Source organism: Equus quagga, chromosome 5, assembly GCF_021613505.1.
Source record: "Equus quagga isolate Etosha38 chromosome 5, UCLA_HA_Equagga_1.0, whole genome shotgun sequence".
NCBI classification, from domain to species: domain Eukaryota; kingdom Metazoa; phylum Chordata; class Mammalia; order Perissodactyla; family Equidae; genus Equus; species Equus quagga.
This window is the reverse complement of record NC_060271.1, coordinates 47,279,187-47,392,980: the sequence shown is the minus strand read 5'-3', so window position 1 is coordinate 47,392,980 and position 113,794 is coordinate 47,279,187. Positions and strand designations below refer to the sequence as shown.

At 55.9% G+C, this 113,794-nt stretch overlaps 3 protein-coding genes and 1 long non-coding RNA gene across 4 annotated transcripts; 2 read left to right on the top strand and 2 right to left on the bottom strand.

Annotated features, from left to right (window-relative positions):
- The first annotated feature begins 14,164 nt into the window (after nt 1–14,164).
- PRXL2B (peroxiredoxin like 2B) lies at nt 14,165–17,339 on the top strand. The gene is made up of 7 exons (XM_046662592.1): nt 14,165–14,300; nt 14,496–14,700; nt 15,381–15,432; nt 16,008–16,071; nt 16,168–16,243; nt 16,551–16,669; nt 17,162–17,339. Exons 1-7 carry the CDS (start codon nt 14,238–14,240, stop codon nt 17,186–17,188), a joined length of 606 nt encoding a protein of 201 aa, XP_046518548.1. The 5' UTR covers nt 14,165–14,237; the 3' UTR covers nt 17,189–17,339.
- A 912-nt stretch (nt 17,340–18,251) lies between these two features.
- MMEL1 (membrane metalloendopeptidase like 1) lies at nt 18,252–54,252 on the bottom strand. Its single transcript, XM_046663599.1, has 24 exons — nt 54,147–54,252; nt 51,776–51,939; nt 37,594–37,688; nt 36,770–36,812; nt 35,669–35,830; nt 35,326–35,406; nt 33,534–33,629; nt 32,930–33,048; nt 32,270–32,335; nt 30,728–30,862; nt 30,554–30,643; nt 25,874–26,010; nt 25,428–25,521; nt 23,832–23,960; nt 23,260–23,358; nt 22,661–22,744; nt 22,170–22,273; nt 21,843–21,901; nt 21,249–21,368; nt 20,184–20,317; nt 19,983–20,048; nt 19,297–19,392; nt 18,832–18,908; nt 18,252–18,748 (listed from the first exon to the last, which is right to left on the bottom strand). The coding sequence occupies exons 2-24, from the start codon at nt 51,927–51,929 to the stop codon at nt 18,649–18,651; spliced, it is 2,340 nt and encodes a 779-aa protein (XP_046519555.1). The 5' UTR covers nt 51,930–51,939; nt 54,147–54,252; the 3' UTR covers nt 18,252–18,648.
- Nucleotides 54,253–61,421: 7,169 nt separating this feature from the next.
- LOC124240490 (uncharacterized) lies at nt 61,422–65,420 on the top strand. The gene is made up of 4 exons (XR_006888886.1): nt 61,422–61,544; nt 64,132–64,301; nt 64,420–64,575; nt 65,084–65,420. It is a non-coding gene; the product is annotated as an uncharacterized LOC124240490 (long non-coding RNA).
- TTC34 (tetratricopeptide repeat domain 34) lies at nt 61,674–83,991 on the bottom strand. Its single transcript, XM_046663600.1, has 9 exons — nt 83,867–83,991; nt 82,127–82,952; nt 74,424–75,246; nt 72,831–73,056; nt 71,469–71,673; nt 70,010–70,176; nt 65,475–65,745; nt 64,387–64,601; nt 61,674–62,225 (listed from the first exon to the last, which is right to left on the bottom strand). The coding sequence occupies exons 2-9, from the start codon at nt 82,905–82,907 to the stop codon at nt 61,701–61,703; spliced, it is 3,213 nt and encodes a 1,070-aa protein (XP_046519556.1). The 5' UTR covers nt 82,908–82,952; nt 83,867–83,991; the 3' UTR covers nt 61,674–61,700.
- Nucleotides 83,992–113,794: the final 29,803 nt, after the last annotated feature.

Sequence of the window (113,794 nt, the reverse complement as noted above, 5' to 3'; positions counted from 1 at the left end):
CCACACACAGGGAAGGTGCGTGCCCAAAACAGAAGCACGACAAAGCCTGAGGACTTCCATTTCATGATTTCTCCAACAGCTCCGGTCGTCCATCACCAGCAGACTTTCATTACAAGAAATGTGAAAGGACTTTCTTCAAACAAGGAAGTTGGTACCCGATGAAAACACATCCCTACTCAAAGGAATAGACAGCAGAAGAATTGGTAAATATGTCAGTAAACATGAGACATCTTTTTCTCATTTTTAAAATTTCTTTTAAAAATATTAGAAAGCTTAAAGCAAAAATAAGATCAATGTACTGTCATGTTCACGGCACACAGAAGTAAAATCCATGACAATAAGAGCTAGAAGCCTTGGGCGGGGAAACGTGAGTGGACTGCGTAAGGTGCTTTTCATGGTCTTTCCCCCAAGAACAGGACCAGGCAGGGACGCCCACTCGTCCCCTTCTGCACAACACTGTGCTGGAGTCTCGGACAGTGCAACACGGCGAGAAAAAGAAAGAGAAGGCGCGTCGATCGGAACGGAAGGGAAACATTGCTTCTTTGCAGACAATGTGACCACGTATATAAAAGTTCTGCAACGTTGTCAAAGAAAATAATGCACAACCAATCTGTAAATGAAAATTTGGGAGAGTTTATTCTGAGCTAAAATGTGAGGATCATGGCCCGGGGCATTTCTTCCCGAAGGAAGAAAGGGCACCGAAGAAGTGGGGTGCACAGAGTGGTTATCTACCCCCAAACAGGACGCTTCACATATGATTGAAATGTCCCTTTTACAATAGTCGCGAGACTGCTCTGTCAGCACAGCAAATAATGGAAACAGCAGGTAGGTCTGCTGTCTCAGTGAACACAGCAGGGTGGCAGTTCTGTTGTCTGGAGCTGGGTGGTCACAGGTGAGCTGGGTGGTCAAAGGTGAGTGCAGGAATCAGTTCCTAGCCTGAGGAAAGATGCTTATCCCTAAGGAAGTCCCAATGTGGGGGGAAGTTGCACCTTTATCTCAAGGGCCTTTGTTCTTATCATAGGAAATGTTTTAAAGCAGATATACAATGCATGCTCAAAGGCCACAGTCGGGCCCTTTTGGAAAAAACAAAGTCAGGCCGAATTAGGTTTGTACCAAATGGCTTCCTCATATACTCCAATATATCCTATTGCTTGCCATTTTTATTTGTCATTTTCCCCTTTTGATCTCTAATCTTTCAATAGAAAGCATTGATGATCAAAATATTGTCCCTAGGCGCCAGGGTGGTTGCTGCCTGCCTTGAATCCATCATGTCCCTCGGTGCTAGGCTTTTATTTGCCTAGTCGTCCACGTTGGGGGGAAATAGTGGACAAGCATGGAGGTATATGTATTAACAGAGGAAGCATTTCATATGTCATGTAATTTCCAATTAATTTTAGATTGTTGCACAAACATTGTATATGTGCTTTTCTATGACACTTCACATTTACATTGCATAGGACCTGACAAATCTGCTTAGACATTTCCTATGGCCAGAACAAAGGCCCTTGAGATAAAGGTGCAACTTCCCTCCCCCTCCCAATGTAAGCATTCCTTAAAGATTAAGCATCTTTCCTTAGGCTAGGAACTGATTGCAGCACTCACCTGTGACCACCCAGCTAGAGGCAACAGACCTGCCACCCTGCTGTGTCCACCGAGACAGCAGACCTATCTGCTGTTTCCATCAATTGCTGTGCCGACAGAGTAGCCTCGTGACTATTGTAAAAGGGACATTTCAATCATATGTGAAACATCCTCTTTGAGGGTACATAACCACACTGTATACCCCCACTTCTTTGGAGTGCTCTGTTCCTTTGTGGAAAGACTCTCCCGGGTTATAATCCTCACATTTTAGCTCAGAATAAACTCACCCAAATTTTCATTTATAGATTGGTTATGGATTATTTTCATTGACAGTTCTTGGCGTAGTGGGCAGGATTTCAGGGAAACCCACCAGAGACCACCTGGAATCTACACTGAGCTGGCATTCAGTACCAACAGGGGCCCATTGAGCCCCCCGGATCACTGCATTCTTCAGGTGACCCTGGTGAGTTCTCCTGAAACCCAGACTTCCTTACTTTAAGTTGACGGTCCAAGAGTTTATATGAGCTGGATAAGGTCTTAAGACTAGAGGTTTGAGGGGTACGGGTACATTTCCTAGGCCAGAGGAGCCTAGAGGAACTTGGGAGTGAATGGGGAAGGCTGATGTTTTTAATTTGGCTTTAAATTGGAAAGAATTGTGTTTATAAAGTCTGAACCAACTGCTTGATAGAGAAGTGAGAGACTGAATGTGTTCAGCTCCAAAGAAAAGGGACATTTGCTCCTCCCGGCCTTTACCAAAAGGCGTCCTTAGGTGACTAAGGACCTCAGTGGGAGTGTCAGAGGATCAATCCTCGAGACGTGCAGCGGTCCCATAGGGAACTCCACTCTCATTCACGGTAATTAATTACAGGCTCGTCCGGGGACGCGCACATAAGGGCTGGTCACCCGCGCTCTGAGCCCGGTGGTTTTAGATCGCCGGAGGAGAAACCGAGGCACATAAGAGAGTGTTTACGACCTTTCTATAGGGAGTAATACTCACAAGCAGCACACTTTCTGACCCATTACACTGCCCTTAGAAGTTGTTCGGACTTTATAACAAAACAAAATTAAAAGAGAAGCGGGAAATAGAGTTTCTAAAACAGCCCGATCAGGTCCCGAATATCCAGCCTTTCCTCCAGACTCCGACTGGCTTCATGCTGTGACTGCAATTGCTTAACAAAGGGGGATCCCGAGCCAGATGGCTAAGGCCGAAAGAAAGAAAGAAAGAAAGAGAAAGAGGAAAAAAACTGGGAAAACAAGTTTTTCCACCGTGGTCTGCTATGAGAACAGAAATCTAAGGAAAAATCTTTGTTCTGTCTGTTGTTTGTGTGTCTATATGTTACAAAGGTTTTTATATTTTACCTCTGGATGGTGCAATTTCTAAAGAGCTCTATTCCATTGACTTAAAGTAAGCGCTTACAAAAAGTTTCAACCCAAATGTCTTTCAAGTTAACGTGACATAGGTTAATCTCTGGTTAATGAAAGTTTAAGTTTGTTGGTTTGATTGAAAAGACATGTCCTCAATAGTTGTTGGTATTTGAACATGATGCAGGCATGCAGCCAGCCTGGGTTTACTAGTCAAATAAGTTCATGGTGTCTGTTAGAAATTTGTCAACAAAACAATAGCTTTAAATGACAGCTGTTTGTCTAATATCTCAAGGTTTTCGTGGGTAATCTGAACATAATTGTCGGAAACAAATGGTTTAAATAGATAAAAGTGGGTAAAATAACTTTTATGGTCTGTATACTTGGGGAAAAAAACAGCTTCCAAATTCTTTTTGGTAACAATCTTGAGTTTTTCCAAGTTAAGTTAAATGATAAAAATCTGAGTATCTGGGTCATTTTTGGATTGGATAGAACACAAACATTATTGCTAAATGTATCTAAGTTATCTACTTTTGGCTTTTTATTGCAGAGAGGCTAAAAGTCTTTGGGTCTTTTACTGTAAAGTGTGGCATATTCTAGAAATTATGAAAAGTGTTTAGAATGCTGATATAAAAGACAATTCATAATTGCTTACCTTTTTAGTGTTTACTATGGTCTGTTAAAGGTTAAGCAGTTCTAATATATATGATTAAAGCTATTAGAAGTTAATAAGGAAAATGTATTTATATTCAAGGAAAGTAAGGTGTAAGTTTTCAGTAAAGAAGGTATGAAGAACGGACATATTTTGTTTGGTTGGTTAAGAAAGATAAATTTGTCCTAAAGTACTAGGTGGAAAAAAAAATATAAAAAGACATGGGACAAATTCTGAACGTAAAAGAAAGTTATAGAAGGTTTGTGTAAGAGAAATTCAGAAAAGAGTTTTATAACTGGTCAAGTTGGTTAAGATTGAAATGAATCTAATTAAGTAAATGGGTTTTAATATGAAAAAGTAAATTGGTACAAAAATTAGAATTTGGCTTTCTCTCTTAAAAGGATAATTTTCTTAAACTATTAGTCTGGTCTTGATAAAGAGATTATAAAAGGTTTTTCCTTCTGAGTAAGTTTACAAAAGATCTGTGTTTTGTTAAGATAATTTCCTATGTGCAAAAAGACAGGTCTCTCTATTAAGGTTTTTTTTTTTTTTTTTTGCTGTTGTCACTTTGGTTAAATATTATGATCATTGTTTCATTGACCCTTGTTTTACAATGACAACATCAGCAATCTCTTGATCTTGTTTAAATAAGTGTTTTAAAATCTTCTGATATTTTTGACAAGCTTCTTCCTCAAAAAAATATTCAAGTCCTAAATAAAGGTTTTCCTTTGACCTGGATGAAGGAAGAGGATTTGTTTGAGGATTTTCAGAGGGCCCCTGGGACTTCACAGAGAAATTTGCTCTCTCTTCCTGTAAGGTGGAAGATTCTAAACTAATGAGGCTTATTTGGTATGTTAAATTACCTTGGAAGCATTGTCAGATCAGTGATGATAATCTTTCTTAGGTGGTATTATGTGGGTAAATGTTATTGATATAAGTGTTTTGAAAATTATATAACATTCCTAAAATTCTGATCTGTCCTGGTTATCAGTCATAAGTCCAGTTATTATCTTGAAGTGTTATATGTCACAGAAATAACCAAGTTTGTCAATTGTCATTTTTAAGTCTTTTGCTGTTTACAGTTAGTTGTTTTACTCTGATGCTTCTTGCTTTTGCAAATATGTCTCATCTTCAGAGGAATTCATGGGAAGGACTCTGACGCTTACTCTGGATTACAGTTTTCTGATAAACTTTCAGATCATAGAAATGAACTGGGTAAGAAATTACAGAAATCTAATGGAAAAACTGATGACCTCATAAAACTGCTGACAGAAGATTAAGATCAAGAACCGATTATACAGGACTGAATGAACTGACGATGATTATAATTTTTGTGACTGTTATTTGAAATATTGTTGATTTTTTTGATGTTTTGCTTTGTTTTCTCAGATTTAAGAAAATCTTTTTCTCTTTTCTCTTATCCCAACTATGACTTTTGGCAATTTGGTGAAATTATACCTTTGTGAGCAAAACTGAAACATTTATCTTTTTCTCCCTGCCTGATCCCTCCAGAGTTTGGAAACCTGGTAAGTGAGTGAGTATGGTTATTTCGTGGCAATATTGTTATTTGCATAAGTTCAATAAGGATCTGTTCTCCTTATAACAGGACACATTTGTTATCTTACCAAAGCTTTGACTGGAATGTCATATTTGAGAGAAACAGACTCAGATATGACAATACTGCCTTTGAGGACTAAGGTTGACCTTCTGGAAATAAAGCCACTTGGAAACATGGGCCTGGTACCTTGCTTTACAAAGAGAGATTCCAGCAATCTTACCTGGTAAGTAAGGAAGCTTGCTTATCTGGCAGGTGCAATGAACCTCGAAATATTTTGGGGAATCTCAAGAAAGGAGATAAATTCACCCAAATCTAAGGTATTGCAGACAAGGCCTGATGGCACAAATCCTTGGCGTGGCTTTCCTGGCCTTGAGAAGTCTTTAAGGTTCAATCTGAGATTCCTCATAAAAAAAAATTCCAGCAGAGCAGATTTAAGAGCCTATATGATCAAGTGCTATTCTTGCTGCACTTATGTAAATAATTGGGCCAAGTTTCTTGAAACTAAACTTACTTTGCAAACCAATTAGTCTTAATTTGGCTATCTTTGGTAAAAATGAGGGTGATTTTAGAGAGAAGAATTATGTTTCAGAGAAAAACTATAATGCACATTTGTGGATGTTAGATCCTAGTTCTGTTAATTGTCTTTGAGGTATTTCTACCTGTGAGCTGGACTGGATCCTGAATTCTTCTACTGAAATACCTGGTTACAAATCTCCAAAGTAATGTTTTTAATTTTTTTTTTTAACCTCATTTTCATTTGGAATCATTGAGAATTGAACCTGCTCTTTTCCCTGAAACCTTGCAAACTGAAGCTGAACAACTTGATAGAAACTTAGGAGAGATTCCTATCTGTTGCTGTGTAAGCTGTAAGCCACTCAGAAAGATACCTGAATGCCTGATGACATCATCAGAGACCTTTCAAGCTGCAAAAGATGCTTTGACTCTGACATCTAGAAGTCTTCTTGACTGCCTGCCCCCTGGACGCAGGAACTAATTTATAATTTGCTCCAACCATTAACCTTGTTACCTTGCTTCCAACATCACAAGGGGAGAAGACCACGACTGCATTCTATTGTTTAATTTGGTTTACAAATGGGTCTTACTTAAATGATAAACAAGGACAGTTATCAAGCTGGATGTGCTGTCCAGCCTCAAGAATGCCTGCTACTTTCTGTTAACTCTGCTAACCCAGTAAAAAGATTTCCTTCTACAGGCTTAAGAAATCGCCACAGAAGAAAAAATATATATATAGGTTACAGCAAAAGGGAAAAATAATACTTTTGGAAACTTTCTCCCAGTGGCTCATATAGCCTCTGCTTTTGCTATCTGCCCAAAGTATAATCCAGAGAAGCCACTTCATGACTCACAAGGCCACTTTCCCTCCTAAGGGACGCTTTGAGGTATGACAATTGGACTTTGTCCAATTTTTTTGAGAAATCTCCATACTGTTGTCCATAGTGGCTGCACCAGTTTGCATTCCCACCAGCAGTGTATGAGGGTTCCTTTTTCTCCACAACCTCTCCAACATTTGTCACTCTTGGTTTTGGATATTTTTGCCAATCTAACGGGTGTAAGATGATATCTTAGTGTAGTTTTGATTTGCATTTCCCTGATGATTAGTGATGATGAGCATCTTTTCATGTGTCTATTGGCCATCCTTATATCTTCTTTGGAGAAATGTCTGTTCATGTCTCCTGCCCATTTTTTGATCGGGTTGTTTGATTTTTTGTTGTTGAGCTGTGTGAGTTCTTTATATATTATGGAGATTAACCCTTTGTCGGATAAGTAACTTGTAAATATTTTTTCCCAATTAGTGGGCTGTTTTTTTTGTTTCAATCCTGTTTTCCCTTGCCTTGAAGAAGCTCTTTAGTCTGATGAAGTCCCATTTGTTTATTCTTTCTATTGTTTCCCTCATCTGAGGAGTTATGGTGTCCAAAAAGATTCTTTTGAAACTGATGTCAAAGAGTGTACTGCCTATATTCTCTTCTAGAAGACTTATTGTTTCAGGCCTAATCTTTAGGTCTTTGATCCATTTTGAGTTTATTTTTGTGAATGGTGAAAAAGAATGGTCAATTTTCATTCTTTTACATGTGGCTTTCCAGTTTTCCCAGCACCATTTGTTGAAAAGACTTTCTTTTCTCCATTGTATGCCCTCAGCTCCTTTGTCAAAGATTAGCTGTCCACAGATGTGTGGTTTTATTTCTGGGCTTTCAATTCTGTTCCATTGATCTGTGCACCTGTTTTTGTACCAGTACCATGCTGTTTTGATCACTGTAGCTTTGTAGTATGTTTTGAAGTCAGGGATTGTGATGCCTCTGGCTTTGTTCTTCTTTCTCAGGATTGCTTTAGCAATTCGGGGTCTTTTGTTGCCCCATATGAATTTTAGGATTCTTTGTTCAAGAGAAAATTATCCTTTTAAGAGAGAAAGCCAAATTCTAATTTTTGTACCAGTTTACTTTTTCATATTAAAACCCATTTACTTAATTAGATTCATTTCAATCTTAGCCAATTTGACCAGGTACAAAACTCTTTTCTGAATCTCTCTTACACAAACCTTCTATAACTTTCTTTTTGCCTTCAGAATTTGTCCAAAGTCCTTTTTTTTCCTAGTACTTTAGGACAAGTTTACCCTTTTTAACCAATCAAACAAAAATTTTCCATTCTTTTTATATCTTCTTTACTGAAAACTTACACCTTACTTTCCTTGAATATAAATACATTTTCCTTATTGACTTCTAGTGGCTTTAATCACATATATTAGAACTCCTTAACCTTTAACAGACCATAGTAAACACTAAAATGGTAAGCAATTATGAACTGTCTTTTATATCAGCATTCTAAACACTTTTCATAATTTCTAGGAACATGTCACTTTATAGTAAAAGATCCAAACACTTTTAGCATCTCTGCAATAAAAAGCCAAAAGTAGATAAACTTACATTTAGTAATTAATGTCTAATATCTTATTTGGAGATGATATAGATACTCAATGAATTTTATCACTTACTTTAGCAAAACTCAAGAATGTTACCAAAAAGAATTTGGAAGCTGTTTTTCCCACCAAGTACACAGACCATAAAAGTTATTTTACCCACTTTTATCTATCTAAACCGTTTGTTTCCAACAATTATGTTCAGATTACCCATAAAGACCTCATGAGACAATAGACAAAACTGATCATTTAAAGCTATTATTTTGCTGAGAAATTTCTAACAGACAACGTGAACCTATTTGCCTAGTAAACCCAGGCTGCATGCCTGCCTCATATGCAAATACCAACGTTTGAGGATAACAATTTTCAATCAAACCAACAAACTTAAACTTTCATTAACCAAAGATTAATCTATATCATGTTAACTTGAAAGAATTTGGGTTAAAACTTTTTGTAAGAGCTTACTTTAAGTCAATGGAATAGAGCTCTTTAGAAATTGTACCATCCAGAGCTAAAATATAAAATCTTTTGTAACATACATAGACACACAAACAGACAGAACAAAGATTTTCCTTAGATCTCTACAGCAGACCACAGAGGAAAGACTTGTTTTCCCAGTGTTTTTCCTCTTTCTCGTTCTTTCTTTCTTTTCTCTCTTTTCTTTCTCTTTCCTTTCTTTCCTTTCTTTCTTTTCTTTCTCTCTTTCTCTCTTTCTCTCTTTCCTCCCTTCCTGCCTTCCTTTATTTTCTTTCTTTCTTTCTTTCTCTCTCTCTCTCTCTCTCTCTCTCTCTCTCTTTCTTTCTTTCTTTCTGCCTTAGCCATCTGGCTCGGGATCCCCCTTTGTTAAGCAATTGCAGTCACACCATGAAGCCAACCGGAGTCTGGAGGAAAGGGTGTCCATTTGGGAACTGATCGGGCTGTTTTAAAAAGCTCAATTTCCCGCTTCCTTTTTAGTTTTGTTTTGTTATAAAGTCTGAACAACTTCTAAGGACAGTGTCGTGGGTCAGAAAGTGTGCTGCTTGTGAGTGTTACTCCCTATAGAAAGGTCGTAAACACTCTCTTACGTGCCTCGGTTTCTCCTCCGGCGATCTAAAACCACTGTGGGGCTCGGAGTGTGGGGTGACCAGCCCTTATGTGCGTGTCCCCGGATGAGCCTGTAATTAATTACCGTGAATGAGAGTGGAGTTCCCTATGGGACCGCTGCACGTCTCAAGGATTGATCCTCTGACACTCCCGCTGAGGTCCTTAGTCACCTAAGGATGCCTTTTGGTAAAGGCCGGGAGGAGCAAATGTCCCTTTTCTTCGGAGCTGAACACATTAGGTCTCTCACTTCTCTATCAAGCAGTTTGTTCAGACTTTATAAACATAATTCTTTCCAATTTAAAGCCAAATTAAAAACGTCAGCCTTCCCCATTCACTCCCAAGTTCCTCTAGGCTCCTCTGGCCTAGGAACTTCCCTCTAGGCTCCTCTGGCCTAGCAAATTCCTCCTAGGTTCCTCTTACCTAGGGTATGTACCAGTACCCCTTAAGACACCTAGTCTTAAGACCTTACCCAGCTCATATAAACTCTTGGACCGTCAACTTAAAATAAGGGGGTCCGGGTTTCAGGAGAACTCACCAGGGTCACCTGAGGAATGCAGTGATCCGGGGGCTCAATGGGCCCTTATTGGTACCGAATGCCGGTTCAGTGTAGATTCCAGGCGGCCTCCGGTGGGTTTCTCTGAAATGCTGCTGACTACGCCAAGAACTGTCAATGAAAATAATCCATAACCAATCTATAAATGAAAATTTGGGAGAGTTTATTCTGAGCTGAAATCTGAGGACCATGGCCCGGGGCCTTTCCTCCCGAAGGAAGAAAGGGCACCAAAGAGGGGTGCACAGAGTGGTTATGTACCCCCAAACAGGATGTTTCACATAGGATTGAAATGTCCCTTTTACAATAGTCACGAGACCGCTCTGTTGGCACAGAGATTGATGGAAACAGCAGGTAGGTCTGCTGTCTCGGTGAACACAGCAGGGTGGCAGTTCTGTTGTCTGGAGCTGGGTGGTCACAGGTGAGCATAGCAATCAGTTCCTAGCCTGAGGAAAGATGCTTATCCCTAAGGCAATGCCAATGTGGGGGGAAGTTGCACCTTTATCTCAAGGGCCTTTGTTCTGGCCATAGGAAATGTTTTAAAGCAGATATACAATGCGTGCTCAATAGCCACAGTCGGGCCCTTTTGGAAAAAACAAAGTCAGGCCGAATTAGGTTTGTACCAAATGGCTTCCTCATATACTCCAATATATCCTATTGCTTGCCATTTTTATTTGTCAATGTCTACAGAAGGGCTAAGTGGCCTACACAGCTTATTCAGTGAGGTCACAGGACACAAGGCCAACAGTTTAGAAAATAAACATGGGTTTTTGAAATTTAAAAGAGCAAGAACACACTCGCATTAAAAACATGAAGCATCTGGGACAAATTCAACAGACTGTGTGCAGGCCTGTGCAGACCCTGCCGAGAGAGGGGACAGAGGACCCCATAAATGGAAAGGTATGATGCTCACAAAGTGGAAGACTGGGCTTTGGCAAGATGTCAGTTCTCCCCCAAGTAACCAGAGATCAATGTAGTCCCAATCAAACTGCAGCAGGCTTGTTTGTGGAAATTGATACGCTGATTTTTTACACTCATGTGAAAACAGAAAGGAGTTATCGTGGCCAAAGCAATTTTGAAAAGGAAGAGCAGGGCTGAAGGACGTGCGCTGTCAGCCTCGTGGATCCAGCCCAGATGAGGTAGGCAGGAGGAGTGCCAACCGATCGACGAGACGGGAGAGACAGACTCCACAAACAGACCCGCTCGTGTACGATTGATGTGGATTAAGGCTGCCCCAGGTAGAGAAGCCCAAAGTGACCTGGCCTACATGCCGATCTATATGACCCGGTGGATTTTTATGGTGTGAATTAGTGCTGCCCCAGGGAGAGAAGCCCAGGGCATCCTCACCTACACGCCGATCTATATGACCAGTTTTGTATCTAAAGTTATACGACCGCACAATAACCAGACCTCATCTGCACTGAAATCATTTAATGACTTTTTACGTCATCTTTTCTTTTTCCAGTAAAAATAAGTCACGTACCCATGCCTTATAAATTTAACCCTAACCCTCAACTCGAGGCAGCAGCTCTTTACTGCCCATGGGTCTTGTCCACATGCTATTCCGTACTATTCTCTAAATAAAAGAGCACTACTGCCAGACCTTGAGAGTCCAACAAATCTTTCTTTCGACTCTTTGGCTTGCCTTCCCCGCATCACGATCACCAGTGTTGTCGGAGGCGCCAGGGTAATTCCACAGGGGAAAGGTAATCTTTCTAGGCAACAGTTGCTGGAACAAGGAGCCTTTACCCTCACCACGTGCAAAAAGTAGACCAAAGGGACCATTTTGCTAAATGTATAAGGTAAAACTATAAGTCTTCTGAATCTTAATAGAAAAATATGGATGGTAATCACGTTTTCCCCCCTAAATTGTCATCAGGAAAATAAAAAAGATTGCTGTCCTTGGCCTTTCTTTTTCATTCAAACATGGTCACTGGGAGTAATTTACAAAGAAATCATTGAACAGATGAAGTTAAATGTTGGTGTGTGGCCATGTTGCCAACTCTGGCTTTAAAATAGCCACTCCCTGGCCTGGTGAGATGCACCTCATTCACTCATTCGTTTATTCTCTCATTCATTGGAGCAGCATTTATGGGGCAGCCCTGTGTCCCATGGCAGCTGGCTAATTCCTCCTCCAGTTCCTTCCCCGGGGCTCTTCCTGGGGTACCGTCTGATCCCCCTCTGGCCTGGGAGCGAGGCCGAGGAGCTGCTTTTCTCCTTTCTGTCTCCCAGGCTCAGTCAACAGATGTTTACAGAGCCTGGTTCTAGGGGCTGAGGACAGGGCAGAAAAGGAAGGTTGACAATCCATGTCCCCAGGGGACGAGATGGAAACAGCCCAGTTAATTGATCGCTCGCTGCATGCCAGCGGAGAGTAGTGGTTCCAAAATGTGGGGAAACTGGAAGAGGTTAAGTGGCCTGCTCAGGGCCCACCGGACACAGCTTGTAGGCGGCAGTGCTGAGGTTGAACCAGGAAGCCTGCCCAGGGTCAGCCTCCACGCTCTCTCTCTGACTCCCATCACCACAGAGCGGGGCAGTGGGTGTGCAGGCCATGCCCATGTCCGTCCCCTGCGTGCATTGGGTTGGAACAGTCGAGCAAGGAGGACCTTTGGAGATGGTCTGGTCCTGCCACTCCTCGTTCAAAGAGCCTAGGGGAGGCTCACCTGGACCTGCACACCAAGCTCTCCGCCCAGCACACCAAGGCTACCCCCACGTCCACTCTGAGGGAGGAGACCCCGTGAACACCTCCAGCCCTTCCAGAACAAGGAGCAGAACCCCTGAATGAGGCATGCTGGAGGACACGGTCCTGTGTGACATTGACTTTGGATGCCACACATGTCTACGTCCCTTGTTATGAAATGGACACACTGACCTCCACCTACCTGCTGGAGAGGCTGAGACACTGAGAGCTGGATGTGGGGGTTCGCTGAGGCAGGGCATGCTCTCTCCTGCTCATCACTCAATGAACGTCCCCAGGCCTCCGTCACCTTTATAAATTAAGCCCTGGGCACCAAGTGGCCTCCCATCTTCTCACTGTGTCTTGTCTCCCAGCCACCTTTGCTCTGAGTCAGGGGGCTGATCCCCCTGACTCCTTTGCCTGCCAGCATCCTGCCAGCTCCAGGCTCCAGAGCCGGGAGCACTGGCGGGAGATGCAAGGCATGCAGGAGAGGACAACTCGCCTTGGCTCTCCTTCTGGAGGTGTCTCTGAAATTGGCTACAACCCTTCTGGGATCCCAGCTCCCCAGGAGGTGGCAGCCTCCTGCACAGCCCCAGGCCCTAGAGGCAGCCCCCGCCCCACAAACCAGCCTGGCCGCTGGGGGCTGCATTCCTGGGCTCTCAACTACCTTATCTTGCCCTTGTTCCTCCTTCCCTGGGGGGCAAGCCCCCCGCCCCTATTAATCTGAGTGTCCTCCCCTTCCTCATTTTGCTCTCCCTGCCTACAATGTCGAGGAAATGAACTTCCTCTCATTTTGACATAGTAACTCGGTTTTTGTTCTGGTGCGTGGACCTTCAGTCAGGCCTGGGAGGCAGGAGCACCCCTCTCGGGCCGCAGTTTCCCCAGCTCCACTGGGGGTCCTGCGGAATGCAGCGTGTCGTCAGGCCGGCGGCCGCCCCTTCCTTGTCCAGCCCGGTCCAGGCCCCGGGCCGTCTGTGGGCGCACGAGGCAAGGCCGAGCGCCAGGCCGGAGCCGCGGCGGGCAGCGGAGCAGCCCAGTGGGCCGCACCGTCTGAGTCGAGTCTTGGCTCTACCTCTCGTCCTCGGCCTCGGGCCCTCGTCGGTAAAACTGGGTGATGCTGAAGGGCGTTACAGGGCTGTCCGTGAGGAACTACGAAGACAAATTCGCAAGGGGCGCAGGAAGCTGTTATCTCCTTCGGGTCCGTTTAACCCCAAGTTTGGGGGCTAAAAGCTAGTATTTAGCTGGCATGAAATTGACAGTATTTAATGATTCAAGCCAACACGGACGTGTAAGTGAAGAATCTCTGTATTCGCCCGCATTTTCAAGCTGCAACAAGACCACCGGGAAGGCTAAGCTCCCCGGACTCCTCCGGTAGCTGGGACCCAGCCCGGCCCCAGCCCCGCGACACGGGCGCCCACTCCGCTCGCCTTAACCTGCCCCGCAAGCCGCGCCCCACGTCGCCGCCGCCCCTCCTTCCGGCCTCACCCCTGCTCCTGCCCGCCCCGGACCCCGCAACCCCGCGACCCCGCGACCCCGGCCGCCGGGACCGAGCCCGCCCTGGCCCCGCGCGCCACTCTGCGCAGGCGCAGCACGGGCCTGCCCCGCCCCGCCCCGCCCACCCGATGCATATGCAAAGGAGGCGACCCGGCGCCGTCCAGGCGCACCGGCGGGCAGGGAATGGGGCGGGGCCAGCCGGCGTCGGTCCGCGGGAGAGGCGGCCCGGGGCCGTGGCAAGGGGCGTGGCCAGGGCGGAGCCGGGCCAGGAGGCGGGCGACTGGTCTACCTGAGGCGGAGAGGGGCGGCGGACAGGGGGCCTGCAGCGGGGAGCCGGCGTGGACCGCGGCCATGAGCACCGTGGACCTTGCCCGCGTGGGCGCGTGTGTCCTGAAGCATGCGCTGACCGGGGAGGTGAGGCCGGACGGCGTCCTGGCAGCGGCATCAGGGGCCGGCGTGGGGGTCGTGAAAGCCGTGGGAGGCTCAGGCTGCGCGTGCGGCGGGGCTAGGGGCGCGGGCGGTGGTCGGGCGGTGCGGGGCCCCGGGCGCGCGGCGGGGCTGGGGGCCAGGGCGGTGGGCCCGTGTCACCCCTCACCCTCCACTGCTCAGGCCGTGGAGCTGCGGAGCCTGTGGCAGGAGCAGGCGTGCGTGGTGGCCGGCCTGCGGCGCTTCGGCTGCATGGTGTGTCGCTGGATCGCCCGGGACCTCAGCAGCCTCAAGGGGCTCCTGGACCAGCACGGAGTGCGCCTAGTGGGCGTGGGGCCGGAGGCCCTGGGCCTGCAAGAGTTCCTGGACGGTGGCTACTTCGCGGGAGGTGCCTGCCCTCCCTGCCCCTCTTCCCCGGCAGCCGCCCTGAGGCCCTTCCCCAACCTCAGGGCATTGGCTGTCCCCGTTTTGTCGAGTCCTGATCCTCCTCTCTCCAGGAGCTGCCTGCAGATGCCCCTGTGTCAGCTCCCCTCATCTCTCCTGCCCCCTCCAGCTGGGGCCCAAACCCTCACCCACAGCCATGATGTGCCTCCCACTGTGGACAGATGGGCAGTGTGGCAGGGCCCGGTGGTGACCAGTCTGGTGTCAAATCAGGACCAAGCGTCTTTACTGGGTCAGCTGCAGGGCCACTCCCCACCACGGCCTTTGGTCACTGTCGATGAGACTCTGAACTTCATCAGCTGCGCCCTCCCCTAGCAGGAGTAGCTGGGACCAGAGCCCGGGCTGTGGCAGCGCCTCCTCTACCCCATTGGGACCCCTCCGCCAGCGCCCAGGATGTGCCCCCCAGACCCCTGGGCCCAGTGGCAGAATCCAGGAGAGTCCTGCTCTTCCCTTTTCTGGTCACCTCTGGGCCTCAGCTCCTCTAATGGTGGGATCAGCCCGCCCTGCTCTGCCCCTCCGGGCCCTGGGTGGGTGAGCTGGGCACCAAGGGTGGACAAAGGGCTGCATACAGGAGGGTGAGCAGGGCAGTGGTGGACCCAGGGCACACCTTTGGCCTCTGCTTTTCAGAGCTGTACCTGGATGAGAGCAAACAGTTCTACAAGGAGCTGGGCTTTAAGCGGTGGGTACGGGGTCCACGGCTCCTCTATTCCTCTTGTCCTTGCTGCACTCTCCCTGGGCAAGCTGCTTCAGGTGGCATCCACCACTCCCGCCGGCATCCACCACTCCCGCCAGCCCTTCGACCGGGTTCTCTCTTGGCTGCTGTCGGTTAGGCTTCTCACCCAGGACCTAACCCCAACAGGCAGCAGTGCCCAGCCCACCCAGGGGGCTGAGAGCCTGGCACGTCAGTCAGGGGCCATCCCAGCCACCGTGGGTGCCTGTGCCACAGGCTGGCCGCCTCGCCTGATTGGCAGCACCAGCTGAGCCGGATCCTGGGGCTCACCCAGCTTGGGCCCCAGTCCACGCAGGCCCAACCGGCCCCCAGGCTGAATGCCCCGAGGCTCCGGCAGCTGCTCCTGGCTGGACAGGGTGCTTCCACTGGTCAGGCTAGGCTGCTTGCTGGGCCGGCTGCCCTGTGCCCTATCTGAGCTCCTGGTAAGATGGAGGGGGTTCCTGCTTGTGGGAAGTGGTCTGTGCATCTTGTGGAGACTGGGGGCAGGTGCTGGGAGTCTGGACAAACCAGGTGTGTCTTTGCAGGTACAACAGTTTGAGCATCCTGCCGGCTGCCCTGGGGAAGCCCGTGCGTGATGTGGCCGCCAAGGTTTGTGGTGGCCAAGGTCGTGTGGGCCTCAGGGTGGCATGAGTCCCCTGGGGGTGTCCATCTAGGGCTGACCCGGGCCCGTTCCCCTCCCTCCAGGCCAAGGCTGTCGGCATCCAAGGGAACCTGTCTGGAGACCTGCTGCAGAGTGGAGGGCTGCTGGTGGTCACCAAAGGTGGGCCGGCGGAGGGGCACCAGGGGCCAATGCCTGGTCACATGGGGTGCCAGGGCCACATCCTCAGGTGGGAAGGTCTTGCTGAACTTGGTGACCAGGCCCTGACCCTTCCTCCCTCCCTCTGGCTTGTCAATCTCATCGTGGTTCCTCCTCTGGTCTGGCCTGGCTCTGAGTGTCGGCCTGGCTGGGTAGGGTGTGGCCAGATTGGTTCACTCAACTGGGTAACTGGGAGAGGTCGTGGGCGGCTAGGGCTGCCTCTCTCCTTCCAGCACACAGGGGCACCCTGACCGCTTCCCCACTGCTGCAGGTGGTGACAAAGTGCTGCTCCACTTTGTCCAGAAGTCCCCGGGCGACTATGTTCCCCAGGAGAGCATCCTGCAGGCCCTGGGCATCTCTGCGGAGGTCTGCGCCAGCGCGCCACCCCAGGTGAGCTCAGGCTTGGGGTGGCACTGCAGGCTAAGCATGCCCCCCTGCCCAGCTCCCCTGGGCTGAGGGCTTGGTGTGGCCAGATGCTGAGCTGGACCTTGCCGATTTTAGGTCACTTTGTGCTCACCGAAGCCCCAGGATGTCACTGTCACCCCATTTTGCAGAGGGGAAATAGAGCAGGGAAGGGCCAAGAGCAGGGTTGCCCAATGGGCAGGCACAGCAGGGCCCTCCCCAGAGGGCGGTGGACGGCCCGGGGGCTGCAGGGTAGAGGAGCAGCTCATCCTCTCATCCTCGGGAGGGTTGGGGTTTGTCCGAGGTGACTGTGGCCAGTGTTAGTGTGGTCCTGGTGGCTGACTTCCTGTGCCCTCAATGGAGGGGAGCGTCCAGCACATTCCTTCCTCTGCTTGGGCCACAGACTGCCGGTGGGTGGGCCCAGCTGCTCTTGGCCCCGGGGAGTGTGGCTGGCCTGATGGGTCCCTGCTGCCTCTGCAGTGTGACGAGGAGGCGTGCACCAGGTGAAGGCCCCAGACCTCCGAGGATCGGAGAGACGTCTGCTGCCCAGGGCTTGCTGGGAGTCGGATGTGAAGACTCGTTCTGGAATCTCTGGGCCGGGATGCCAAATTCTGCCTGGCTGAGGGCAGCAGTGAGCATTAAACGTTGGTTTCTGGCAGCCCTGGCCTCCACTGCTCTTGGTTTTCTCCAGGCTGGCGGGGCAGTTGCGGGTCCCAAGGCATCATCTTCCCGACTAGGAGAACCGCTGTTCCTTGGGTGAGGGGATGCGCCCCTGCAGCCTTTCTGGCATGTGAGGGCCAGGGGTCTGAGGACAGGCCCAGGGGCAGGACAGGACGATGGGGTTGGGCTCTGGGGTCAGGAAACTCCTCAGGCCCCAGACAGGAGCCCAGCCCAGAGGGGCTGGGGTCAGTGCTCACGTCCGGTGGGAGCGACTTGGGTTTCCAGGGAGGAGATGGTTTCGATTCCACACACTGGATTCTGGTGGACAGTCACAGACTTTTAGGAAAGGCCTAGTCTGCTGGGTGGACCTTCGCTGATGTGAGAATCGCCATTTGCACCCTGCTGGGCCCAGCTGGTATGTCCACCTCCCCCGACACCTTCCCTCAGGAGGGAAACAGGCCCCTCGAGCCTAACCGGCTCCAGAGCAGAACTCCTGCCCCTACCGGCTCCCAGAGGCTCTCTCCTCCCAGTGGGTTCAGAAGACCTTCTCAGCACCTCCCTGTACCCCTGGTCCCGGCCTGGATGACCACAGTGGCCTCCTAGCTGACCTCTCTGCTCCCCCCCACCCCCCCTGCCTGCCCTACTTCTTCTCTCATTGGTCATTTAAAAACTCAGGGCAGGTGATGATGTCCCTTTGTGGTTTAACCCCTCCGCTGGCTTCCAGTTACACAAAACCCCAAATCCAGATTCTGTGCTGAGGCTTCCAGGGTCTCCTCCACCCACCTCCCCGCCAGTTCCCTCCTGAGTCAGTAGCCCCCTACCCCTGTCTGAACTTGTGGTCCCCGAGGGCTGGCATTTGAAGGCATCCTGGTCACTGCTGTGTCCCTGGCACAGGCACCCTGGGGAGAGCCAGATGCAGTCGGTGGACAGAGGTGGACACACCCTCTGGGGCACTGCCACCCTGACCGCCCACCCTGGGCCCTCCTGGACACACAAGGCAGCCGACTTCTTTGAAACGTTTACTTAGCTCAAGACTGAAGCTCGTGGACGTCTGACGAGGGCGCGCTTTGGAGAGCGGGCGGAAGACAGTCAAACGCGTCTACAAGGCTGCGATGGGGCGGCGCTGCCCCGGCGGGCGGGCGTGGCGGGGGCGCCGGCCGGGCCTGCTCGCCCCGTCTCCGTGTCCGGGCGCTGGCGGCCCAGGCCGCAGAGCGCACGCCGGTCCCCGCCGCTGCACCGTCTGGGCGCAGACCGGACGCCTCCGGGCGGCGGCTGGGCGTGGACCGCGCAGCGCGGCTCGGCCTTGGCTACCAGACGCGGCATCGCTGCTGGGGGTGCATGGGGGTGCCCCGGGCGCAGTGGAACGCGTCCGCGAAGGCGGCCAGGTTCTGCAGCGAGCCCAGCACCCTGCGGGCGGACGGAGGGGCCTGAGACAGCGCCGCCCAGGGCCGGGGCGGGGGGCGGGGGGCGGGGGCGCGGGGATCACTTGCCTGTACTTCAGGGGACTGTGGACGTCAGTTTTGATGGACTGCAAGGCGAACTCGGGCCGGTAGGACCCGCACCACACCTGTGGGCGCACGAGGGGCGTGGCTGCGGGGCTGGGGGGCGGGGCGGGCCTGGGGTGGCGGGAGGGACAGTGTGGTGGTCTCTAGGCACAAAGGAGTCCCTCTGGTCCCAGGCTGCTCTTTTTGATGCGGCGGAGGGAAGCCAGCAGGTTCCCGCCCTTCCTCTACAGCCTCATATGAATCCTCAGCCCCAACCCCCGGTCCTTCCTTTTCCTCCGGGAAGCCTTTGAGGCCTGTTCTGGTTCTGGCTGGCTTGCCTGCCCACGGTGCCCCTGGAGGCAGCCCATAGTGGGGGCCCTCCAAAGATGTGAGTGGGGAGCTGGTTTCCAGTCTGCGAGGCGTGGCAGGGTGAGGGGGGGGGGCAGGTCGCTCGGGGACTATGGCTCCTACCTGGGCGTAGTTGATGAAGAACAGCTGGTCGTAGGTCAGATCCAGTCCTGGCAGCTGCTGATCCTTGCCGCCCTCTGCTTTCCACTTTAGGTATGCCTGTGGGCACCAAACGGGTGCTGGGCCCAGGCCTGCCCTCCCTCCAGGGGACAGCGCCAGCCTGGCCAGGACTGCGGAGTCCACGGATCTGGGCAGAATGGAGGTCTGGTGCCAGGCTACCCCAGTGGGGGTCCTGCCTCTGCAGCTTAGGGGCCTGTGAGCGCCCCCAGGGACGGGCACTCACCACCTTAATTACTCAGTGGCCATGTGACCGCCTGCCCTGGCTGGGCACTCCGGGGACTCCCTGCCCGGCCAGCCTGCCACACGGTGCCCACCTAGAATGAGTCCTGGTGCCCAATACCTGAGGCTGCAGGTGCAGGGGTGTTGCTGAGACCAGCGGACGTGCAGTGACTGTCACTGTCTTACTTGGAGATGGACAGTGACCTCCCCAGGGTGCGGAGGCCCCGGCTAAGGTTGGGTAGATGCTGGCAGAGCAGCCATGGTGCCCATGCACATGGCCAGGCAGCCTCCCCCGGGGCACCACTGCCTCCCCATGCAGACGGAGAAGGGTCCTGGGATGTGCCTCGGCTCCGGCAGGGGCAGCCTCTGCCACACCGAGGGTCCGTCCCCCACCTCCTCGAGGGGCCCACCTTGTATGCCTGCCGCACCCCTCCGTTGTCAGCGATGTTCTCCCCGAGCGTGCTGAACCCATTCACCTGCACACAGGAGACAGGATGGCTCAGCAGCGGGGGCCCTGGCTCCTCTCCTCCCCTCCCCTGGGCCAGGCTGGATCGGGGTCGGTGGGGGCAGACGGCCCAACCGCCCAACCGCGCTGCTGGCGGCGGGCTCACATTTTGCTGGTCGGCCAGGTCCCAGGAGTAGTTCCCGTACTGGTAGATCATGCACTCGGACTGCTCCCGGAAGTGCTCAGCCGAGAAGTTGCTCCACCAGTCCAGCATGTTGCCGTTCTTGTCGAAGTTCCGGCCTGGGCAGGGGGCAGAGGCTGGCTCTCTCCTGCATGCCGCCCCCCACCCACCCCCAGGTGTCCTCCTGGGAACCCCCGTATCTAGAGCTCATGTTTCTGAGCAGCGAATGGGCCCTGAAGGGCCTCAGCCTGCTCGCAGGAGTCGGCACCGGGTCACGGGGCTGCTGAGGCCCCTGGAGAGGGAGGGCTTTGGTGGTCTTCCTTTCCACCCCAGAGGTTAGGGCCTGGGGTCTGGGTCCCAGAGGCACCACGGTTTAATGACCCTTCCTGATGTCCACACTCTCTAAACCCCAGGTGAGGGGAGCATATGACCTGGAGACCAGGTTGCCCTCGGGAGGTCCCGATGCCTGAGCCCTGTGGGAAAACCCCCTCCTGGGATGCAGCCGGAGCCCCTGTGCACGTCACAGGCCGCTAGAACCAGGCAGGGTGGCCCTGCCCAGCGGTGGGAGGTCGGAGTGTTGGGTCACCACGTCCCTGGACTGGAGGACGCTGGCTGCTCTGGAATGACACTGGGCCACGCTCTGTGCCAGGCCAGGGCCAGGAGCTTCCCAGGTGTGCTGGGCAGTGCCACTGTTCCCATTTCATAGACCCAACTCGGGGGTGGCCAGTTAGTGAGATGAGTCAGGATCAGGTGCTCGGGCCCTTGTGCCCTCTCCTCCATCCCTCTGCCTGGAGCAGGAGCGCTGGACAGGGACTGAGGCTGCCATTCAAGACCTGCTGTGCCACCCTAGCTCCCTGGGGACCTGGCAAGTCCTGTCCATGCCCTGGGTCTTGGTGTCCCCACAAACAATGAGGGGGTTTGATGGACAGCTCCAGGGCCCCTTTCTGGAGGTCCGACTTGGCCCTCAGTCCCCTTTTGGGGCTGCTGCTCAGTGGAGGGGTGTGTTTGTGACTGGAGGTGCAGCTCTGACTGCCCAGGCAGCCCCCCTACCATTGTCGTCAAAGCCGTGGGTGATCTCGTGCCCAATCACCATCCCGATGCCCCCGAAGTTCAAGGCCTGCGGCTGCTCCTTGCTGAAGAAGGGGGGCTGGAGGATCCCAGCAGGGAACACTGCCCGGGGGTGCGGGGCAGAGAATAAGCTGTGAGTGAGCAGATCTGTGTGCCAGGGCCTCTGGGGGTCCTGCCATTTAACCCACAGTCTGGGAGGTTGAGGGGATGACATGTGCCCCACTTTACAGATGAGAAAACTGAGGTCGAGAAGCCCAGAGGGCAGGGCCAGTGAGTGGCAGAGCCGGGACTCAAGCCCACCATTCTCTGCTGCCTTCGGGCAAAGGGTCTGGCTGCCCCCGCCCTCTAGACCTCTGCCCTGCTCACACACACACACACACTCACACACACACACAGGAGCGAAGATTCCCTGCAGGGGAGTGACAGGGTGAAGTTCCTACAGGCGGGAGAGGTGGTACCCACTCCCCTTCTGAGCACAGGCCGGGGAGCCCAGGAGGAAGGGGAGGGGGGCCGCTCCTTGCCCGCTCTCCTCTGGCCATGGGGGGGGTGGGGGGGGGGGGGGAGGGGTGAACATACCAATCTGGTTCCGGTTTGGGGAGTAGAACGCATTAACCACAGCGGCCCCGATGATCCAGCTGTGATAAACAAGCCACTCACTTGGAGCCCGAGTCTCCTGGGGCCCTCCCTCCTGACCAGCTGAGCAGAGCCCACCATGAGCTTCATGCTGCAGCTGTGGGACCAGCGTGGCCGACAGCCAGGCAGAGTCCTGGCCAGTCCAAAGATCTGGCTCCTTCCCGGGGCCCCCGCAAGCAGAGGGCACAGAGGGCTCTGTGTCAGACCCAGCTGCCCTCCCCTGCTGGCCTGGCACCCAGCCCACTGGCCCCCACGCGCCGTGCCACTCACAGGTTCTGGTCCACCTTCTCCCGCAGCTTCTTGATGCTCCGATGGGCGCTGGCCTTGAGGTTCTGCAGACCGTTCTCAAAGTACAGGTCCTCCGAGAAGTGCAGCTACAGGAGAGGGGCGGTCAGTGCCGGGCACGCAGGTGGGGTCCGCCAGGGGCCTGGGGCAGGTGGGGCAGGGAGGCCAGGGTGCTGGGAGGGCCTGTTGCCCATGGCCAACAGGCTCTGAGTGCGGGTGGACTGGGGGCCAAGCCTGGCTCCGCGCATTTACGTGAGTAAGCAAGTTCCTTAGTCCTCCAGGCCTCGGTTTCCTCATCCATAACAGGGTGACGCTGGGTGGAGCGTCCCCCACACATGGTGAGGTGGCCGGGTTAGCAACAGAGCACCACCCCCAGGGACTCGAGAGCTCATGGTCTATGGGGCTGCTTCAGGGAAGATCAACCTAGGGTGAGGGGCTCTTGAGGGCCCCCCCCCCCCCCGCTGGTGGGGGCGCACCTTGGAATACTCCTCATCCAGGTGCTTGTTCCTGTCCTCCAGGATGTAGTTGGGGTACCCAATCTGCTCCCGGATGCTCATGGCCTGAGGAATAGAAGGATGGCTGGCCCGTGCCCACCCCACCGTGGGAATGCTGGCTCTGCCCCCTTCCCCCCCAACCATGTGGGTAAGGGGCTAAGGGACTCGGCCCCTCCTTGCAGGCTGTGAGGACAGGATGTGGAAGGGCTTGGCCCGGGGCCGACCTTCAGACCTGACAGCTAGCCAGGGGTCTGGTGGGGTGAGGACTGGGTGGAGTTGCTCAGCTGCCATTTGTCACACTGGCTCAGCGGGGCCTCTGCTGGGTCCTGGCACCCTGCTCCCCGAGGCCATGGCCACCCCACCTATTCCCAGGGCTGCTGGGGGGTCTCCCAGGCTTGGCTTCCAGTCCCACCTCCGCCCACAGCCCTTTCCTGAATGAGCCCCCCCCCCCCCCCCCCCCCCCTGCCTCGTCCTCGTCTCTAATGTGGGTGTGAAGATTGACAGTCACCCCATGCCCCCACCCTGGGACCGCCCTCTCCGGGTGGGAGGCCCTGACTGTGGCACTCCAGCCGTCCACCCACCTTCTCCCGGGCCTTCTTCTTGGACGCCTCATCCATCCAGCCCAGCTCCTCCAGGGTCTCCACGAAGACGGCCCGCACCTTGTTGATGAGCTCTCTGACCTGGGAGAGTGCGTGGCCCTCGTGCCTGGGGGACCAGCCCTGGGGAATCTCTGCAGGGGTCTGGACAAAGCACTGCCCTGGCTGTGTACCTCTCTTGGTGTGGTGTGGGGAATGACCTTCTGGGACAGGGTCCCCACTGCTGCCTGCCCGCCCCAGACTCAAACTTGTACAACGCACACCTTTCTCAGGTGGGCCTGCAGGGTCGGGAGTGGGAGCCAGAGGCCTGGGGCAGCTCCCCACATCTGATGGGGCACTGCAGCAAACGTGCGCCCCCTTGCCTGTATCACTGAGCATGCACGGAGGCTGCTGGGGGATGAGCGGGGCCCCCTAGCTGGGAGCCCAGAGTCACAGTGTGGGGTGGTGACCATGTGACCTGCCCCCCCATCGGCTTTCCTGTGGGGAGGTTGCACCTGGCCTGGGGGGATGGGCCACAGACAAGGTTGCCTGACCACATCAGAGCACAGAGCACCCACCACGTTCTTGCTGTCTCCAGGGAAGGCCTTCTTGACGTAGAGGGAGCCCACGGCGCTCTCCATGTTGCTGTTGACATAGCTGACACACTCCCGCCAGCGCACCTCCTCCACCGTCGTGCCATACAGCGCCTGGTGCGGCCATTCCTTCCTTCAGTCATTGTACTGCATTTACCAACATTTACTTCCCGCTGGGCCCTCATGGGGCCCCGGGTTAATGAGGGGAGCAGATACACCTGGTCCTCGGCCTCGGTGTGCCTGGAGGCCGGTGGGGGACACGAGGTGGACTCAGACTTGCCTTTGAATGCTGGCTGTGGTGTGGGAGGCCGGAGCATGCAGTTTTGAAGGGAGTTGGGTCTTTACCCTGGGCTGGTGGTAGACGCTTTACTTGGCCCCTGGTTATTCCCTGTCCCCTGCCCTCACCACCTTGGCTTGGCTGTCTGGCCAGATTCTGCCCTCAAGGACTCCAGCCCCACCCCCAAAGCACAGGCTGGTGTTGACCAGGAGCAGACCCTGGGGGCCACGTCGAGCTTGGCCACCAGCCACCAGCTCTCTGGGCCCTGGTTCCCTACTTACAAAGGGGCGATAACAATGTCTGCTGGTCTGTGCTTAGGGATGCAGGGGCAGAAGATGGAAATATGTCCCCATCAGATTCCTGGCCGGAATCTTGGCCGGGCCAGAGCTCTGCCCAGTGTCCAGCCACACCTTCCTGGGCTGTGGGGTTCCTGCACCCTAGTGAGTCAGCGTGACTCGTTCCCTCTCCTCAGAGCCCCGAGACTCAGCTCCCGCCCGATGCTTGGCTAAGAGTGTCTTCAACCCAACCTGCCAAAGCTCTGACCTGCCCTGGCCCGCTCTGCCCTGGTCTCCCTGTCCCAGAGGCGGCCTCCACCCACCCCATTCCTCTGGTGAGGACCTTGGAGACCCCCTGACTTCCGCTCTCTCATCTTCATAGCTGTAGTTGTCCCTCGACTGTCGTCACACCTCCTTCTACTCCCAACGCCCTGTTCCGACCCCCCACCTGGAGGATGGCACCTGCCTCCACTCTGAGCCCCAACCCAGAACACTGATAATGACAATATTCTGGTCATTGCCCCAGAATAGCCACCAGGACCACAGGGCCTGCCGGTGGGTCTCCTGCCTTCAATCCGACAGTGCCACCCCAGCAGCCAGAATGACCACGCAAGCAGGACTTCAGACCGGTTTCCACTCTTAATTACCACTGGCTTTCAGCGCATATGGAATCCATGCACTGCTCTGGCCCACGATTGCTGGCCCCTGACCTCATCTCCTTCCTTTCCCTCTGTGGCCTGGGGGGTTCCTGTCTCGGGACCTCTGCACTCGCTGATTCTGCTCTCTGGGAATCTGCCCATGTCTGGGTCATTCTTGCTTTAAGGTCTCAGAGTCACCTCCACGGAGAGGCTCTCCCTGCCCTCGTCACTGCCCTCACGTCCTACTTGTTGGTTCTGAAAGAGCAGGTCTCCAGTTTGTTGACTACTTATTGTCCAACGGCCTCAGGCGCTCAATATCGTAAATAGAATGAACAAACGAGGGGCCAGGCCTGGGGCAGAGGCAGACGCCGCCTCTGGGGGTCTTGCTCACCTTGCGGTAGTTTGCACGTGCGTCCTTGAATCGCTGGCTCAGGCTGCTAATGCGATCCAGCACTAGGCGCCAGACCAGGTAGTTCTGCAGGGTCCTGTGGCAGGAGGCAGAGGGCAGGGGACAGGACGGAGGAGTGGGGTTTGGATATGGCTTGTGGGCCCATGGCCAGCAGGTTCCACCCAGAGCAAGGGGTTCAGGGCAGTGGAGAAAACCTCCAAGACAGCCTCCCAGATACTGCCTCTGCCCCGGCTGCTTGAAATGCCCAAGGAGGGGTTCACATCTCTAATGTAAGGCTCCATTGGCCACTAAAATTTAACCCCCTCGTGCCCCTCACGCCGCAGGGTAAATGCTCTATGGGATCCTCTCCTGAGAGGTGGAGCTGATGGGGATGGGGAGAGACCAGGGGCAAAGACACTGGGGCCTCTTGAGACCTTCCCTGGCCTCACCTGGCTGAATAGATGTCGATGATGCCTTCAAGGTTCTGGAGGTAGGGGATGCCGTAGACCACCACTTCTTCTTTTGGCAGCAGCTTGATTTTGACAGAGGATAGCACAGATTGTATGAAGAGAGTCCAGTTAAATCCCTGGGGAAAGAGGGAGTGGAGGGAAAGAAGGAGAGAGAGAGACGTAGACACAGTTCCTGGGCATCTAGGAACCCAGCCCCCATCAAAGATGTTCAAGAAATAAGAGAGGAGGTGCAGATAATCAGAGTCAGGAAAAAGGTGACTGACATTACTACAGAGCCTACAGACTGAGAAGATAAGAGTTATGGCAATATATCTGAAAACCAAAGTGTAATGGGAAAACTCCTGGAAAAACAGAACTTAGCAAAAATGAAATAAGAAGAAATGAAAAAATAAATAGAAAATAGAAATACTTTTATAAGCAATAAACTGGATCTTTAAAATATTCTCACATACAAATTTCCAGACCCATCTGGCTTTCCCAGTGGCTACTATCTGACATTTAAGGACTACCAATCTTACTTAAACTTTCTAGAGAAGAGAAAAAGCAAAACTCCTTTTCAACTTGATTTATGAGGCTAAGAATAACCTTAATACCAAAATAAGGATATTACAAGAAGAGAAAATAATAGACCAATCTCAATTATGATCATCGATACAAAAATTCTAAGCAAAATTTTACCAAATAGAATTCATCCACACCTATATAAAATGGATAATACATTACAGCCAAATTAGATTTATTAAAGGAATTCAAGTTTGGTGTCACATTTGAAAATCAAGTCAATATAATTCACTATAACTGAATAAAGGAGAAAAGTCATATGATAATTTCAATAGATGCAGACAGACATTTAATAAAATTTGCTACCTATTCATGATAAAAACTCTTAGCAGACTAGAAATAGAAGATAAATTCCAAAATCTGATAAAGGGAATCTACAAAACACTCTACAGCAAACATGAAATTTTTTTTCTGAAAACAACTTTTAGGCTGAATCAGATTTTCTTTTTTAATTAAAGATTGGCCCTGAGCGAACATCTGTTGCTGATCTCTTTTGTTCCTCCTTGTCCCCCAAACCTCCCAGTGCATAGCTGTATATCGTAGTTGGATATCAGGCTCATCAGGCCTCAGCGTGGCCTGATTAGCGGTGCCATGTCTGTGCCAGGATCCGAACCAACGAAACCCCGGGCTGCCAAAGTGGAGAGTGCAAACTTAACCACTCGGCCACGGGGCTGGCTCGCAAACACTTAATGGTGAAATGTTGGAAGCTTTTCTTCTGAGATCAGGAAGGAAACAGGACGTCTACTGTCATGACTTCAGCATTAGGCTGAATGTCTGAGCCAGGTCAATGAGGCAAAAAAAAACCCCAAATAAAATCAGTAAGTGTTGAAAGGGAAGGACATGATTCTGTGTGCGTGAAATCTGCAAGGATCTACAGATAAAGCGCCAGCACTAATCCGTGCATTGAGTAAAGACGTTGTATACAAGGTCACAGTTTTGTGTGCTAGCAACAAGCAATAAGATAAACTACAAAATGACACTATTTACAGTAATATAAAAAAACAAACACCTAGGAATAAATCCAGTGAAAAAAATGTAAGGCTTTGAAATAGAAAACTATAAAATTTATTGAGGGAAATGAAAGCAAGCATAAATATACACAAGTGTCTATCAGGGTCATGGATTGGGAGACTCAACATTATGAAGATGTTGATCTTCCCCACACTGATGCTTAGATTGAAAGAATCCCCGTCAAAATCTCAGTAGGTTTTTTTGTATGGAATTGGCTAGGTACTGCTATGTTTTATAAGAAAATGTAAAAGGCCTAGCGTAATCAAGAGATTCTTAAAGAACAAAGTTGTTAGGCTTTCTCTCGGATGTCAAGACTGGTTGTGAAGCCATAGCGGCGGGCATGGTGGGTGGCTGGCACACGGACAGACGGACCAATGGATCAGAAGAGAGTTCAGAAACACACACACATGAACACAGGCACACACAGACACACATACAGACACTCACACAGAAGCTTGATTTAACACAGGTGGCCGTGGCTCAGGGAGAGTCTTTCCAATAAATGGCGCTGGGTCATCCGGACATCCATAAGGAAGAAATGAAACTTGCTTCACTGCACTCCATATGAAAAATCAACTCAAGGTAGATTGCAGACCCAGCCGACCTTGGGGGTAGGCGAAGATTTCTTAAGCAGGACACAAAGAACACCAGCCATAAAGAAAAGACTGACCCATCTTTGATAGGTTGATAAATTGGACTACTTTAAAACCTCCTTTGAAAATAAAAAGAGCTATTATCAGAGTGACAAAGCAGGCTTCTGGTGTAGAGGACATTTGTTCCACATCAACTGACCAAGGGGTGAAGCTGACGTGTACAGAATGCTAAAAAGCAATGAGAAGGCAGACACCCCAGCAGGGCAGACGGCAGGAGACTTGAGGGCCACCGGTGGCCAGTCAGCATGAAACCGTGCTCAGCTTTCCCGGCCATCAGGGAGAGTCAAATTCAGCCCAGATGAAATCCCACAGCACATACACCAGAATGGCAAGGAGGAAAGGAAGGGACACTCCAAGCACCGGCCAGCAGGGTCCGCACACCACTGTCAGGGAGCGTAAATCTGTACAAAGACCTGGGGGAGAGGTCTGGCATTGTCTACTCAAGTTGAATGTACGCCTGTCCTGTGACCTGGCCCTCTCATTCCAGGGGCGAACCTAACAAAAATGCACACACGTGCGTGTCAAGGGAGTGCACAAGAATGAGCACAGCTACATTCTTCGGGAAAGTCCAGAACTGGAACTGACCGAGAGGTTCAACAAGAGCAGAATGGGGCATTAACTGTTGGGAGTTGTCAGAACTGGTTACACGGCAAGCGGGACGAGTAGAGGGGGGCTCCATGCCGCGGCGAGACGGGACGCAGCCTCACCCACACAAGGAGAACCTAGGAAGCCCCATGTGAGCGAGCACGGCACGTGGTGGGAGAAGCTGGTGGTGGCTGCTTTGGGGAGGCGGGCGGGGGAAGGGGCGTGAGGTGGGTGTCAGAAGTGGATGGGGCCAGCCCCGTGGCTTAGTGGTTAAGTTCCCGTGCTCTGCTTCAGTGGCCCAGGGTTTCGCTGGTTTGGATCCTAAGTGAGGACGTGGCACCGCTCATCAGGTCATGCTGAGGGGGCGTCCCACATGCCAGAACTAGAAGGACCCACAACTAAAATATACAACTAGGTACTAGGGGGCTTTGGGGAGGAGGAGGAGGAGGAGGAGATTGGCAATAGATGTTAGGTCAGGTGCCAATTTGAAAAAAAAAAAAGTGGCTGAAGTCCTGATCTGAGGAGGGGCTCTGTGGACGTGCTCACTTTGTGCCAGTTCTAAGCGTTTATAGGGCATTATAAACCAAACACCCCAAACCCTGGGTTCTCAGCCCCACCCCCCCCAACCTGCTCCCGTGCCCACCCCACGGCAACTTCAGGCCACGTGAGTCCTCCTTCTCTCGCTTCCCTTATTTAGTCCGTTTGCAGATCTGTGGGTTCTAGCCTCCAGATAAACCTGGAAGGCACCCCTCTCACCACTTCCGTCACCACTCATCCCAGGGCCACCATCCCTGCCCGGGGGGCACTGCAGCCTCCGATGAGTCTCCCTGCTTCTTGCCCCTGTCCCCTTCAGCTTGTCTCCTCGGGGGCCAGATCCTCGTGGATGAGAGTCAAGTCTTGTCCCATCTGTGGCCCAAACCATCTCACGCAACATCAACGCCAGTGCCCTGACGGTCCGACGCTGTCCACCCTTCACCTGCCCGGCTTCTTCTTGCCTCCGGCCGCCTGCAGGCCCTGCCTTGGGACCTTGGCACTCGCCTTCCTGTCCCTGCTGCACTGGAGCACAGCTCCAGGCGGGGTTTGCCTGCTTGGTTCGCTGGGCGACCGTTGGGCTGCTCTGGGGACGGGGTGTCCCAGCAGGGCCCTGTGGGGACCAGTGACAAAGGAGCAGGATCCTGGGGCCACGGAGGCTTCTGGACACCAGGTGCTGTGAGCCCCTGGCAGGGTCCTCCTCCCTCTGACTTTGGGTCCTGTCCCCACCCCTGTCCTCTTCCCTCTGACTTTGGGTGCTGTCCCCACCCTCACCCTCCTCCCTCTGACTGGGCCCTCAGCTGGCCATGGCTAGAACTTCATTCCTGCCCCTCCTTCTGCAGGAGGAGGCCCCTTGAGGCTGGCCACTCAGGTCAGTCAGGGCCCTGAGTGAGTTTGGGGGGGCTCCCCCTCCCCTCGCTGGGCTGCTCCTGCCTAGCCCCCAGCCCCTAAGCGTGAGGCCTGGCCCCTGGGGAGGGGAGGGCGCCTGGGTCTGTGGCAGGCAGAGCCATGGAGCAGAGCCAGGCCGGGGTTCTGAGCAGGACTTGGGGACAGAGGGCCCTGGGTTGGGGTCTCCCTAACTCGGGCAAGTCAGCAGCCCCTCCCAGCCTGTTTCCTTCTTGGAAAAGTGGGGTCATTGCAGCAGCCACCTCACAGATAGGGTGTCCTTGTGTCCCCAGACAACCCAGTTGACACCTGCTGTCCTGATGTGAAAGTGTCCAGGTTTGGGTGACCAGTTACATGGCCCCCTGCTCAGGGATGGGCGTATTTTTAAGGCTTAAACGAGAGAGGCGGGGTGGCGTGGGTGGCCGGGGCTCACCTTCAGGCCAAACTTGTTCTGGAGCTCCTCCAGGTCCATCCTGTGGTACAGGGCTGTGACGTCGTGCCTCTCCTCCTGGGGGGCTGTGGCCTGCACCCGGTGCCAGGCAGTCACGTGGGAGACAGGGGTGGCCAGGGCCCAGGTACCACCCCCCACCATGGGACACAGTCTCACGTTCGCCAGCTGCGTCTCCAGCTCCAGCACCTGCACCATGTCCTGCCACACCAGGTGGCTGTCCTTGGGCAGCTTCATGTCTGCCCGCAGCATCGTGGCCACCGACACCATGAACTGTAGGTAGGCTTCCCGCACCTGGGCCAAAGGACGTGGGACGGAGTCTGGAGGCCTCGGCCACCTTGGCCCCCATGGAGCTCTGTGGGGTTGGGGGTGGGCATATGACATAAACAGGCCCCAGGAAGCTCACTGGGATGGGGGCGTTCCAGACTGCCCACGCCCTCCCAGGCCGGAGCCCTCTGCTGTCGCTCACAGTCCCGGACAAGCCTGCCAAGCAACGCGGGTGGACTGTGCTCCCTCCCCCAGACCTGCGAGTTGGCCTGTGGCTTAGGCCGCCCCCAGATGGCTCGGGACTGGGTCCCCTACTCCATCCTTCTGCATATGACCCCATGTCCCTGAGCTTCCACGACATTAGGAGACCCACTGTGCCAGGCTGCATGGCTGCATATAAAGTGCTGGGCACACAGTGGGTGGGCAGTAAAGGTCCAGGGCCATGGGGTGCCAGAATGAAGGGTGGGCTGCCCTAGCCAGGCTCCCCTCAGCCCGAGGGTCCGGAATTGGGTCCTGAGGATGTCTGCCCTTCTGGACCTGCCTTCTTCACCCTTCATCCTGGGAGGAGCTTTCCTTGTTGCTGGAGGAGCCACAGAGGCCACCTCCTCGGGTTTCTCGTTCCTTGGCATCAGGCTGGGCTGATGCCCCCAGGCCAGTCTCGCTGGCAGCTGCTGGGTCTGATCCAGGGCTGTTGGGCTTGAGGCCTCCAGGTGCCCCAGTCCCTGCTACTCTGAGGTAGGTTCCTTGATCTGGTTCTCTCAGCCTCGTGGCCCCACTCCACAGCATCTTTTGGCCACACTGGTCTTTTCTCCTGGCTGGATCCATCCTTCACAGCCTAACTCAGAGCCTGCCTGCTCCAGGAGGCCCACCATATTGCTTCCCCATCATTTCTCACCTCCTGCCTTTTCACTTCGGCTCCCTGTCCTTCCTTCCCTGGCTCTGCCCTCCAAATCCCGCGGCCCAGGTCCTGCCTGCCTTGCCACTATTTGGTTCCTCGTCTCTCTCCTCGCTTGACGCAGGAGCAGAATGGCTAAGGGAGCAGCCCAGGGCCGGGCGGCCCGCTTTCAGACCCCTCTGGGCCCCACGCAGTAAACCGGCCTTGTGGACTGCAGTCCTGCGCCATGGGCTGTGAATGGCAGGGTGTGCCCCCTGGGGCTGCCAGGCCAAGCCGCGCTTGTCCCTGAGCCTGGCATCGGGTGTTTAGGGACACTCCCTATGACAGCGGTAAAGGCGGAGGTGCCCGCTTGCGTCCCCAGCCCTCAGCGCTGGGCCTGTGCCCCGCAGGTGCTCACAGAGGCTAGACGTGGGGGCGTGGGCCAGGTGATGCGTGGAGAGCTGGGCCACAGGTGGGCCCTGAGGTGACAGCAGGAGGGCACCCAGAGCAGAGGGGCAGGCTGAGAAGTGCCAGGGGCGCTGGGGTCCAGCCCAACTCACCTTCCGGTTGTGGCCCTCATTGAAATAGTACTCCCGCGATGGCATGCCCAAGGTGGGCTGGTCTATCTGGAGACACAGAGGGTGTGAACCTGGGTGAAGAGTGGGGGTCCCCACAGCCTGGCTGAGGCGGGCAGCCCCCCCACCGACTGTGCCCAGCAGGAACACAGGCTCCACCTGGAGGGGGCGATGCTGTAGAGTGGGCAGGTGCCCAGCCCCGCTCTGTGAGTGCTGGGCGAGAGCTGCCAGGCTGGGCCTCAGGTGGCTGAGCGGGTGCAGGCCACCCGTGGGACCTGGAAGCGCCCTCGCCCTCCCAGAGTGGTGTGGACATTCACCATGCGGCCTCTCTTTGGCCTGCTAGCTGTTGCCAGTGGTGGCTCTCAGAGGTCAGCCTTCCTGCCCTGGTGCCAAAGGCCTGGACGGTCCTGAGAACCAGCTCAACACCTGGGCCAGCCCCTCTCATCAGGACCTCTCTCATCAGGACCCCGTTCGTGGAGGCGGGGCCCCCAAATCACAGACCTGGACGAGAGCAGGGCCCCAGGAGCACGCCGGGTCTCGCCTGCCCCCTCTGGCCACGGCCTTGCCGTCTCCCCGCTGTGCTGTGAGAGCCCCCAGCCAGGCACGGGGACCCGGCCTACCCCGGCCCCCCAGCATGGCTCGTACGTAGATGATGTGGCGGCTGGAGTTCTGGTCGTCGTTCCAGATGAAGAGGTCGATGAGGACACGCCTGTTGAACTGCGTGTTCATCACGGCCAGCTGCTGCTCCAGCTCCCACCTGGGGCCTGGGGGTCAGTGCCCCATGCTGGAGACCGCTGGGCCCCGGGATCCAGCCCAGCCCTCATCGGACGGTGAGTCCCGGCCTCTGAGCCCAGAGCTCAGGGGGCGTGGGGAACCTCTGCCCAGCTCAGGGAGGTGAGCACACTTGTGGGCCTTGGAGGCTGGGGAACCCTGGGATGCGCATCACCAAACAGTCCACTGGGGACAGCAGGGCCCTGAGAGCAGTGCTGTGTGCCCAAGGCTGCCAGCTTCTTGGTGCGCCCCGTGCATCTACCTGGGGTTGAGGTGGGGGCAGAGTGCAGAGAGCAGAGCACACGCCCAGAGCCAGGAGCCCTGGGTCTGGGAAACCAGTCCTCCCTACGGCTCGGGAAGGGACCCCCTCTGCAGGACTGGAGGGGGCCAGCCACAGGGAGCCTGCCAACAGCAAATGCCCCAGCACCGGCCTGGATGGGTGCACCCTCAGCTGCCACCAGGCCCTAGCTTTCCTTACCGACGGTGTCGTTCCACTTGTCCATGGCCACTGGCCAGCCACCCACCACCTCTAAGATGTCCAGCAGGGGCTTAGAGCCTCGATCCTCTATGACACCTGAGAAGGGAAGGAGTGGTCACTCACCCAGATGCCTGGTGGGTGTGACACTGCCATCACACAGACCCGTGGGACACCGCGTGCCCAGTGCACAGCCTACCCCTCCCGTCAGACTCTGTAGCACAGGTCCCAGAAGGGCCCGGAAAGAGTGGAGACAGGACGCAAGCATGAAAGGGCCTGAGGATTGATGAAAGTGTGGGAGCCACCAGGACAGAGTGCGGGCGGGGGGACAGGCCTGGGAGCTGCAAGCAGGTGAGCATGGGGGGGTGAGCGAGCCACTGAGGGAGGCCCTGTGGCCACTAGCAGGAGAGGCTCAGAGCCACCCAGGGGTGCTCAGAAAGGGGCAGGAACTGGCGGCCCTGGGCGCTCTGGAAGGGGACGGTGGGGCACGAATTCAGGGCCAGACTAGGGGAGCTCTGGCATCATGGCCAAACATGCCGATGGAGTGTAAGACTGACTTCTCCTGGCAGCCATGATCAGGCAGGAAGCTTAGGAGAATTTCACTCAAAGACAAAGTGAAGGCGGGATGAAGGTGGGAATGCAGAGTCAAACGAGGGGAGCCGCCCAGGGAGAGCAGGGCCCTCAGGGCAGGCAGTGGCAGGGCGGGCAGTGGCAGGGAGGCCGGCCACCTCACTTGATCTGGCCAGACTCAAAGGCAGGCAGGGGAGGGGAGCTTCATGGTGGAGAAAAGGGGGCTCCAGGAGCGCCCCGAGGGGGCTGAGGGCCCAGGAAGCTGGGGGCACTGACAGGAAGTGGGCATCCCGCGTGACTGGCCGGGGCATGCTCGGCTTTCTCTGGCTGGCCCTTGGTTGGAAGTGGGGACAAAACTCAGGGAAGCCGCTGCAGTGGATCACACACAGAGATACATGCACACACATGCACATGTGTACACACGCACATCCACACCACATACACTGACAGAGATTCTTTGCTTGACCCATGTTAGTCAGGCCCCTGCACCTTCTGCTGGGCCCATCTGTGCACTTCCTTGTAAAATCCAGTTTCAGCAAGAACCCTCCACCCTGGATATCTGAGCGGGTCCCCACCCCCTCCACCCCCAGGTGCCTTTCAGCAAGACTCCTGTCGGGGGGCTCAGCCAGAATCCCACTCACCCCTGATGTTACGCTTAGTCATCTTCCATCCGCTGCCCCCAACCCTGCTCCTTGGCTACAAACCCCAACTTGCCCCTGCTGTATTCAGAGCTGAGTGCGAGCTTCCTCCCCCACTGCGGTGGCCCTCATGCCACAATGGTCCAGAAGGAAGTCTGCCTGACCGTCTTTAACAAGTGTCACAAATATTGTTTTTGTTTAACAATACACAATACACATATGCACATACACACATACATGCATACATGCACACACACACACACACACACACACACACACACACACACAGCATTCCCTGGGGCCCCCAGGCAGGCCCCTCACTGTCTTCCTCCTGCCTGAACAGAACGTGGCCTGTGCTGGGGTCAGGGTGTGAGTGGGGTCACAGGCAGCTGCAGCAGGTCCATGACCCACGGGGAGCCTGGACCCGCTGGCCAGGTGGGAGGCAAAGCACACAACCCTCTGGCATGAGTCCACTGTGGTAGGCTGCAGGGGCTGTGGGGTTCTGGAGCTGAACGGGGTTCTGGCAGGGGCAGCCCCAGGGGCCAGCCCCCGCCTTGGCCCCTCCCCGCAGCCCCACCCGCACTCACTCTCGTTCATGCAGGAGCGGTACAGAATCTTGGCCTTCCGCACGGCCGGCCGGTCCTTGCCGTTGGAATTCTCCAGCACCGCTGTGGGCAGAGGAGAAAGCTAGACAGAGGCCTGAGGTGGCTGCTGGGGGCCAGGTCAAAGGTCCTCGTGCCCCACGCGCTCGTTGGGAGGGGTCCCTCTGCTGTGCTGGGCCTTTATCCGGGGCGACTCCCTCTCCCCTGTGCCCACCGGACAGAGGAGAGCTCAGTAGGCCGTCCTTCAGTCCCCCCACCGCCCGCCCACAAGAGCAGCAGATGCACAGCCTCCCCCTGCTCCAGCCCTCACGGTGGCGGCTGCTCCCACCTTTGAGGATGACCTCCAGCTCATCTCGAAGGATGTCGAAGACACTGTAGCGGGAGTTGGTCTCAGGGATCACGTGGCGCCGCAGCCAGCCTCCGCACGCGTACTCGTAGAAGTCGTCACACGGTTCCTTGGACGCGTCCATGTTCTGGATAATCCTGGCGGCTGCTCGTCCCCAGGGGTGGAGAGCAAGAGGGGAGACCCAGCTGTGGGCGGCCCCACGGAGAGTCGGATGTTCGGTGGCAGCTGTGTGCTCCTGGGATCATCGGTCCCCGCTCTGAGCCTCAGGGAGGTCAGCAGTGAGGGGTTCAAGTTCTGGGTCTACCACTTATTAGCCGCACGACCTCGAACTCCCCTGCCCTCTCTGATCCTCCATTTTCACATCTGCAAATCCGGGACGGCAGCAGTGGGACAAGAGGGCCGAGGTGATGGGCTGGGGCTGCCTGGCTCACAGGAGCGCTCAGCTGGTGGCCCTGCCCCCATGAGCCCCCCGCCAGGGTCTTTCACCCCCACACTGCCCCTGGAGTCCCCTTACTTGTCAGTGTAGTGGGGGGCTAGCACCCGGGACCCCCACCCAGGACCCTCCCTTGAATTCTGTTCTGCTTGACTGGAACCTCACAGGAGGCACCACCGTGGGCACCCGTCCACGACCCCAACGTGGGCAGAAAAAATGCATTTCTGAGTTTTTTCAATTGTGTTTCTTCACATCGTTTTCACCACTTTTTGTCATCTGCAAATAGCAGATACGCCCCCAGTTTATAGGCAGGTTCCTGGGCGGGATCCTGAGAGAGGATGCATGTACGCCAGCCCTTTCTGTGAATGCAGGAGACAGCCCCGGGGTCCCCGTGCTGTGCCCTCCAGGCCACAGGGGCCTCAGGGGCACAGGGACGGCTTCCCAGAGGGGCACGGGGGGTGAGAAATCAGAGCAGCACCCGCCTCCTCCCCTCACTGCTGAGCCCCTGCCTGTGTGCAGGGCCCAGGTCAGCCCACCGGCCCCACAGCCATGTCTTGGGGCTGCCCCCTTGGGCTCAGGCAGGCCTGTGCCAGCATCGCCGGGAACCCCGGCCCCTGGGCCAGCTGTGTAGGTGGAGGGAAGGGGCTTACCTGCCATCACACAGCCAGGGGTGGTGCAGATTTCGTCCAAGTCCTTGGGCCCTTTGACGGCTGCGGACAAGGAGCGGCGTGAGCGCGTGGAGAGGCCGGGTGGGTACAGGTGGGCAGGGTGGGGTGGGTGGCTGCAGGTTGGAGGATGGGGCACAGGAGGAGTGGGGGCACAGGGTGAGGCCGGGTGGGGTAAGTCTGCTGTGTGTGTGGGGGGTCAGGCTTCAAGGCCACCTCTAGCCCCCGTGGGTGGACCAGCCTTGGGCCCTGAGGGCAGGTCTGCAGGACAGCCCACATCTTCCCGGGTGGCCCAGGCCGGGGTCCTAAAGTGCGGTGAGCCTCATTCTGGCCCGACCCCTGCAGTGACCTGGGAGCCCCTTTACGCCCTCTGCCTCCACTGACCCCCACAGCTGCCCCAGGCCCCCAGGGGTGAAGCCGGCCATTCTGCCCTCCCGCCTGTCTGCCCAGCCAGCTCTCGCCCTGTCAGGGGCCAGCTCCTCAGGCAGCCTGCCTGTGCTGCCCCTCTCAGCACACCACTGCCCCCAGCACTGGCTGGTTGTAGAAATGTGCACCTGCTTGGCCTCGGGGGCAGTGCCCAGAGCCTGTGGTGCCACGGAACTCGTGCGGGTTCCCGCCCCCAGGGAGCATCCTGCATCCAGCGGGTGCTCATGGCTGTGTCTCTGCCACCGTCTTCTCTTCCCTGGGGACTCTGGCTGCCCCAGGCAGGGCCCCGCCCTCCTGCTGCACACCCTGGCCTGCTGTGGAACCCGGCCCGGCCGCGGGCTCCCTGCCCTGCCACAGAGGGCCGGGCCGCCCGGGGTGTTTACAGGGGAGGCAGGGCTACCTCGGGGCTTTCGTTCTATAATGCTCTTCTCTTCCTTTGAGAAGCGAAGCCAGCCGGTAGAGAGCGGCAGCTGCTTCCCTGGGGAGAAACACAGCATTCAGCTCTCGGGCCTCCAGCCAGCCGCTGCTCCTCCAGGCACCTTGGGGCCTCCTTGGGACGGCACTGGCATTCTCCTGCAGGGCTGGGGTCCTGGGTGCTCCAGGGGCTCGCTGCATGAGGAGGCCTCTCCCCATCTAGCGGGGGCTGGTCACCAGGGAACCAAGACGACACAGGGCCGCAGCACAGCTCATCTCTGAGGGCAGGGAGGGCCTCCTTGCCCCACCCTCCAGCCCCCACCATCTGCTGGGCCCAGTGGGTTCCTGAGGCAGGACCGCCTGTCCCCTAAACAAGTCCCCTCTGATGTCCTCTTCTACCTTGGGGTCATGGGCACCCCATGCAAGATGGGCGGCTCCTGGCGCCCTGCCAGCAGGAACAATAGGCTCCTTTGGGGAAAGGATGCCTTGTGGAGGGGTCATTTCCTGACCCACTGGCCACCCACAGCTCCAGCCCTTCCATCTGCACTTTCTGCTGAAGCTGCAGAGCCACCCTGCCTCCATCCTTGCACCGCATGGGGCAGGGGCCGGGCACTGCGTGGTCAGCATCGGGAGCTTCCGTGGCAGGCTGTCAGCTCTGCCTGGAGAGGGGCTTAGGGGGGCAAAAGGGCAAGATGGATGGAAGGGGGAGGCGAAGGTCCAGGGAGAGGGCACGCCCGGCCTGGCCACCTTCAGACCTGGCTTATGGTGAATTTCCCCACCCGAGAGGCACATGGAGGGAACAGGGGCTCGTCCAGGCCAGGGCTGGGGCCAGGGCTGGGACCTGGTTCAGCCCTGGCTGCAAAGACTGCAGAGACTGTGGGGAGCCCTGAAAATGCTGGGTGTTGCCTGGGGTCCTGGCCATTCAAGGGAACATTTATGAAATGTGATCTGGGGTGCGTGGGGAGAGGTGTTTCTCTTCCACCTGCTGATTGCTGCTCTTCCCATCTGCCACTCGTTTGTCCATTGATCCAATATTTGCTGATTATTACGAGCCAGCCTGGTGGTGGGCACTGAAGGTTCAGATAAGGGTCTGACACGGGCCCCACCCTCACAGAGCCCCGTGCAGTGGAGACAGGAGGAAATTGCTGCAGGATACATATATTAACACAAACTGTTTAAAGGGAAATCTGAGCTTCAGAGAAGAGAAGGACAGTGCCGCAGATCAGAAACAGAAACTAAGTGATAAGTGGTGCTGTCATGGCTGCCCCATGGGGGCTTGCCAATCTCAGGAACCCAGAGCCTCGGGAAAAGGAGCTAGACCCTGGACCTCAAAGGGCAGCACCCTCAGTGAAAGAGTGGACTGGAAGGACCTCTGACCTCTGGCCCAAGAGAGGACCAGGCGGAGAAGGGATTTCTGTTTCCGATTAGGATGCAGAAAGTCTAAACAAGACTGTGGCTCCCACCCTAACAAGCTGTGGAAGTGACAACACGAGCGCTTTTAGAAGCCCACCACAAAGCTGAGGGCACAGAGCCCTCGTGAGCCGGAGCCCAGAAACGGGTGAGCCCTTCCCAGGAGAGGAGGGACCTATGGCTGCTGTCACCTCTGGCTTCCACCAGGCAGGAGGAGGGCAGACTCCTCTGGAAGGAGAGCTGAAGCTGGAGGAAGTTTTAACAAGCCTTTCGCACCCGCATGTGGGCAGGCGTGAGGGACTGGGGTTGCCAGGAGCCCCCAGCAGAGGGTGCATCTGCACCTACCCGCAGTCCTTTATCACGGGGCCTGCCCTGAGTGCATGCTGGGGGTGCCTGAAGGCAGGCGCAGGGCAGGGGAGCTGCGTGAAATCCTCCCACATGGAAAGCAGGCAATATGGGCCACATAAGTTATAGGGTCTTACACAAAAGATGGAAAACGTATGTAGATATACGGTAAATCTTACCAGATCAATGGAAATGATAGAAAAGAACTGAATGGAAATGCAACTCAAGAAGTGAAGAATTTGTTTTATACGTTTAACAGCACAGTGAATACAGCAAAAGAAAGAATTAGTGTCATATATAGGTCCATATAAATGATCCCATTTGAGGCACAAAGGAAAAGGAATGAAAAAACTGAACAGAGGAAAACATCTACAAAAAGCCCAGAGCTAACACTGTAGTTACTGGTGAGAGACTGGATGATGTCCCCTGAGATGAGGAACAAAGCAAGGCTGTCGTCTCTCACCACTCCTGGTCAACATCGTCCTAAGGGTCCTGCTGGTTCAGTAAGATGAGAAAAGGAAAGAAACGTATACAGCTAGGAAAGGAAGTAATGGGACTCTCTGTTTGCAGATGACGTGGTCTTCTACGCAGAAAATCCCAAAGAACCAAGCAAAAAACTCCCGAACTATTAAGAGGCTATACCAGGTCACAGGATCCAGCTTAATATATGAAAGTCAAATGCTTTCCTATATATTGGCAATGAATAATTAATTGGAATTTGAAATTATAGAAACAATCCATTTATAATAACACCTAAAAATGAAAAATTTAGGTATAAATCTAATAAAATATGTATGGGCTCTATATGCGGAAAATGACAAAACTGATGAAAACAAATCAAATATCTAAATAGATGGAGAGATAGTCTGTGTTGGTGGACTGGGAGACAATCTTATTAAAACGTCAGGTCTTCCCAACTTTATCTATAGATTCCAAATAATCCCAAAGTCCCAGCAAGCTACTCTGCTGATTTGACAAACTGATTCCAAAGTTTGTGTGGAAAGGATAAGATCTAGAATAGCCAACACAACGATGAAGAAGGACGAGGTTGGGGGCTGGCCCAGTGGCAGAGTGGTTACAATTGCATGCTCTATTTCAGTGGCCTGGGGTTCGCAGGTTTGGATCCTGGGCGCGGACCTAGCGCCGCTTATCAAGCCATGCTGCAGAGGCATCCCACATAAAATAGAGGAAGACTGGCACAGACATTAGCTCAGGGTCAATCTTCCTCAAGCAAAAAGAGGAAGATTGGCAAGAGATGTTAGCTCAGGGTCAATCTTCCTTACCAAAAAAAAAAGAAGAAGAAGAAGAATGAAGTTGGAGGACTCACAGTGCTTGGTTTTGATACTCACTAGAAGGCTGCGAGTAATCAAGACAGCACAGTACTGGCAAAAGAAGAGACACGCAAATCAATGGGACAGATTAGAGAGCCCAGCAATAGATCCATGCAAATATAGTCAACCGATCTTTGACAAAGGAGCAAAGGCAATTCGATGGAGAAGGATAGCCACTCAATAAATGTCCACAATGGAACAACTGGACATCCATATACAAAAACAAACCAAAAAATTTGGATGCAGACCTGACACCTTACACAAAAATTAATGCAAAATGAACCACAGTCATAAATATAACATAAAAAGCTATAAAGCTTCTTGAAGAAAACATAGGAGAAATTCTGCATGACCTTGGGTTTGGTGATGACTTTTAGAATACAATGCAAATAGCATGATCCATGAGAGAAAAAAATCAATGTTAGACTTTATTAAAATTAAAAACCTCTGCTCTGTGAAAGACTTGTTAGTAAAAAGATGAGATACAAACTGAAATATATGCAAACATATATCTGATAAAACATTTGTATCCAAAATGTACAAAGAATCCTTAAAACTCAACAATAAGAAAAGAAACATCCTAATTAAAAAGTGGGCGAAAGATGTAAAAAGACAACTCCCTAAAGAAAATACCCAGTTGGAAAATAGGCATACAAAGAATGCTTAACATCCTTTTCAATAGGAAATTGTAAATTGCAAGAATGATGAGATACTGCTATACTCCTATTAGAATGGCTAAAATGCAAAAAACTGATGATATTAAGTGCTGGTGAGGGTGCAGACAATGGGAGTGCTCATTCATTGCTGGTGGGAAAGCACAGTGGTCTGAGCCACCTTGGAAGACAGTTGGGCAGTTTCTTATAAAACCAAAGACAGTCTTACAATATGATCCAGCAATCCCACTCCTCAGTGTTTACCCAACTGATTTACGTCTACACAAAACTTGCATCTACACAAAAACCTGAATCTAAATGTTTACAGCAGCCTTATTCATAATCTCAGAAAAGTGGCAGCAACCACAATGCCCTTCAATGGGATAATGAATAAATAAACTGTATTATATCTATACAATGGAATTATTATTCAGCAATAAAAAGAAATAAACTGTCAAGCCAGAAAAAGACATGGATGCATCTAAGGTGTATATTACTAAGTGAAAGAAGTCAGTCTGAAAAAGCTACATACAGTCTGATTCCAATCATACTGTGACATTCTGGAAAAACAAAACTACAGAGGTAGTAAACAACGATTGCCGGGAGCGTGGCAGGGGTGTGGAGTGGGGGTGGTGGATGTAGGATAGGTGACGCACAAGGGATATTTTAGGACAGGGAAACTCTTCTGCATAATACTGTAATGGTGAGCACAATAGATTAAACAGTTGTCAAAACCCACAGAACTTTACAGCACAAAGAGTAAACCCTGATGTATGCAAATTAAAAAAACCATTTAGGACATTAGGGGGTCCCAGGATGAAATGCAGCATGAGAAGCTAAATGCATCACAAGTGTATGTAATAACCTCACTGAAAGAGGTAGGGCTTGAAGGGGCTGACCTCATTCACTTTGGAAATAAGCAGAGTCTGCAGGACTAAAGGCAAAAGGATCCGTACATAGTGCTGTGCTCTAGTTGATAAAGTTGTTCCCCAAGAGAACGCAGGTGAGCAATTCTGAAACCGCTATGTCTGCATATTGGAATTGACTAAGTAAGAAAATGAGTAGCAAATGGCAGGCTTCCCACTGTTGCACCGGAAGGTTACAGACAAGCAAGGGGAGGAGGCTAGAGTGATCCACGTGGTGATGCCTTAGAGTTGGAGACATCAGCATAAACTCATCTTCAGCTTCATATAGATACAGGTTGTTACATACACAGATATTTATAGATAATGTGTATACACATGAGTTAGCACACACACACATCTCCTCACCCTTCAGCAGAGTGACTAGAAGCAACAACAATTCAGTAGCAATGAACATACCTAGCACCCAGATCTTGATTTCTAACACCATTATCCAATAAAAGGAACCAGAGGTCCTTGGAGAAATGGCTGATTCTATTAACTATTCAGTTAACTAACTATTAACTGGGGCGGGAAATACACAAGATGAGCCTAGGACATCTTATAGCGTTAGGAAGTAATAAAGTACTACCCCCTCCAAAACCCCAGACCCACGGTGATGTGGGTGTGTCAAAGGGGTACAGAAGTCAACTGACAAAGCCCCCAGGAGCCAAAGTTGGATCAATTTGAGCAATAAAATAAAGTAGTATTGGATTATAACCCAAAAGTATAAATAAATATGCATGAGTTTATACTGACATCAATAAATCATTGAATAAATAAATAAATAAGGGAGAATAGACAGTTCCCCCATACAGAGGAATTCCAAGCAGTTTATGCAGCTACTTCACCTATAAGGGTGTGGAGCATAACTCCCCACCCCTTAAGTGTGGGCTGCACATAGTGACTTCCTTTCGAAGAGGACAGTGTGGAAAGAGAGGGAAGAAAAGTAACTTCACAGTGGGAAAACCCTTGACAAACACCACCTCGAGCTCTGTGATCAAGGTCAACATCAGTGAGAAGTCACTGAAGGTACAGACCCTTGACCTGTGGTCTTCCTTTCCAAATATATCACCACAGTCTAATCAGGAGGAAAACACCAGACAAATCCCAGTCGAGAGACATTCTCCAAAGCATGTGGCCAATACTCCTCCAACTGTCAAGATCATAAAAAACAAAGAATGAGAGAGCATCACAGCCAAGAGGAACCCAAGGAGATTTAACAACTAAATGTGACGTGGTGTCCTGGATAGGATCCTGGGACAGAAAAGGACATGAGGGGAAAACTGAGGAAATCCCAATAAAGCGTGGACTTAGTTAGCAGTAATATATCAAGATTGGTTTGTTACCTGTGACAAATGTATCACACTAATGTAAGAGGTTAATAACAGGAAACTGGGTATAGACTATATGGGAACCCTGTACTATCTTTGCAATAATTCTGTAAACCTAAAACTGTTCTAAAACTTTAAAAAACTACTTTCAAAACAACCTAAACAGAGGACCTGAGGCCTGTGGGACAATATGAAATGACTCAGCATTTGTGTAACTAGCGTCCCAGAGAGGTGGTGTGGGGTCACACACGCCTACAGATCCAAGACATGCAGGACAAACACAGAGAAAACCACAGGCAGCAGCACCATAGGCAAAGCGCTAAGGGCTAAAGGTAAACAAAGTCTTAAACACATTCAGACGGAAAAAAACCCCATTACATTCAGGGGCACAACAATGAGAATCATGGCCAAGCTCTCATCACAAACAATGGAGGTTGGAAGGTGATGGAATGAACTCTTGAAAGAAAAAAGAACTATCAACTTAGAATACTATACCCAGGAAAAATATATTTAAAAATCGAGAGTGAAATAAAGACTTTTCAGATAAAAGCTGAGAGATTTGTCTCCATCACAAGTGCACTACAACACACACTAAAGAAATGTCTCCATGCAGATAGAACATGAAACCAGTTGGAAGCCCAGATTGGTGGGAAGGAATGGTGAGCACCAGAAGGGGAAAATAAAGGTAAATAGGGTGAATCAAGTGTTATCGGAGGGGCCGGCTCTGTGGCCGAGTGGTTAAGTTCGTGCGCTCCGCTTTAGTGGTCCAGGGTTTCTGCAGTTCAGATCCTGGGGATGGACAGGGCACTTCTCATCAAGCCATGCTGAGGCGGCGTCCCACATGCCACACCTAGAAGGACCCACAACTAGAATATACATCTATGTACTGGGGGGCTTGGGAGAGAAGAAGAAGAAAAAGAAAGAAGAATGGCAACAGGTGTTAGCTCAGGTGCCAATCTTTAAAAAATAAGCCTATTCTTTTTTTAAAAAAAAGTGTTATGGGAGACCCAAACCATGCCTCTGATTAATTGGCTTCCAGTCTAGTCAGACATCCAGAACAAACTACCAGACTGAAGAGGCAACTCCATGCCTCCTGCATGCTCGCATCCCTCTTCCATTTCCCCCACAATCCCCAGCACGAGCTGCCATAACCTGCTGGCTGGGGGACTCCCAGGATAAGTTCATCAGATGCTACAGCTCAAGAGTTGCCTGAGGGGCTGCCCTAGTGGCCTAGGGGTTAGATTTGGTGCATTCTGCTTCAGTGGCCTGGGTTCAGTTCCCGGGCACCACTTGTCGGTCAGTGGCCATGCTGTGGCAGTGGCTCACATACAAAAAAAGGAAGATTGAGGACCAGCCCAGTGGTGCAGTGGTTAAGTTTTCGTGCTCTGCTTCAGTGGCCCAGGATTCACAGGTTTGGATCCTGGGCGCAGACCTACACATCACTTATCAAGCCATGCTACGGCGGCATCCCACATACAAAAAAAGAAAGAGGAAGATGGGCACAGATTTTAGCTCAGGGCCAATCTTCCTCACTAAGAAAAATAAATAAATAAAAAGAGGAAGGTCGGCAGTGGATGATAGCACAGGGTGAATCTTCCTCAAGCAAGAAAAAAAAGAGTTGCCTGAGGATACAGTGGGCTTTTGAGGCAACATTTCCCAAACTGACTTAGATGCATGTTTTTCTACATTGCCCTTTGACTTACATTGCCTCCTTAAATTATCACAGGAAGCTTGTCAGTGTCACCATCTCCACTTTCCTGATGAGAAAACCGACAGGGAGGTGGGCCGACACACGCAAGGTCACGTCACCAGCAAGTGGTAGAGTGTGGACTTTCAGCCCTCATATTCTTACTCAAAATCTTTGTTCTTATGAGCAAGAGAAAAAGCAAAACAGCAAGCGCCCTCTGACACCAAGACTGAATAGGATGGAGCCCACCCCTAACCCTAAAGTAGGGCCAACAGGACTCACAGCAAACAGACCCCACACATGGCTGTTCTTCTCCTTCGTGCTACCCGGAGGGAGCAGCTTTCCTTAATACCCGACCGACACGTAATCTACTCTTTGTTCTTTTATATTTGCTGGTATGACTTCTGTAAAATGTGAATTATTTTCACAGATTCTCTACATTAAAAAAAATAATTTTGACACTTCCTATGAAAGTTTTATTCTCCTGAAGGTTGGCCTTGATTTGAATAAGGCCTTGATTCAAAGAATTTTTTCTTCTCTCTGTCTCTCTCCGCCTCCCATCTCTCTCTTAAGCAAAGGAGGGCTATGAGGAACTTTGCTGGGTGGAAAATAACCACCCTCCTCAGAGACTGCATGATTGCAGGCTGGTTGTCATGCAGGTGTTGGGGATGAGTTTATATGACCATGTGGTCAAGGAAACCTCAGAGAAGTTAATTTTGAGCAGTCCCTCCCAGGCTGGTAGCATCCCAAGGCGCCTGATGGAAACAAACATGCGTATTCTCCAGAGGGAAACTTTCTCACCCTGAGTAACACAGGATTCTCACAGATAAAGCCAATTTGAACACGGATTTACGTTTATGAAAAGACAAGCTTCCACGAGTGAGAAACAGCAAACAGCACAAGTAGAGCCCCAAGGATTTCATATTTTGGGATAACCTGATCTAGAATGTGTGGAAGATGGCATCATGGCCCCAAATCTCGGCTCCTCTCTGCATCCAGGCCTTTGCCACATGACTTTGCAGTTGCTCTCGCTGAGGAGAAGAGGAGATTCTCCCCCTCTTCATGGCGGGTTTGCCCATGAGGCTTGCTTTGGCTGATAGAATGAGTGGAAATGAAGTATCTTTCTTCTTACCCACTTGTGTGGTGACCATCTCTTACTCCTGGGTCCTATCAAAGATGGAACAATCTCATCTCTGCTTGGAGGGGCTCTTCATTCTCTGAAACTGTTTTCCTGGTCGCCTTCTGACCACTGCTGAAAGCAAAGGCTGGAGCAGGAATGGGGGAAAAGCCTTCAAGAACCCAAGGCCCACTTCTCTAAGCACAGGGTGATCGGAGCCCATCGCTGGAGGAGTCTGAAGTCTGTGCTGCACTGGGGGTATCAATGGCAAAAACAAACCCCAATCAGCTAACTTCTGACTAGACTGATTCAATCCTTCACACTGACAGACCAACAGAAGAACAAGTGTGCCCCTTTCTGGATGCAAATACTATTCACTTCAGTCTCTGCTGTTGCTCTCAGGACCCTGCCTTCAGTAAAAATGTATGAGACACACACACACAAAAGCAAGAAAACGTAATCCCTCACTATGAGATAGAGTAATCAATGGAACCAGACACAGAGACAGCCCAGATATTGGCACTATCAGAGAAGGACTTCAAAAGAACTGTGATTATTATGTTAAAGAATCTAATGGAAAAGGTGGATAACATGCACGAACAGATAGCTCATTACTAGGGGGAAGGATTTCTCTGACTGGCTCACCAGCACGTTGGATACGGCTGAGGAAGGAACTGGTGAACTTGAAGACTAATTAGGGTCAAACTCTTCAAACTGTATCACAAGAGTAAAAGAGTGAAGAAGAGCTGAACAGTCCATCCAAATATTGTGGGATAACATCAACCCATCCAACAGACACATATGTGGAGTCCCAGAAAGAGAGAGACAGATAAAGGGACAGAAGAAATATTTGAAGAGACAATGGCTGAGAATTTTCCAAAATTAGTGAAAGACAACAAAACCCCAAATTCCAAAGAGCACAGCATAAATAGAAAAATACTTGCGCACACACACCCCACCCCTAGACACACCACAGTCACACTGCTGTAAACCAAAGATAAAGAGAGAAATCCAAGGGCAACCAAAGAAGGAAGAAACAGTGGAGAGGAGCAAAGATAGGAGGTACAGCAGACTTTTCATCAGAAGCTAGGGGAGCCGGAAGGCAACGGAGCCATGGGGGAAAAAGACCCAGTCAACCCAGAAGCCTAGAGCCTGTACCCATATATATATGGGATATATATATAATGCAGAAGAAAGAAAGGCATTTTCAGACAAAAGCTGGAAGAATTCATTTCCAGCACACTTGGACTACCATAAATGTTAAAGCAAGTTCTTCAGGGAAAAGCAAAATGATGCCAGATGGGAATTTGGATTTACGTAAAGAATGAAGAGCATTGGGAAGGTTTTTGTTTTGTTTTAAAATAAGGTGACAGAGCCTGGTAAGGCTCACCTAGATCTAGAATTCACGGGATTCTGGGAAGATAATGATAAACCTCGCATCTGTGTAGGCTCAGGCCACCTTCTCACACCTGATAACGACCTAGCAATTGTGATGTGGAGCACAAACGACCCTCTTTTGCAGATTTATGGATTTGTTGGCCTTCAGAGAGAACAGGATCTCAGAGATTTAGCCTAATGTCCTCTTATTACAAGAGCGAAAGCTGCGCTGAGGCGGACCAGGCCCCCAGGCCGCATGGTCAGTATCAGCAGGCGCTGGGCGGGGTTCCAGTTTAGACGCTGTCAGAGGACTTCTTCATCCGCGTGTCGCCTTTTGCAGGAGACGGCGAATTGTAACTACTTGCACAACATTAAAAGCTGCTCACTTTTTAAGAACTGTTTGGAGAGAAGATCAGAAAGGATAGGGAAAGAATTTAAGATTCAGAAAAGTCATTTTGGATGGACGTACATGTAGGGTAATTAACGGTAAGTGCCCTTTGTGAACTCTGAGCACCTGTACTCGAGCGCACGCTACGGCACCCCACGATTAACTAAGTATGGTTCACAAGCACGAGGTTGATATTTAAGATGGACAAAGACAGACCTGTAATAAAATAATTTGACAGAAAAAGCGAAACTCCTTAAGGCAGCTATTAATAAGGAAACCAAATAACGACAAGGAAAGGAAATGTAACCCCAGTATTCTTCGTAGCTCAGCTGCGAAAAACACTCAGTAGAAATACTGGAAATGATGAATAGGGATTTACCCAAAAGCAATGATATACCTGTATTGGTAGGATGGGGGCCTGGGTGCTTAAGGAGCTAAACCTGCCTTCCATTCAAGACATCAGTAATAATACCGACAGCGGGTCAATGACAAAATCTGATAGTTTGCTACTAAAACTGATCATGAACACATGACAGACATTTCCCTAAGTGTTACTGATGTATTAAATCATTGAACCCTCAAGTAAGCCTCTAACGTACATCCTATGTTATGTTCCATTTTACAGATGAGGAAACCGAGGCACAGAGTGATGAAGGAAACCTTCCAAGGTCACATGGCCAGGGTCTGGGGGAGCTGGCATGCCCAGCCAGGTGTCAGACCCAGGAGCCTGGGTTTAACCACAACCTTATAATCCCTCCCCATGATGTAACACTCTACAGTGCTAGAGAAAGATTCGAAGACCAGGTTTAGAACACGAGAAGACACTCCGGTCCAGGGATTGGCAATATTTTTCTGTAAAGGGCCAGACAGTAAGTATTTTGGCTTTGTGAGCCACATACAGACTCTGTCTCACCGACTCAACTTAGCTCTCGTAGCATGAAAGCAGCCATGGACAATACATAAATGAGGGGCCACAGCCGTGTTCCAATAAAACTTTATTTACAAAAACAGGCAGAGGGCCAGATTTGGCCCACGGGCCATAGTTTGCTGACTCTGTGCTAGACAAGGGATGCGGCTGCTTCTGAGGAGCAGAATTCTAGGATGGACAGGACTGCCAGCGTGAGACTGCATTTCACACAGTAATTTTTATAAAAACATTTCATTTTCTGAAAAAGGTTTATCTATAACTTTTAAAGTAACAAATATTAAAACCAAAAATCTAGGATAACCATTAAAAGGATAGACATACAAAACTTCCAAGCTAGTTGAGGGAAACGGAGTGAGAAATAAGAGATCAATCCAAAAGAAGGCAAGAAAAGACAAAAAAAGAGACATAAGAAGCAAAAAGAACACAACAGAAAAATCGTCCATTTCAGCAATCACAGTGAGCATCAGTAGACTGAATCCTCCAGGAAAGATGGGCTGAAACCCAGGAATACACTGTTGCAAGAGACACATCTGAAGCTAAAGACACAAAAAGTTTCAATTCAAAAACCGACTAAGCAAATGCTGATGAGTACTTATATTCATATCAGACAAAACAATTTAAAACAAAACAGAATTTAAGGCAAAAGGCATTGTTAAGATAGAAAGGGTCACTACACAATTTTATGTAGTGGAAGATAAAGTCTAAATTTGTATTCACATAATAACGTAGCCTTCAAATGAATGCTTGACATAACTACAATGAAATTGGGTAGTTCTCTAGTGCAGGAGCTTTCAGTAAGTAAAAGATCAAGAAAATGAAAAAAAGCAAATATAGAGAGGATTTGATCGATCTAACGGATGTATGTATATCTGTATCTCCCCTTCATCTGACATTTAGTGATGGGTGTATCCCACAAGCACATGCGGATCACTTATAAAACTGACCACGTATTAGCCCCACAGCAAGCTCGGCAAATACCAGAGAATCAGCACGTCATAAACCATGGTTTCTGACAGGAGTGCAATTAGGTTAGAAACCAGTAAAAAAGATAACTAAAAAAATCTCCATGCATCTGGAAATAAAAAAAAAAAAGATTTCTAAACAACTTATGAATCCATGAAAAAAATATATAGTGGAAATGGGAAAATACTTAGAAATAAATAATAACTCTGCGTATGAACCCTTCCATGAACTCAACCAGAACCTGATGCCAAGATCGGCTATGGGGTCATTTTTGGGGGTGGGGGCACGGGGGTCTTGACTGAGGAGCCCTGGCAGAGACCCCACTTTTGTTTAGGGAACCACGAGGAGGAGGCAGGCTGGGCAGGGAGGGTCCCTCCTGTCGGGTGGGCTCATGCTGCTCGGCACTACCTGGAAGAGGAAGGGCCCCCTTGCAACCCCGGCTGGGGTGAGGGGTCAGCCCTCTCCCCTGGAAGCCTGTAAACCAGATGTTTTCAGCCTGGTGAGCCCTGCATGGAGATTCCCCAAGGGTCTGGGCTCCCCAGGGCTCTCCATGCAGCAAGTGACCCTTCCCTCTGCCCGGTGCCCAGGGAGTGGGCAGCGCCCATCTACCCTGGCAGGAGACTGGAGGGGCCAGAGACCGCAGCGGCTGGCAGGGTCCAGTCAGGCACCTGGTCAGGTGGGAATAGCCCCAGTGGGGGACGCCCACTACATTCATAGGCTGTACCCACTTCTGGTTCCCAGAAACAGCCTTGCCCAGGGATGGACCATGGTCCCACTGTGGTGCAGACCGCTCCTGCCAGGGAGGGAACATTCAAAGGCTGTGACACCCTATTGTTGAGAATGCCCCGTGAGCACTTCCCCTGCAGATTTTCCTGAGTCTTGAGCCCACCCACCCTTGGGAAGGGCGCCCCGCACCTGCTGGCTTGTGTGCACCCTATGGACGTGCCCCTGAGGCTGTGCTGCATAGGGAAGCTTGGATTGACCATGCCTGCATGTGAGCCCCCGCTGTGTCCCTCACCTGAGGTGGACAGTCCCCGCTCTCTCACATCAGCCTGGGTGGGGGATGGGGAAGGGGCTGCAAGTGGAGGGTGTTCCTGCAGGGCAGCCCTGGCTGTGCCCCCATCTCTCTGGGACCCCAGCCCAGCCCCTCCCACCATCTTGCAACAAGCAGAGCCTGTCTGGGAAGCCAAGGCCCCCCTGACCCGGACCTCCAGCGGGCCAGAGAAGGAGGTTCCCAGCAGGTCCCTTCCTCAGGGTGGCAGCCATGGTGGTGGCAGGTGAGCCCGGGCAGGTGGGAGGGACGCTGCGCCGTGGTCCCCGGCGCTGGAGTGTGGGTTCTTGCTGCCGGCCGGCTGGCAACTGCAGTGCGCTGTGCAGCGGAGCTGCGCTTCCAGCCGGAGGGGAGGGGGCTGCGCGGCTGGGGCGGGTGACCCAGTCTGCGGCATCTCAGGCGTCCCCCAGAGGCCGGCGGGCTCAGAGCCTGCAGAACCAGCTGTGCACCAGCCTGTGCCTGGGCAGGGCCTTCTGGAAGGGGCCCCCCGCCCCCGCAGGTCAGTGCCCCTCCTCTCGGGTCTGCCGCACAGCCCTGCAGCCTCCTGTGCCCAGGGCAGATGCTGCCTGCCCCATTTGACAAGGCTGGCTTGTCCAGGGTGGGCAGCCATGCAGACCCTTTGGAGGTTGGGGGTGGGCCTGGGGGGAGGGGGTGCCCTCACTCACCTCTGCTGTTGGCGTAGAGGAGGCCCAGGGCCACCAGGGCGCCTGTCACCAGGAGCAGCAGCAGCAGCAGCCCCCCCTCCAGGAAGCTTCGGTGCATCTGCCCCCACCGGCCAGCGATCTCCACCATCCTCACTGGGCTTTCGGACTTCCCCATCACCAAGTCTCTAGACGGGGAAAGTGCACAGCTGAGCAAGCCCAAGGGCAAGGGCAGGGGCGGTGTCCACCCAGGGTGGGGACACCAGGGCAGGGGAGACGCGGTGTGGAGCTTCTGAGGCCCTGCCTGAGGCTGGCGGGGACCGATGCTGTCTGGGAGCAGGTGCCGGGTCATTTCTGGATGCTCAGCCCCTCTCTCCATCTTCCAATCTATCCCCCTGGGCCTCAGGCCCGAGTCTCAGGGCTTTCTACCCTCTCCCTGGACTAGAGTCTCTGAATGTCAAGGGTGTCCGATGGTGGGTGGTGGCCTAGCCTGCTGGCCACGGTGGCAGTCTCTTCCTGAGGTCGGCCTCTCCAAGTGGGCTCATTGGCAGGAGGTGGTCCAGGGACCGCTCTGCTCATAGCTTGGGGTGGGCACAGTGGACCCAGGAGGCTCAGCTCCCTGTGCTTGTCTAGGGGCTTCTGTAGCGGGGACCACCTGGGGCCCTTGTGCTGAGGGGGTCCTGGAATTGGGAAACCCTTTGGGAGGTGACTTGGGCCGTTGGACTCCCTGCCCACCTCTCCTACCTAGAGCCCAGGAGCCAGTGAGGGGGGGAGATGAGAATGACCGGTATCCAGGCAGGCAGTGACCTCACACGCCAGGAAGGGACATGGCAGGACCAGCTCCAGCAGTCGCCTGGCTGGTGTGCAGGTCCTGTGGTCTCCCCTACCCTGTCCCTGGAGGGGACACCTTCCCAGGCAGAGGGCAGTAGTGAGGACACAAGGGCTGCTGCTGTGTGCGGGAGAGGGCGCACCGCCTGGGACCCGGCAGGGAGAACGGGTGGCTCCCAGGTCTTCGTGTGCTCCCTTGTGTGTGAGTGTGCATGCATGTCCCCTGTGTGCATGTGTGTATCCCTGTGTGTGTATGCACGTGTGTGAGTTGTGTGCATGCGCTCCTGTGTGTGCATAAGCATATGTATGCATGTACACACGTGCATGTGAGTAGTGCATGAGCCAGTGTGCACATGTGTGACTATGCATGTGCATGTGCATGCATGTGTGTGCATGGGCACCTCCTTTTCTGGTGCTCAGAGCCTGGCCCCTGGAATTTGATTGGACACCTGGGGAGCAGCTGGCTGATCCCCTGTGCTTCAGGCTTCCAGTCCTCAGACGTCACACAGCTGATGTTTGGGTCTGGTCCTGACCCCTGCCCTAGGTGGGGCTGGACATTTGAGAGAAGTCTGAGGAGCACAGACCCAGTCCTGCCCTTGGCGGGTAAGTGTCCAGCCACTGAGAACCAATCAGGGCTGAGTTAGATGTTCTGACCTGCCAACACCCAGGAGTCCCCCTGAGTTCTGTCCTGACTCCCTGGGGGGTCTTAACTCCCTGGGCATCACCTGTCACATGACCCAACCCGAGAGAAGCCAGGCCTGCTCTGATCTCAGCACCCTCCATGGCCCTGTTACCTCTCTCCCCACCCCCTACCGTCCTCCCCACGGCACCCCCAGATCCCCATATGTCCCCTGCACTCCCCGAAAGTCCCTGCTCCAGGTCACCGCCCTCCAGGCCTCCCCTGGGCTCCATATTCAACACAGCCAGCCTTGGCTCCAGCCCTGGCCCCCGACCTCATTTCTATTTCACCACCAGACGTGCGACTTGGCATCTATGCCCTTATTTCTGTTCCCATTGTCCGCCTCCCCCGTGGGAACGTCAGGGCCCGGGCAGGGGGCTCTGTCTGCCTGGGTCCCCAGCACCTAGACTGGAGTCCACCAACCCAGAGGCATCACCCAACATCTGCCGAACGAGCGAGTGAATCAACGAGGTGGGCCAGGTCTGGCCTTTGTGGCTCGTTTCACCGGCCTCTCCCTTCTTTGATCGGAACTAATGGATTCACTCACTCATTCTGCTAATCCACTTCCTTCCTGCTTACTTCCTGGAACTCAATATGACAGAAAGGCATGTACACAGAAAAACCTTCAGAGGGCTGAGGACAAGGGAGCGGCCAGTCTGTGGCAGCCAGGTCCTCGTCTCCCTGGGCACCCCGCGGCCTCTTCAGGCTTCTCCGGCCAGGGAGACGGGGGTCCTTACGGGAGGGGGACTGTGTGGGGGGTGCTGCTCCAGAGACAGGTGAGGTGGCACATTACATGCCCCGCCGGCCCCCCGGGGAAATGGCTGGGCACTTGGAGGGTGTTCTCATGGCCCGGGAAACCTGGCCCGGCAGGCCCCTCACTCCGCTCACCTTCAGGTCACTCGGGAATGGCCGCCACCCAGGAGCAGGTCTCCGAAGGCTGGGTCAGGAGGGACCTTGTGAGCTGGGCCAGGCAGGAGTCTCCCAGGTGGGGCGTCAGGTCAGGTGGGGCCTTGGGGAGACCTCCTTTGTGATGCGGCCTGGTGCCCTGGAGGCGGGACCCTCTCCTGCTCAGAGTCAGCGAGTTCCATTGGGGTTTGGTGTGGGGGGAGGGGCCGAGAGCAGCTCCTGGGGCACCAGGCCCAAAGAGGCTGCTGGGAAGGAAGGCCAGACCCTTCTCCCCACCCTGCCCCTCTTGCCCGAGGGTTGGGGACCAGAGAACCCGCTGGCTGTGGGGTTTGCAAAGGCCCCACATGGGGTTCCTCTCTGCAGCCTCCAGGGAGGGTGGTGGGTCCTGGGAGTCTTGCCAGGGTATCAGGGGAGGAGGGGGTGTCTCTGCTTATCATGATAGGGTGGGGTGGGGCTGTCAGGCAGGGTCCCCACCCAGAGACGCCCACATTAGGTTATCGTGGGGCTCGGCTGCTCCTTCTGCCGCTAGGGACTTGAGGCTCAGACCCCAACCCCAGGTGGTAGGTGGCGCTGGCTAGGGGAGTGGGAGACGGGCTTCTGGGCTTGGCAGAGGCACCCCAGTGCTTTGGAGTGTGACTCAGGCACCCCCACCCCACTGGTGCGGGCAGGGGCCTGGGGCAAAGCCCAGACTTGGCTTCTTCAGGCCTGACTCCGTCACCAGTGCAGTTCCGCTTCCGTTTCAGAATCCCGCGGAACCAGTAGTCCCCCAGGCCCCAGGGACTCCGTCAGAGAGTCAGGGCAGGCAGGCCGCAGAGCCGGGGTCTCGTGGCAGACAGCCCCTCATGGCCATTCCCTCACTAGAAGGCCTGAGCCGAGTCCTGTTGGAAGATTCCAGTCCACGCTCAGGTGGCCTGTCAGGTGGGCCCCGCCGTGGGAGGGGCTCAGATCCTGGACACCACCCACATCTTCAGCCTCCTGGCTGTCCCCCAGAAACCCATCCAGAGTGAGGAGCTGGCAGACTGGCTGTGGGCTACTGGTCCGAGTGGAGATACGGTCAAGGTCAGAGGAGTAAGAGCCGGAACTGTCCTTCCTGGGGAGCCGGGGGGTGGCCAGGGGCCAGCCCAGTCAACCAGAAGCTCCTTCCCAGAGCATGATGACTTCGGGGACCCACACTCTACAATGTCCAGCTAGAGTGGCCCCCGCTCTCCTCCAAGGCCACGTGGACACAGAGGCTGGCTGGTCTCTGGAGCTCAGCCCCTCTTTCCCGCCGAGGCCATCCCATCACTGGTTCCTCCCATCTGCAGCTCTGTCAGTGAAAACAGAAACTGCCAGAAAGTAAGGGGCCTGGGGTCCCAGCCGCCTCCCAGAGGCCATGATGCTGAGACTTGCAGGTTTGGGGGGAACCAAGCGAAGCTATGCTGGGTGCTTGGACACCTGCCAGCCGAGAGAAGTTGGGAAAGGGGCTCCAAAGGCCGGGGGGCTGCAGACCTCAGCCCCAGCCAGGGCCCTGGATGCACCAGACTGACACACACAGACGCCCCTACTGCCACCCAGGATGTTCCTGCGCGGTGACTTTATTCCCTTCTCCCAGGAGAGCTCAGGGGCTCCTGGGGGCTCCTTGCCCACGCTTCCCTGTCCCTCGGGCAGCAGATGTGGGACATGGAGGTCTGAGGCCCAGCCTCGGCTCTGGGGTCCAAGGAGGCAGCCCACCATGGGGGAGGGGTGGGTGACCCTTCCCTCGTGGGTCCTGGGACCAGGGCAGGTCTAGAGGGATTTAGCCTCCATCGCTGCTCCTCTGGAGGGCTGCTCCTGGACCCTGCAGAGCCTGCCCTTGACTGCTGGGCCCGTCCCCTCCCTGCCCCACGCTCTCAGGCTGGATGGTCTGGGGGCAGGTCTTGTCCTCTGCACAAAGACCAGCCCCACCTAGCAGGCGTGTCTCTGGGCCTCAGCATGGCAGGAACCCATCTCCCTGGGTGTGCCCAGCCCCACTCTAGGTACACACAAGGTGCCCACTTAGAGAAGACAGACAGGCTGGGAGAGGTTTCATGACATGTCCAAGGCACCTGGAAGGCTGGGCCGAGAGCTGGGCCTCTGGGATCCCCCACCAGCTGCCTCTTGATGTCAGGCCTTGGGTGTCCTGGACAGGTGGGAGTGGGGCCAGGGGGGTCTGACCCCATCCCAGGTCTCCGTCATCAAGCCACCAACCCAGCCCCAATAGCTGCAGCCTCAATCCCCTCCCCTGTGAGATCTGTCACGGAGTCAGAAAGAAGAGTGCCAGGCGCTGGCACAAACGTGTGCGCAGGCAGGACCTGGGGGGGGCGACGGGCACGTGCAGAGGAGCTTGGCCACGGAGTCGAGGGTGGTGGTGACGGCTGACAGCCTGTTTGGGGGGCTGGTCATCTGTCTTTGAGCTCTGTGCTTGCTCTTCCCATGACCCCATGTGTTACCTTTACCCCAGTTATAATAGTAACACCTCATGACTAATTAACACTACTTTATATTAAATTCTCGTTAATGGAGTCACAGGAGTGGTTTCTGTCTCCAGGGTGGACCCTAACTGATACATAAATTGGTACTACGAGTGGTCCCTGTCACAGGTTCCCCAAAGATTGGATTTGGGGATGGGCTTGGTGGGTCCCTGGGCCTGGCTGGGGGCTGAGCTCCTTGGAAACGTGACTCCACGGTACCAGTGGCTTCCTGAGTGACAGGGCTGCCGCCGTGGTTGGTTGTGATGTGCCGACTGAGTCAAGGGCCTTGCTGCACGTGGCTGTTGGGACGGGAATGACAACCACAGGGACAGTGGTGGGCTGGTCTCCTGAATGTCCTGGAGCACTTACGCGAGAAAACGACAAGCTCAGGTCTCTGAACTCTCCGCTCAGGTCACAGCCAGAGAAGCAGAGACCCCCACGGCAGCCCCCAAAGGAGCCCTCATTACTCACATGCACAGGACTGACATTGCTAAAAGTCAAAAGTAACGTCTAATTCTGTCAGTTGTACAACTACAGCGTCAGCTGCATTTACAACCTCACTAATTTTCTTATGAGAAATTTAGGGCATTGATTGGGAAAGAATGTGACCCTGACACCAGGAAGGGGGACATCTAGTCGGGCTCAGGTGGTGCTGAGAACCTCGCACCCTGATGTCCTCCAAGCCCCTCTTTCCAGTGGGAGTGGTTTGTCCTCCACTGACTGAGGAAGACCTCAGAAAGCCCTGAGATAACCTCACGTGGCTGGGGGGCCTACAAAGAGGATGCTCATCTTATTCAGCCTCCACGAACCTCCCCACTGTCCGTTGACTCGAGACCCATAAGCAGGGTCCAGTCTCAGCACGCTGCAGGAGGGTGGCGTCAGGCACAAAGTCTGACCCAGGAGGAAGTGGCGCGTATACCTGAAAATTGCAAGATTTCATTAATTCAGACCAAGGAACCTGGGAATTGTGCGTGAGAACGGAGTGTACGGGTGTTGGACCGCAGCAGGGCACTGTGTTGGAGCACTGGCTTGGCTTGGCTCTAATGATACCGGTGCACCTACCAGAGAATCTGAATTTAATGTGTTGGCTCACGTGCACTGCTGGGAGCGACTCCAACAGTTCACTTGGTTGAATGAAGTCTGGGCCTGACGGCCGTCTACAGTTAAGCTGAGATGCTGAAACTTCCCTGGTGTAATGTAGAGGAAGGAATCCCGAGGCGTAGGGAGACAGACGTGTCGGAGAGGATTCATCATGCGTGACCGGTACCGCCCACTGCAGCCCCCCACAGGGGTCATAGGACTTATTTCCTCCTTAGCATGCCTCCTATGACAAACTGTATGAATACATTTCTCACTGAACCATCCTTGCATTCCTGTCTACACTGCTCACAGTGTGTTATTCTTTCAACGTGCCGTTGGATTTAGGGTTGTTGGTATTTCACTTAGGGTTTTTGAACTGGTCACTCATAGATGAATTTGGCGTGCGGCTTTCACTTGGTTGAGATGACACTTCCTTCAAAAAAGAACTCGGAAGCTTTTCTCCTTTTCCTTGGCTGTGAAGTAGTTTAAAGCCAGTTGGAATCGACCGTTCTTTGAAGGCCTGTAGATTTCCCGACACCACCTGAGCCTGGACCTGCTTTGGGGGAAGCTCCTCACCAGCCTTCTCCTTCCCTCCGAGGTCACCACCTTGTGCAAGTTTCAGGTCTACTCTCCAGTCAGTTTAGTTAAATAATATTTTCCTAGGAACGAATCCATTTCATCCAGGCCTTCAAATTTATTTGCGTGGAATTGAGAAAAGTAGCCTCTTATGATTCTTTAAATCTCCTGTGTTTATTTTGTCCTTGTCCCTTTTTAAAATTTTGTGTCTTTGAGCTTTTCCCATCTTTCTTGATTAAGTTAGCTCTTGGTTCATCTATTTGATTTTTGACGAATCATATTTTGGGTTTATTAGTTCCTCCATTTTTCTGTTTCTAGTAAGTTTCTGCTTTTTACCCTTATTAATTACTGCCTTTGATTTCCTCTGTTAATCGTCTTTTTCTAATCTCTTGAATTGAGCACACACTTCACTCATTGTCATTTTCCGTGCTTAGTAACCTTGGTACCTGGGGCCAGAACTTCCCTCTGCTGTGGCTGGGCTCTACAGGGGCTTCCCTGGACTGTTTTTGTGATTATTTTTCCAACATTCTGCAATTCCAGATTTGGTTTCCTCTTGGACCCAAGAGTTGTTTCACATGCAGGGAATTTTTAAAAGTTCATTTCTGGCTTTATCGTCTTGAGATTAGGTAATGCTATCTACACCCTATCACGAACATTTTCCCGGTAACCTAAAACGTGGTGATTTTGTGAAAAGCAGGTGCAGCCTCTCTTCTGGGGTAAGAGTCCGACTGATGTCAGTTAGATCCACCTTTTCATCTGCTCTGAAGGCTGTCCAGGTCTTGCTTGGTTTGTCCCCCTGGGTGCTACCGCGTGAGGTTGGGGTAACAGCCATCCCTCACATGTACCTGCAGACAAAGTGGATGTGGGAATGTCCCTGATGAACGCTGGGGCAGACAGGGAGGGTGAGAGGCAGCACAGACTTTGCTCATGGAGCTGGGGAGGATGAGGCCCTCTCTGCAGGGCCCCCTGGGCTGTCTTCTGTTGCAGAACCCTCCCTGAGAGCCAGGAGCCTGGGTATGGCTCCTAGACACCCCGGCTAACTTTGATTGGCAAATATTGGACCTTTCCCAGCTTTCAGAATGCGATGAGGCTTACTTCACAGGGTCTCTAGGGTGGGAAAGAAAGGACTAATGTATGTGAAGACCTCTGGGAAAATACACGCAGTGCCATACGACCCGCTGGTGGTGAGCTTGTTGACTAGCAGTTAGCTCCATCTTCCCGGCTTCTCTCCCATCTGTGGGCAGTCCTGGTGCCCAGTGACAAGGGCAGAGATGAGGCTGGGCAGCCAGGCTGCAAGGAGTGGGACACCCCCTGTCGGGGCACACTGGGGCCTGGGTTCTCAGCCTCCAGCTCAGCAGTGAGGTGCAGGGGGCCCTGGACAGCAGGTCAGGGGCTGCCCAGGGAGTGCAGGTGAATCTGCAAAGAGCATCAGCTCCTGGAGCAGGTGAGGCCTGGGCAGCCCTGGAAATGTCCCAGCTCTTGGCCGGGGAGAGTGTTACTGCATCAATCACATCTTAGAATCCTCCAGCGCTCAGGGAGCCTGCTCAGTCCTGGAGCCACGCAGTGGTGGGGGGAGCCCAGGGAACTAAGACCCTCCCCCTGTGCTCAGGGGCTGGCAGCCTGCCTTAAGGGCAGAGGTGGGTGACGGAGGGAGAAGGACTGGGCCAAGCAAAGGCTGACCTGAGACGGTTGGACACGAGCTGTGGGATGGGAGGTGATGCCCCTTGGGGACAGAGAAACCCCAGTGAGCTGAAGTGGGGCCGCCTGGAGGAACTGAGGTGGAGCGGGGCACCCACACGCTCAGTGTGACAAGCTCCCGCATGGCCTTGAGAGTAGGCCGGGGGCAGGACTTTTGGGAGGACGACAGCAGGAGCAAACCAGGCGTGGGGGTGGGGAGGGCCTCTGGTGACTCGTCCGTTGGCCTCTGCCCTCCTGCCACCAGGGGCTGGCCTTTCTCTGCTGACCTTGGCCCTGGGCCTGTCCTCACCCCTGGGCCCAGCCTCACCCCTGGGCCTTAGGGCCATATCGCCCATCTGAGCCACGTGGACCCTTGCGTGCGTCTCTGAACCTGGCCCACACTGGTTCCTCAGCCTTCTTGGCAGATGTTTGTTGAGCCAACGAATGCACGGATGGACATGAATAGACCGGGGGACGGATGGAGTGGCCTAGTGAGGACCCTGCATTGGGAAATCTTGGAGAACCAGGAACTGCTCGAGGATCCCAGTGGGGAAGGCAAGTAGAGAAATGGGGCTGCAGCGCCCCCCATGGAGTCCCCTCCCCACTCTCTGGGCTCCCTGCCCTTGTCCTCACTGTGGGAGGCACTGGCCCCTTGTTCAGCCCCAGGCGCCACAGCCCAGCAGGGCTCGGTGACACCACAGGACGAAGGCAGTGGGGAGGGCTGAGGGCTCCCACGTGGTGGGTGATGGGGAGGGCATGGCCGGAGAAAGGGGGCTGCCAACCCTGTATGGCTACCCTCCCTGCTCCCTGGGGATGGTGCGAGGACTGGGGCTACCTCCCTGCCTGGGCCCATGGAGGAAGTGGGTGGGAGGTGGGTGTCGAGCTGAGAGAGCAGGTGGATCTGTGCTGGGCAGAGGAAGGGGGGCAGCCAGGCACGAAGCAAATTAAGAGCTGAGAAAGCAGAGCGCAGCCTGGGCCGGGTGGCCTGGTCTTGTCCCCAGAGGCAGAGCTCAGGAAGGCGCGTGGGGTCCTGACCTGCCCAAGGCAGCCTGTGCAGCACGGCTCTCGTTCCTGAGCACAGAGAAAACCTGCATAACTCAGACCTGGGCCCTAGGAACCCATGCTGATGAGACAAGGCTGGGCCCCTCTGCTCCCCGGGGGAGGTTTCCCCGCAAACAGGCGTGGGAGTTTAATCCACCTGGGAAGCACCTTTACCTTTCTACAGTGTTGCCATGTCAGTCAAGTAGAAGTCTGGCTGCTCTGCTCATTAGGGGTCCCAAGCTAGTCTCTGCTTGGCAGGGGAAGGGCCTGTAGCGGGGGGAGCCACATCAGCTGAGGCCGTGGGTGGCAGCCTGAGGCACTGGGTTCCCTGGAGAAGGACCTGGATGAAAGCACCGGTCTTGGCAAACAAGCCCCAGCTTGGGACTTCTGTCCTTAGGGAGGCCCAGGTGCTGCAGGAACCCAGTTTGAGAGTCAGGCCAAGGTCAAGGGCCGTTTCACGCCCAGAGAAGGGCTTCCTAGGCCGGCTCCATCTCCCCAGGGCTACAGGGATCCAGCCTCATTCCTGCCCAACCTGCAGGTCAGAAGCCAGGGACAAGAACCAGGGCTGCCTCTCTGCAGCCCGAGCCCCGGGTGTGGGGTGAGCACCTGCGTGACTCGGGCGGGTGCACTGCAGGGTCGGGCATCAGGTGACAGTGACAGGGCGGCCCCACAACTGGGCCTGGAGGCAGCCCGGTCAGTGGAGCAGGCAGCCAGACGCCTCCCTCCGGATGCTGGTCCTCAGCCTCCTGAGGCCGCGGTGCTGGGGGTCCAGCAGGAGGCCACCCTCAGCTGCCGTCCAGGCCTCTGCATACTGCCGATCCTCCAGACAGCGCTGCCCGTGGCACAGCAAGGCTTGGGCGGCAGGGGCCCGGCCCGGCCGCTCCCACAGGCTGCTCTGAGCCACAGTGGGGGCCAGCTTGAGGGCCTGGGCGAAGGCCCCTGCAGCCCCAGTCTCCTCCCCCAGGCTCAGCAGCAGGCGGCCCCGGGAGCAGAGGTCCTCTGCCCGCGTTGGGAGGTCGCTGTCCCCGGAACCTTCCTGGAGCACGCGGTCCAGGTCCCCGAGAGCCCGGCCAAAGTCCCGCAGCTCGGCCAGGCAGGCGGCCCGCAGACGCAGGTGCCAGGCATTGTCACCACCGGCCAGGACGGCCAGCGAGCAGTAGCCCAGCGCCTGCCCAGGCTGCCCTGAGCTTAGGAGGGTGCCAGCTTCCTGGGCTGCGACCTGCAGGGGGGACAGAGGGAGGGAGGGAGGGTCAGCCCAGAACCCGACAGGCCCCTCTCCAGCCCCGCAGAGCTGGCCTCAGCGGGCTCCTCCCAGGGGCTGGAGGCAGGGGCAGAGGGCACCTCCCTGCAACCCGACCACCCCCGACGCTCGGCTCTCCGGAGGGAGGCGGGGCTGAGGCTCAGCCTAGCCCTCCTCCACTCCCCTCCTCCTCACCGGTCCCCCCCCTTTCTCACAGCCCTGCTGCTGCTCTCACCTCGGGGACCTCCCTCTCGCTCCCTCCTCTCCTCACCTCCCCAGCAGGCCCCGCTGATGAGGCCACTGCACGGCCCCCGACCCTGCCCACCCTCCAAGTAGCAAACAGCGCCTCTGCCCGGCAGGTCCTTGAGCCCGCTCCTCGCCGCCCCAGGTCAGGAAGGCAGGGCCCGCTGGGCGCTAGTGCAACGGCGCTATCTCCCTATGGCGGCTCCCGTTCGCCCGGCGGAGCCGGGATCAGAGTCGGGGGGAAAAGGTGCTGCCACCGCCCCTCCTCGGGCAGGCCCCGCACTTCGCCCCGGCACCTGCCAGCAGGACCCGGGGGCTGCGGTTCAGAGCCTGCCCCCCGGGACGGGCAGGGCGGCGCTCCCAGGGGGGCTGCCCTGGGCTCCCCCGAGCCGCAGAGGGAGCAGGGCGGGGCCAGAGCTCAGCAGGCGCCGTCCATCGCCCTCCCCTCCTGGGGCCTGCGGACGGCTGCGCGGGGGCCCGGCCCGGGGCGCCGTGGACGTGCCTCCCCGCCGGAGCGCGCGGAAGCCCGGCTCCGTCCCCGCCCCGCGACGCGAACCAACGACCCGACTTCTCCGCGCCGCGCCGCCTCGGGAGCTCGGGGGAGGAGCCGCCCGCCGCACAGGCACAGGGCCGCCGGAAGCGGGCGCAACCACTTCCGGTTTACTTCCGGGTCGGCCCGCGTCGCTAGGCAACGGCAGCGCGTCTGGTGGATTCGAGCCGCCGCCGGAACCGGCCTCCTGGAGGCCCCGCCCGGCCTCCCCCTCACGCTCGGAGACCCCCCCCCCCCCCCCGCCCTTCCCTTCCCCCTCCCGCTCTGAGACCCTCGCGCGTCCGTCCTGTGAACGCGGAGACCCCCGCCCGCCCCTGCTCAGGGCTGGCTCCCCGAGCGCCAGGGCCTGATGCCGCCCTAGGAGGCAGCTGTTCCCTCCGCATCGCCCGGCTCCCTCTACTCTCTCCGTCCCTAAGGCTCGGTTGGCAGCCCCTCTGTTAACCCCCGGGTTGAAACACGTACTGTGGCTCCTGTCTTCCTGGGGGACCCTGGGCGCACAGCCCGCTAGAGCCAGGGGCAAACGGAGCGCAAGGTGAAACACTCGCCCCGGGCCGCACAGGGCTTCATGCCGCCTCACTGGCTCCAAAGCCCGTCTATGCTCTCGGCCTCCCCATCCTGGTGGCCCCTGCGCCGCCCTCCCCCCAGGAGGTTAAATTCACGCAGTGCAGTTTCCAGTCCCCGCACCCTGCCTCTCCCACCACCTCCAGCCAGGGAAGGGGGGCTGTGGGCGGAGCAGAATGCCGGGCACCCTTCCCTCTGCCCCGTCCCACTCGCTCCTCTCTCACTGGCTTCCTTAGCGCTTGACCCAGAAACGGCTCCTCTCCACGACCCCCTTGCCAGCTGCACCTTTTTGTTTCTCGAACGTCCCTGGCTGTTTCCTACCTCCAGGCCTTTGCCTTGGCCTGTGTGTCCCATCATGGTCTCACCTCCAGTGCCACCTTGCTAGCCCACTGCCCTGTTCCAGGGTCTCTCCGACACTGACACTCTCTGAAGCGAGTGTCCTCACTGTCTCCCTGAAATGCGAGGGCCCGGGGCAGGGTAGGAGCTCCACTGGCGCCTGGTGGACGCCCTCATATATTGTCCCATAAACAGCGGAACGAAAAATCAACTGGCCAGAGGCAGGGACCCCAGGCCGACCTCCCTTCACGGCCCCCTCTCAGCTCACCACCTGCAGGAGCCAGCCTGGCTACCCACCTCTCCTGGCCTGACCTGGGGGCCTCCTGCTCACACGTCCACCCCACGCCGCCCCCAGCTGAAATCAGGTGGGCTGCAGGGAGTGCCGAGCTGCCCTGGGCTGGGGTCTCATGCCCGTGGTGCCGGGGAGGGGCTCCCTGGGATCCTGGGCACCTGGGTGAGGCTCTGCCGCTCCGAGGCCTCCAGAAGCTGCAGCAGGAAGCCGAGGTCCCGGGCATCCGTCTCCGCCAGGCACTGCAGATCCCGCGCAGCAGCCACCACGTCTCCCTTCTTGAGCCGGAGCAGGCCCCGCCGGGCTCGGGCAGGCTCTGATGGCGGAGCGGGGTGTAGGGCTTTTTGCAGGTGGGTGCCAGCCTCCTCATAGCTTCCTGTCCGGGATGCAGGAAGGACAGTCAGGGTGGGGTTGGGGCAGGGGGCGTGACTAGCGGGACTCACTGATCACTGCACTGGGAAGCCCACCATGGCCTTTCTTGCTCTGCGCTGGCTGGTGGAGCAGCCTGCTGACGGAGGGGCTCAGCCCCAGGAGGAAGGAGCTGGGAGCAGAGGGACATGGTGACATCATGCTGGTCACATGGACTTGCCTGTTCCAGTCCCCACACCTCGGGGGTCGCTAAAGTCCATGACCCTGAGGTGGAGCAGCAGAGCTCTGAGCCCCTCACTGTGGTCTCCGCAAGGATCTGCTTTCTCTCCAGAGCACCTGCGGGGGCAGGGCAGCATGGGCTGGTTGCCACCTCTGGGCCCCTGAAGGCCCTTGCTGGGGCACCTCACAGGCTTGGGGGATATGACAGGCTGGGGAAATGCGGGCTGCCGAGAGACCTCCCTTTTCTAATTAGTGCTGAAATGTTTTCAGGATTTTGCAAGAAAGACTGACATTTGGGCACATGTGCGCTTCAGACAGTCCCACCCAGAACACGGCCTGGCGTCCCGTGGGCACTCACTTAACATTTATTGAATAAACGCATGAGTTAAAGAGGAGGCCCCAGCGTTTGAGCCTTTTATGAAATCCCAAATCACTCCTGTGTTTCTTCGCCCTGCTGCTGGTGCCACACAGGTGACTCGGAGAGCTAGAGACATGCACACACCAGGCCCACGTGAAGACCAGGTCACAGGTCCTGTTGCGGTGGAAGGGACCTTAGAAGCCACTGAATCCAGGGCCTCCTCCCCCATTTCACAGAAAAGAATCCAGGGCTGAGAGGATCTGGGACCACGCCCTCGTTCCCCATGCCCTGGCTGTCACATACCCACAGCAGTGAGCACGTCTGCCAGGAGGATGTGCCAGCTCAGCTGCCCGGCATCGATTTTGACCAGTGCCTCCCCTGCGGCAAGGAGGCCCTGGGTGTCCTCGTCACTGAGGGGAGCCCCGGTGTCCAGTGACTGGCTCAGGAGGACCCGGCAGCGGGAGGACAGACCCTGCGTGATGAGGGCCCGTGCCTCTGGCTTCAGAGAGCAGATCTCAGGGACCACTGTCGTCAGGTCGAGCTTCAGAGCTGAGAGGATGTCATCCACAGCCTCCTGCAAGGGGAGGAGAGCAGGGTGTGTGGCAGAAGTTGTCCCAGCTGAGTATTTGTCAAGGGTTCTTTGCAGGGCCTGGGTGTTGGGGACACCAGAAAGGGTAGTGAGCCCAGTTCCTGCCCTCGCACAACTTGGGGGGGGGGTCAGCCCAAATGAGGGGCCAGCTGGTGAGCGACACAAGGCAGCACAGGGTGTATCAGAGTTCTGGAAAGGAGAGATGGTTTGGAACCGAAGAAGGCGCACCCTGATAGAGAACCCGCTATGGCACAGAAGGGCGGCGGGCATGTGGTGGTGGGGCCGGGGGCTGCGGGTGCAGTTTGGAGGACAGCAGGGCGAGGAGGGGTCTGGACGCCCTGACCATGACGTGGAGGCACAGGAGGCCAGGGCAGAGCCTGACGGTGGTCAGGGTGAGTCATTTGCATCTGACCTCTGACCTGGCCAACAGCTGGGGGCCATGGAGCCAAGGTCAGGCCCGTCCTCCTCCAGTTATCTTTTTCTGTGCCTTTGTTCCTTCCTTTCTACCTTCTTTTGGGCTAGCTGAATATTTTTAGTGCTTCATTTTAATTCCTCTGTTGGCCTTTTAACTCTGCTCCTTTTAATATATTTTCAGCAGTTGCCCTGCAGATTACTCACCACAGTCCCTGCAGTTAACATGGTGCCAGTTCACGTAGGATGTGAGAGCCACACAGCAGTAAATCTCATTCGCCCCATCCTTTGTGATATATGGAGAGTTTGTTCAAAGAAATTAAGAGAAGAAATACATTTTCTTTTGTGTTTAGATGTGCTCTTCATTTCTTCCAGCAGACAATTTCCCTTGGGCGTCCTCAACTTCATCAGCTTCCTTTAGCATTTCTCGAGGTGCAGGTCTGCTGGGGCTGAATCTTCACCTTTCAGCTGTCATTTATCTGAAAATGTCTTCAATTTCACTCTTGTTTTTGAAGAACGTTTTAACCGGAAGGAGAATTCTGGGTGAGTACTTTCACTTCTTTTAGCGCTTTAAAGATACCATTCCATCGTCTTCTGGCTTCCATTGTTTCCGTGACATCAGAAACGATTCTTAATACTGCTGTTCTACTGTACGTAACGTTTCTTTCTTCCTCTGGTTGTTTTTAAGATGTTTTCTTCATCTTTGGTTTCAGAGCTTTGACCAAGATGTGTCTAGGTGTGGTTCTCTCTGTGTTTTGCATATATCATTAGATATGTATATATATTTGAAGAATGTTTCCCAAAAAGCTCAACAAATCCAAGATGATAGACATGAGGAGAACCTCACCCAGGCACATCTTGGTCAAATATAAATGCATATGTATTTGCCCCTTTCTTTCTCCTCTGGATCCAGTTACACATGTGCTAGAGCGATATGTATTTGCCCCTTTCTTTCTCCTCTGGATCCAGTTACACATGTGCTAGAGCGCTTGGAGACATCCCAGAGGTCCACGAAGCTCTCTTCATTTTTTAAAAGTCCTTCCCCTCTCTATTGGTCCAGCCTCAATTTTACTAAATCTTTGGCAGCTTCCAATTGGCTGTTAAGCCCAGCCAGCACATTTTTAATTTCAGAGATACTTTTCAGCTCCAGAATTTGCACTTGATCCTTCGTGATAGTTTGCATGTCTCGACTAGGGTTCCCCGTCTGTTCACACATCATGACAGACTTTTCCTTTGAGTCCTTCACACGTGTATCGTCTCCGCTTCAGTGCCCTGGTCTGCTAATGCCCACATCTGAGCCATCTCAAGCTCTGTTTATGCCGAGTCCTTACTTCCCTGATTATTGTCACATTCCCCTGGCTCTCTGCATGTCTGGCAGCTTTTGGTTCTGTGCTGGACTTTGCAGCTGGTACGTCGCACAGAGCCTGGATCACGTCACCATCCTGTGAAGGGGGTCGTGTTTTGTTCTGGGGGTCATTTTGGTTTTGCAGGACTTGGTTTTGTTCCTTGTCAGGGCAGGTCCATTTCAGTCTTGATCTTAGGGCGCGGTCTCAATTGAGTGCCCAGGGTGTTCCGAAAGGCCTCTGCTCTGGCTGGGTCAGGGCTCCAACATGTCCCAGCCTGGCCTGACCCTGGGTCGCTGTGGAGCCCTCAGCCCCACCACAGGTGAGCTCTGCTGGGCCTCTGGGTCTTGCCCCACATGAGCAGCCCAGCCCTGAGACAGGACCCACGGCAAATTCCACAACGCCTTCTCTGCTTGGCACAGCCCCCTCTTCTCCATTGCCCTTCTAGCAAATTCCAGCCACTGCAACAGCCTGGAACTCTAGTCTCCGCCTCCTCAGCCCAGTAAACCCACTGCCCACCTCCTTGTGCGATGACAGGAAGGCTCCCCAGGCAGAAAGTCAGTTCCCACGGGGCTCGCCTCGTGTGCTTTCCCTTCCCTGGAGATGGCAGTTCTCCACGGCCTGTTGCTGACGCCCGAAGACGCTGCTCTTGTATTTCATGCAGCTATTTTGCTTTCAGGAGCCCCATACCAGTTACTGTCTCCTAGCCAGAGCTGGGAGCTTGCCCAGAAGCTTTTAAAGTCCGGGGATGGGGGTCTTGTGGAGCAGGTGTGTGGGGATGCAGGTCCTGGAGACACAGAGCCCTGAGATGGGTGGATGGAAGAATGATTCTCTCCAGTCCTTCCGACACCTTGGCCTGGGCCCTGCCTGCACCTGGTACTGGCCAGTGGTAACCCACATCAGCTGGTTACCTTTGCAGGGAAAAAGCCCAATTCTTTTTTCTTTTTCCTTCTCCCCAAAGCCCCAGCACGTAGTTGTACATCCTAGTTGTAGGTCCTTCCAGTTTTTCTGTGTGGGACGCCGCCACAGCATGGCTTCATGAGCAGTGCTAGGTCCGTGCCCAGGATCCGAACTGGCGAACCTTGGGCTGCTGAAGCAGAGTGTGTGAACTTAACCACTATGCTACTGGGCTGGCCCCAAAAGCCCAATCCTGTGCTGGTTCATGGGAATTCCAGCTGCCACATATGGAGCCCTTGTTATGGGCCATGTACCAGGCTGAGCATCTGACAGCCTTGACCAAGCACTGCCCCCAGGCTGAGTGTCTGATGGCCTTTCACAAGCACTCCCCTGCTCCCATTTTACCGATGCTGACATGAGGCTCAGAGATGTTATAGGACTTGCTGGTAAAGTTAAAGAGCAGGGGAGCAGGGTCCTGGACCCCAGCAGCCTGGCTCGGAGCTCCTTGTGTCGTGCCTCCTCTCATGGTGAAGGGCAGAGGGCATGTGGGCAGCTCAGCCTCAGCCCATCTCCAGGAGGAAATTCACGAGCGTGACAGGGGTAGGGTGGCCCCTGTTCCCACAGCCTGACTCTCAGACCTGCCGATTTTCCCTGCCATGCATCCTGTTGCCCTGGACACAGCAGGAGGAGAGGCGTTTCTGAGGTGCCTCTTGGAGGAGCTGCTGGCATGTTGAGAGCACCCAGGGGCAGGTTTCTAGGGACCCTCCTCGCCCCACTGCAGCAGGGGCCCTGCCGGCCGAATCCCATCTCTGTTTAATGGGCTTGTCCCTGCGAACCACAGATGCTTGCTCTGCACAGGAAGGGGCATGCAGAGGGCTGGGCTCACAACCACAAGCTTGCACCCAGCGGGAACAGAAACCAGGCTGCCAGCGCCCTTGGGGGATACATGGACACCCTGCCAGGTAGGGGCAGGCGCCATTGCGAGGCCCTCTCATCTCCGTGGCATCTGGGGCTGTTTTTCCTTGCTTCCTCGGATTCCAACCTTAAAAAAACTAGAAACCAGGCAGGCAGGTTCCCTCGGGGCTGCACCCTGGCTCAGTGGAGCATCAGGCAGACAGCCAATTTCAGTCACTCGTCAGTGACATCGCTCTTGGCTGGGAAGTGCCCTTGTTCAGGGATGTTCAGTGGCAGCCGCCTCTGGGCACGACTTCTCTGTGAAAAGCACCTGCCCTGGGCCAGCGATCCGAATCCACAGGCCCTGTTTAGCCGGCTCTGGTCTCGTTACTTAAGCTGGGGGGCCCCCTGGTGGCCCTGAGGGTTTGCAGATCTGTCCGTGCTGACTGAGGCTGGGAGGCACGGGGAACTGTTCAGAAGGGAAAGACTCCTCGAAACTGGGGGTGCGATGATGGGGCTCCCGTGAGCCCCAGTGCAGGGAGTTGGATGGGCGTCTCACACTTGGGATGGCCTGGCCCTGCTCCATGTCTCTTCGGGGGCCGAGAAGGAAGGTAGCGTCCTGGTCCTTCCCAGACACCCCTCCCCTAAAGCACCCCTCACCCCACTGCCCAGGCCCGGGGTGGGAGGGGGTGTGGGGCTGGTACCTTCTGCTGGTCCAGGGCCAAGTGCAGGAGTGCCCGTCCACACAGCGCCTGCACGTTCCCTGGCTCGGCCCGCAGCACGGAGTTGAAGTCAAACATGGCGGTCTTCTTCTGGCCCAGGAACCCGTAACAGCGGGCACGGGTGAGCAGGGACTCAGTTGCCTGACCCCCTGGAGGAAGGGGCGTGTGACATCAGGATTTGACTGCAGCGGGAATGGCCCGGTACAGTGATTCGGCCCTCATCCAGCATTTACTGCACCTATCCTGGCGCCCAATGATGGGGGGTGCAGAGGGCACACCAGCTGCAGGGCCACCTTGGGAGCTCACAGACTGCTGAGCACCAAGACGGACAAGGGGGTAGTCTGGGTTGACCTGGGGGCATGGCTGTGGGGTACAGGGAGCCCAACCAAGAGGGATGGCATCTAAGAGGGCTGATGGATAGACAGAGGCGGCCTCCGACAGGAGGGGGCCCGGCAGCTGCATCTGAGTGAGGCCAGGCGAGGGACGGGGAGGGGGAAGGGTCCTCAGCACTGGAGGTGGAAAGGCTCCAGTCCAAAAGGCACTGGGTGAGCAGGGAGGAGCCCCCTAGATTCTGGGACCCTCTCCAAAGAGGTCGCCGCCGCCACACTCCTTCCAGGCGTCTGTCCAGTGATGGACGCAGGGAGCAGCATGCTGGGCTCTGCAGGTGGCTCTGGGTCATGTGCCCTCCTGGCTAATGCGTGCAGGGCGTGAACTCTGCAGCAGGTGCCATCCCCGCCCTGTCCAAGGACCAGCTCCCTCAGTGCTCACTCCCACCCCACGCCGGCTTCTCCGTCACCCCCCCCCGAAGAAGAGGAGGGTGAGGAGGCGCCCAGTGAGCACAGAGCCGGGAGTCCATGCCGCAGCCTCATCCCAGGTCCACACGTCCAATCTCGATGCACCCCCAGGACTCGCTGTGCGTCCTTGGAAAGTCCCTTCCCCCCAGAGCAGGTGCTCAAGCCTGGCACCAAGGACGCCCCACTCTGTGCTGCTCGGGCCAGGCCCCTGCCCAGCGCCCAGGGCGGGCATGGCTGGGCGAGCGGGAGGCCAGGTGAGCACAGACAGAGCTGTGCTCTATTTCTAGGAAGGGCCTAGGAGAGCCAGGCCCTCACCTCCTGAGTTGGAGGGAGAGGGGCCTACCTGGCAGAAGGGCCTCCGCTGGCCCTCCCACCCTCAGGGCCCAGAGTGTGTGGGATGGCAGCCCAGGTCCCAGCTGGTCCAGCTCATCTCCCAGGCTTTAGCGTGTTCACCTGGATGGCCAGGGCCTCGGTGCAAGATGCCCCTAGCAAGTGGCCCCTGCCCCATGGATGCCCCCTGGGGGTGCAAACGAACCAAGCACATCCTTGGTCCCCCAGGTCCCTGGCCCTAGCATTGCAGAGGCTCCCCATACCCCCATGAACCTGGCACAGCTTGGGAGCCCTGGGGGTGGGCGGGCAGCTCCTACCTGCGGAGAAGATGGCCAAAGAGAGGTAGGCGATGGCCTCCCTGGTGTGGGCTCCACCCTCGGCCCCGCTTGGCGCCCCCCGCAGGATGGCCAGGGCCCTCGCATGGCAGTGGCCCTGCAGCAGCTGCCGGTCTTCATGGCGGAAGACGTCCAGGGTGGGCTGGAGGCACGCTGTGTCCCCAGACTGGACCACCTTCTTCACCAGCTGCAAGGGACGGGTGAGTCACCGCAGTTCCTCCCTGTGCCCCATGCCAGACCGTCCCCCCATCCTCCTTGCAGAGGCGTGGCTCATCGGGAGTGTGGCTCCTGGGATGTGGCTCCAGGAGGGCAGGGACTGCACGTCCCCAGCACAGAGCACAGGGAAGGCCGGGGTCAGGGAGGTGTGAGTGCCGCTCTGGGCTGCTCCTCTCTGCTGTGTGGCGGGGGTTTGCGGGTGTCCCAGAGCCATGCCTCCTCCCCTGTAATGCGGAGGTAGGGATGTCCCTTCATGGGTCCACTCACAGCAGGTCCAAATAAAAAGCACAAGGAAAGGGGGCTTTCAAATCATAAAGCGACAGAGAGCCTGGGGAGTCCTCCAGCAGCTCACCGGGACCAGGCCCTGCTCCAGGCAGAGGGGGACCTCCAGTGGACATCACCTCAGCTCTGGACAGCTCCATCCCAGAGACACCCAATGCTGCCCCTGCTGGCTGCACATGTGTGGACACCTGTCCCAGGGCATCCTTCCCTCCCCCCGTACGGCCCAGTGCAGGGAGACCAGAAACCTGGCCAGAGGAGAGGAGGAAGCTGACAGGCCCCAGTGCCCAACCTCTCTGCCTGGAAGGTCACCTTCTGACTCCGGTTCCCACAGGAAGCCTCGTAACACCTGAGGGAGGTGAGGTCCATTTTTCCCGGGAGCAGCGTAGTCTCAGAGAGGTGAGGCAAGCAGGGCCTGAGGACCTGGGGACCCCTCTGCCGTCCCCCCTCCCCAGGGCAGGGTCACAACAGAACCCGGTTTACATAGGAGATTTGGGACGAAGCTTGCGCTATACTTGACTCCTGGTCCTTTTTTTTCATAACACAACAAAAGCAAATATGGAGCATCTACTGCATGCTGGAGAACTGCTGGGCCCTGGGGTACCTGCTCTAGCTAATTCTCAAGAGAACCTGCAAGACCAGGGCACAGACCAGGAGACTGAGGGTCAGAGAGGTGAGACACCTGCTGGAGGTGGCAGAGCCTGGGGCTGGGACACACTTTGCCTGCTCCAAAGTCCGGGATATCTGGGCTGTGGGGTGCAGAGTAGGGGCCACGGGAGGCCTGGCGCCCTCCATAGAAGTGTGCCCCATTTCCACCTGCCCTGCTGTGGCCCACTGGGGCCGCCTCACCTGGTTGGCGTCGTAGAAGAAGCCTCTTCGCAACTGCAGCAGGGCCAGCCGCACCAGCACAGGGGCCGCCTGGGGCCTCCGGGAGAGGGCCACCAGGAGCGCCTTATGGGCGTCGTCCAGGTGGCCCAGGCGGTACAGGGCATCAGCTGCCAGGAGGCGTGAAGCTTCGTCTTCTGCATCCAGCTCCATCAAAAGTATGGCCAGCTGGTGCACACCATGGGCGTCCCTGCAGAGAGAGCAGCTGGAGGAGAGCCGGCCCCTTCCCCACACCCCCTTCCCCTGCCCAGGTAGGCGGGCCACCAGCAAATCCTGTCCCTGTACACCTGGTCCAGGCAGCGCCCTTCCCACCGAACTGTGGAGACCCTGTCCTGCTGGAAGGACCCTCACGCACGCCGTCCCCAGAACCCCTGGCTGCCCTTTCCAAAATCCAGCCCTCGGCCCTCAGCCCTCTCCATCCTCCCACCACCCCATGGGCAGGCATCTTAGAGACGGGGAGTCGGGGCTGCAAGTCAGCAAGACCCCCAGCTAACCCTGCCTTGGTGTCCTTTTCCACAAAAATGATGACAACGTTGGCCTCACAGCCTCAGGGGTGTGTGGTAGGCAGAGCTGGGTGACAAACAGGGCACACATGGAGTGACCGTGGTGCACCTGCGGGGATGTGAGTGAACTCCCACCGGGAAAGGGGCCAGAGCCTCGCATGTGACAATCGCCAGAAGGAACAAGGAGAAGGGCCCCCAATCACAGGCACAGAAGCTCCTCCTCACCAGCAGGTCCCAGCGATGCACAGTGAGCAACCGGAGGCAGAGGAAGTGTGTGTGTGTGTGTGAGGGGGCTGACATCAAACACGCCCCCAGGAGCTTTGCTAAAACACCTCCTGCCGCCCAGCAACCAGAGCCGCGCACGTCAAAACAGCTGCAGGTCCACCCACTGGGCTGGCAAAGAGTCTGTAAAATGAACATCAGGGCTGGGGTGTGTGGCCAGATGGGCAGCAGCAGGGCCTGAAGTCAAGGACCTTGCAGGGGCCGTGCTCCCTGACCCAGGGACTCGACCTCTGTCTCCATCTTAACGGCAGAACATCGTGGAGACGGGACGTTACCCAGGAAGCATTAAAACCAAGAGCAGAAACCATGGGAATGCTCCAAGGAAGGATGGCGCGTTCACACGGTGGGCTTTCGGGCTGCTCGTGAAGCATGTGGAGCAGCAAAGGAAATGTTCATGGTCCACTGAGGAAAAAACTGGCATATAAATACAGCATAAATCCAGTTTTGTGAAATATATTTTATAGGCACAAAGAGAAACAACTAGAAGGGGATGCTAGCAGTGGGATAATGGGTCTCATTTTTCATTTCCGTTTTGATTTTCTAATTTTCTATGACAAGTCAGTCCGTAATGCATCACACTGTTTGGGACTGAGGGTCCTAAGGTCTGGTTCTTGGCCTTAATCTGCCGAGAACGGTTTATGGAAATCACCTAGCCGCTCTGTCCCTCAGTTTACTCATCTGACAAATAGAAAGGAACACGCCCTTGGCTACCGCGCTGGAGACCAGAATGAAGCAGCAGCCCCTGGCCGGCGCACGAGGCTCTGGTTGTTACCCTTCCTGCGCAGCGGGGCTGTCCATCTCCGCGGCCTTACTCCGGCAGCCCGGCGCGCCCCCGGGTCCCAGGTCCAGCTTCCGCTCCAGCATCCGGCGGCCCTCCTCCCGCAGAACCGTCAGCAGCAGCCCTCGCTGGTTCCAGGGCACGTAGGCCTTGGCGACGAGCAGAGTCTCCTCCGGCCGCAGCCGGCAGGCGGTGACATAGTCCAGCGCGCCCAGGAACGCGCTGCCCGAAAGCACCCGCAGCAGCCCGCGGCCGCACAGAGCACGCACGCAGCCGTTCGGGTGCGGCGGGCCCTGCTCCACCACCGCCTGGAAGTCCTCCCGGGCGCACCGCGCGTCGCCAGCGTGCAGCGCGCAGAAGCCGCGCAGCGCCAGCAGGGGCGCACGGTCCCCGGGGAGCGCGGGCCTCAGCAGGCGCTCGCACAGCGCCCGGGCACCCGCCGCGTCCCCGGCCAGAAGCAGGCACTCGGCTAGGCGGGCGCCCAGTGCGGGCCGCGCCCCGGGCGGAGCCACACGCCGCAGGACGCGGAGCGCACGGGCCACCGGCGCCAGCAGCTCGCGGCCGGAGTCCTCGCGGAGCTCGGCGCGGCTCCGCACAACCTCCTGGAAATGGGCGAAGCCGACGTCTGCGGCCTCCTGCACCTGGGCCCGCAGGCGCTCCCGGTCCCCCGCCGACAGCAAGGCCTCCAAATGCCTGCGCGCCCCCAAGGGGCTCTCGCGGAAGGCCCCGTGCAGGTCCCGAAGCAGGTCTTGAGCCCCGCGGTCCAAGAGGAAGGCCGCGGCTGCCCGGGTGACCAGCAGGGCGGCCAGATGCTCACCTGGGGAGAGAGCAGAGGCGTTGGTCCTGCTTGTTGGGCCAACTCCTCCCGGGGTGCTGCCTGTAGCCCCCCAAGCGTCCAGCGCTTTGGACCCTCTGAAGATCCGGCAGCATCTCCAGTCTCCCAGCAGCCCAGGACAGCGCACTCAGGATGAGCACTAGCAGGAGGCCCCAAGCCCATTCCTGACAGAGCAGGATCAGAAGCAGATGGGGCAACCGGGATGGCAGCTGCCCTGCCCCCCGACACCCCAACCCACCCCAGCATGGGTTGTCTGTCTTATCTTCAGCCAACACGGAAATTTAGTTACCACACCTGTCTTTTCCCCCTGACCTTTTAATGATGGGTTTCAGGGCTGAGTTCCCTCTCTGGGATCAGCCCACCAGGTTGGAGCTGAAGTCTGACCCCCGTACCTGGGTAGGGCTGGCTGTGACTGCGGCATCTTTGTTTCCTGCCTTCTTTGGGCTATGTGGGGACCCAATGCTTCCCTGCCTGACACAGAGATCTCCCCATCAGGTCCAGGAAAAAGGGGACGACATCCTCAAAGAGTGGGGTCTTGGGGATTTACTGCAGCCCACTGTGCCTCAGTTTCCTTTTCTGCTTTATAATGGGGATTACAATGGTCTACACTCACAGGCCTGCGAGGATTAGATGTGCCTGGAACAGGGCCTGGTGTTCAGTGTGACTCGGTGAGGTTTCGAATCAACAACAGTGTCCCCTCCACCATTGTCATTTTTCATGTCTGAGCAACTTTAACATTCATATGAATGGGGACTTTCTGAATTCTGAGCCACCCCATCCCCAACATGGCCCCCAAAAGGTGCACACCACTGAGAGAATCCCAGAAAATTCAGTGCTGCCAGGGCCCAAGCTCACGGGCGCCCACCCTTATGTGACAGGTTAGAAAAGTGCCGCAGGGAGCGGAGGTTCTTACAGCCCCATGAGTTTTGTCTCAAGTCTCTGAACCTCCACGTTAGTGCTGTCTGCACGGAGTCCTTCAGAATTCTCAGAGAGCTTTTCCCTATAACCTAACTCAGTGGCCACGTGATAATGATCCTTTACATGGAAACAGAAGAGGGAAAACGCCTTCGCTTCTGCTGGAAGCAAAACCGCTGTCACCCTGCCCTGTTGCCACCGCGGGAAGTGTCACGTCACAGCTCAGAGTCACGTAAAAACAGCACCTTGCAGCCCGATGTCAACCAACCAACCAACCACAGGGTCACCCTATCTAGTCCTGGTGGCCAAAGTAAAAGCAACTTTGAGCCTTTCCTGTCAGTCACTAACTCCTGCACAGAACAACTCTGTCCCTGATTTGTGCAGAGTTCATGGGTCCCAGGTGCAGAGCCCTGGGGGCTGGGGGGAGCGGTTATTATTGACCCACATGGAAGTGTGTTCTCTGCTCTGATTTTGAGACTCCAATTACACACGTTAGACTTCTAGATGTCCCACAGGTCACCAAGGCTCTGTTCATTTTTCTTCTTTTCATCATATTGCATAATTTCTATTCTATTTTCAACTTCACTGACTCTTCAAACATGCTATGCATTTTTCATTTTGGTTATTGCTCTCTTCAATTCTAGAATCTCCATTTGGTTCTTTTTCATAGTTTTCATTTATCTGCTCACATTCCATATCTGTTCATTCATTATGATTATATTTTCCTTTAGTCTTCGAATATATTTTTAACAGTTCCTTTAAAGTCCTTAGTCTGCTAATTTCAGCACCTGGATCATCTCGAGGTTGGTTTCTATTGACTTCTTTTCTCCTAACTGTGGCTCACATTTTATTTTCCTGTTTCTCTGCATGTCTAGTAATTTTTATTGTACACTAGACATTTGGTTGATGCTTTGTAGAGATTCTGGATTCAGCTATGTTTCTCTGAAGAGGACTAAATTTTGTTTTAGCAGGCAGTTAAATTGGCTAGGATCAAATTCCATATTCTGTCTCTTTTTTGGCAGGCAGCAGCTGAAATCTCTATCTAGTTCTTGCAGCTTCCAGCTGCTGCTTTCTCAGGCTGCCAGCCTCTCCCATGCATGTATAGTTTGGTGGTCAGCCAAGGAGTTAAGTGGCTTCAATACACAGATTTTGGGTTTCACCCCACGATGTGGTTCCTTCCTTCTAAGGATTTCCATTCCAACTTTCCAGCCACCTCTCTCAGCCATGAACTCTGTCCTATGACATCTCAAGCCAGAAAAACTGCAGCTTTCTGTTTTACATGGATAAAACACGGATTGAGGAGTTTCCTCAGGCAAAAAGCTACAAACATGCAAATCTCATCTGTACAGTCCTCATCTTTCAAGGGTCAACTTCCAGTTTCTGCCTACATTTGGTCACTGTTCAGTGCCTCCAACTGGCTGCATTTTATTTTTTGTCCAAATTTTATAATTTCTGTCTGTGGGACACATAGTCTAATCAAGCTATGCCACCATTACTGGAAGCCAGACTCTTCTATCTTTAGATTTAAAAATTTTGACAATCTGGGGGATATAAAATGCTATCCCATTGTTGTTTTAATTTTCATTTTCCTGATTACTAGTGAGGCTCATTTATTTAAAAGTGCTTTTTTGCCAATCTGGTGGGTAGGAAGTGGTATCTCATTGTTTTAATTTGCATTTGTATCATTACTATGATGTTGAACATTTGTGCACATGTTGATTAGCCATCTGTGTTTTCTCTTTTGGGAAATGCTTTTGCCAATTCTTGTATTAGATGTTTTTTCTTATTAATATATAGCAATTCTTCAAATTCTCTGGGTACTAAACTTTCGCCCATTGTATGTTTTGCAAATATTTTCTCTCTGTTGTGGATTGTCCTTTCATTTTCTATAGTTAACGGCAAAATAGAAGTTTAAAATTTTTGATTTAGTCAAATGTATCAAATTTTACTTTGTTGTTTCCACTTTTTGTATCTTAAGAAGCCCAGCTGTACACAGAGTCTTAATGATATTCTCTCATATTTTCTTTCAATGCTCACTCTCACATATTAAGCTCCAGATACATATGGGTCTGTTTCCGGCCTTTATCATTTGTTGTATTGGTCTTTCTATCTATCCCTTAAGTCAATAACCTTCTGTAGTGAATAACATAGCTTTGTATTAACTGACAGAGCAAATCCTTAGACCACTACCTTCTCCATCTTCTCCTCTTCTTCTCCCCCTCTCTCTCCCCTTTCTTCTTCTTCTTCTTTTTCCCCCTCCTCCTCTATCTCCTTTATTATCGGTCCTTTGCTCTTCTATTATAATATCAAGTCTTTCTAACAAAGAACATGGAATATCTCTCCATTTATATAAATATTCTTTACTGTCTTTTCATACAGTTTTATAATTTCCTCCATAAAGTCATACGACTCTTTGAAATAAATTATTTTCTGTTGCTATTGGTAAATGATAAATTCTTAAACCATAAAGTTTCTATTTGTTGCTGTTTTCTATAAATATAAGTGATTTTTATATATCCTGTTAACTTCTGTTACTCTATCTAATATATTTTTGTTCTTTCTTTTGGGAAACATATTGTCTGAAATAATGATTACTTTGTTTCTTCCTTTCTGGTCTTACCTGTTTATTTTTTCTTCTTATCTTATTGCATTGGCTAGGATCTCTAGTACAGATAAATGGGAGAATGGGCAGCCACCACATTCTTGATTTTAAATGGAAGGCTTCTAAAATGTCAGCATTAAGTATAATATTTTTGGTGGATTTTTGATAGATATTATCTTTTTCAATTAAGTTTTATTTTATTCCTTGGTTGATTAATTTTTGGGGGTGTTAAATATAAAATCTTTTTCTGAATTTGTTACAATGATCATATGTTCTTCTTTCTTCCATTAATGAAGGTAGTGAATTGCATTATTATGGAAACACAAAATTATAAGTCCTATATTATTTAACTCAGTTTTAGCTAAAACATGCATCAAAAACCGATGCTTTGACTCAGCAGTTGTGTCAGGTGCTACTGCTGCGTAAGAAGTCGCTGCAAAACTCAGTGGCTTAAAACATCAACCATTTCTATTTGCCTGTGATCCTTCTTCAAGTTGAGCTGAGCTGAGCTGGACGGTTCTTCTGTTGGTCTTCCTGGGGCCACTCTTGTGGCTGCAGCTATCTGGTTGCTAGACTGGGCAGGAGGGTATAAGGCAGTCTCCCACTCCCATGTCAGGGGCCGTGTTGTTGGCTGTCTGCTCAGCCTCCATCGCTGGTGTGCCCTTGTAGCTCACTGGTCTAGCTTCCCCACGTGGCACTGGGAAGGTTCCAAGAGGATGAGGGTAGAAGCTGCTGGCCCTTGAGGCTTCGGCTCCAGAACCACATGCCACTTCCACTGTTTTCTGTGGGTCCCAGAGAGTCTCAAGGCCCAGCCAGCTCTGTTGCCACGGAGCTGTAACAGGCATGGCCATGTTCCCCACCTATGGCATAGTTCTTAATGAAGGACCCTGAAAGAATGGGAGGCGGTTGTTCCAGGCGCCTTGGGAGAATAACCACTTGCAGTCCTGGCACCTGGATGCTTAACCACTGGGAGATTTCAGTTAAAGCTACTCTGACTCCACGTCCTGTCCTCACACACTGAATTTCCCTCTTTGTCTACTTACTAAGAAAAGCAGAGCACTTGCCAAATACAGAAGGGTTTATTCAATGTTTCCAAGGACTTTTGATAAGTAACATTGAGATTAGAATACATTTGTTATGGGAAATTTATTCGTTCACATTGTAAGCCATGCTTGTGTTGCTGGTGGTGATAAGGCGGCTCCCTGTGACACAAGTGACATATGTCTCACTAACGCAGTGATTCTTAGGGAAGGTGCTCCGGTCCACTTCAGAGCCAGGGCAGGACAGACAAGCTTCCCCGCAGTCTCCTCTTGGGGGGGGTGGGCGAGTTTTTCTAGCACACTTGCTCCCCAAGGCTGCAGCCTTCTGTGGGTCCTGGATTTCTGCAGGGGTCTCTCCTGGTGGAAAAGCCCCTCCACCGTGGGAGGCACTGAATGCCCGCAGCCTACCATGGCCCCTGCTCACAGGCCACTGCACGTTTGTGCTTTGGGCACTGAGGGTCCCTACTCAGGATTCTTTGTGACTTTGTTGTGCACTTTTAGGTAATTTATAGTGGGAGGGTTTCAGGGGATCCGGTCTTGCATATTTCCAGAAAGAAAAGTGCCCACTCACATTCCAGTTCTCTTTGCTCCCCCTCTCACATTGGGCTCACTGATAACCTCCGTGGGGCACACTCGGCAGACACTTCTTGTCCTCTCCTCAGGGACGAGGCCCCAGCAGCAGCCTTTAGTGGAGCTACCTTATCTTGCAAACACCCTCATCTCTGGCCCTCCCCATCACCCTGCAGGCTCAAGGGTCCTCCTGCTTCCTGTCCCCTTTGCTGGGTCCTCTTAGGGAGGGGGTTAGGAGCCCTCGGGGGCCATATTCCAGCCTACCACGAATGCTCCATGTGCCCTTGGCAGCCCCACAGGCAGTGGGGCTGTGGCTGCAGCCACCTCCGAGGGCTGCAGTGCAGATTCGATGAAACGCATGTCAGACCCTTAAGATGGAATCTGCCCACTAAGTACCGAGCCCGCAGTGCCATCCATCCCGCACCTCCGCATCTGGCTGCCCCCTCCCTCCCTCCGTGCTCGCACCCTCTCTAGCCTCTTGACTTTAAATCCCTTCTCTGTGTGGATGATTCCGAAAACTCTTCTTCAAACCAAGTGGCCTCTCATCTCAAAGCTCACATCTAGCTGCCTAAGGACATCTCCACTTGATCGGCTCAAGGCACATCTTTTTGAGCACTTGGTGGGTGACACCATTTTAAGGGTGTGACGCACATTTTCGCTGAATCCCACAGGCACCGTCAGAGGTGGGTGTGCCACCATCCCCACCTACACACGGGCATGGAGAGGCCATGCAGCTGGCAGGGAGCTCAGAGGGCTCCTGGCAGCAGGAGTATGGCTCCTGGAGGCTCCTGACCACCCAGCCCCCTGCCCTCCCCCCACCAGAAGGAGGACCCAGCAAAGGGGCCAGGCAGGAGCAGTAGTGTGTCAGACTGGGTGTGTCTAACACCTCTGATGCCCCCTTTCCTGGTCTGCTCCTGCCTGCCCTCTGCGCTCCAGCAGCTGAAAGCAAAGTCCCAGAGTCGTTCTCGATTCTCCTCCACGCCCTGCTTTCCACCGTTTCTCCCCACAAGCTTATCATTTCTAACTCAGTGATATTTCAGACCCATCGCCTCTCTCTAAGGCTTCCTCCTCGATCTGAGCCTCCATCATCTCTCACCTGGACCATGGCCACTGCCTCCTAGCCTCCCAGCCTGGACCCCCTTCCAGCCCCCCAGCAGGTTCTGTTCTCACTCTGGCTTCTATGGCATGTTCTGCACTCAGCGGCCAGAGGAAACTTTAAAAAAGCAACCCAGAGCACCTCACTCCGCAGTGTAAACCCTCCCATGGCTCCTTGCTGCTCTGAGGGTAAAATCCAAGGTCCTTTCGAGGCCAGCAGGGCTTAGGCACGGCCACTGCCTTCAGCTCCCCCCGCCCCATCCCGGAACAGCCACCCTGGCTCCATTCAGTGGCACGGACATCCTAAGTTCTTTCTCCCTTGGAGACCTGCACGTTCTGTTTCTGCTGCCTGGAATCCTTCAGTCTCAGCTCAAATGACACCTCCTCCAAGAAGCCTTCCTTGACCGTCGGGCTAGAGCAGTAACCTTGAATGTTCCATTTTTCAAAGGACGTATTGTGTTTGCTTCTTTTCTTGGGTGCTGGTTAAGGGCAGGGACCATCTGTCTTGCCTGTCTTGCCACTGTGGTGTCCCCAGCCCCAGTATGACCCCCACCACCATAAGCAGGACTTAACCACGCCGTGCCAGAATGGCCAGAGCGGCTTTCGTCTTGCCCCTCAGGGACGTGAACCGCACTCCTACCTTGCGGTCTGCTGCCCGGCGGCTCGGACTCAAGGGCCCGGCTGCATGCTGCCCGGCAGTCCGCGTACCTGCCACGGAGGAGCAAAGCTTCGGGAGACAGGACGTCGCTCCAGGTGCCACTGGGGGCCAGGGCTGCCAGGAGTCTCTGGCAGTCGGTCTCCTGCTGGCTGGCACTGTCCCCGGCCTCCTGGCGCCCCGAGATGAAGTCCTGGAGGGTGCTGACCAGCACGGGGAGGTAGGGCTGCTGGTGGGTGCGGACGAAGGCCACAGTCCGGTCGGCACTCAAGGCAAAGGCCTGGAGGTAGTCGGCCATGCCAGCGTCCACCTGCGTCCCGGACAGGACCCAGGCCAGGGCGCGGGTCAGCCGCAGCTCCAGGGTTTGCTGGGAGTGAGCGTCCAGCAGGGCGCCACAGCGCTGCACCACCTCCCCGTGGCGGCCGTGCACCAGCAGGCTGGCCAGAGAGTGCAGGACTGCGGCCGGGTGATCCGGGCAGAGGGCCGCCAGGAAGGCGGAGGCCAGGCTCCCCGTCAGGGAGACCACCGCCATACCGTCCCAGTGGATGGCCGGGATCTGGCTGTCACCACGGCACCAGGCCTCCAGGGTGGCCACCACGGGTGCCCCACGAGCCTCGGCCAGGGCAGCTCGGACCCTCTGCACCGCCGAGGGGGCGTGGCAGCTGAAGGCAGCCAGGTAGAAGGCGGTGGCCAGCAGGGGCTCCCCCAGGGCAAGGTGCTGGTCCCCTTCCTGGCAGAGGCAGGCCACAAGCTTCTGGGCCGACATCACGCCCGTGCCCCCGACGGGCTCACGTCCAGTCTTCACAGGCACCTGGAGGAGGGGGTGTGGTTAGTGCACCGGTGGCTGTCAGCCCGCCGGCCCTACCGCCCCCCAGCCATGCACAGAGAGGCCTCCCTGGCTCACCCCAGTGAGATCTGTGTCAGCAGAGCCCTGGGGAGTGAAAGCAGGGCGAATTCAGCATGAAGGGGCGATTGTGGTGCTTCCTCAGCAGGAGGTTTCCACGGGGCTGGGGGCATCTACCAGGGTCTCCCAGGCCAGGCTCCCAGCCCACTATTTGCCTCTGGGTCTCAATTTCTTCCTTTGCAGAATGGGAGTGTGACCCTGGTCAGCTATTGACACTCTATGGACATGTGACCCCTGAACACCCAGGTGGGGAGAAGCTGGGTGGCCTGAGGGGTAACAGACCCCTCCATCACTCCACCCTCTGCCCCTCCCAGCACAGGACCTCTCAGAAAGGCAGAGACACCACCTGGCTCTCCTTCCACCAATCCAGGTCACACAGGCCACCTCCAGCACTGTGAGCCTCCAAGGATGTGCCCAACCTCAGGGCTGCCTGTCCACCCACCTCCACATCTGGACAGCGGAGGGCCGGGCTGGAGCGGAGCTGGGGGCTGGGGAGTGAGCGGCACCTGCCTGGCTCTTGGTGGGGGTGGGGTGGGGAGCGACGCTGGCCCATGCCAGGAGTAGGTTCAGACCATTTCTGCTACTTCCCTCTCCCCCTCCCCAAATCTTCTGACCTGGAGAACTGACCTTTCTCTCCTGGGTCCCAAAATGTCTGCAAACAAGCCGTCCACCCAGTATCTGCTCTCTGACACACACGGACACACGCACGAACACACTGAGACACGCACACACTCACACGTGCCCACACATGCGCGCGCACGCATGTGCACACTCAAGACACGCTGCACACACGCTCTCGCGTCAGACCCGCTCACACTCGCCTGTGCTCGGAGGCTGTGGCCGTGCGGGGCGCGCGGGGAAGGGAAAGGCGCGCGACCCAGGCTCGCTCGGGGCCGGTCGAGGGGCGGCGGGCGCGGCTCCAGCGGAGGGTCCGCGGCGCTGGGCTCCCCGGCCACTGCGCCAGCGGGTGGGACGGCGGCGCGTTTCCCGGGAGAGAGTCAACAGCCGGGGCGGCCCCGCCGCTCAGCCACGCCCCCAGCGGCCAGGCGCGTCCGCCCAGGCCCCAGGCTCCAGTCCCTCGCCCCGCCCCCTTCCCGCCCCCGGGGCCCCCTCCTCGCCTCCAAGCCCCCTCACCCCGCCCCGCCCTGTATTGCTCCCCACCCCCACGCCCCCGCGGACCCCGCCCCCGGCCCCAGGTCCGAGCGCTGAGAGGGCAGGAGGGGAGAGCGGCCCCCAGCAGGGCCAGGCTCCGGGCAGCCTCCAGCGAGAACCTGGGGGCCCGGGGCTGCGGGGCCACCGCGGCCAGGGTGGGGCTGTGGTTCCTAGGGCGCGCCCTCACCTGGTCCTCACAGAGGAGGAGGAGATCCGGGGAGGTGCGATGCCCTGGGCCCTGGCTACCCCCAGGACTCTGCCTCGGCTGCCTCAGGCCCAAGACCCCCCTCCTGCGAGCTGCTTCCGGGGAAACCGGCCCTCGGCCACCCTGTCCGCGGGGGCTCCTGTAGGTCTTCCCCTCCACACCAGCTGCTCCCTGGGGGTGGGTGACCTGGGCCTTTGCACATCCAGAGCTCCCCACGGGGCTTCCTGTCTCTGACCTGGCGACCCCTGCCTGAGCAGAGGGTCTGCCTCCTCCTTGCAGGAGGCGCAGGAGGTGGCTCTGAGGAGCTGTGACTGAGTCTGCTGGCCCAGAGTCACCTTGACTGCAGTTGAGGAAAGGGCCCAGCATCCGACAATATTTCAGGAATCCCCACCACCCCTCCAGCAGCCAGAAGCGATGGCGCTGGGGTCTGAGATGCTGAGCCCGCAGAGGCACTGCCCTGGGGAGGGTGGGTGAGGAGCATGTCCCTGGAGAGATGGTCTTGCTTTGGGCGAGGGCCCCTCCCAGTTCAAGGTGCCAAGGTGCCCAGATGCCAGGCAGACTCCTGGTCCTCTGAGGGGCTCAGGGAGCCAGGTGGAGTGCCCGCTGGGGGAGGGGAGACATGGGTGCTATGATGCAGGGCAGATGGGGGCTCTGGGGGTAGAGGGTGCCATGTCTCTGATGTCCGTCCCAGGGTCCAGCCTCCTGGGATGAGGCCCACCGGCCTGTTAGGGAGGGCGCTGTGGGCAGAGGCAGAGACTGGGTCACTGTCTGCAGGCGGCAGGCAGGTGTGGGCAGCAGGGCCTGGTTTCCCTGTCCAGCTCCTGGCCCTGTCCTTTTGTTCCTTGACTTTCACAAAGGCACAAGACCCAAGCCGTGCATGCACTGGTGACAGTTTATTAAGAGATTTCCCATTGCTTTGATTACTTTCATTTTAATTACCCTAATTAGGCGAGAGCCGTAATGGAGCGGGGCTGTCCCACGGTGCTGTGGAAAGGGCCCGGGGCCTGGAGGCGGCAGGGCCGCCTGACATTCACCATCACATTAGCCCTGATCAGTCCCCTGTGTGTCTGCCCCAGCACGTGGAGCCTGCGGGCCGGCAGGCTCTGGCTAGTGGGCCAGGTGGTCACCGGCTGTGATGGCGGCCCCCGCCTGAGAGCGGCGCACCTGCTTCGGGCTGTGGGGGTGTGGGTTGCGGGACCACGAGCAATTTTGTGTCTGCAGATGTGTGTTCTTTTAGGCCCTGGTGTGAGGACCGACCCCGGGAGTAAGGGGCTTCTCGTCAGTTGCGGTGGGAAGGGGTCCGCCTTTCTGATGTGTCAGGGGATGGTGGTTCTGGGCGTTTGCCCTCTGCACTGCTGTGCCTGTCTAACCTGGACAGGACAGGACTGGCGGGGTCTTTGTGGGGAGTTCATGGCTTCTCCACAGCTTTAGGGGCGAATAGGGTCTCACTGCGATGGAAGCGTTAGGCTCCGATTGATGCCCCGCTGGACCAGGAACCACGTAAGAGTCAACCTGGATCCCGCAACCAGGGCGTGTCACTACAGACCCAGATTAGGGGCCCCAGGAAGTGCATCCAGCATCTGGGAGCTCTTCCTGCTGCCCCCGTGGGTCTGCCTGCCCTGTGTGTGCTCAGACCTCGCTGGGAGCAGGGAGGGACAGGGGACTCCTCGTGCTCCCCAAAAGGCCATGAAATGGCATTGTGAGGGATGTGGACACCCATGTGGTGGTCTCAGCAGGAGCACATGGTCCCTGTTCCTGGTCACGCCCAGACTCTGGGGTAAGGATCCGCCAGGGGGTGGGAGAGCTCTGAGTCCCGTTTTCCCAGGTGTGAGCAGAGGCACCGCAGCGAACTTGGAAATAAAAGTCGCTTATGAAAGTGAAGGGTTGTCGACGGCCTTGAGGTCACCTTACATTTTGGTGGCTTTTACCTCGTGCGAGGTGGGCTGGGTGGGCGCTCCCAGGCCCTGTCTGCAGACGCACAGAGCGATGAGGCCCCCTGCCTGGGGACGAGGCCGTTTGAGCTCATCCTCTGCCCCGCCAGAGCGGGCGTGGGGGCGACTTCACTGTACAGGCATCTTCACCAGCCCTTTACCCAGTGCTCCTGGGAGGACTGGGGGCCACCGGATTCTGACGCCAGTTTACCTGTCACTGTCACAGAAGCAGCTCTGCTTCACTTGCCCTCACCCGCTCCACCCTTCAGACACCCAAGTGCTCCCCAAGGTCGGGTCGGATCCCAGTGCAGGGACTGGAAATCCGGAGTGGGTGCCACGCCCTGTCTGCAGACCGCCTGCAGCCCTGAGGGGCTCCTTCTCAGCCAGGAGGGAAGTCTGGCCTTCCTGACACCTGTCAGCGGCCGCCACTGCCAGGGCCCAGGGCAGGGCTCCTGAGCAGAGGCCATTGGCACCACCCCGGAGGCAAGCTGAGCAGAGCTTGGCCCCCGACCCCCAGCCACACAGCCCCAGGCCCGAGCTTCCGTTCAGTGATGGCTCTGTCTCCCTGCAGGCTCCCCTGGGGCCCCTAGTCCTACCCGCTCCTCCCCAGGTACCCCCTTGGAAGGCAGACTCGTTTCGTCTCAGCCAACCCCGATGAGATGAGAAAGGGGAACCCTTAACAATGGCCCGCGGCTGCACCCAGGGCCTCACAGAAGTGGCCTCGGGCTCTCTGAGGGGCACTTCCCTCTCCTCCCGCTCACTCGAGAGCCAGGGGCAGCTCTGGCCACTTCTCTGGGCTCAGCGGCCACCCAACACCCCTGAACCCCGTGCTCTCTGAGGTGTGTGACCCCACCCCGATCCCCCACCTACCGGGCCCCAGGACACCCCCTCGACTCACGCAGCCCCTCCCTTGGGCCCAGGAGCTTACCTGTGGCGGCAGTGGCCGGACACCAGTGGGGATCCAGAGGCCGGGCTGGGTGGGGCCTGGGTGACACCAGATGAAATTTCAGCCTCTCGTCCCTGCCGCCAGACAGGCAGGCACTGCATGCAGAGGACCCGACAACCAGGGGGTAGCGCAGTCCTCTGGAGCCCCGCGCCTGGCGTGGGGAGGCCTCTCCTCTCGGGACCCTTCCTCCCCACTGCTGACCACTCGTGGGCCTGCACCCCTCCCTCGGCTGGCCTGGGCGCTGAGCTTCCCGCAGGCCTGGCAGCCCACGGGTGGTGGGGGTGGGGGGTGCCACACCTGTCACACGGCGCCTCCTCCCAGTCTATCCATGATCAATAATGCAGGAGGGGCGTCCCCGCCGTTCTCCAGCCACCCACCCACCTGTTGCTCTGGGAGTGTTTTAATCTCAATTACAGGGGCGGCGGTTTGCTAAGGGCCACCCGGTGTGAGGGTGCTCCTGTGGGGAGGCTCCTGTTTAAGGAGGAGCAGGTTTGTGGTATTTGTGTCTTTGCACCAATGGAGATGGCCTTCTGTCTTTATCGGGGAGGCTCTGGGCTGCCCTGAGCTAACAGCTCCTGCCCGTGGGACCTACCCTGCCACCTCCTGTCCGTCTCCCAGCACCCTTGTCACTCAGCCTAGCCGCACTGGCCCCTTGCTGTGCCTGACCCAACTCCACTCCCCAAAAAGACTGTTTCTGTTCCTGCCCCAGGGCCTTTGCATTGCCAGCCCCTCTTCCCCCACACTCCCTCCCTCACTCTCTTCAGGTCTCAGTTCAGCTCAGTCATCTCTCTTAGAGAGACCTTCACTGACCTCTCCTCTACAGTAGCTCCGCATTCTCCTCTGCCGCCTTGCCTGCTTCACTGCCCTGCGCTGTTCCCTGGTCTGTTGTTGGCTTTCCTCGGTGGGACGTGGCTCTCGGAGGGTAGGCTTGGGCTGCCACTGCCCAGCAGGCACCTGACAGGTGGGAGAGGGAGGAAGGAAAGAGGGAAGGGGGAAGGGAGAGAAAGAAGGGAAGGAGCGAGCTGTGCCTTCCGAGACCGCTGTGCTACCGTGCAGGGAGGACCTCAGCTCCCCGCGAGGCGGCCGGCCTTGAGTCACAGATGTCCCCAAATTCAGCACCTGAAACGGATACCACCTGCTGTCCGCTGCCAACCCACCTGATTCCCAGGAACCAGCTCCTTAAACGCAGAAAGGTGGGGAAGTTAGTTCGCTTTCCCGCAGAGCTGCCCAACTTTCTCCTTTGCCTTTTCCTTCCTCTGAAACTTCGTAACGTTGGGGGATGGGGAGATTGATGGGCCGAGCCGCTGGCCGGTTTGTGTACAGAGCCTATATTGGTTTGAACTAATGGAGTTTATCAAGCAGGCACGGCATCATCAATCACGCAGAAAAATAACACGGCGGAATGACTTTTCAAAATGTCGTTGGTATAATTATCATCTTGCCCGTTACACTAAATGCCGCCATTTATATCTGCGATGCTTAAGTATGCAAACAGTAATTAACGTGGTAATGAACTGGGGGCCCCGGAGCCTCCCCTCCCTGAGCTAATTTGCATGTTAATTATCATTAGCGACCAGGGAAACAAGTTATAAACAGCCTAATTAGCAGCCAGATCATTTTTACAAGAAATCACATGCACTTTGACACGTGAGCCAGCGTTAGATTAATGAAGTCGGGCGGAGTGGCCCCTCCTGGGGAGGGGGGTGTCCTCAGCGCAGGGGCCTTGGTGGCTTCTGTGGCGTCCGCCAGCAGGATGCTGTTAGGAGTTGGGGCCGAGCTGGATGCAGTGCTGCTCGACCGGCCTGGGTGCCCAGGGTGTGCTGATGAGGATGCTGTCTCTGGCCAGCCTCTGACACCGTCCAGGGCTCGGGCCAGCCCCTCTTGCTCGGGCCGTTGTCTTGGGATGGACAGGAGGAGCCTAGAGCCTGGCCTGGGCTGGGTGAGTGGTCACTGTGAGAGAAAATACCCTTCAACAGTTGTTGAAAGGGTCCGGCGGTCTTCCTCCAAGACTGCTGTGGCAGGGTGAGAGAGGGCTCACGTCTGGGTGAATGAGGACGGGGGTGTTTACAGCCAAGGAGCAGTGTTGGGGGAGTGGTCCATGGATGGAGAAGTATGAAGAGCAGACATCAAGGCCAGGGGGATTCAGGCCAGGGGGATCAGACCTGAGGGGTGTGGAGATTCCTGCTAAACTGACGTAGCAGGATTCTTGCTAGCCCTGGACCCAGCGGGCTGAAGGCGCGGCCCAAGGACGAGGCCTAGTGCAGAAGAGGGCTCGCGGGCCTGTCTGAAGTTTGGTCAAGAAGAGAGTCCTTGTTGTCACAAATGACATCTTTATCTTTCGTGCCAAATGACAAAGTCTTTGTCATCACAAAAACATTTCTCTGGTTTTGCACCTGTCCCCTGTCCTGGAGCCATGGCTCCTCGGCCGAACGCCGGGACTTGCTCCTCTCGAGAGGTGATGTTTCCCAGCTCCTGTTGCATGCCGGCTCTGTGCCAGCTTCTCGCCTGCAGAACAGCCAGGTTCTGAGAGATGAGGACCCCGCCTAAGGCCTGCAGCCCTGTGGCTGCCCGCGAGCCCCCGGGCACCCTGCACTCCAATCACTGGTGCGGCTCAAGCCACTCAAGTCTCCTCTTCGGAGAGACTGCCCAGCCGCCCCGTCCAACACCCGGCCCGGCATGCCCTCCACAGCCTGGCTCCCTGGCTGGAAGGTCAGCTCTCCCGGCAAGGACACATCCCCTTGGCCAGCGTCTTCCCGGCGCCCGGAACAGCCTGGCACACAGCAGGACTCAGCAAGCACTGGGGAGTGGGTTGAGGCTGGAGTGTGTTACCCCAGAGCAGGGGCTGGCCCCAGTAGCGAGTGGTTTTGCACTCCTGGGCCCGGCCGTCTCTGTCCCAACCACTCAACTTGCACAAAGGCGGCCGCAGACGAATGCAAGCCAGTGGCATGGCTGTGTGCCGATAAAACTTTATTTATGGACGCTGACACTTAAATCTCATTACTTCCGTGTGTCACAAAATATTGCTCTTCTTTTGATCTTTCCAACCATTGAAAAATGCGTGAAGCACCGCTGGCTCGCGGGCTGCTTGAGACCAGCCGGGCTGAGGTGACCGCTCTTGCACGTGACTTTAAAATTCGACTGGTTCCCAACAAACTGCAGGGTATGCTTCAGGGGGATTTTTAGTAAACTTTTTGATTACTTCAGAGAGGCTTGCTGTTTTTGTGTGGATCTGACACAATTCTGACTCACTCCTACCTGTCCAGTGGTTTCCTTCCGTTTCCGTTGTACGTGGGGGCTTTGATCCCATTTAGGGTGCGCAGGCTGCTTGCACACACAGGGCTGTGCATTCCTCTGTGCTGCTCTGTTGCTGGTGTTCCCTCCAGCTTAGAACAGCCGTTCAGCGGATGCTGGTGGCTTTTCCAGGGACGGGATCCTGCCACCCGAGCCACCAGTGCGGCGCTGACAAATGGCGAGGTGGCTGTCCCGTCAGCGATGCTGCTATTGAAGGGGCGGCCCTGGCGAGGCTGGCCCTGCCTCTGGCTTCGCACCTGAGACCAGGCGGTTGGACGAGTTCTGGCGTTTCAGACGTCCCCATGGGCCCCCCACCCCGCTCCCGCTCTTTTCCCCGCTGGGCTCTGCGTGGCACTGGCTCCTCCATCTGAGGGCCATGCCCGGAGCCTGCGGGACGTGGACACGCTGAGGCCCAGGGGAGCTGAGACAGAAAATGACAGCTTCTCCGTCTGCATAAGGGAAGGCCCTGGGTCCAGGTGGCTGCGGGGGTCCCTTGGGTCAGGACTGGGTCTGTGCTGGCCCCACCCCTGCTGCCCTCCCACCACTTCCCGGGGAGGAAGCAACCCCAGAGCCTCCTGCTGGGCTGTGCATTCTGGCCCAGACCAAGGTGGTCCCGGGGGCAGACCCTCTGGACGGGGCTTTGGGGTGGGTCTCTCACGGGTCCGAGGGCACCAGGCCTACCGCTAGCGGGGAGCAGGTGGTGGTACCCCGTGCAGCACCTCGCAGCGCTGGGCTCTCAGCTGAGTCGAGGGGCAGGTGCAGGTGAGATGCTGCGTGTGCGGTGACCGTGGCAGTGGCCTGAGCAAGGGCAGCGATGCCGAGGACTGTGGCAGGGCTGCCTTCTGTCGTCTGCGCTGGGAGCTTCGGGGAGAGAAAGCCATCGGTTGGGGCTGTGTTCTGATGAGGCGTGCCAGGGGCCGAGGGCCTGTGTGACAGCTTGGGACGAGATTCTTGTTAATTCCCCTTGGAGCTGCGGGGCAGCCCCTGCTGAAACCAGGCCCAGCGCCTAGCAGAGGCGGGCGGGGCTGCAGAGGTGGCTGGTGCTGGGTCTCCGCGCGTCTCCTGTGACAAAGGCAGGGTGCTGATGGCCGAGAGCAGGACCCCAAGGACTGGGATGGGGACACAGGCCAGATGTGCCCAAGCCTCTTGGCCAGGGGCCCCTGAGTCCTCTGGGCAGCAGAAGCAGACCCCTCGCCCCCCAGAGAGGAGCACAGCGTCCCTCTCACCCCCACTCGGAGACCGTGCAGGGACCACACCCGAGGCAGGGGCCCTGCAAGATGACCCTGCTCCCGTGCAGCTCTGCCCTCCGGCCCCCGCCATCTCAGGGTGGGCTCAGCGCTGCCCTGAGGGAGGTTCAGCCCTCGCTCCGTCCACACTGAAGGAGTTGCAGGACCCGCCAGTGTGTACCCACAGGACTGGGGGCCACGTGGGAGCGGACTGGGGGGGGGCTGGGCCGGGAGGGGTGGGGCATGGGGCTGGACCAGAGGGTGTGCCGGTGTGGACCTGCTCCGGTGACTCAGGATTCCACACGGTAGGACGGCCCCCCAGAGAGAACGCAGTGGAGACGCGGCACGTGCCCGCGTGGTGTTGAGGAGAGGCCAGGAGGCTTGGGAGGTGGGGGCGTTAGGGTGGATTTACTCCGAGAGGCGTAGAACCCAGGAGGGCCTGGAAACCCGTTCATGAAGGTAACGAAGAACAGCGTGTGGTGGGGCCGGGCGAGAGGGTCTTCACAGAGCACTGTTCACTAAGTGTTATGGGCGGAATTGTGTCCCCCCAAAAAGATATACCGGAGTCTTAACCCCAGGACCTTAGAACGTGACTGTATTTGGAGATAAGATCTCTGCAGAGGTGACCAAGTGAAAACGAGGTCAGGAGGGTAGGCCCTAATTCGGTAGGACCAGGGTCCTTGAAAAGGGGGAATCTGGGCCCAGACACCAACACGGAGAGAGCGCCCTGTGGACACGGAGGCAAGAGATTGGGGCTTCTACAGGCCAAGGCACGCCAAGGATGGCCAGCAGCCACTGGAAGCTGGGGGAGGCCTGGGGCAGACTCTCCCTCACACCCTCCAGAAGGAACCAACCTGCCCACGCCTGGATCTCGGACTTTCGGCCAACAGAGCTGTGAGAGGATGGATTCCTGCTGTGGGAGCTGCCCTGCCTGTGGTCCTTTGTTACGGTGGCCCCGGGAACTGGTGTACCAGGGTGCCGAGGAATGCATAGCGGGTGTCAGGGTTGAGGAGAAGCTGCGTTCACTAGGGAAATGAGTGCTGGAGGCAGGTCAGGGGTCGTGGGAAAACTAGGGGTGCCGTGCTCTGTAGGTGCGGCTGGGCGGCTATGCGGCTGTGGGCCTGGCTCCCGGCCTCGATGCCGGAGAAATTCCAGAGCTGGTGAGCAGGGGCTGTGTCAGCCACCACGGGAAACTTCAGCTCCTCTCTGGTACCCGCTTATTGAAGGGAGGCTGGCACCACTCCCGGTGTGTATGAGGCACAGGGTATGAGCAGACTTTGCAGAGGACGCCCTGTCGGGTACCAGTTCTCCGGGACTAACAGCCCTGCTGACTCACCTCCTGCTGGGTTGCCTGGGCCTCAGCTGACCCTGCCCCATTCGGCCTGGCTGCGGGGGGCCTGCGGTCTGCTACACGTGCCCTCCCATTCTGGGGGGACCCAGAGTGACAGCACAGCCCCCCTGGATGTGCCGATATCGTGTGTGCCGGCCTCCCGTGGGGCAAGCAGGAACATGGCGGCCGGGTGGACAAGGTGGGCACTCATATGTCGGCCAGCACTGACCATGCCCGATGTGGGGGGGCACGTCAAGGTCAAAGATGCCAAACCTTCTACCCTGAAACCCCGGGGGGCTTGGAAGTGACACCAGGGAGGGGCACACAGACTTCCTGAGGATGGTCACCTGTGGTCTGGCCCACTCTGCCATTGGGGTCCTTGCGCTCTTGGGCCTCAGGCCTCCCCCCGAAGGCCGTGAATGAGGCAGGTTCCCGGGCGCCAAGGGCAGGTGAGGCCAATTCACCAGACCCCGGACCAGGCCCCAGATCTTCGTGAGTGAGGATCGCCAGGGTTCCCGATGTCGGTGGGTGGAAGAACACCTTGGGGGCCACGTGGAACCCCCGGGGAGCCAGCGGGCCCAGAGCTGAGTGCACTGCCCCTCGCCCGATGTGCCCGCCTCGCCAGTTTCCTTTTCCAGAACACCCTCCCCCGTCCCCACCACGTCTAGACTCAGCTCAGCCTCCTGACACCTGGCCCCGTCGTCTGACAGTCTGGAGCCTCCAGCTGCACCGCCCCCCACCCCCAGCCTGTCCGCCCTGGTGTCCCAGAACTGAGACCAGCTGGGGCAGCACGCGTTCTTGGCCGAGGGCCCTGATCCCACTCTGTGAGCCTAGCTCCCCGGAACCCTCGCAGCAGGAGCTCTGCGTCCAGCCCGTGCGACATGCTGGGCCGCGCTCGGGGGTGCCCTCTGCTCAGCTGAATCCCCTTTTATCTGCTCTCCAACACCCTCCTGCAGGCTCCAGGGACTTGCTGGCCCAGCTTTGCTCATCCTCGTCCCCGTAGCGGGCTCTGGATGGCCCCCTGCCCCTCCTGCCTGGGGTCCAGGTCCTTCGGTCACAGGGAGGCCGCCCGTTCCCGTGGCCTCTCTCCCCTTGGTGCCCCTGGTCCCATCCGGCTATGGGGCTTCCTTGCGGTGAGGGCAGCAGCCGGGATGAATCTCCTCCCCTCGTCCAGAACGCGTGCACAGCCCATGATGAGCCTCAGGTGTGGCAGGCTATGAGTGACACTGCTGCCCAGGGCCACCCTCCCTGCGCCTTGTGCTACTCGGGAGGGTCTGGCCATCACTGCATCCCACCAAGGGCTGCAGCTGGCCGCCGGGCCGTGTGCACCTGCAGGGGCTTGCGAGGCAGCACCAGTTCATTCAGGACGTGGCGCCCTTGCTCCCTGCTTCTCCTCGCAGGGCTCAGGGCCCTGCTTCATGCCCACTCCCCTGCACCCTTTCCTCCCAACAACCCCGTGGGCTCGGGGGGGACAAGGTGAGCCTGGCTTGCACTCGGGGAGGGGGCAGAGTGAGTCTCTCTCCTGTGGGGACATCAGGGGTGCTGCTCAGATGTCCTGTAGAGGAAGGTCCCACTGTGAAAACCCTCCCTGAGCTTCTCTCCAGACCCTTGGCTGCTTCTCCCATCCCACCCATGATCATCTGGGGCCCAGCTCAGGGGGCCAGGCCCCCACATCCAGGCAGCCCTCCCTGACTGCCCAGCTCCACCCTCTGAATCCTGAAGCACCCATGGTCTCATTCTCTGCGTGGATCATTTCTCCCTCTCTGCTTTGCAAAGCAGATTGTCCCTGGTCCTATGAGGACCACGGAGAACCCCAATGACCGTGACCTCCTCAGGAGCAAGTTCTGGGTCTGATTCTCTCTGCCCTCCCCGGCAGCCAGCACGGTGGGTGGGCTCAGCGGGGTGGAATGATTTGGAGGGTTGAGAAGAAGCCTTGGTCATGGGCAGTGTGTGTGGGGTGTGGGCCCCGGGGGCCTGCAGGCCAGAGAGTGAGCAGCCATGGGGACCGCTCCAGCTCGGAGCCTCCAGCCCTGAGGAGGATCCAAGGCTCCTGGCTGGGGTCCCCAGACCAGCCCCAGCCTCCTAGCCCAGGGCCAGGCTCCAGCTCTAAGGCCGTGTCCAGAACCAGGCCTCAGAGGTACTTCTCGCCCATTCCTCGGATGTCAGGGAAGGACGCCCAGGGTGTAAAGTTCTATGAACTGACGTGGGGAAAACACTTGGAATTTCAGCTGAAAAAACTTTGCTATTTTAAAATTTTTAAAAATAATAACATTTCCCCAGTGGATTCGGTGAGACTGTTCCCAGTGGGTGATAGTGTCGCATCAGCCAGCTTTTGCTGCCGTGACAAATGGCCTCAGTTTCTCCCTGGCTTCCAGCTTCAGACGAGAGGGCTGCTGGGTGCCTGTGGCTCTTCTGGGCTCCGTTTGGGTTTTTGCTCCAGACCCCAGGTGGAAGATGCTGCCTCCGCCTGGGCCATGATGACTTCATGTGAGTGCGGTGGGCAGAGTAATGACCTCCAAACACGGCCATGGTCTGATCCCTGGAACTGCGAATATGGGACCCTACTTGGCAAAAGGAGCCCTGCAGAGGAGATTAAGTGAGGAATCTTGAGATGGGGATTGTCCTGGGTTATATAGGTGGGCCCAGTCATCACAAAGGTCCTCAGGCACCAGGAAGGTCAGAGTCAGAGAGACGTGACGATGGAGGCAGAGATCAGAGAGGAGAGAAGATGCTGTCCTGCTGCCTGTGACGAGAGAGGAAGGGGCCATGGGCCAAGGAGTGCAGGTGCCTCTAGGGGCTGGAAAAGGGGAGGAGCAGATTCTCCCTGGAGCCCCCAGAAGGAATGCAGCCCTGCCAGCACCCGGATTTTAGGCCAGAGAGACCCATTTTGGACTTCTGAGCTCCAGAACTGTAAGAGAATAAATTTCGGTTATTTTAAGCCACCACATTTGTGACAATGTTTTGCAGCAGCCACAGGAAGCTAAAAGAGCAGGGAAAGGACGAGGGGAGCAGAGCCAATCCTGCAAGTGTGTTTCAGCTCCAGCCCGAGGGAGCCATCAGTGGTGCGCTTTTGTCCCTCAGGCCAAAGCTTGTTACATGGTGATGCCCGAGGTGCATGCAACCGGGAAGCACATTCCCCGGCAGGGAAGCTGACAGGGGTGGGAGGGAGCCAGCGATGGCGGGGACCGAGTACCACCCATCCCAATACCTGGTCACAAACCTGTGCTTCTCTGATGCGTGGGAAACACCCCAGCCCCTGAAAGTCCTGTCTAATCCTGGCCTCGTGGTCTTGTGTCGTGTCTGGATGTGGCTCCTCTGACCCGGGACATGGTCCCTGAAAAGATGAGTGACCAGCCCCACCTGAGCCAGCAGAGCTGCTGAGCTGCGGCCAGTGCCGTCCAGGCTCCTGCTTCCACTTGCTGGGAGTCCTCAGTGTTTATTCCCCTCCCCTGCACGTCGGCAGAGACCTTAGAGAAGATCGCCTCCTTGGTGGCCTAGGAGCCTTCTCCACTGGCTCCCTGCCTGTGGAAAGCTGGGGACCAACGGTCGTTTTTCATTGTTAGTCAATCCAGGCAGGTGGCCCTTTGGCCAATGCTACTGTCTTAAAATCATTTTTTTAAATGCTTTTGTCATCCGGTCAGCCCCATGTTCCAAAAGCCACACCCGCAGTTCTTCTCCAGGTGTGTTCTCTCTTCAGACTGAATTACAGGTGCTCGCGAAGAGCCGCCTCAGTCCTGCGGGAGCTCTTTACAGAAGGTGGGAAGCCCGCCCTCTGGCTCCGTCCGTGTCCCCAAGCTGGGTCTTAATCTGAAACCTTTTACTTTTCTCCATGAGGAAGAGGTGTGTCTTTGACGCTGCAGTCCCGGAATTTCTGGAAGCCCCTCCCCTGCACGCCCCCTTGTAAACAGACCGTCACTTCTCTGGGTCCCTCCTGGTAGTGCCTCAAATCGATGCAGCCGGTCAAAGCCACTTGCCAGAGGACCCGCCTCAGACCTCTGCACCCAGAGCCGCACACCCGGTAGGTGCAGGTCTGCCTCCCCACTTATCCGTTTCGGGAAATAGTTTGCTCGTGGTGGCGCGGGTCTCTGTGCATCCAGCTTCCTATGAGCTCGGGTCTTCCAGTATCAATTCCCGTGTTGGTCAGCTTTTGCTGCAGGAACGAACAGGCCCAGCATCTCAGTGGCTTACGGCGGCAGAGTATTTTGTGGTCACGCTACACGAGGACTGCAGGTTGACTGCTGGGATGGAGGGCAGGAACGAGAAGGCAGGGCCAACCCACCCCAGGGCACGGTGAGCGTTCCCTCTGCTGAAGCAGGTGACATGGCCAAGCCAAAGTCAGTGGCATGGAAAAGCTCTGACGGTGTGGGGCTTGGGAAGGCTGGGAGGGAACAGATGATTGTCAACAAGTCACACAACCTTCACCAGGAGTTACATGAAAACAACGTAACATGTTTGGGAAAATATAGGGTTAAATACACTTAAGCATGTTCCCTCACTGCAGGGCTTCTCGGAGCCTTAGCAGGCTGAAGTGTGGAGGTGTTCCTGAAGGGCACTCTGGATAAAGCCTTTCCCAAACGCCTTTAATCAGAAAACGCTCTCCTGCCCCAGAGAACCTACACGCTGCAGAGCCCGTCTGGGAGACGCTGTGGTCATATCACATACGAGGTGTCATTGTTGGAATCAGCTACTTAGTGACCAACACGATTGTACCTAGATATTTTGTATAGCTGTGTTTAGCATAATTTAAAGCCAAGGGAGATAGGCAGAACTCAACTGGATGCTGTTTCATTGCCTGTAGGAAGGAGTTGTGGTCCCACCCTACAGGGGGAAGATGAAAAGGTTCCGAGTTCAAAGAAGGTGGGTGAGAGTTACACAGGGCCTGAAGGGTGCGACGGATGGCATTCAAGTGTCTGCAGCACTGGCCGAGAAGACATTTCCCTGTTTTCACAGAAGCCAAGGAAAGTCCACTATCAGCCTGTGCCACAAGGAGAAACAGGCCCAGCATCTCGGTGGCTTACAATGACCGTTTATTTCTTTTTGTTTTTAGGAAGATTAGCCCTGAGCTAACTACTGCCAAGCCTTCTCTTTTTGCTGAGGAAGACTGGCCCTGAGCTAACATCCATGCCCATCCTCCTCTGCTTTATACGTGGGACTCCTACCAAAGCATGGCTTTTCCCAAGCAGTGCCATGTCCATACTCGGGATCTGAACCGGTGAACCCCAGGCGGCCGAGAAGTGGAACTTGCACACTTCACTGCTGCCCCACCGGGCCAGCCCCAATGACCGTTTATTTCTTGATCATATCGCATGAGGACTGCCGGTCGGCTGCAGCTCTGCTGGGCCCTGCTGGTCTCGATCCGCGTGGTTCCAGGGAGCGAGGCCAGCCCCAGTCTGAGTGAGCGGTGGACTCCCTGGGGCACCGAATGGTGACCAGATTTAAACCCATGGGCTCGGACTGTGAGACCAACCCTTTTTAGGTCTGGAGCCCATCGTGCAGCGGCTATAAAAAGCTCGGCTGTGCGGATCATGAGAAAGGTCACGGGGGAGGAGGGGCAAGCCATCATTTCCCTGAAGGGTAACCGTCCCTGTCCCCTTGGAGAACGGAAATCAAGTGAAGAGATGACACAGTAAAGCGTGTCCGTATTCGTCGTCAGGTTTAGAAGTCGTCTCTCTGTATTTGATATTTTAAGTACTCACAGCATTTAAGAGAGTTTGGCTGATTAGATCGTTAACAGACTGGCGTCGGCTTCCAGTTTACAATTCTCAGTAATCAATTCGGATTTGTAATTTTAATTTTAATTTTAATTTTAAGTTGAATGGCATAAGATAACTTTACTAAGTCTGGAAATGGTATGGAAATTTTAAGATAACTTTAGGATTTTCCTATATTTGTCAATTTAATTCATTAGAATTATGAGTTATTTAACAAGCACTTGGTGGAGGTTTGTTTTTTTAATCAGAAAATGGAAGTATTTTAAAGGAAATAAAATTTGTTCATTTATAAATGTTTAAAACGTTTAAAGGAGTTTAATTACATTTCTTCCTTTAAAAAAGGAAGTTGCAATTTTAAAATCAGAAAAAGAATAGTATATTTCTGTGTTACTCAAGAGCTTAAGGAAGAACTGGGCTTTGACTTTATAAGGGGCGAGACCCCCGGGCCGGAGCAGCTGGGGCATGGGGGGCGGGGGGCTCCTGAGCCGGGCGCTGTGGGGGAGCGGGTGCCTCCCTGCGCAGCCGCGTGGCCTGCGGCTCCCTGGACTGAAGGACGCGGTGACCTTCCCTTGCCATCGTGCCCTGGGCTGTGGTCTCCGCCCAGAGGTCAGCCAGGAGGGGTCTAATCATGCCGCCCAGACCCCAGGGTCCAGTGCAGCCAGCGCCCTGCTGCTGGGCAGGAGGGCGGGGGGCTGGGTCTGGGGTCGGGCAGAGCGCCACCAGGCATTTGTCCGAGTTTCGAGCGTTGCCCAGGCTGTGGCAGCAGTGACTATGAGGCCACAGCAAAAGTGCAGTTCTGTGTTCTCGGTGTCTGTTTTCCACGATACCGAAACAGCATGTTATTTTAAAGGTATACACATTTTACTAAAAAAATCAAAGAATCAAAATATCTGCCACATTTGAGATATAAAAATGCTCATGTATATTACAAAAGTGAGCAACAATATAAATCTGTGAAACTATAAACATCAAAATACACTATTATTCTAAAAAAAGATATTGCAGACAAATGAGGTAAAACATAAAAGAAAAGCTGGAGATAAGCTCTTCCTGACTCTCGATTCCTCCGAGAGGTGTGAGGAGACTCTCGTTACCCCAACACTTGCTCTGACTCCGTCTCCACGCGATCCTGTCTGTAGCTGTTGGCTAGAGCTGTGTAACGAGTCACTCGACACTCGGCCGCTTAAAACGAGCAGCGCTGGTTATCGCCCATGTGTCTGGTCAGTGGTGGATCAGGTGGTGACCCTGCGGATCCATGGGCTGCACCTGCCTGTGTCGGGGGGCTGGTTGGCTGCAGGCTGGGCCTTGCGACTCTCCTGCATGTGGTGTCTCTTCCTCCAACAGACGGGCTTGAGCTTTTCTCGTGGTAGAAGCTGGGTTAAGAGAGAGACAGAGACAGAAATCATGAGACACCCAGCCCACGCTCAAAGGGTGAGGACGGGCCTCCCTCCCTCCCTCAGGATTGTTGCAATGCCACCTTGCAGATGATGCGACAAAGGGAAGGGGGCCCAGCAGTCAGTGCTGTGCTGTCACTGTCACTCTGCCGACTCTGAGACGCTCCTTGTGAATAAATTTTAAGGACGGCCCTTCTGTGTGGGGAGCAAGCTGTCATGGTTTGGAGAGGGCCTCTCGGTCTGTCTTTGTTCCTGGGCTCTGTGTGGTCTGCGTGGAGATTCTGACGCAGTATAAGTCGATCGATCTCCCTGCCATCAAAGACGAATTCCACCTTCTGGAAGTCCCTTGGACTGGAGCAGGAGTTATTCCTGCATGGGAGCTTTCCTGCGCTGCAGTGTGGCAGCCTGCTCCGGCTCCCCCGGGCAGGCCGTGTAGACGCTGGGCCGCGCTATGTGGCTTTGCCTTTCTGCATAAACTGAGCGAATGAATCGTTGACCCCGATCTCATGCTGTAAAAGATGAGATTTGGAGTTTTTAGAAATACTGAAATCATGGCAGTATACAAGTTCATCTTCCAGGGTCTCAGGTCTAGCAATAACGTGGTCCCGTGGGCCGCGAGGACAGAGGAGTCCTGGGGAGTGGGGGTGCCTCACCTGGGCTGAGTCTGCTGCTGAGCAAGCCCCGATCCTCTGGGGTGTTGCTCCCCTGTGAAGCCCAGTCCCATCCCTTCCCATGGCCCCAGGGGCAAGGCTCACGCTCCCCAGGAGGCCTGCGTGCTCTCGCTGTCTGGCCAAGGGCTGCTGTGGCAACTCTGACCTCGACCCCGCAACGCTGGGGTGTGCGAGGATCATCTGAGGCCTGTTTCTTTTGGACCCAAACAGAAGCGCCTCTTTGACTTCATCGAAGTGGGGGGACTCAGTGTGCGTCTTTGCTGGGCTCCCTGTGGTGTGGCAGAAGCCTCCAGGGCCTCAGGGCTCAGAGCGGCTGAGGGACAGGGCCTGGGTGGGGCCACCCACACCGCTGCCCCCGCTCCACTGGCCCTCGGGTGTCGGCTGGGGCCTCGCTGCTGCGAGGCTGCTCGTGGCTCCTTACAACTGCCCTTGCAGAGACCTGGGCCACCTGCACACTCTCTCTGCCACCCTCTCTCCTGGGGTGCTTGGGGAAAGCGGGCACCACTGTGCTGGCACCCCCGCTTGGGCCAGGCCTCCACCAGGCTCTGGCTCCATACCTCCCACCCCAGGAGCCTTTTCCACGTCCTCCTCACTGGGATGTCCTGAGCTTCTCAAGGCACCAGAAACACAAAAGCTCTTTGTGCACATGGGTGTGTGTGTCAGCGTGCGAGTGTGTGTCTGCACATGAGGATGTGTGTGCACATATTCATGTGTATATGTGTGCATGTGCTGTACATGTGAGCGTGTGTATGCATACACATGTGCCCACGTATACATGTTGCTCACACATGCATGCATGTTGTGCATTTGAGTGTGGGCATAGGTGTGCATGAATGGACACACATGCATGTATTCACATGTGTGCATGCTGTACCTGTGAGTGTGTGCGTGTGCATGCAAGTGTGCAAGTGTGTATGTGTGTGTGCCTGTACCCCAGGCTGTTGGTGAGAGCTGACTCCCGTGCAGCCCCGGTTGTGAGCTGGCTGTGCTCGAAGTCCTTTCCGTGTGGTGCTCAGACACGGAAGTGCCCGTGGGGGGCTATTATCGCCCACTGGGCAGACTTACTCGAAAGCTAGCTTCAGCGTCTTCACTTGCATAAGCCTCTCCCAAAACCTTACATTCTTTCTCTTAAAGTGGCCCCAAATTGAAAAGCTTCAGATCCCATGAGCCTGGATCTGCCCCAGCCTCCTTTGACAGTGGAGGAAACTGAGGCACGGAGGAGCTCAAGAAAGGTGCAGGGCTGTGGGATGGGAGACTGTCTGTGCACCCTCTCCCGGTGGGCATGCTTGTTTGCTGCTGCCATTCAGCCGGCTTCTCCTGGGGCAGCTGTGATGCCCAGGATGGACACGGGCCCCTCCCTGGCGATCTTTCTCTCCTAGAATGGGCCCGGCCCTACCTCCCTGAGCATCTGACATTGCTGGGCTCTCTCCCTGGAACGGGGGCCTGGGGATTGGAGGTCCAGAGTCCTGGGGGTCTAGGGGTCTGGGGGGCTAGGGTCCAGGTGGTGAGTGGCCCCACACTCCCGGCAAGCTGCCTCTGGGAGGGGTGGAGGTGAGCTCAGCCTCGGCTCCCGAGTCCTGGCCATGGCTCTGGCTGCATCCTGCGCAGCACCCCCCCCCCCCGTTCCCCCCCCCCCCCCCCACCGGCAGGAGCGATGGCGCAGTGGACAGAAACAGTCCAGCTTCTGCTGTCAGGCCAGATAAACAGTGGGCCACTGTTTATTTCTGTTGAGACCATCAGCCCCTCTCTCTGGAGTCAGGTGAAGTCGCTTGTGCTGGTGATGAGAGAAGCCCTTCGTCTGCCTGGACCAGCGAGCTCTGCTGGCCGCCCGCTGCACCCTGGTGTTTGGGTTGGGTTGTCACTGGGGTGGGACCCAGAAGCCAAAACCTCTGAGCCAAGCCCAGCACTGGGCTGCAGGGAGCAGTGCACCCGGGCCCTGCGGGCCAGGGAGCGGGTGCTGGGGCCCCTGGTGGTTTCTGGGGAGTTGAGGACCAGGCGTGGGAATGTGCAGCTTGGGGAGCATGGGTGGTGCTGGACACTGGCAGGTGGTCAAGTCAGACAGGGCTGGCAGGTGACTTGGTGCTTCACACCTCGGTTTCCCCATCCTGGCAATGGGTGGAGGCTAATCTGATGATCTTGGTGCTTGTGTTGCTCTCCCTGTCTGGGGGCGGAAGTGACCTCTGGAGAGATAAAGCTCTCACCCAAGCACAGCCTCACCTCCAGAACGCTGTGTCTCCCTTCTGACCTCAGCTTCCTTCTCGATAAAACACAGCTAATGATGCTCCCTGTGAGGCTGTGGGGCGGTCAGGGGAACCATCCCTCCAGGATGGCTCAGCGCCTGCCCTGCTCACAAGGACACTCAGGAGACATGGGCTGTGCCCATGATGGGCAGCAGCAGGCCTTGCAGGGCTGTCTGCGGCTCTGGTCAGCTGGAGGCTGTCTGCCTTCTGGGCCCCCAGCCCCTGTGGTCCAAGGCCTGTGGCCCCAGGGGCCCGAGCCACCCCCGAGGGTGGCCGCCCAGGATTCCCTCCCATGGTCATTGCACACAGGTGCCAGCAGAGGGAGGCCACGCTCCACCATGGCTTGGCCCTTCGCAGGAGAGGCTCCCTCCCTGGGTGTTCGCAGGAGGGAGGACGGAGTGAGGGTCTCGGGCTGCACAAAGGCCGGTGCCTCTGCCATCTGTAGGGACTGGCAGGCGGGAGCCTTGGACCTGGTCTCAGAGAGTTCCACCATGAACAGGGGTGTGGGGTGGAGGAGAGGCTGCTGGCCCCCTGCCCTCCAGGCGTGTCCACACGTGGCCCTCTGGAGTTAAGGCTGGGTAATGGTGCACGCGAAGACATTTGGGCCACCCCAGGCTGCTCCATGGCGCAGGAGGGGAGACCGAGGCAGGAGGCAAGGGGCCACACAGCCCGCAGCTCTTGTAGGGGAGGCCAGGTTGGCAGCCCCTGTTCAGGTTCTAGCCATGGGTGAGGGACCCGGGGATGGGAGAGGGTCCTGACTATTGACAGCCGTGGAGAAGGGTTTCCCACATCATCTTGTCCGGTCACATAGGTCTCTGTTCCATGGGAACCAGTGTTGGTGGAACACGGTCGGGTGGGGGTGGGGGGCCAGCCTCCACACTCAGGGTGGCCTGTAAGACAGGGCCTACAAGCAGCTGCCTCCTGGCTTGGAACTCTGAGTGGACAGAGGCCAAGAGGTGGCCCCACAGACTGGGGAGGCCCTGCCACGAGAAGCTGGCATCTCTCTTAGGGCAGAGGAACCCATGCAAATGACCAGGGGCTCTGAGGCCTCAGGGAGGTTGGTGCAGGACCAGCCTCAGGCCTGAGGGAGAGCATTCTCTTCCTGTGGCCTGACTGTTGGTTTTGTGACGGTGCCCCAACAGCGGTATATCCGTCAGCTCAGGCTGTGTAACAAATAACAGACCAGTGGTTAAAACAAAAGACACATTCTCTCCCAGTCCTGGAGGCTGGCGGTCAGAGATCAAGGTGTCACGGGGGCTCCTTCTGAGGCCAGTCTCCTTGGCCTGTGGATGGCTGTCTCTCCCCCTGTCCTCACAGCCTGTAACAAGAGGGCTCGGGCCCTGACTGGAGCAGCCTCTTTTATGGGTCTGGTGCCAAGAGGCAGAGGTGAGCTGGGAGAGGCCGGAGCAGGCGGCAGGTTCACCGAGTGGCCAGGTGCAAACACTCCTGCAGAGTTGCCATCACTTCCAGGGCTGAGAGCTGTGGAGAATGCAGCCTCCTCCTGTGGCCTTGGGGGGAGGATGCTCTCTCTCCTGCGATGTCACAGGCTGAGTCGGGTGCAGGTAAGGCCGCAGATTTGCTCCGCTGGGCTGAGCCGTATCTGTGCGTCCAGGAGCTGTACAGAGTGCAGACCCCACGGAGCTGGAGTGAGAAGCCTGCCCGGGGTGGTGTCCTTCAGCAGCCCTGAAGGACGCTGAACAGTTCTCGAGAAGGACTGAAGACGGTCCGGGGCCTGGCGGTCCTGCTCGGCAGTGGGGGCCCCGTGGAGACCCCCGCTTCGCTGTTCCTCCTTAGCTTCCCTGCAAGAAAACTGAGCTGCTTTTGTTGGAAAACAAAACAAAACTTGCTTCGGAGTCCATCAGGGCTGTTTATGGACTATTTCAGGGTTGGATGAGGCTGGGGCCTCACATCCACATACCTGGGGTGTGGGGTCACACGGTCATGGGGAAGCAGGTGGGGTTGCCTCCCAGGAGCAGGGGTGGGGAGGGTAGGGCAGAAGGGAGGGGAGAAGAGACGGAGGGGAGGGGAAGGAGAGGAGGAAAGCTCGGGCCCGCAGCCTGTGCTGTCGCTGCTCCCTCCAGCGCAGTCACTCTGCCCGCATTTGCGGCACCTGCATGCAGCCGGGCGTTGGAAGGGATGGAGTCCTGCCCTGTGAAGTTCTCCATTCTGTTCCACCCAGGTTCCCCCAGCTTCCCCTGGTCTGAAAGGAAAGGAGAACAGTGCTCCAGCCGCCCCCCGTTGGACCCCAGTGAGGGATGGACTCCGAGGTCATCATGCCTCGGTGTCAGCACCCCGGGCCTCACAGGCCACAATGGGCTTCCCAGTGGGTCCGCCTGAGCCTTGTCTTCTGGAAGGGGCCTTCCAGAAGCGCTGAGGGCGGGTGACTCGATGTCCCTAGAAAGGGGCTCAGGGAGGACCAAAGGGCGCAGAATCGCATCCAGTGACCCTGTGACAGACACATCCCGCAGGGCACACTCCTACTGGGCAGCTGAGGGCACTGAGGCCTCTGGCGGGGATCTCTCAAGGTCATCCTGGGGGTCATCAGGGCCTGACTCCCAGACCCCGCTTCTCCCCTGGGGGAGGGTGGGAGTGAGAGCGTCTTCCTCACGTAGCTGGGCTCTCTCCTCTCTCCCACCACCCTGGACCCCACTTGGGTCCCTGGGGACCAGACGAAGCCTTGGGGTGGGGGTCCCATCCGGGGGTTGGCACAGTCACAGGGGGCCCTGGTTTAATGAGCAGCACGTGTGTGTCCCGGTTGCGCTTCCTGCGCATTAGGAACGCGCCCAGAGGACTGGGGTTTTCTGGCGACGGGAGAATTTGGCCCTTTTCCCCAAGTGCCTACCATGGGGGTCTCCCCACCATGGCAGCGAGGGTCTTGGCATCTGAGTTTGCCAGATGTAGCCAGGGAGGCGCGGTGGCGGCCCGATGGTGGTATGCACCCCGATTGGGGTGGAAACCCATGGGTAGGAGCAACGGTGTGGACAGAGATGCCCGTGTGCAGGGCCGTTAACCACCAGGTAACAGATTTGATTAATTTTGTGCCTGGAGGGGTTTTTTTTTTTTCTTTTCCCAAAGAATCAGAGAAAACAAAATATTTTTCTAATTAAATAAATCTACGGTACAGGCTAATGGAGCCCGTCTGTGGGTTTGTGACAGGGCAGGGGGAGACGAGGAATAATGATTTTATTTTTTCATTAAATAGAATTATAGGCAGTTACTCAAAGCAACGCTGAGCCTAATTGAAAGAAACCCATTTCTTCTTAATTTACTTTCACGGTTTTGGATGATAAAAGAGTGTGTTCGTCGGAAAATTAAATAAAAAACACAGCACAAGGAAAACAGTTTCTCTAGGTGCATTACTTGCTCCTTCAAGCTTTGAGTAACGGTCACCAGGCTCAGGTGAGAAAGGGGGCGACTCAGGCCATGGGGATTCTGCCCGGGGGTCCTGGGGTGCTGAGGAAGCGTAGCAGCGAGACCCCGAGACCACCAGGCTCTGTGGATCTCCCATGGGACCTGCCGCTCACACTGCCCAGTGTCCGTCTTGGACCCCCTCCCCTCTTACTTCCATGGAGTCTGGGACGTTCCTGCTCCTCAGAACCATCCAGAAGTTTGAGGCCTGGGAGCGCAGGGCCACCAAGACAGCTCTTTAGAGTCTGTGCCCCTGGGGTCCGTGTACCCCAGGGTCAGCGTCATCTCTGCCCGGGCCCCCTTGGAAGGCTCCCACCTCCAAGGCTCGTGCTGCAGTCTCTGACCAGGCACCTTTGCTGTTCTCTTTGTGCACTCATTAACTCTGCTCACCCCACTGTCTGACGCTCTGCTTCTTCCAGGAAGCCCTCCCTGACCAGCCCCTTCCCTGCACTCATCCCACTGTGCCCAGCTCTGAGTGTGTCCCCACCAGGGGCAGTAATGAGGGTGCAGCTCTTCCAGTATTTAAGGAGTTCCTACTGTGTACAGGAGAACCCTAGGAGACCTGGGTGGGCGGGGGGCAGGCGGCACAGCCTGCCTCAGTGGCCGAGGGCATCTGGTGCCATCCCTCGGAGCTTTCTTCCATGCCAGGAGTGTCCTATATCTGCACTGTCCAGAAAGGCGGCCACTGCCACGTGTGGCTGTTGAGTATTTGAGATGTAGCTAGCATGACTCAGCAGCTGAATTTTAAGTTTTATTTATTTTAATCAATTTAAATTGAAATCGTCACTGCGGGGAGTGGCTACCGCCCTGCGCAGCGGTCTTTGAAATTCCGGTGACATCCTCACGCGTTCGGTTCGATCTTCCGACACGGAGAGGAGGTCCCCGCATCTCTGTAACACACAGGTCCTCCTTCCTCAGCCCCTAAAGCTGCTCAGTTTTGGGGGCAAATTGCATTTCTCGGGTGAGAGATACATACGGTCAGACAAGCGTAATTGAATTTTTTTAAAACATAACATAAAGTTCAGAATGCACAACAGTCTCCAGCGAGAAGCAAGGCGCCAGCGGCCCCGTGCCCCCGTCCGAGCCCCCTTATCTGCTTCTCCTTTATCCCCGAGTCACGGTGAAGGGTGAGCCTGCCCACGGAGGACCAAGCACCTCCTGGGTTCCAGCCGCCGCGCTGCTGGGGGCAGCAGAATGACGATGCTGCTGACTGGTCACTAGCCGGTTGCTTCCTGGTTACAGCTCCGGGTGCCTTTCCCTCGTAATGGGCCACGTGAGAGCAGGGCTGCCCGGGACCTCGGGATGCAGGTGATATGGACCAAGGGCCTCACTGGGTTTCTCCGGGCATCTCTGGCTGAGCCCCGTTCTCTTAAGGCTCTGAGCCGACCCGAGGCCGCTGGCTGCACTGGAGCGGAAAGCTGCTGCGGCCGCCCCCGGCCACCCCGCCCCAGCCTCCTCAGACCCTGGCTGGGTGTACCCCTCCCCAGCCCCCAAACTCCCCCTGCCCCATCTTGGCCCCTGCCCTTGAAGACCTGGTCTCTTGGGGCCTCTCGATCCTACCGGGAGGGGCAGGGAGCAGGCCTGGGGCGAACAGCGGGCTGGGAGTCCCCCTAGTGGGGTCTCCACCTGTCCATGCCGCTCTAGCCGAGCGGTCACCTCTGAGTGAGGTCACTCCCCGGGGGGCCACTTGGTGGGAGGATCTGTTTCCACTCACTGCTGCTGCTACTTTTACGCCACCTCCTTCCCAGGAGGGGCCCAGTGGCCGCAGATAATGGTTCCCGGCTGTGGAGCCTTGCAGGGTTGCTGCTCTGAGCTGGCTCTCCCCTCCCACCTGCCCACAAGACCCCGGAACCCAGGACAGAGCTGCTCCTGTCCCCTAAGACGGCCTGAGTTCCCCTGGGCAGGCGTCGGCAGGGTCCTCACTGCAGCCACTTGTCCTGGCTCTCACAGGACCCGGGCCCGAATGGGACCTGGGTGGGCCTGCCTGGGTCAGAGTGGCCCTCCGAGGCTGTGGAGCTCTGCCCAGCAGGAAGTGGACACTTCACAAAGGATCCTTATGTAGGGCTGGTCACGACCACCCACAGGCACTTATTAAGCACCTGCTGTGTACCCAGCCCTGCGCTGGAGCCGAGGCCCGGGGTGGGCACATGAGCACAGCCAAAGAGCACTGCTGTATGCGAAATCCTCTCACAGGGGAAGCTGAGGAACCCCAGGCTGCCTGCCCCCGCTCTCCATTTCCCACGTGAAAGGCGGGTGTCCGGCCAGATTCTGTCTCACACGCGGCTCCCATCACACGCTGGTTGCCAGGCCCGCTGGGTGGGGAGAGTTCTGGCTGGGTCTGTGATCAGTGTGTGGTGGTTGATTAGTGATGTCTCCCACGTGTGTGGGAGGGAAGAGTGAGCACATGGGGCAGGTACCTGCTGTCTGTCGACAGCATCACTTCTTAGCCGGCCTGGCCCTTGTCGTCTTTGGGGTGAGGGTGTGGGGGGCTGCTGGGACCCCTCCCCCAGGACCTGATGGCCTGGCCACTAGGTCTTTTCATTCCCAGCAGCATCTCCCCAAAAGTGTTCATTGATTTCACTGACCCCACAACGCATATTGATCAGCACCTTGTGCAGAACAAAGCTGTACGTGTCTGTGTCTGTGTGTGTGCGCACGTGCGTGTGTGTTCGTGTGTGTGTCCTCCCTGTGGGGAAGAACCTGGGCTGCCAGCCAGGGTGGAGATGTGGAGGCAGGAAGTTTGCTGGCTGGGCTGGCGGGCACAGGTGGCGTCCCGGCTGCCCAGCAGGAGGAGGCTTTGTGCTGAAGTGCGAGCCTCTGCTTGGCCTCAAAGCCTCACCTGCAGGCTCTGAACCCCGGGGATGCAGGGCGGAAGGGAGGGAGCGTGGTGGTCAGCGGTGCACTTGCCTTTCTGGAACCTTCTGTCAGCAGCGCCCGCGCCCACCCCACCCTGCTGGTTCCAGTCTCCCGAGAGGCGAGGTGTGGCCCTCCTGTTGTCTGGCCATCACACCCAGGAAGGGGGCAGAAGTGTCCGAGGGCCCACGATGGCAAACCGGGGATGCCATACTCCCCACGGGCTCCGTTCCTGGAACAAGAGGCAAGGAGGGGCGTCTGGCTTTTGCCTCAGCCTGGCAGAAAGCAACCAGGGTTGGACAGAGAGGTGTGGGGTGCTGAGCCAGGAGTCCCCTCTTTGGGGTCCTTGGGGCCCCCAGCATCACCCACACATCCTCCCCAGTGGCCTCAGACCCCCGGGGTGGAAGCTGACCCCGCAGGAGCACCGCAGGGGCAATTAGGGTACGTGGCCCGTCCGCCAGCCCGGGGCGTGACGGATGGGGGCGACCGTGCTGCGAGGCCGTGACAAATGTCCCTCTCACTCGCAAGCTCTCTTTGGAATCCTCTAATACTCCTCGAAGGTGAAGTCCCATTTTTCCGCTGTAATCACAGTATTAAACTTTAATATGTAGTATTAATAAAACATACTCTCCCTAATAGAGCCAGCCGAGGCTGGGAGTGAGCGAGTGGGAAGATGGTCCCTGGGTGACCATCTTTAATGCTCTCCCCGCAGGCCGGGTGCTGGGGGGGGCAGCGGCGCCCAGCGGGGGCAGTGCCGGGGCGGGGAACAGCACGGACGGGGCCTCCTGACCCCTCTCTGCCCCTCGCAGCGCCAGCTCTCTGCCCGGCCTTGCTGCCGCGGACACTTGACAGGCAGCGTGGGGCTTCTCCGAATAGGTGGGTGCGGGGCTGTGGCCTCTTGGGCACCAGGCAGGACCCTCTACCTCCAGTGGGGAGTGTGCAGGGTCTGTGTTTCAGGTAAAGGCACCGCTGGAGAGAGGGTGAGCCCCCCTCACCATGCTGAGGCTCCGCTGGGCTGTGCCCTGCTGCCTGGGTGCAGGTCTACGGATGACAGTGCACCCAAATAGGGATGCCCTGGAGGGTGCAGGGGCGCTGTTCCCTGTCAACCAGGACAGGGGTGTCTCTTCACAGCTCTTGTCTCTTGCCCTCGGGCCTTTGTTCTGGAGCTGCCTCCTGCCACGCCCACAGCCACACACTCCCGGGAGCCTCCTGGGGCCCTGCCTGCTCAGCCCGTCCACATCGCATGTGTTGCCTGAAGATGCCCCTGCCCCATGGTCAGGACACCAAGCTGCGGAGCAGTCAGACACCGGTCAGACGGACAAACAATAGCTCCTGCGTCCCCGGGGCCTCCCCGAGGTCTGGGCCAAGTGGCAGTGTGGGTGACTGGTGGGTACCTGGGGCACCGCGGGCCTCCGTGCCGCGGCCAGGGTAATCTCCCCATTTGGATGTCGTTTCTCCCAGACAGGAATCATTTTACCTTACTTTTGAGAAGTCAGTCAAGTATCCCACGGTCACCCTTTTAGAGCACACGATTCAGTGATTTTTCCTGTAGTTGATCCTCATTATTGGCAGATTTCCATTTGCAAATTCACTCTCTTGCTGACAGCTGTTTGTAGCCCCAAATGCATGACTGTGGGCCGTTCACAGATACGCAGAGTGGGGAAATCTGGGTCACCCGGTGAGCACGTCCCCTGCTCTGGCTGAATGAGGTGACACTTGCCTCTTGTTTCAGCTCAGACTGAACACCCGTCCTTTCCTGGTCTATTTAGGTCCATGTTTTCCGCATTTTCATGCTTTTCGCTGGTGATTTCACTGTTTAAAATGTCCCTAAGCATGGTGCTGCGGCACCATCCCCCCGGCCTCAGCTTTGTGCGGGTGACTGTGCTCAGGCCCCACACAGGGACCCAGATCTGTGCTGCTACAGGGCTGTCTTCGTCCCAGGCAAAATGTCAGTCAACACTTGCCCCAGATGCCTCCCGGGACCGGCTCCTCTCGGTCATCCTCCAACAGCCCCTGAGGAGGCATCCCCCTTCGAGGTAAGGAAACTGGGAGGGATGGAGGGGGTCGAATCTCTTTGCTCAGGCACCTGTGGACCCAGGAGGAGGGTCAATGTCCTTGCCCCAGCCCTCTCTGGGCCGGCCTGGGCCCGCTCCATCTCTGCCTCCCCAATGCCAGGCTGTCCAGGGCGCAGAGAGCCAGAGGAGGGAGGCAGGGCCCTTGGGGTCTGAAGGCTGCAGGGGTCGGGTGAGAATGGGCACTGCTGCCCCACAGCCCCCAGGCCTCGGAGGCCTGAGGTGTTTATGGGGATGGAGGCTGGCCCGGAAGCAGGGAGACAAAGAGGCTTTGCTGGGAGGAGTGGCTGGAGCAGGGATGGAAACCTTCACGGAAAGTCTGGACGCAGCTCTCCTGTTCCTGGAGGGAGGGCAGCGGGAGCGGAGAATGGGGGCTTTGTGTGGCTGCCCTCTCCCCGAACCACGGCCGCCCCGCCCTGGCAGCACGTGGCTCCCCGCCCGCATTCCACCACCTAGAGCCTTCCAGAAGCTCAGCCTCTCTCTGGCCAGAGCCAGGCTGTGTGGTTGGAGCACAAGGCCCCAGGGAACACGGAGGTGGTCAATTCCAAGATTGTGGGTTTGGAGTCCAGGTTTCAAGGCCGTGCCCTGGGGGCCTGAGTGGTGGGTGGGTGGGTGGGGAGGGTGACAGAGCAGGAGCTGGACTGTGAGGGGGGGGGGGCCCTGCGGGCCGGGGAGTCTAGCTCCAGGGGAGCCATTTGGAACCCAGGCTGAAGCCCCCCAAGAACTTGTGAGGTCATCTGGAAAAACTCAAGCAGGCCCCCTAGACGAAGATTTTAGCTCCCCCAGTCCCTTTAAATCTCACCTGGGGGCCTGAAACACCCTGGGAGAGGTAGTTTCCTGGCTATTGTTCCAACAAGAGCCCTTCAGCTGTGGTCCCATACCTGGCTGGGCCCCTCCTACCAGCCTGGGCCACTCCGCAGCCCCTGGCTCCCTAGTTCTGCCACACGGGTCCTGCATATGAAAACTTCCTTCTGCCACCCACGCCTCCCCCTGCACCCGCCAGCCTCTCCCCTTCTCTCTCGGCCTCATTTCCTGAGGACCATCCCCAGGCCACAGCGTCCCAGCTGCCTCGTGTCCTCAGGCAGCGTGCTAGTTTTGGATGAAAAAGTGGTGAAGCAGAAAGGTTCCCATACATTCACTAGTATGAACTTTAAGATTAATTATGATTTCCACAGAAATCCCATTATGCAAATTATAATCATTTTCTTCCAAAAGGCTGTGCAGGGGCCGCAAGGCCGGCAGGGTCCCCAGATCCATCTCCCGAACCCCCAGGGCATTATCTGTGATGGAACTTTGTCACACACAGGCCAGGAGCCCTTGAAGCATCCACATCTTTTCCCAAAAAAGCTCAGGGACCTTCAGGTAAAAGCAATTGTGTGTGTGTTTTTTTTTAATTTTCCCAGAACAACAGCAAATGCTTTTCAGGTTTAAGTGGAAGAATTCTGCAGCTAAAGGCTGAGGGGAGATCAAAACTCCACTTGGAACTGAACAAAATAAGGACGCTGCCCATTGCTGGGAGGATTGTGGGACAAACTACTGCTGGCGCGAGTGCCGGCCAGGGAAAGGGCAGGGCAGTGCGGCCCTGCGCACGGAACCTTCTCCATTGCGGCTCACCGGCCACGCGGTCGGTCTACTTAGAGGCCGCTGTGGGGCACGTGTGAATCAGCACCTGGCCTGTGGACCCGGGAGCGCTTCCTAACCCTTTGTTCTGTTGTCACTGGAAACTTGTCAAAGCAGAAGGGAAATTCTGGTTAATCATCGTTGCTTTGCAAAGCCGCTATAGGACCAGCCGGGCTTGTGTCCCCGCACAGAGGCAGGAGGCACCCCGGAACCCAGGGAACACGTGGATTTGTGCAGAGGACAGAGGCAGCATTTCTGACCTTAATGTAGGGCTGAGGCGTGTCTGTGAAAGCTGACGTGACCTCCCGTGGCCATAAGGCGTCTCTCTCTTTGGTGTGCTGCTCAAAGAGGCAGAAAGTGCACATAGCATTTGCTCTCCACACGGGGACGTGTCAGGCAGTCCTGTGAAGTGAGGGATGGGACAAAAGTATGTTTTATGACACCAATCATGTTAATAAAGTTGATTTCCAGGATTCCCAGTGTGTGGCTTGAAGGGGTCATTGAGTACTTTGCACCTATCACATGAGGGGTCAAACATAACAGCTTTCTTTTCCACCTTTGTTAGTGAAAATCAAAGCCTATATGCATGCAGAAAACCACACCACTGTAACTGAACAGGTTCAAAGAACCAGCTCCCGGATCAGGAAACACGGCATCCCCCATGTCCACTCCTGGATCAGGAAACACCACATCCCCTGT

Excerpts from the sequence above, each read along its gene's own strand:
- PRXL2B (XM_046662592.1), top strand. The coding sequence starts at position 14,238 with ATGAGCACCGTGGACCTTGCCCGCGTGGGCGCGTGTGTCCTGAAGCAT. Across the intron at positions 16,072-16,167 it reads TGCGTGATGTGGCCGCCAAG|GCCAAGGCTGTCGGCATCCA; the intron begins GTTTGTGGTGGC and ends CCCTCCCTCCAG. Across the intron at positions 16,670-17,161 it reads GCGCCAGCGCGCCACCCCAG|TGTGACGAGGAGGCGTGCAC; the intron begins GTGAGCTCAGGC and ends CTGCCTCTGCAG.
- MMEL1 (XM_046663599.1), bottom strand. The coding sequence starts at position 51,929 with ATGGGGAAGTCCGAAAGCCCAGTGAGGATGGTGGAGATCGCTGGCCGG. Across the intron at positions 21,902-22,169 it reads GAGAAGGTGGACCAGAACCT|CTGGATCATCGGGGCCGCTG; the intron begins GTGAGTGGCACG and ends TGTTTATCACAG. Across the intron at positions 20,318-21,248 it reads CCACGGCTTTGACGACAATG|GCCGGAACTTCGACAAGAAC; the intron begins GTAGGGGGGCTG and ends CCCCCTGCCCAG.
- TTC34 (XM_046663600.1), bottom strand. The coding sequence starts at position 82,907 with ATGTCGGCCCAGAAGCTTGTGGCCTGCCTCTGCCAGGAAGGGGACCAG. Across the intron at positions 71,674-72,830 it reads TCTTCTACGACGCCAACCAG|CTGGTGAAGAAGGTGGTCCA; the intron begins GTGAGGCGGCCC and ends CGTCCCTTGCAG. Across the intron at positions 70,177-71,468 it reads TTTGGCCATCTTCTCCGCAG|GGGGTCAGGCAACTGAGTCC; the intron begins GTAGGAGCTGCC and ends CCCTTCCTCCAG.